At 38.9% G+C, this 144,179-nt stretch overlaps 2 protein-coding genes across 2 annotated transcripts; one reads left to right on the forward strand and one right to left on the reverse strand.

Annotated features, from left to right (window-relative positions):
- The first annotated feature begins 12,120 nt into the window (after positions 1–12,120).
- On the forward strand, positions 12,121–17,067 carry LOC149280697 (carbonyl reductase family member 4-like). Its single transcript, XM_089500165.1, has 5 exons — positions 12,121–12,262; positions 12,513–12,630; positions 14,066–14,202; positions 16,355–16,489; positions 16,889–17,067. The coding sequence occupies exons 1-5, from the start codon at positions 12,121–12,123 to the stop codon at positions 17,065–17,067; spliced, it is 711 nt and encodes a 236-aa protein (XP_089356291.1).
- A 4,664-nt stretch (positions 17,068–21,731) lies between these two features.
- LOC149280698 (palladin-like) lies at positions 21,732–108,708 on the reverse strand. The gene is made up of 18 exons (XM_089500170.1): positions 108,701–108,708; positions 107,957–108,062; positions 104,474–104,551; positions 101,423–101,564; positions 99,901–99,924; positions 97,181–97,300; positions 95,045–95,387; positions 42,314–42,997; positions 39,300–39,435; positions 38,708–38,809; positions 33,646–33,867; positions 31,200–31,349; positions 26,837–26,931; positions 26,463–26,595; positions 25,047–25,254; positions 22,534–22,699; positions 22,259–22,392; positions 21,732–21,892 (listed from the first exon to the last, which is right to left on the reverse strand). Exons 1-18 carry the CDS (start codon positions 108,706–108,708, stop codon positions 21,732–21,734), a joined length of 3,012 nt encoding a protein of 1,003 aa, XP_089356296.1.
- Positions 108,709–144,179: the final 35,471 nt, after the last annotated feature.

Raw genomic sequence — 144,179 nt, forward strand, 5'->3', positions numbered from 1 at the left:
CTCAGAGGTGTCTACGGCACAATTATCAACACCTGCAGCAGAAATTCAAAGCCAATTGCCTTTGGCTCCACACAAGTCCCATCTGTGTCAGTCTAGGACATCGTCCACAATATAAACAAAGAATGGACATGTCACTCACACTGGATGAAGTCCACTTTTGTCCAGAATGCTTTATAAGAAGCCATTCGTATGAAGCAACATGTTCACGTTTACTATACAAAGAGAAAAAAAAATAGAGGTGACATATTATACCAAAATGTAAATACCGGTAATTTGTAGATTTTTTGCTTGGATGAGGGAAATGTATCTCATGAATTAAAGTCAAACAAAATGCTAATAAGAGCAATAGAAATATATTTTGTTTACTAGACAATACGGATAATACAGATTATAAATAATACAATGCACAAGTTTGCCTGAGTTTGAGCATAAGCAGACAATAAATGACTGTTCACCACAAAAGTGCAATCAAATAACTTTTTTTTTCTGCACCAGAGCAACAAATACTAATCTGAACGTGATGAAGGACTGCAAATATAATGCCTATGTAGGGCCTTTATGTAGATTCAATAAGGAAATCCATATTTACCTACTCCATTACCATTACCAGAACAGGCTTTGTTAACTATGTATATATAAATGCATAGTTAACTCTCACTGACAGCTTCTGTAGCCAGTTAGTGGCAAGGAATTTTGGCTCATTGAGGAATCAGGCAGATTTTGCAGCATGGCTGTAACTTCTGCGTCAGGTAAGTGTTTTATTTTTTATTTTCATTTTAGAAGAACGCATATTAACCTGTTTGTGCACCTTAGGACGTGATTCATCAGACCAGGCCACCTTCCTCCATTGTTCTGTGGTCCAGTTCTTATGCTTACGTGCCCATTGTAGGCCCTTTCGGCAGGGGTCATGCTGCTGGTTACAGATACGAATGTTCTGGGGACGGCGTCTTCACTAGGGAAGCCTCAACCAGAGCCCCATTATCATTAAAGACAGGACTACCTGTTAGCCTGGTGGTCTACAGATCAGTTCCTGTCTTTAAATTACTGATGCCCCAGAAACAAAATAAAAGGCTTTGTATGTAAGGCGTATAAGGGAATGAAGAAGAGCATGGCCAAGCTACTCAGAGTAACATGAAAATGGGTGGGTGTTCTAAGAATGTGTTTCTTTAGCAAAGTACCTGACTGATCATCTAATAGCTCTTTACAAGAGTTCTGGGAGAATCATTTGGAAGATATATACAATATAATCCCTGTTATGGCATCTGGTACTTTCTAAGATCAGTTATTTAGCTATATCCCAGAAGAAATCTTGCTTGTGTGCTGGGATTACATAAAATTTAAACAACCTAACAAAAACAATAAAATAGTAAAATCTGATGTGTTTTCCTAGACCGAAGAAAAAATTGTGTTTCACTTGCAGATAGGAAATAAAGCAGATTTATGTTACAATTTACAAAAGGAAATTGACTTCCAAAAACTGATGACCTAGAACACCAAGAAAGTCGACTTGTAGCGATTTGTCAATTTAAAGCATGATAGTAGGTCAGATCAGAATAGGCGATCTAACATTTTAAGCAGCCTGACTGTGATTTAATGAAAAAGAAATGAAACTAGTGACATGACAGAGTTAGGATATAATGCCCAAGTGGGCTAGAATGCTTCAAATTCAAACAGATCTCCTAAAATGTTTCCGTGTTGCGTAAATATGGACTATAGAAGATAGCTATAGTATTAGTGCTTTTAAAATAAAATAAGGAATATATGGGAAATAATAATTGGAGGTTCAAATAATATTGTTTTCCAATCCAGGTGTTTTTGTTTTAAAGGTTTAGGGCTATTTAATTCCAGAGATGCCAAGTTCAGTCTTTTTGTCCTACTTGACTTGCCTGAATCCTCTGAAATTGTTATACGATTAACTACTTGTTAAGTCTTGTTTACCCATTGTAATTTAACTAATAATGCATGTGTACCCAAGGCCCGGGGTGTTTGAAAAAAAATAAAAAATATATATATATACACATACCGGTCTATATTGGTAACAGATATACCATCTGTTGGTGGTGTATTACATACAAAACATGTTAGGTTTATGGGTTTATTTAAAACATCGCAGTTATACACGTTAGGATCAAAGGGCTGGTAATGCATTGTCTAAGGGTAATTTGACAAAAAACGACTGAATACATTTCATGTATAATATAATATTCTCTGTGGTTAAACACATATGGCCTGTGGGTCTACTGCATAGAAAATGGAAAAATACAATCTGATAATGAAAGAAAAAGGTCGGATATATAATTACTTTTACCCAACCATGACAAAGTATGAATCTAATAACGCTAAAGCCAAATGGACAATAAACTCTCATTATTGCCACATCCCGTTGACTTGGACACAATCCAATGACATCGTATGAAGGGGAACACACAAGGCATCCAGTCAGAGATCCATACACACTTTGCAATATGACCTACTACGTTTGGGTTGGAGGTGATTTGTGAGATCTTTCTGACTTTAAATGTATCCTATAGATCCCACATAATTTCATGGGAAGGGGGGTCGTTGCATAAAAAAGTATACAAAAAAGTGTGTTTTGGGTTTGCCAGCATTTGCTATTCAGTGGGCAATCATGGCTGAAGAATATAGTCTCATAGGTGATTTGCAGTCAGACTTCACAAAGTGAATAAAAGCGCGTTTAGACTTTTAGACGTCATGGTTTAAAAAACATTTGAAAGGAATTTGGTTTAGACACAGCGGGGTCACAGTAAATTGTGTTCCTTCTGTGGGACTGGAGCTGCAGTCTCCACTTAATGGAAAGGCTGGAGTATTATAAAGATAAGAGGGGATTTGCACGTCTGGGATCTTCAAAACGTAGTGAAAAAAAATCTAAGTATTTAATAATTATGGCTTCCATATAATTTGGTCTTTTAACCACATTTGAGAAATGGTCTTTCTACTCTTCTGAGCTATTACACCATAAGCAAGCCATATACGTCGTATCAGCTATATATTCATATAAATCATCTAAACGACTGTTGGACTGCCAGACGTTTCAGGTATTCGAAGGGCTTTGAGCCTGCCAGGGAAGGTTTTTTGCTCTCATGCCTTTAATGATGTGCAGAAGGGACTTCCCTAATCATATCGCATGCTTAGGCAGAACTCCCTTCTGTACCAACACCATTGCATGATGTGGTTTTTTTTATTTAAATTATGTTAATCAAATAAACCATAGCAGGTGGCTTCTGTTTGAAAACTGGCCTAGGCCAACGAGATCAGGAGGGGGGCAGTAGCCCCTATGGCACCAAACCAGGGGCCAGATTGCAATCAGGCTCCCCAGTAAGCCACTGCTCAATGGGCAGTTTACAAGAGAAATCTCCAATCACCTTAATAACCCATTTACACTATTCAGGACTGTCCCCACGTGCCACGTGTCCTTCTCAGGCTAGATGTCAGGATCTGATGGTGCTCAGTGGTAAGGACAGTACTGTAGCGGTAAGCTCTAGTTCAGCACTCAAGACAAGTACATCACTGGTTCTAAGGACGTGTACGTAGCAATGTACTGACCTTAGGCGCTGGCACCTCAACCCTCCCCTCCGCAGTCGCTATCCTAAATACATTAAAAGACGCTACTCACCTCTGAGCATAAGTAGGCCAGTTAGGGACATCACAGGTCTCCCCTGTAACAGGCCATTGTGCAGCACCTCTGGGGGGCTTGATTGCCCAAGAGCTGCCCCTCCGCCAGTACCTGCTACCCTAGGCGTAGTCGGTATAGGCCTGGATATGTCACCGCACGTACAATCTATTTTTTTTGTGTATAATAGCAGTCTAAACAATATAGCTACATTTTTGCTGGTTCTCTAGGGGTGATACGTCTTTGAAACTGCTATATCAGGGGTGTCCAAGTTTTTTCTGCAGTGGGCCACTTCATCAGAATTGTATACGTGCGAGGGCCGCACTCATTTTTCACTGAGAGAAAATATGGCCTTTAATAAAATATGCAGATTAAAATAAAGTAAATGACACAAAACCTTTACTTCCTCTCACTGATTTCTGGGATTTCTGGGCCTACAAATTCAGGATTCTGGATAAGTAAAAATAAAATAGTTCTATTTATTTTAGGGATGCACTAAAATGAAAATTCTGGACCAAAACCGAAAATTCAGGGTTCACTTAGCCGAAACTGAAAGTGACCCCCCCACACACTTTTAATAAAAGTAAGTTACACACCAAAATTGTACAAAAAAATTATATATTATGATTGTTAACAGCAATCTCAGGCATACCCAGATTCCAGCATGTACTGGTTGGCTGGGCATTGTATTTTTTGTCCAATTTTAGTGTGTAACCACACTTTTATTAAAAGTAACACACCAAAATTGGACAAAAAAAATCAACAATATGACTTGGCATGATAGGAGTGTGATTGCTAACAGCAAACACACTCTTTTTATACCCAGGCAACCAGTGAATGCTGGAACCTAGGCATGATGGGATGTGATTGCTGTTAGCAGATTGCTGTTAGCTGTTAGCAATCACACTCCTATCATCCCAAGTCAGCCAGTATATGCTGGTACAGGGTGGCTGTAAGTGCAGACCCCTTACTGCTGGCAGCATCAGTACACAAGGGGGGCAACTAGCCAGGTTTTAGCATGTACTGGCTGACTTGGCATGATAGGAGTGTGATTGTTTACAGCAAACACACTCTTTTTATACCCAGGCAACCAGTGAGTGCTGGAACCTAGGCATGATGGGACTGTGATTGCTGTTAGCAGATTGCTGTTAGCTGTTAGCAATCACACTCCTATCATCCCAAGTCAGCCAGTATATGCTGGTACAGGGTGGCTGTAAGTGCAGACCCCTTACTGCTGGCAGCATCAATACACAAGGGGGCAACTAGCCAGGTTTCAGCATGTACTGGCTGACTTGGCATGATAGGAGTGTGATTGCTAACAGCAAACACACTCTTTTTATACCCAGGCAACCAGTGAATGCTGGAACCTAGGCATGATGGGACTGTGATTGCTGTTAGCTGTTAGCAATCACACTCCTATCATCCCAAGTCAGCAAATACATGCTGGTACATGGTGGCTGTAAGTGCAGACCCCATACTGCTGGCAGCATCAATACACAAGGGGGGCAGCTAGCCAGGTTTCAGCATGTACTGGCGGGACTGTAACAGCAATCACAGTCCCATCATGCCTAGGTTCCAGCACTTACACATCCATGCTATCACACACACACAAATTCATTCATTCACAGAATCATTCCCTCAATCAGACATACTCATTCACACAACCTCCCCCACCCCCTTACCTGCTCTACAGCTCTCGATGCCGCTCACAGACTTCAGCAGGGGGCACGGCCTCCCTCGTTCTCCCCACAGAGGAGGCAGGACTGGAGCAGAGAATAGACCCTCCCACAAGTAAGCAGCAGGGCTCTTGTGATCCTGGCTGCCGATCTCACGCGGGCCGCACCTCGAGGTTCCGCGGGCCGCACCTCGAGGTTCCGCGGGCCGCATTTGGCCCGCGGCCCGCATGTTGGACGCCCCTGTACTATGGAGTTCAAATGTTTGACAGAATTGTACTCCAGAGTTAGTTCAGAAATAATCCTCTTGAGGTTTAAATATGGTAGTCAGAGTTTGCTAATAATTATGTGTTTCTTTTCCAAGCATAGGGTGGTCTTAATTGAAATATATAATATGTTAAGGTTTAGCAGTGGCGACTCTAGAAACAATATATAGGGGGGGCACACAAGATACCACAGTCAAACTGGGGGGGGCATTAATAATTTCCAAAAGTAATGTGCTATGGAATTATACTTTTGTTATTGGGCTAAAATAATACTTGATCATTCAACATGGGAAGCCTGAAGCCACAACTGAGTGCGACTAATCCTTGAAATAAATATTATAACACAATAAATAACTTTTCCACTAAATGATTTCAGGGCCTTGAACGTTTTGTCCCCTGAAGTCACTACAACTTCAGGAGGGCATTTTATCTCTGGATAAATATAAATTAAATAATTCCTACTGTAAGTTAAGTGCCAGGAAACAGATGACCAAACACACACACCAACACAGGCTCTGTCACACCGACACCCAGACACACACACCAGGACAGGCTCTGCCACACTGACAACTGAACACACACACCAGGACAGGCTCTGCCACCCAGACACACACACCAGGACAGGCTCTGCCACACTGACAACTGAACACACACACCAGGACAGGCTCTGTCACACCGACACCCAGACACACACACCAGGACAGGCTCTGTGACACAGACACACACACCAGGACAGGCTCTGCCACACCGACAACCAAACACACACACACACCAGGACAGGCTCTACCACACAGACACACACACACAACAGGACAGGCTCTGTCACACAAACCAGGACAGGCTCTGCCACATTGACAACTGAACACACACACCAGGACAGGCTCTGTCACACCGACACCCAGACACACACACCAGGACAGGACTGGGTGTCGGTGTGACAGAGCCTGTCCTCTCCCTCCCTTATCACTTTCTAACCCCCTCTCCCTCCCTTATCACTTTCTAACCCCTCTCCCTACTCACTATCTACCCTCCCCCTTTGTAGTTCTCTCACCTTTAGGTCCAGCGACGGGAGCACAAGGCTTCTGTCTTCGTCCTCTGCTGCGGTGGCCGCTGCTTCACTGCTGAGCGCCGAAATATGACGTCATATTTCGGCGCTCAGGATGAAATGCCGGCACCGCGACGGAGGTAGAGGCCTCGTGGAGGAGAATGGGGGGCGCCGAGCGGTTGCTAGGCGCCCCTCTCTCTCCTCCGCATTAAAAAAAAAAAGAAAAAAAAGACGGGATTTAAAGTCGCATTGCGACTTTTTTCCGAATTCGGAAGGGGGGCAACAGGGGGCAACCCTGTAGTGACGCCACTGAGGTTTAGGGCTGTGGGCTGAGAAGACCTCTGGTGGGATCTGGATTGAGAAACTGTAGAACAATCTGTAAGCGGTGAAAACATCTTCAACAGCACCCCCTGAGTAGAATACCCCACATGGATATTTTTTTTATTTTATGCTCCATTACGTAGTACACTATTATTTGTGGATGGAGGGGGCTGGATTATAATGCAACATCTGGATTGTCCAGTCTATGCAGAACATACCAGACCCCAATGGACACATTCAAGATGTTTGCCGTTTCAAGTTGTTTTATTTTGTACATTCAATTTCTTGGCACAAGCAAGCAAAATCCTACAATTTGTGTCATTGCTCAGAGGGAAATTTAGACCAAACAACATTGAGAAATATGTAGTCATGCTGATTTATACATTTGCTCAGATTACATGTTTGCAGAATTGGTGCTTTTTGGAACATTTTACCCTGTAAAAGGCATAATTTCAGAGGCATTGCTTGTAAAGTGATAAATAAAAATAATTGTGAATCAAGCTATCCTAAAACAGGATTCTCTCAAGTGGCCTCACCTATTGGACATAGCTGCTCTCAGCAAACATTAATGAATTTATTAAATGATTTTAAATATATATTTTATATGTGTAAAATGGTAGATAATGACATTATAATAAAGGTTGAAAATGCCAAGGATGGTGTTAGGTTAACTTAAAATTCTGTGTACAACTTAAATTAAAATAAATATATAAAGTGTCGCGCAAAAAGAAAAAAAACAAAAAACAAAAAAAAAAAACACCACAATTTAAAGATATAAAATTCACCAAAGTTGTGACACACACAGTGTATAATCCACCAGAAATATAATTGAAAACAATCATTTCTGAGTGATCCTCAATTAAGTGGAATTGGCATCCAACCGTTTTCAAATGGAGGCTTGTTGACATATGAAAATCAAAAACAAATAATAATCATAGTGCTTTCTATATTATATCAGTGAAAGACTTCCCCCCCCAGGATAATATTGCACTCACGTAAGGTTGAGCAAAACAGCTTGCTCAAACTAGACAAGCGTTGTGGGATTTCTCTCCCAAGTTGTATCTCCTCTGTTGTTTACGTTTGAACCGTTTTCTGATCCATACAAATAGCGAAATGCAGATGGGGAGACAGGATATGTATTGCAAAAAGATTTATTTGCAGCAATAAAGTGCAATGTGCTCTTGAATTAAAGTCTCAAAGTATCGGAGTCCTCTTTGTAGCTCCAACCGGCGAGAAACAGCTCCCGGGTATAACGTCAAACACCTAAACGCGTTTCGCCCTATCAGCAGGCTTCTTCAGTAGTGTGATGTTGCTCCAACTCCACCTCCCTTAAATAACTGATTCCATTTAAATTGTGTCCATTCCTGCAGCTCGTTAAGATGTATATTATTTAAAATATTTATAATACTCTAAATTAATCTGAAATACTCTATCTGCTATACAATTGTTATCTGTATGATAGTATTTAATATGCACTTTAGATTTAACTCTATGCTCTTTGAACACATTTTATTTAAACTCTTTTAAAACCAGTCTTCTAAAATCATTATATATGAATTAATATGACTATGTCTTTAATATTTATATTTATATTATATATGATGTACTTGATATCGGATTCCCGTGTCTTTTTTGGAACAAACTACTTTCTAATTGTTGTTTCACTTAAGAGTCTGTGATATGGACTTGGCTACACCTGTGATACATCTTAACGAGCTTTTTTTTTTTTTTTTTTTTTGCGCGACACTTTATATATTTATTTATTTTTTGGGTATAGGGGGTATACCTCTAGTGCTCGCAGCATCCACTTATTCTTTTGAGTAGTATTTACATTTTTTTGGAGCTATATATTCTTGTATACTTTAGCGCTTGATCACTATATAAATTATCTGTAACTTAAATTAAAATAATATAATTAAAAACCCTCCACTAGGCGGCACTATTGCCACATGTAATGTGCCATTGCCAGTTATCAGAGGTCATTCTTTGAAAGCTGCAGGCACATGAGGTTATCAGTGTTATACTTCTGCAGGCACACAGATTTTGCTGATTATTATTTATTTTTTTATAAAGCCCCATTATATTCTGCAGCGCTGTACAGTAGGTAAACGGGACAACAAGTAGTGCGTCAAATAACAATTCAGACTATTCAGAAACAAGAGCTAAGGAGGACCTTGCTCAAACGAGTTTACAATCTTTGAAACGACTTTGAAGCCTTGCATTAGGGGTAAAATCCATAGGTGACTAAGAAGTAACCATTGCCGTATAGGGATAGCTTATACTTGAGCTCCATTGTCTTATCATAGGGCATAGTATTTATTTAATTAACATTAATTAACAATAATTAAAATGAGAGTTAGCCGTAGAATTACGATATAATTAACAACTAATTCTTTGAAATTGTGAGCAGGGCCCTCCTTGCATTTTGTTTCTGCAAGTCCAAATTGTTATATGACGCACTACTTGTTATGTCCTGTTTACCAATTGTACAGTGCTGTGGAATATGATGGTGCTATATAACTCAATAAATAATAATAACCACCAAAATCTGTCTATCACTGCACATGTATTGCACTGACAAGCTCATAACCTCATAACTTTGTCAATGATAGATCATACATAAAATATGGCAATAGTGACCCCTAGTGGAAAGTTTGCTTATTACGGATTTTTATTGCAGCCCAGACATTAAAATATGCATATGTTTAAATAAAATTGTTATTTTTAAGTACTGAGTACTGAGGGGCACTGACAGGTAAGAGTTCTGAAGCGGCCATGGACCTTTTTTCACTTGTACTACGATCAGTGATGGATAAAGCACAGAATGACATTACACAGAGTAATATTATTAACCCCATTGTGACCAGACTATTTTTCAAATATTGTACCCTTCGTTATAATGGCAGTTTTAACATTTATTTGTCTTTAGCTGTAATCTTCTTCTTTGACATATATCATATCATCTAATTTACTCTGGAAAAAAAAATATAGTAAAAAAACAAGTAGTATGCAACATAACAAATTGACTTACAGAGACAACAGGTGAGGAGGACCCTGCTCAAACGAGCTAACTTTTATTTGAGGATGCATTTCTGTAACACGCCGGCCATGTCAATTGTCATGAATGGCTTAATGTAATGCACTGCATTACAAACACCGGAACTTAAGTTTGCCATGTGCTCTGTGTGTGTGACAGCATGGATGTGTACGTGTGTGTGATAGCATGGATGTGTACGTGTGTGTGATAGCATGGATGTGTATGTGTGTGATAGCATGGATGTGTATGTGTGTGAGCATGGATGTGTATATGTGTGTGTGTGTGTGTGTGTGTGTGAAAATGGATGTGTATATGTGTGTGTGTGTGAGCATGGATGTGTATATGTGTGTGTGTGTGAGCATGGATATGTACGTGTGTGTGTGTGAGCATGGATGTGTATATATGTGTGTGTGTGTGTGAGTATGGATGTGTATGTGTGTGTGAGCATGGATGTGTATATCTGTGTGTGTGTGAGCATGGAAATGTACGTGTGTGTGTGTGTGTGTGTGTGAGCATGGATGTGTACGTATGTGTGTGAGCATGGATGTGTACGTGTGTATGTGTGTCTTCTTTCCATAGACTACAGGGTATTAGCCATTAAGTATGAGAAAACCCCCAAACAGAAAAAGAGCTTTAGCTGTGTAACAGAGTGGACATTATCAAATTAAGAGCAGGGTAGACGTAAATAAAAGAGATAATGTTAGAAAGACACCCATTGACAGTAACTGTCTCCGTGTGGTCTATTCCCTACCTTGTTCTGTCAGACCCCTGTTTACTTACTCTTACTGCAAACACTCACTAAATACCCACCAGAGACGCATACAGCCCACCACTCCAATACCCTCCCTTCGTCCTGAAATCATCTGCCCTCCACCACTTTGGGATCTCCACACCACCCTCTCTACAATCAAATCATCCTCACGCAAGCAGTCCGTCTCATTCCCCGAAGAGAGTGTAAGCTCACAGGAGCAGGGCTCTCTTCCCGTTCTGTGCCCGTATATCGTAACGTCTATTAATCGTATCGGGATGTCATTGTGTTCTGCTGCCTTGATTGATTTATTGAAGGTAAATAAAGAGTTAACATCCCAGGGACAAGCTTCTTACATCAGAGGGTATTTTCCTATAAACTGGATTAAGCAGCCCCATAAAAAAGTAACTGATTAATTACCAGAAAACTGAAGAAAATGAACAGCACTTTTTGCAGCATGAAATTAACCTACTCCACGCTGCCTAAAACTAGCACATCTTTTTTACTAGGCGTCAAAATGTTCATTACGATAAAACAACCCGAAGCTGACAGTATAATAAGAAAAAGATAACGCTGCAGCACCTGCTCGTACAGATTACCTTTTGTGGATTCTCAAGTAGCGAAATGTTCCTTACAGGCAGCCGTAGTAGCGAATGCTTAGGTGCGGTTGCGAAATGTCCTTTGTGAGGACCCGTAGTTGTAGTTCATGGCAATGAATGTGTATTTCCTCGTCAGTCTCCGTGCTTGTTCGGTGTGCAGCAGTTTAGTGTCTAGTAAAGCTGTCATGTGACTTGTAATGGTATGTTTTTTGTGATTTTTATTTTCAAATATATCATGGATAACATTTAGTGTAACCATGAACAGATAAGTAAAGCCAGCTTTGAAGTTATAGTATGCACAAAAGGTCACAGGTGAATGACAACTCTTTAGAAAACGCTTCAGAGCTTCAGGCAGGTGCTATAATTTATAGTTTCCCCCCCATAAATTAATAAAAAAAGTTATTTTTGTGTAACACAGTAAACCTGAAGATAGAGTCAGTTTGCTTTCTTGTTTCCAGACAGGGATGTAAGAATTCAGTTAGAACAAAGTAAAAGTAATCATATGTGATGCAGTAAGTAAGCGTTTCATTGTATGTCCGGCTGCCATTCAGATAATAAATGGGTTCATCCTGTATCTCTGACCGATGAGTCTGCACGCATCTGTATACACGTTATCAGTTTGTTACATATAATTATGACTGTACATATAGAGCCCCAGATGGCCCCAAAACTTACCCTCAGATAGGGAGGCAAGCCAAGAATTGATTTAAGAAGCGCAAACACTGCTATTTTTCTACTAACCAAATGCGTAAAGAACACTTTTATTACTCTAGTTAAATGACTCATCGTTTCTGCTTTAGATGAGTAAAGTGTGTGCTGTGTTCGGAGGATCCAGGGGGATAGGGAAAGCGGTCGCAAGGTTGCTGGTACAAAAGGACTATAAAGTGGCGATTATCTCCAGAAATTTGGAAGTGGCAAAAGCCGCAGCAGAAGAGGTTGGCGGTAAGTGGAAATACAGTAACTTCTCTTTATGTGCGTTTGCAATTAGCTTTGTTCCCCAACAGCCCGGTGGTACTAGTGCATTGTTTGGGGCATCAATGAGTTGTACCCTTTTATCTTCAGTCTATAAGCTGCTTCTTGGATTTAGGAATTTTATTTAACGTATGGTGTATGAAGTTGATTATCACTTCTAAGAAATCATACAACTGTTAACCCCCACCCAGTACCTTCTTGTCTGTGTGTTTATTTGCAGCCCCCCTGGCTCTTAGCTGTGACATCGCCAAAGAAGAAGAGGTTCAGAGCACATTTAAGGAGATTGTGAAACACGTGGGTCCTGTTAAGTATCTTGTTAATGCTGCAGGTATTAATAGGTGAGTTCTCTGTAGCCTAAAGTGTGGTCACCGCATCCATTAATGCTAACCTGACTCACTGTAGGAACATATAGTGCAACATATTGTATGTCCTTGTGTTACACGAGTTTAAGATTGTATTTAGACAAAAACATTTTAGAAGATGTTTCACTTCCTAACACAACAACCTATCAGTGCTTACTTTTGCGCCTTGCGACAATTAACGTTCCCGGCAAAATTTATGAATGAAATAAAATTTTCCTTGATTCAAGAATTATTTCTGGGAGGTGTTTTGACATTCAGCAGTTCTAGGAATGTTTTAGTTACAATCATTCAGCATAGAAGGTTGGAAGGTGTAAAATAAGGACGTTTAATATTTCTACCAATGGTTTTGCCCTGACACTCCGAAGCTCTTTTAATGACTTTGGGTCTATTGCATTGGGTTCCATGGACTTGTTAAGCAGAGGATATAAAAACACTACAAAGTTTATGCCTATATACATGTTACATTCTAATGGAAACCAGGTAGTAATAAGCCATGGTACAACATCTCTAAGTAAATGAATGGAAAGAAGCCATCCTCTAACCAATTCAATTAGATTATGAGTTTTTATTAGGGGACAAGGGAAAAGGACACCAAATTCAGCTTCTGTCAAACTATGGGTTTAGTGAAAAGCACTTTTTTTTTTTTATATGACACTACATTTTATCTATAGTGTGCTAGCTGATTATCAATACCGTTAAAATTATTATTATTATCTTTTATTTATATAGCGCCAATTTACGCAGAACTTAATACAATACATATATTTGAGGGATATGACAAGACAATAATTGACAGACTAAGACAAACTGATACATTAGGTGGAGAGAGCCCTGCTCACAATCTTGAGGAACAATATACAACATTTATAATAGCGGTACTCCTCCTCTTGAATTACTTGACTTGGATCCATTCTTGATTAACTTACTGTGTGTGTTGAAGCCAACGCCAAGGAAAGAGTTACAAAATTGGCATTGGCATTGGGATTGATTGGAAATTATTTGGAGGTGAATAGTTAAATTATCTTAAGGTTGTATTCGCTAAAGTCTTGATTGCTGGAGTCCGCAGATGTAGTTGTTTATCTAAACTATATACAAACAATTTTATGAATTTAGTTAACATACAATCATAGCACAACAGATAAATATATGGTTCGTTATGAGAAATAACTTAATTGTGCAAAGGATCTGAAAACAGTGTAATTCTTCTAAAAGTAGACTTTATAATACTTGCTGTGACACATAACCCCACAAAGTGGTGATTTGTATACACATAAAGCATACAACTCTGACTTTGTATACAAACTGTTTATGGTTGAAAGTGCTGGCTTGGTAACGTTGAAGGCATCTGGCTTCCATTGTTCCGATCCGGATGTAACACACAGTTTTATTGAGTGTGTTTTCTCTGCGATAGAGATGGGCTGTTGCTGAGGAGCACATGCGAGGACGTCCTGTCTCAGATCACCGTTAATCTCATAGGGCCAATCCAGACATGTAAAGTGGCCATCAGAGGAATGGTCCAGCAACAGGGAGGAGCCATTGTCAACATAGGTAAGATGCATGATGGCGGCCAGTAACAAGGATGCGAAACACGCAAACATTTCAGTTTTATCTTTATAGAAGTTTTTACTGTGGAAATGTTATTGTCTTGCCTTAATCCTGTCTGAAATCACTCGATTAGACGTCATCTATCAACCAAAGTAGAGTTTATACGCGTGGAGGAGGCCTGAGTAGACTGGGAAAACTTTCTGTATTTATAATAGAGATGAGATTGTATACAAAATAGAGTTTTAAATTGAACAAGTTATGGCCATCTTTAAAGGCACAGTATAATGTCCCTATAGAAGAATGTATATTAAAGCACTCTCTGGGTTAACACACATTGTTCCAAAAACAATAAAGGAATTACCTGACTCAAGAGAGGTTGCCTTGTTGTGAGGAATGTGTTCCCTGTTGAAATCAATGGCCGCACTTTCCACACATGCATATGGGGGCCCCCAGCTTTCACCAAACCAATGGGGGGTCAAATAAGTTTGGGGGATTCTGCAGAGTGCCTCCCATGCATTTGCAAAATGGACAACTTATGTGTGTTAAAGTGCATGCGATGGTTGGAGTGTCGCTATTAATGCCTTGGCCCTAGGCTTATCTTAGGGGCCTATTTTACTTGTCCCTTGGACCCATCAACAGCTGGCAGGGACATGCCAAGGCTGCGGTGGAGGTCTGTGTGGACAGAAGCGGTGCTCGTTTGATAATGTGCAAGTATTATCATTGCACCAAGTCATGGAGAGTTGCGGCGAAGAAGACATGAATAGTGCCCTGTCTTATTGCAGCATCTGTTGTGACCCCAAGTAAGAAACATTAATAGTAATAAATACTAAGTAAATATATCAATTAGAATCCCTACAAAAATATCATATATAAAACATAACTTTTAGTAATTCCCCTAAAATAATTAATGAACAAAGGTATGCCGGCAGTGAAAGTGTTAAAAACCCACTGGTATAAAAAAGTTGTGTAACTAACTATTTCAGGGCAAAACCACCTGCAGCTAGTGATTATATACATAGGGGGATGGGGATTTCTACACTCTCTTTTTATAGAAAGATCAGGTTTTGGCCCATTTTCATTGCTAAATAACTAGATGAGCCGTCAGTAATTCATTAAAAAGGTTTGACAGACACTCATTCCCCGAGGGAAACGGGGGGAGGATTCGCTTTCAGCGTGGCCACAAATAACACGTTCCTTAATTATTTTAGGAGAAATAATTAATAAAAAAAAATACTAAAAAAAACCGTAAGGGTCTGGCATGGCTATATTTTTTATTTTTGGGCTGCTTCTATTCTATTCACTAATTATCTATGGTTTATTTCAGTGTAAATATAGAATGTATAGCCTTTGCCGGTAAATCTCCTGCATCCACTAGATGGCACAAACTAATAGCGAAGTGAATCAGTTCACCCCAGATCATGGATAGCTCATTGCACAAGGCAAAAGAAATCATTGCCATAAATCTCCAGAACAATCGACACTGCTGACTCTTTACAAGCTCTAACCAACCCGTCGGGGTAACCCACACCAGGCTAGCGTTGGCCCGGTGCTGTGTAAAGATTGTCCTTGACCGTGCACACGTTTATACAGTCGGGAAATCTATTAAGTTTCCACCCCCCTATAATTCTTGGTGAATATATGAATGCACACATGTATGTCGCATTTGTCACAGCGATTTACACCCTGCATACCAGCTGGCCATGAAGAAGAAGTTCTGTGTGCTACATAAAAAACCCGTGTATCGCTGAAATTAAAATAACAACTATATAATTATTAGAAAAAAACAAGTTTTATTAAAGGTTATCTTCCTTTTCTCAGGACTACACGGTTATTCCTCCCCATTATGTTATCGCTCATTGTTGGTTGGTCTGTACTTTCATCAGCATAGATCTACGCTGTCCTGCTCGAGCAGCTGCAGTCGGCAGAATGTTATCTTATAATCCAATGCTCAGACTCTTAGAAGATGGCAAGCAGTGCAATGCAGAAGGGGCATGCATGTCTATACCTGTGACGGTATGGACCTTGGATCCTTCGGTGTGTGGGCCAGTCGGAGGGAGATCTCCCCAACTGTGCCTGACCCCAACTCATGGTTGAACTGACGTAACTTGATTGCTTCTACTTTCCTATGGTGTTTCTTGACTTCATATTACTGCAGGCAGTGTTGTTGGACACAAAGGGAATTCTGGCCAGAGCATTTACAGTGCCAGCAAGGAAGGATTGGTAGGTTTCTCCAAGTCTCTTGCTAAAGAAGTTGCCAGGAAGAACATTCGAGTCAATGTGGTTGCACCAGGTGAGCTTTTGTAATCAACACTTAAACCTGTTCTGAACCAGAGGTGTGTGAATGTTAATCAGAATTGGATATTACTCTGGTTTGGTGTCGTAATGTGACTACAATCTACGTGATCCAGTAGTAGTATGTGTGATACGTATGTATCAGACGATGGGATGTATTATTCTGTGTACATAGCTTTTATGCTTGGTGGACTAACCATTTTAGGTGACAGGTTCACTTTACGTTTGAAGACATATTAACGTGTCTGTACTACATATTAAGGATTCAAAAAGTGACATACCCCTACCTGTGTATGTCTCAGACACCTCATTTGGGATAGATGTATTTTGCTAATTTTACTGCATAATTGAAGATGAGAACCCTAGCCGCTCTAACTGATCTCTATTACATTTGAAGGATTCATTCGCACGGATATGACATCACACCTGCAGGAAGATGGGCTGGCCAAAGGCATCCCACTGGGCAGATTTGGAGAGACGGAAGACGTTGCGCAAACAGTAGCATTCTTGTTTGAGGCCTCATACATCACCGGCCATGTGTTAGTGGTCGACGGTGGATTACAGCTACAGTTTTAAGAAGCACCGTCATTAATCCGTATATATATGACAAAAAATGGAAAAAATCCTCATAGTGACTATGGATTCTTTCCCCACGTGGTTAATGTGGTCCTTAATTTCACATACAAAGTGACATCATGTGCTGTCTCTGCCGCATGTGTGAACTGCCTAATGTTCTTCAATGATTGGTATAGGAAAGGAATAATGTATTACTATATTTCAAATTATAATATATGTGTGGCTATTCGATGGAATATATGAGTGGTATAAATAAAACTATTAGAAAACACTATTGTGTTACAGCAGGGAGCCTAGGTGTCTACACAACATTAACTCATCAGCTCTGGTGGCCCAACACTGGATTTATCATACTATGCTCAAAGAAGGTTAATCATTTTTAAGTTTTCTATTGTCATATAGATGACTGAGTACATGAATGAAACAAAGCATTTAATGCATCAAATTCCATTCTTTTAAAAACATCTCATTCATGTGCAATGTATACCCTGGGGGTAAGGGCATATTGCTTTAGGTGCTATAGGCTATTAGCCCTCTGTCTGATGTCTGTGTTGCTTACATTGGTTTTGGTAAGATCATTTTGTAGTCGTATTTTGAGGAAGTCAGAACAAATAGCACCAAAGTTTGGTGAATGTTTGGATTTATTTTAGATTAGGTATGAACACAGGTAGAAATTTTGGGACAGGAGTCATTCGGGGATCTGCAGGCCAGTCTCTTTTTAGCTATGAGAAAGACACCAGGCAGAGCAGCATGGTGGGACCCACTGAGAAGAACATGAACGCTCCTCTAGAGTTTGCCAAGAGAGATCTAGAAACGCATTCATAATTATTATTAGCATTAATTCTTTTTATTGTTCCTAATGATTCATTAAATTGTATGTGTGCATTTCGACACATTTATAATGCTAATCACATATAGATGCTAAACGGCATATTTGAGGTATACGATGCTAATGTCCAGAGGCTTAAAATATATATGTTAAAGTTGTGTTTCAGTCTCAGTGGGATGTGGACATGTGTTAAGAGCTAGTTAAGCTTAATTGAACCTAACAATTCAACTACTTTGATCCCAGTGGGTTGGCGGGGTGTTTGCTTTGATCTGCTTAGACAACCAGTCATTTTTAATTGAAAATGACATTAGTTGTGAGGAGATACAAAGTAACATGTGATAAACATGTACATGAGGTTGAGCAGTTAGCGCGTTACTTGCTTGTCTGCTCTGGACGTTGAATCTGCAGGCGTGCAGAAGCCACCTGGGCCGTTAGTTACTGGATCTTGAACCAAAACCTTTCAGTGCCCAAGATGCAGAAAATCAGGCGGGGAGCAAACGCATTTTTACACCACTGTTCATACTCACCCTACTCGACAGTAGGACCTTTTTATTGTACTCAGGGCAATCAATAAGGGTGACAGGGTGTGTGATCTGCAGAACAGACTCCCGGTAGAAGTGGTAGAAGCTTTTACACAGAGGGGATTTAAACATCAATCAGCTGTCATGAAGACAAGACCAGTCAGATTTCTGTGTGCCCTTTAAGGCAAAACTTAAATATACTGCGTTGAGCATGCATTTAATTGTACGTAGTCTGTCGCGATGGGTTTTGCGAATGGTTTCCATGCTTGTAAATATTAAGGGCTCTGTCGCTTAGCAAGGATCCACTCAGATAATCACATCGGCAATACTCTGTTTCAGAAAACTTGGCTCGTAGTTTCACAAGACGGAGAAAATATTAATGGCTTTTGTTAAACGGAATTTCTAAGGGTTATTATCGTGTACACATACAATCTTCGCTTTGCCCATAAATGTCAAATTCCATGGAAAAAAAAAAACCTTGTGCGAAGAATAAATTGTTTGAAGAAACAATCTTTTATTTAAACTCCTTGCATAGCAATTGTCATAAAAACCTTCCCCACAAAAGTACATTTGTCCTCGTTATTTAACGTATGTTGATGTTAAACTCCAAATGGTTTGAGCTCATTACATAAGCCAACAGATGGAGGCCCTTTATATAAATACAGATAATTAATGGAATAACAACGTGGGTGAAAATGAACCATTACCTAAATAACAAGTCACATCGATAGAGGTGTTTGGCAGATGATACAAGACAAGCGGTTCTTTAGAATTATGATAGGAAAGCAATGTAGCCCATGTTTAACTAAGCAGTGAAATTCTAGTCGAGATGCAAGCGACATCCTTCCATGTTAACAAACACCGTCCGGCCCTTCCATACGAAATCTGGGCAACTTGCTCTTTCTTCACGGCTAAATACGATCGCTTGCCATATATAGGCGCTTATGGTTACGGCGTATGGTATATAAGTCTTAAATGCATCGAGGATAACTGCGCTTAATCAATCAGCACCAAAAACTGTATTACGCTATTGCACTACAATAAAAGGGTAAAGAATTAACTTGTATAAAAAAAAGCCACTAATGTATATCCCTACATCAATACATACAGTGAATTATATATGTGTAAAAAAAAAAAAAGATACATATGTTGTATAGCTGAGATAAAACAGGTCAATACTTAATATAAATAATGATGTGTGCTTCATACAAGGAATACAGTGTCTTCCTTTCTAGGCAAATTACTGCCGTACCATCGGTATTGTTATATATTTTTTTTTTATGTGTATTGTTTATAAAGCAGTGGTTTCCACAAACTGCTCCAGGGATGCAATTATGCTAATTCTGTGATAACCCAAGAAACCCAATTGTGTCCTCACAAACCTGAATCCTGCTTTACACCAGGTGGCAGCAAATCCAGTCCTAGCTTAGAATGGCATCCAGCCTTCTTTTCCAGGTGGTATGAACACACTAGTAACAGCTTTAGTGCAGATAAATCCAACTCCGCTTGCTTTTAGTAAAAGTGGTGCCAGCTTCATTATAATAGCGAACAAGCCACGCTCTTAATATATAGCTGAGCTGCAAATCTGGGCCAGTTTTTGTGAACTTTTTGGCACGTTTTTTTTCCGATGTAGAAATTGGCAGTGATGTTTGGTAAGAGGTAGTTTACAGATGGGTATTTGCTGACACGCATCTATTACTTTACTATTGAGTGGATCGTTCCCTTTCTTGAACAGTTGAAATGTCTTTAGGCAGGATCTGGTAGGGGCATTTTGGGCTCCATGAGGCAATCTGCACCCTAGCTTGATTTTCTACAGCCCACTCATCTTTTTCGGAGACCAATTTAAGTGACCTCAGGGAGATTTGGATCATTGTTCTATTCCTTAAACGGGATCCCAGAACAGCGCAGCTGCAAGGAGTGAAGGACAGCTGGCTGCTTCGAGGTTCTAAAGGACCACTAAGCCCTTCCGTTTCTCACCAGTCATCTCAATAACTGCATTCTTGCTAAGCATTTGTGCTATTTCAAGACTTGTTACCATTTGTCATGGCAATCATTCAGCTACCTACCCTGTGTTAACCTTATCAGTGATGCTAGGTGGGCTTGTGATGATTCCACAGAAAGGTTCTGCCATTTAGTAACCACCAAGAAGTCTAGGTTTGTGTAGTGTAAAGCACGTGACCTGTTTATTGAAACACTGCTTTCCAACCCTCTACTATGAATGTGCAACTTTTCAAACATTTAGTATGTAAACAGAATCTGCTAATATCTTAAGTCCACCATCTGCACTTTCGTTAAGCACCTACTGAATTACATCCGGCCCCCGTCTACGGTATTATTTCCTGGTCACACCAAGGATTTTGTGTCTGGCCATATGTTAATACGTACTTCTAGAAGAAGAAAAAAGCCTGTGGTTTATTGGGCTTCCGGAACACACAGGTATTTTACTGACCTCATCTGTCATTAGTATGCGTTAGAAGAACGCAGGCCACCCTTGGAAGTCAACGCATTCATGGACATCTGTGAACATCCTGATTTCCTGCCTTTCTTGTGTTTTACAGACCACTCTCTGTGGCTCAGGTGTTAATTTGACTTTGGTTTTGTGATTTAGAAGGTTTCGCCGGTGAATAAACAAATGCATAACAAAAACCTTAAACTATATATAGGCACATTTCAGCCTCTTAAATGCCACAAAGTGCGCTATTAATATTTCCAAGCAAACAATTAAGGGAGAAGAGAAAAGCACAAGAAGGTGATTAAAAGCTGTTAACATCTACAGCCCCGTGAACTGTTGTGTGTCCCGACAGCTGGACAGCATCCTAGACGCACGTTTCCTTTACAGTTACAATAATGAAAAAGCAATTCATACCCCAAACAAGGCATACTGATACTTACTGAGCACATAGCAATTCACCACCAATCATGACATTAAAAAAACCCCATACTTTTGGTGCCTAAACACTCCAACATAAAACATTTCAAACTTTTACCCTCAATGGCTAAAAAGGCACTGGCGAGTCCAGGAAATCTTGCATCCTTAAGGAGTTTTGGTACAAATTTGCATAACAGGTAAGAAAGCTTTGTTTTTAGAGCAGTGAGTGATATGTTAGTGCCATGGATACATCAGATTTTTTTTTCCTCCTTTGTTATTTTCTAGTCTGTTACACACATAGTTAATACGCTGTTTAACATGTTCTTATCAGTTTAGCCCAAGGCGTGTCTGATCTGTTACACGGTGTGAGAACACTGCCAGCCGTCAGCTGAGGCTTCCCATGTTTTCCCCTTGTGGCAGCTACAGAAAAGTCCTAGTATCCAATCTACAGGTCGTCGCTCTCAATCAGTGCAGGGTGCAGGTGCACGGGGTTCGCTTCTGGCAGAAAAGCTGCTTTGATGTCCAGCCCTTGGTCAGAAAGTGCCGCGTATCGACTGGTTGATGGCCGGACTTTCCTTGTCTTGGGAGCTTGCTGTTGCCACTGAGCTGTGGATGAGTAGGAAAAAAAACCACAAAACTTCAGAAAGGAGAAGCACTACAGCATACGTCGTCTTCTGATATCTTTGGTTATATTTTAAACACTTGGCTTTCATTCATTTTATTTAGTCAAGAACTAGGAGAAAGTCTTGATTTAATAACGTGTGAAATGGAGAGATTCCTCTCACCAGAGAGACTTCTCTCACTTGTGAAGCCTTTTTTATATGGTTTGCATAAAACCCAAGAGAGATGCAGGTTAGGGATGCTGGCATCAAGCTTCTGCTTTGTTCTTAATGTGTCTTTTTGTTTAGGGAAACAATACAGTCCTTATGTCTATTAAAAAAATCCACAGTATATAAATGGTTATATACTTACTATGTACATCAAGTCTTGCAGTACAAGACACAATGCCAGCCTCGTTCTTTGCCGAAACGGTGTACCAGCCTGCATCTTCTTTTGTGGTACCCTGGATCAGTAGGCAGAGGTATCCATAGTTATCTTGATGCATGCTGTGAGAAGAAAGACCCCGGTTATTGTAAGAGCCATTGCGTCACAATGTTTGTGTACTTGTATTAGTATTCTAAGAAGCCATTGGTAAATACAAATAAGAATTCACGAAGGAAGAAAAGAAAAATGATAATGTTAACAACCTGACTCTCTCGGTGTTGTAAGTCAGTGAATCGTTCTCCTTCTTCCAGAAGATCTGTGGTGGGGGGCTTCCCGACACACGGCACTCCAGTCTGACGGGATATCCTTCCGTTACCCCTGTGTTTTGGAGCTTCTCCACGAACACAGGGGGTTTGTGGGCATCTTTAGCTGCATGATTAAAAAGCACAGTAGAGTTATAACCATTGTCAACTGAGGAAACATACATATCTTTACATTAAACTCTACTTTGTCATTAAATATAATGCTAAGCGCTGTTATGTTGGCGCATAAACAGAAGCCGTAGGAACTCATCAGCTGTGCAGCGATACATGGGCTAAGCATTGAACTTTATGCCTTCCAGCAGGCCGACGCTATCTCGTTTAGCCTGGTTATAGCTGCTTGCTGACAACACCCTCGCGAGAATTGTACCTGCCGATTCTGAACTTTGGGTTTTGTGAATATTTCCCAAAATGTGCATACATTTTCTATTTGTGGCCCAGTGTCCTTATAGAGATGGCACCCACCATGTATCGTGAAGCCAAGTGAGTCCAATGACAATGAAGACTTCTTTTGACTCTTATTGAATCCGTTCACCAAGTGCACACCTGCTCCTCTATTTCTGTTACCAGAATGTATAAATAATAGTCCAACGCAAACAAATGGTGAGTCACGGGAAAATGTACCTTTTATACTGGGATTACTTAGAACTCTCTTCTAAGTACCGTACTTTTTTATTTAACCTACACTAATTTAGCTTAATGTAGTTTATGATGTCCTTTCTATTGTTAGCTTTACTACAACATACTGTGTCTAGTAAAAAATAACTTGACTAACTTGTATTATTATTATTATTATCAAATTTTGAACCTTCCAGGTTTACAGCCCAACCTGAGAATAAAACATGTATTCTCCCCTGGAGGCTGGAACATGTAAGGATCTGTTTGGCGCATCATTCACATTTTGAGTCTTTCCAATATTATTTATCGGTAGATATGGTGGTCTTGTAGGTACACAGGTGGACTGTACTAATGCCTAGTTTCGAAATCCCAGGCTTTTCCCCCATAATTTCAATGTATAAAGGGTGTTTGATCACGGGACTGAAGTAATACAAAAAGTACAGTTTGCCAACATTGAACGTACTGACTAAATCAAACTTTCCAATTCATTCTCATGTACAACAAGGAAATATGAGTTGTCATCGCTCTTGTGGTAGGGATATAATTAATACAGGGTCACGGATCTGGCTAACAACAGCGAAGCATTAATATTGAAAGAGCAGCCAAGTCTGGAAATCACTTTCCATACGTGGACACCTACGTTCAATTTGGGGTTATATTATGGTTGGGAAACTTGTGACCAGTAACATGTACTTAAAGAACAACCATCACACTGTATTAATCAGGTTAAAGTTTTGTTTCGATACAAAATGCTAAATGAGACATCCGCTGAGGATCAACCTAAGACAATACTTTACGCACTGGTACAAAATCAGCAAAGCCAAACATGTACATAAGCACGTTCATGCCGGCATAAGATTTTACTTTGTAATCTGCCCGTCTATTCTGCACGCTGAAAACATGGACAATGCTAAACCTCACCAAGAAGTTTTCTAAACACACGGAAAACCCTTCCAAGAAGCTTCTCCAAACAGACGACAAGCAGAGCTATTGCAAGGCTTCCCAGCCGGTGCGAACGTTGGACTTTGCCAAAAAAGGTCTTGAGGTGCATATGTGCTGCTCTACAGATCCGGCTACATTTTTCATGTGACCAGAAGTCATAAACCAAATGCACTAAAATAGCTGTGAGTTTTCAAGTTTATGCCAGAGAGTAATGGGGAGTCCCCAAACTCCTTCCATTAACCCGATCGAAATAGAACAGCCCTATCTGCCGTCCCCATCCCTATGGTTTCAAAAGTGAACACAAGGCTAGATTGTTCTCCGAGTAAAAAGAATTTTCTTTCCAAGAAAAACAGTTATGTGTGCTTCATTCATCAGTTATATTTCGGAAAAAGCTATGGTAATTGAGTCTGTTCCTAAGTCTGCCAATTAAAGATTATATTTAGGAATATTTACAAAGGGATAAACTGTTTGCGAGAGAAAACTTCAATATTACTCCACAGAGCCTCATTATAGGGGTTTTTGTGTTAGACACATTTTTTTTTATCGTGCTGACATTAACAAGACTTAAAATGTAGATCAAAAGCGCAACAAAGCGAACATAGGGACGGCAGAGGTGCATGTTTATGAGGTCACAGGTGCGGTACCTTTGGCAGCTTTAGCTTAATATAAAATGAGTAGCATTAAAATGATGTATATGAGAGTATCGGAAACAGTGAGATGCCCGTAAAACAATGCATATGACACAGGATAAAGTTATGGCCTCATTTGCAAGTTGGGGAAAAGACTGCCTATAATGGAGAGTACAGATTCGATCTCAATGCCTTCTCGTTTTGTCATGCAACGTGTTCCACCCTTTCCTTTCAGAGACTGGTAGATGTTTCATTAAAGGTACCTACCGGCAACAATGAGTTCCAGGCTGAATGAATTCTCCCCTGCACGGTTTGTGGCGACGCAGGTATATATTCCAGCATCTCTTGTAGTTACAGGTTCGATCACCAATGAATGAATGCCATTCTCTCGCACCAGCATTTTGTGAGAGGTATCTGGACGAATTGGTCTTCCGTTCAGCTGCCAGCTCAGGTCAGGTGTGGGCAGTCCACTGACCTACGGGTAAAACGTCTAACATCAGTACTCAGTATTACAGTATTAACACTGGGTACTCAAGATACACTCAGGGTCCCCAGCTGTTTATCAGAAAAAAAACACCTGTCAATCAACGTTTAAACAAGAATGTATGGGCAGTCGGAGTGCGGCCGATGGGTGGACCTGCACAAAACAATACATATCAAACTGTGTAAGCAATTTCTATGAACAACAAATACTTTATTTCTATTCTGCTATATCTCGGGCATCTCAGGCTTGCACCATTCACTCTTGAAGATTATTAGTTGAGAATATGACATTAAGCCACTTTAAGTGACAAAAGGCAAGCAAAACTAATTTCTCTTTCAACACAGTCCAGATCCATTACCTGGACTCCGCAATCTAAGCTTTGCTCAAATTTCCTTTCCCATGGGAAGTTCTCAAGAGAAGGAAAGAAACGTGGAACTATTCTCTCTTTGAAGCATTACCTCAATACCCATGTGCCAATAATCCTTAAATTGCATACCAGTGATGTTTGAATTGCTTAATCCCTCCTACGTAGTATCAAAATGCTTTGAGCTATCATGTGATATGATTTATGCCACCAGCCGTGTTTAAGCTTGAAGACAAATAAAGACGGACGGTTACCTATTGTGTAAATTACTCTTCTGCAAACACAAACTGGGATTTGTTGGAGAAAAAAAAGCTTCTGAGATCTACGGTGCTTGCCAAAAAAATGATGTTGGCAAAAATCAGATCCCAAGCGTTCTACAGGGAGCTTAAGAATGCGGGAAAACAGTAGTAATTCTAGAAAACATTTTGCACGGCAAGTAACATTAAAGGGAAGAGGCATCTAAAACCAAAACATAGTTTGCATCATCCATAATATAATTACATGTGAAACAGGTGAGTCTGTGAATCAAGCCATATCTACATATTACATTTTGGCCAATACAGGAAAACTCCATTATCTACAATAGACCACCTGCGAAATATCTCAGCTTCTAATGTTTTAGTCCTTTTCACACTAGGCAAGACACGTTGATCACGTCTTTCCTTTGTAGGTTAATAGTGGAATAGTCCTGTAAATAGTCTCCTGTGGACAGTATAATATAATTTGCATAGGAACGTTGGCTTGATTGAAATTGCTTGATTGACTGGTACAAACATTTCACTCTTAATCTATCTTTGGATGCTTTAATAGCATTGATCTTTACTGTGATCCCTACCTTGCAGTCCATTCTGCAGAGCTTCCCTTCTTGAACAATGAGATCACCGGGAGCCTGCAGGAAGTGCGGACGGAAGAATCTCTCCTGGATGGGTTCATTTTCATCTCCGCTATCTCTTGACCGTGATCTAGGTCTAGAAAAATATTCATGCTGTTTATTTAAACGTGTCCAAATACGATCATCCGAGTCCACAATACGTAATAATACTGCATTCACAGCCAGATGAAACATTTTCATCCACCACCGGAGACCCTAGAGCAAGTGTTCTAATAAACAATATTCAAATATATAACCATTACATATTAACACTATCCAAGTCCATACATTACACAAAGCTATACGTATGGTTTTGGAGGGGTGTAGTTTGTACTTACCTTCTCATGTGAGGCTGGGATGTTGATGTACGTGCGCTCCGTCCTCTTTGGTTCACAGCCTGCACCATTAGCCTTCCTGTGCAACTTACTCTGCCCTGTAATAAATAAAACAGTAAGAGGCTACCAATGGTAAATCTACCTTCATGCGCGCCTTTTTTTTTCTTCAAGCCTAGAATCTGTTCTGGAATATGGTTGCCCAACCTTTAGAATGACAATAGTACAATACTTAGAGACCTATGGCTGTCCAACACTGCGCAGTAGCATGCACTACCAAATTATTGTTATTCTGCTCAGTTCATAGGCACTTAAGTGAATAAAGCGGATGTTGGGCAATAAGGCACTTACTGAATAGACACTGTATCTAACCAGAAGACAGTACACAAGCATTTACCTTTTAGAAAATAACATGGTCCCATAGGCCGATAATCTCATCAAAGTTTTTTTTTTTTAACAACCATATTTGAAAGTCTTAAAATTACAATGTTTTCAGTAAAAACGTGGAAAGAATTATCTTGAAAAGCCAGTGGGTCTCTAGGGACTGGAGTTTAATACCCCTGTTTACACATGGAAGTTTTAGAGTATTGTACTGCAAGTAATCTGCGTCCCATTGAAGATGACACATCCAACATAAAGAGAATAAATACCAAGCAGAATGGGGCGATTCTCTAAATAACCCATCACGCAGTTATGTATACACTTTGTGCTGGATGTTGTGTTTCCATCGGCACAGTTTAGTCTTGCTGTTAATTTATGAAAGAAGACGATGCAGGAATTGGCTGATATGTAAGCATATCCTTCTTGTTATTACCACTGTTGGTACGTCACTGTCACATTAAAAGACGAACAATAAACAAAATAATTGCCGCATACATAAAGCGTTTTATTGAGAAACAAACACAACATCAGAATTCCAGAACAGTCAAAATAAACGCAATCCACACACAGACAAACCAGCATGTAAGAAATTAGAAGAAAAGTAGCATGACGTTCACCATAGGAACTACAAAACAGACCTTTGTGCCGTTTGCAACCTAATTACAGAACCTCTTTCTTCTTTTTCAGGCATGAGCACATCCCTTGGTCTCATACAATGGGGGAAGCAGGGAAGGACTGAAAGATTTCCCCCTATTTCGGTGGTTTCTCTTTAAGCTTGTAAGGTTGCGAGCAGGGTTCTCTCCACCTAATGTATCGATTTGTCTTAGTCTGTCAATTCTTGTCTTGTCAGACCCCTTGAATATATGTATTCTATTAAGCGCTGCGTAGATTGTTGGCACTATATAAATAAAATGAGCAGTGAGATGGGGCAGAGGGGGGGGCAGTGAGAAGGGGCAGAGGTGGTAGATAGTGAGAAGGGGCAGAGGTGGGAAAGGCAGTGAGAAGGGGCAGAGGTGGTAGATAGTGAAAAGGGGCAAAGGTGGGAAAGGCAGTGAGAAGGGGCAGAGGTGGTAGATAGTGAGAAGGGGCAGAGTGGGGGAAGGCAGTGAGAAGGGGCAGAGGTGGTAGATAGTGATAAAGGGGGAGAGGGGATAGATAGTGAGAAAGGGGAGTTTTGTGACAAGATTTTTTTTCCTTTCTTTTTTTTGGGATTGGGGGGGGCGCCAGAGGAGTAGTCCGCACAGGGCGTCAGAACACCTAAGGCCGGCTCTGATTATAAGGGAGCTACATGCGTGGATTTACGGTGATCCTGTAGACAGGGGAGGGCTGGCAGCCTAAGGCCTGGGGGGCAAGTCAAGTGAAGTGGCTCCGCCCCCTCGCACTCACCTTTCACCCCTCACGCTGCTCCCATCACTATGCGGCCATCAGGCTGCTGGAAAACTGATCTAAACGGCCGCTGGGTGCTGATGCCACCGGCCGGAGCTACTTTAATCCTTTTTTTAATTTATTTAATATGCCGGATCTGCTTGCCATATTAAAAATAAAGTATTAAAGTAGCGCCGACTGGCAGCATCAGCACCCAGCGGCCGTTTAGATTCGATTTCCAACAATCTGATGGCCGCATAGTGATGGGAGCAGCGTGAGGGGTGAAAGGTGAGTGCGAGGGGGCGGAGCTTTCACCCCTCACGCTGCTCCCATCACTTGGCGGCCATCGCACACGGCCGCTGGGTGCTGATGCCGCCGGCCGGCGCTGCTTTAATACTATTTTTTTTTCATTTAATAGCCGATCTGGCTTGCCATATTCAATGAAAAAAAAAAAGTATTAAAGTAGCGCCGGCTGGCGGCATCGGCACCCAGCGGCCGTTTAGATTAGATTTCGGGCGGCCTGGGAGGCAATTGCCCCCCTGCCCCTGCCTGTAGAGAAGACTAACAAGTACGTCTTCAGACCCCTGTGGTTACGGCAGCCATCTTTAAACTTCCCCCAATTCATGTTTCACCAGCATCTTGGGAACTGTGTGGGTGGGAAGATGTCTGCAAAGATGGGTCAGCTCAAGCTGACCCCTTTTCCCACTTTGAAAAAATATATGGGAAAGAGGGCAATTAACCTTTATAACCCTGAGTCGCATAGCAGCGCCAGCAACATAACACAGCTCTGACGTTTACGGTCTTTTCTGTTGCAACGACTGGAGTTTGTTTGCCTCCAAAATAATCCCTTTGGTGTTGCAAACTTGGCGCTCAAGGTTTTGCTGCCTGAGACGACACAGATTTAATTTCAGCTGGAAGAAATATATTAAAACATTCCCTTAATCTTTTATGTCGAAGAAATTGAGTTCTATAGTGGTTAATACCCAAAACGGCTTAAGCGGAGGAGACCTAAAGGCTAAGAATGAAAATTAAAGTGTAATCAAGTATAGCACAAAAGCCAACGAAGCAGAGAGAGATCTAAAGCTATGTAAATATCGAGACATTGTTAAAAATGTTTTTCTATTAATGAAACTTAACTAAGTGCTGTAAATGTACCGCTGGTTATATCAGGGCACAAAGGGGATTGTGTTTAGGAAGGGGCATGGAAAACCTAAATACGTTATGTTTGTGTTCCAACAAATAGGAACATTTAAATGATTTTACATTTTTTCTATAACTAGGATCACCAACAGGTAGCTGAACTACAACAACCGATTCCCCGCTAGAACAGCATTATAATTGGGTTTATCAACTAAACGAATTTGCAGACAAGTTGCGATGAATATTTCTAGCATTGATTGAATACACAATAGGGCCGAGCTGACTCTCCATTATTCATAGTTAAATTATTGAAATGACTCCAAGATCAAGAAATCTCCCTGTATACTTATCATCCAGGGGTATCGTGGCCACTCATACAGGAGACGTTTTTCGGGTTAACCCTTCATAATGCATAGTGAACACAAGGAGTTAAAAGCTGTCTAACACAACTGCAGGCTCCTGGTCTAGCGAGCAAACCACGCGGTGATTTAAGAAAGCTGCAGAGGTGCATGTTGGTTGTCATTAGTGTTTTCACCAAAAGTGAAATATTTCCATCTTTTGAATGCTAATTAATATCATCTGAATAAACAATTGAATACAGGAGGCTATAAATGGGTAATAACGACACAACCACGCCATACTCAATGGCTTTTATATACGTTTAACATTTTCCGCCACTCGGCACCATCTGCGTCGGCTGATGTATAGTTTGTTCTCCTCCAGAACTTAAACATAACAAGTTTGACACCAGACAAAGCAGGCATTGTCTTGTGGAAGCTTTATAATTCACACAATTAAAATTCAGTTAATTACCTACTGTACTGTAGCCAGTGGGAGAAACCACAGAGCAGTAAGGAGCGGCGTTCTGGTTAATACTCTCACTTACTCCATAACACAGTATCTGTTTCTTCTACAACACGGAAGGGCCCTCAGCGACCATTACTCCTAACCATAAGGGCACAGAGGTGCTTTAGATAACATTAAGCTCTCCATGTGTTACTTAAAATATCCAGGAGTTTTCAGGACTGGAAAGCTGGGGGAGTTTTTACACTCAGTTTAATGACCCAAAACAACAAACTTATAGTGAAATACTTAATGAAATACTCCCGAGGTGTAAGAAATATTTGTGAAATCTCCCAAAATATCATAAATATTTCTGCAAGTTCTGATCACGCAGTCCACTAGTCAAATGCATTTTATTTATTGTTTACTGTTGTATTATTACTGAGTTTATTATTCTCCAGTTTTTACTCTTTTATAAACATAGATAGATGGATAGATATATAGATGGATAGATAGATAGATAGACGACAATAGATGCTTATCTAATAAATATTTTTACACTTTTGTAAGAAAACATCATTAACGCACCGCACCCTGATAATGCATTACAAATACTGTATAATCAAGTGATGGCGGATTCCACAGGTTAACCGTTTGTTACGTGGCTTAGTCATTGGCATGGGATTTTTGGCCTCATTACCTGTGGGTTTGCAGCCATGATAGTGTAATTCCCATCATCGTCAAGGGCCGCGGCTGAAGTATGGAGGGAGCAGGTCCCGTCCGGTTCCCTTTGAATCCTATAGTGCTCGCTTCTCACAGAGATTTGCTTCCCATCTTTGAACCAATATATCTGTGGTTGGAAAAAAAAAATGAAATTAAGCTTAGTTCATCTTGAAACGTCACAGCCGCACACTAATAAGATGTAAAGTGCATGCCAGCGTATTCCCACAGCCCCGTAACAGCTGAATATTGAAGCAGATGGACACGTAGTCCTCTCCAGATTAAAATATCAAACAAATGAACACGTCGGTCCGTAACCAAATGCTATTTTTAAACAAAAAAAGGTTTTAAGCACTGCCAAGAATGCTAATCTGTGAAAGGTTGCAAGGCATCCTGTATCTGTGGGCAGCTCATGCATTCCACACCGATGGTGTAAAACAGCATGAAATCAGACCCAGGAATCCAGACCCCTTCAAAGACAAGAACACTTAATATATGATCTGGTCTGTAGACAAGTCCATACATGAAAACAATCGATATTTCTATCACCTATGGTAAGGTCATACGTCTGCGATGATGTCAGATACAGATAGTATGCTCTTTATGAATGCCTTGAGTTTTCCTGTCTAAATATTTGCTTGTATTAAAGGCATCCTTCAAACATATGAATATATTGACCTCAACATGGGGTTTACCTGCCACCAGGAGCAGGGTGCCACGTGACAGGCGCTGTTTGTCTATGCTTTCACCATTATCAGCTGGAACTGTCCCATTTTACTTATTTATTTTTTTAATACAGACATCAGACCTCAATGCAGTAAAGTGTATCCTCAATCTCAGCAGGCTAGTGACATCATAAACTGACATTGTTGTGATTAATGTCCCTTTATTACATTGTGTCTCCCGTTGGCCACGTGGTCATTGCCCTGTCCTCCTCCCTAGTTCAAGACTTTAACACGGCAAGTATAGCAGTTTCAGTCTCTATTGCTGCTGCTTAGCGGGTAGAAAGTTGATTTGGAGACAGCTATTTGCCTATATGCTCAATGGAGACAGATCAAAACCTGCAATCACATAGCCGACAAACCTTCTTTCCTCCCCTACACTTGGTTTAAGCTCCATCCACTCGGTGGCCTGCAATCTATGCAGTTGTTAGGAGAATGCGCCATAGGTGCTGCATGCTATTTGCATTGTTGCAATAAAAACACAGTTAGCAAATATGTTAATGATTTTGTTTCTGTGTTTGCCACCACTTTGTATAACACCTTACATATGCGTATTACATCCTAGCTCAGTAACTCTTCTTTGGAATTTCTTGCAGTATTATGCTGTAATGTACCAAAATAATATCATAAAAGCAAATCACAGTCACCAGTTTCACACTTATCAATGTTTTTCCCCGTTACAAAAGCACATAATTACACAACGAACAGCGATTTCTTTACCCAAGGTACATTTAATACAGTTAAGCTCTTGTACTTAACTGTATGTTGTAGGCATGCGGATGCAGGAATACAGAACTATTTGTCTAAACAAAGGCAGAGCACATAAGCTGGCACAGGAACCCGCGGGCCGTCAGGACTTGGCAGGGACCAGTTCTAGTTTAAGTCAAGATTTCATCTTAACTATTTGCCATTTAAGAGCAAATTATGGGCATTGTTTTCCATGATTAAAGGTGCCTTCGACCAGCAAATAGTACATCTTGATGGTGATCACTCATTCGACTCATTTTCCTAACTGATCTAGAAATGTATTAATCAAAATAAGTGTATACATTTTTAACCCAACGTTTGAAACAATATTTAGATGTGGCATTGTGTTGAGAGGGTTTAGCAAAGTACTGATACCTATGGATCCGTCTACCATAAAATAGCCCTATATACTATATAGAATACTAGGCTAGACCCCCTTCATCAGGACTGGGTATGGCAGAGTAAGCAGGGGAGTTGAAATGTTTCATGCATATCTGCACGTATAGTGTATAATTGAGAGTGACATCATTATATTATTTCCTGATATAATGTGATAAATAAAGCAGTGTCACTCAGAATGATGGCAGTTGCTATTTATATATATACATTATAAGCTCTTCGATGCCCGAGGGTATCTGAGGCATTGCTTGGCACGGTCTGCCAGGAAAAAAAGGCAACTGGGACACGTAATACTGCGATCATTCAGCGAGCACAAAACGAGACGATCCTTCCTGCATGACCTCACCTGTTCTCTCATAGTCTCTTGTTATTTTGCCTTGGCAGATGTTTTTTAACTCTTTTAATTATTTATTGTATCTAAAAAAGTCTGAGCCTGCCGGGCATTAGATAAAAATGGTGGTGATCTGTTTGTAAAAATACAATATATATATATATAATATATATATTTAACATAAACCAAAACCATTATACATCCACACACAATATCTTGTGTCTTACCTTTGGCTTTGGGTTGCCAGTAACTTTACATGTGAATGTGGCTGGCACTCCTTCAAAAATCTTATAATGCCTCAATTTTGTCTCAAATTGAGGTGGTGTAGCGTTTTCTATTTCTTCATCGCCATGTTCCACTTCGTCGTCTGATTCTTCAACAGGGGAACGTTCCAGACGATATTCAATCTCACTGATGAGCCTCTGCTCAAAGCTGGAGACTTTATATTCCTACCAGATTTAAAAAAAAATGTAAATAAATATGTGTATGTCGGTTATTTATCACAGTCAGTACACATATACTTCAACTGGATACAGCGATGGCCGCCTTTGGCTTGGGCTGTTGAATAAAAAAACTTTTGATCATCAGCAAGTAGTAAAGTAGCACAAAATGTGTCCAACAAACACTCATATTTTTTTTAAATTGGAAGGAACAGCTAATTATTGATGCTGACATTATAAACTGTGACTAAATATCTGACATATGGAAACACTAAGTTTTCTTCAAAACATATAAATACATTTTAGAACAACATGATGTGAGCCGTGTAGGATAACAGGTGTGTGCTGTGATCTGTGATACTGGGCATGTGTTAGCAGGGTGATAACATGCGTGTTTGAGTCCTCATTCACCTACATTACCAATTGCAATAATGACATAAATCCTTGCGGTCTCTCACTGACACATGCATCTGAGCTTTGTGTTCCATAACACGTGGCCTGGCGTTGGTCGGACCAGCAGAGCCCCTACGTTTGTGAACAGGGCTCTATAAAATTCATGAGTTTGTCTCTGGCCATCGCCAATGAGCTTCCCTACAAGAAGGCTGGGGCTACTTCCACAGCTGGATTAGCTGGACTTCTTGCCATAGACACAAGCTCCCTTTTATTAACACCGCGTCCGAGCTGGAAGCAGCACAGCAGCTACAGGGCTATCTCTCCTCCATCCCCGATATGTATTCAAACTCTTGGTCTATCTCATTCAGCGATATAGGCCTCTGAACTTGTTTCCGTGCGACACTCCCCATTCACTACTAATCTTTCTTCAATATAACAGCAAGCAGATGTATGCCAACAGTCACGCTAAGTCAACATCCACTATAAAGGCAAGCTGCTATAGTTTCAAATGCGACTTAATGAATATTTGCAGTACGTAAGCGCTACATACAAAAGAGGGAATTAACTTTGTTGGATCGAGGGAAAATAATCAGCAAACCGGTCTCTACAGAACTGACACAACGTTGAAGGTTGACTTAAACAGCTTCTATAGATTGTGTATATTCATCGGCTTACTCTTAAAGGTAACACGCAGAATGCAGAGAATTTGTGAATTGTGTGATTTTAACATCGCTACACTTTATTTCATTTCCGACAGGGACATTTACTACAGGGGTGACCTTGGCTTTAAAATTGATCTATACCGCATGAGGTCACAGTTCAAATTCTGTAAGCCCTGATGACTCTGTGGACATTAATTACAGAAGCTTGCAAGGTCATGTCAGAAGAACATAACCGCGACAGCATTTCTTCTCTGTTTTTGTGGCGCTGTAGGGGATTAACAATTAAAAAACAATTAAAAGAAACTAAACTAAAAAAGTAGGCCTTGCTGCACCATGGTCTATTAATAATTCTACGTCTAGTATATTATTGTCCACCTTTCCAAAGGCCACATTCCATTTAGAGGCTGCGGATGGGTGGCCAAAAGCTACGGTAAAATATGCCATAAATAAAAACAACAACATATGTTTCCCCTTTTGTTTCCTTTCACTTTCTGTAACTGCAAGGTGTTAAAATCCCAACAATTTTCTACTATTCTCTAAAGAATCTATTTCTCGAGAAGTCCTATCGAGGATTTCCACCCTGGTTCTGGCAAATACTGCAGAATGGAACGCGGTATAAGGAACGTAAAATTGCCAGGATATTTTGAACAGGATCTTTCTAGAACTAAAAAGAAAACAGTAGAATATTTTGAAAGCTCATTTTTAACCTGAACAAAAATCTAGTAACAAAAAACGGTTCCCCTTTGAAGCTACGTCAGTGTCCCAGATGAGATGTCAGCGTCAGATATTTAAGTAACCACATGGTGAAAGTTAGCACCCAGTGAGGCGCGACGCGTGTTAAGCTTGTACAGTTTTCCTTTGATTATTTTCCCAAGCTGATTGAATACGGATCAACTTTTTTTTTTTACATAAATACCGACTGGAATAGAAGTTAAATTGGAGCAGCCGGTTATTATCCGTTGAATTAGTGCAGCAAAGCAAACATTATAATTTGGATCACCTTGCTGGGCTGTCTTTTTAGAGACATGGTGAAAGTTCCCTTATCCTTTTCAAATTAGACAATGCCCGTCACTTTTATGATTGCATCGCCTGCTTATTTTTAATATATATATATTTACACAATATATTATGAATACAGGGATTTCTGTATCCAGTGTGGCGCAGGTTATCTAAAACACGAGCATTGTGTTTATTGTGTGCTTTTCAGAAGTGAGTCAGTACTCGTATTTAGAACGGTGAGCGCTCAGAGGCATTTATTGAAAGCAAACAAAACACTCACGTCATGCGGTTAATACAATTTATCGCATGCGTGACAGACACATACTGATGTTTTGGGATTTCTCTTCCTTACCGTAACCATTAGAACGAGCCTTTCCTACGTTCAGTGACTTAAAATAGCTACGTCATCGTCGTGTTTTTCTACAAATGCTTTTGTCTTGGTTCTACACGGTTAAATATGAGTCACGATACTCAAACATTCACACAGGATGGAGTAGAATGGTGAGAGAAGAAGGTGAGGAGAGGTGAGGAAGAAAAGTAGAGAGAGAGAGATAGGAAAAAAAAATAACCTTTTGCATATCAAGTGGTCTTTCTACAGAGTCATCGAGAGAGGCAACTTCCTGGAAAGGTAGAAAACAAGATGAAAGGGGATGAGGAGGGTGACTTTTACTTCACCTCACAGGATCTATCTGCCTGCAGGGTGTACGGAACGTTGACTACGTTATCAGTAATATCGATATGCGTTACATATCCAAAGTGCTCTACTGAAAAATGTTTGCCATTACACTGAGACAAGGCTCATCCAGAAATGTCTGCCGTATATCTCAGGGTACACTACTAATTCCACTTATATTAAATTTATGTCTAATCTACACCATCATTTTTTTTTAGCTATTCCCGTTTGGGATCAGATTAGAGGACAGCTCTATGGTTATAGAGGACAGCTCTATGGTTATAGAGGACAGCTCTATGGTTTTTACTAGCATGCTTGTCCATTGAAATATTTGGAATACGTATTATAGAACTAAGCAATGCAAGCATTTCTCTAGATTCATGGCACCTTAGTTGGCATCTATGGCAGGACTACAGGCCGTAAGTGCTAGTCATGCACCAGAGCATCCCACAGGAAAACAGTTAGTTGCTCCATAACATGCTAATTCTAAAATGCCTAAAACTCTTTTAGGCCCCCGAGCTTAACATTTATTCTGTTGAGCCTATTCATTAGATGATGATTTTTATAAATGTATCTATCCTGCTGTTATAAACTGTTAACGGGACAGCTAATAGCGTAAACTAACCCCCGCGGAAGTGTCTGCATAAAGGAATTATCAGACTTCAACAAGTTACGAATCTAATTTTGCAGCCACACTGGGGGGGCTTAATACGTAAGTCCATGTGATGTCAACGCTCTGCCCTCTACTCTGGTAATGCCAATTTATTGGCCCCAGTAACAAAAACAAATGTAAATAGATATGTGCTTAATGTGAATTTGCCAGTTTCGACAGTTCTTGCTAGCATAGTTCAAGAGATTATGTGGTTTTGCTTGTGGTAACATGGGTAGTCATCAGGGGAGGGATGGCAGCCTAAGGCCTGGGGGGCAAGTCAAGTGAAGTTGCTCCGCCCCCTCGCACTCACCTTTCACCCCTCACGCTGCTCCCATCACTATGCGGCCATCAGACTGCTGGAAAACTTATCTAAACGGCCGCTGGGTGCTGATGCCACCGGCCGGAGCTACTTTAATCCTTTTTTTTAATTTATTTATAATGCCGGATCGGCTTGCCATATTAAAAATAAATAAATAAAGTAGCGGCGGCCGGCAGCATCAGCATGCATCGGCCGTTTAGATTCGATTTCCAACAATCTGATGGCCGCATAGTTATGGGAGCAGCGTGAGGGGTGAAAGGTGAGTGCGAGGGGGCGGAGCTTTCACCCCTCACGCTGTTCCCATCACTTGGCGGCCATCGCATACGGCCGCTGGGTGCTGATGCCGCCGGCCGGCGCTGCTTTGATACTATTTTTTTTTTTCATTTAATAGCCGATCCGGCTTGCCATATTAAATTTTAAAACAAGTATTAAAGTAGCGCCGGCCGGCGGCATCAGCACCCAGCGGCCGTTTAGAATAGATTCCCCCCCGGCCCAGCCCGCCCCTGGTAGTCATTCTCTGAAAAGCTAAACAGAGATCTTCTGCTTTTATCTGGGACCATCCAACACTTCCTGTTTTAGCTGCCACTAAATAAATAAATACCCAGGAACAATGTACTGTTTATTAACTAAACGTTTAACTAAAGGCTGTGGGTGAAGCATTAAGATGAAGCTGGAATATGTCCTAGTATAAGAGACCAGAGAAAGAAAAACAAGTTGCCAGGGGAAAAAAAGAGATAACATCAAGAATAATAAAAAGAAAAAACCCTACACTTTGCTATGGGGATACTGCGTACATAATTCATTTTTTGATGCATAATTCATCTGTGAATAATTTATTTCTTGTTTTTTTACTGCCTTACGAACACATTCCAATGGCAATAGAGGGACTGGCTGGCTGGCAAGCAAAATATTTGTCTTTTCCAAATAAGAAGCAATTATATGTGGGTATTTCCCACATCTTAGCTAGGGGGGAATGCACTATACAAAATTCCTTATGTATGACTACATACGAAAAGGACCCATTTGTGTTGTGAGAATCGACAAAAAAAGTATGTAACAAGTTTCCATTATTTTGTATGGGTGCTGCACGTAATGATGGATTACACATTTTACCCAAATTTCCTGTACATTATTTTTTCTTTGAGCTGTACCTGCGCGTTTGAATCATCTTCTGGCTCCTGGATATTGAAGACTGTGGCAACACTGTCAGCTCCAAGCAACCTGCGAGCCATCTTCTCTTCATAGGTTAATTTCTAAAACAAACAGACCGCCATGACAATTGTAATCTGACACTTATATAAAAATATATTAGTACCGCTAGAAATAAAATACCATGAATGCTGATTGAAATACTGCTTCCCAGGATAGGCTCGACTGGGCTGGAGAAACTGTCCAGATGATACCTCAGCCATAGTTATCCCAGCAAACCCCACACAATTCTGGTACAAAGAGGTGAATTTTAAGCAGTCACCATAGAAACCAGCAGAGTATTTCTGATGACTGCCCTTAATCTACACTTTGGTAAATATTTGTAAATATGACCCAAACCTTATCTCACAGACCACACTCTAAGATACAGTATATATATATTTATTATATATAATAAAAATATATATATAGACATAGAGGATGATAACACAGGATGTATTAAGGCTACCATCTGGTTCTTCTTTGCCAGGGTGTGAACTATGCTCCTATATTATTATTACAATATATATATATTATGTGTTCTTAGTGCATTACCGGCTGGCCGTTGTTCAGAAATTCCTCCTTGAAACGCAGCTTTCTCTCCAGATCTTGTATGACTGCATCTTTTGTCCCCTGTATCTCTTCGTCTGATGCTATGCGGGTGGTGCGGCCGGATCTCTTTGGGAAGCCTCTATTGGAGGAAACACATGACAAATATTTACAATTATTTACTATGACCAAAACCTTTCATGACACAAAACGCACAACTTTGGTACGTGAGACCCTAAATACAAACTCCCTGCTATTGTATTCTAATCTGGCAGCTGCCTTCCTATATATTTTAATAATAAAGGCATGCTGGAAACACGATAACTCTAAATGTCAACTATACTCTGTGTTTAAAGGATGTATGGAATTTAAGGCCCATTATCACTATTACGGGTCAAAGCAATTTAATTTGGCATTTTGTATCATTACACTGAGCTGGAGATCACTTTCAATGAAGTGCAGCAGGACAACGGTGATTTCACAAAAAATACATGCAAATTCAGCCTGAGTTATTCAACTCGCTTGAACAGTCTTTCCCCCAACAGGAGAAAACCTTCCTTCTGCTTACGGGTCCCACGAATATCAACAGCAATTACATTGTAACCATGCTTGCGGAAGCCATTACCGCCATACATGTGCTTCAAAGTGCACGACAGATTATATATATATATATATATATATATACCGGTATATACAATATTAATTGTATTAACCACTTTAGCTGATCTGACAATTTATTTTTTTCCTCAAGAGAAATATTCTAATAAAGAAGCCTCTTCTATAGCTGCGCCATCAGTTCACAATTACACATTCGGGAGTATTGGGGAGGACATATAAAAGTATTATTGTAGTATAATGCTTCATAAACTGCACACCCTTCTTTCGGAGTACTCATTTAAATATCATTAGATATTATATAGCGCAGCCAAACTTCCCTTTGAATGTTAGCGATTAACGCACATAAAACCTTCAATTTGTGCCAATAAAGGGTAATGTAATTTAGCAGTAATTTCATCTATGCCGGAATACAAGAATTGTAATCTAAACCCTAAACTGATTACTGGAGTATACTTCAAGGTCAATCTTATTTCGTACCATTAAGGAATTATTTTTTTTTGGAAAATAATGAACCATAATCCCTCTTCTAATTATCTGTAATCACGCATTTTATAAAGAGATGGACAACTCTGTCGTATTCAGTTGTTTCTTTTTTTTTCAACATAAACTCATGGATTTTGAAGACATGAAAAGACACGACTAGATGGTTTTGCTAGTGGTAATATTTTCAGTAGCCAAAAGAAAGTTGCAAATTGATGTAAGCTACTTTGTATAGAGGATACTTATGAAAAAATAATGGGTTTAAGACTGAACAATCTTTGTCACAACAGGAAAAAGTAGCTAGGGGGCTCTCGGAAACAAGATCCCTAGAGCCTCAGACACACAATTTTTCCTTATTAGAAGACCCTATTGAGGGTGAATTTCCAGAGAAGATCCCACCCAGTCACTTGCCAGTTCAGAATAGGTAGAAATCAGCATTGAATAGATCTCAAAGTGTTAATAAATATCACTGGAAGTTATTTTGTCTTATCATTTAACCCCTTAATGACAAAGCCCATACATGTACGGGCTCAAAATACATTGTTTTCAATGGATTTAGGGACCGCCCATTGTCCTTAAGGGGCACTAGTTATTTTATATCCAACATCAAATAATTAACATATCTTATTAGTTGTAATTCGTAAACAGATGAGGTCGATTGTTGTAAATGCATCCTTATTATTTTTAGCCTCGTTTGAAAGCATCACGGAGCAATCCGATAGTGGAAGCCAGAAAATTAATGGGGGATGAGAAAGAGGTTCTATTGACACCCCTAAGGGATCTTGCTAAAATATGATATCATTGCAGGACTGAGTCACTCCAATATAAGATACTGATAACAAGTTTATGTAAGCTGTAGAGAGTTATGAAGTTGGCAAGGGACCAATATAAGAAAGTACCGCTATTAAATATCTTCATATGATATTAGATTTACGTTTTACTGAAGCTCCCTAAACAGAACTAAATTATTTGTTACTGCTATGGGGGATTTATATTACTATAACCAAATCCAGATAGCATGTAATATATATTATGTAACATTCTGGGCAAGTTCCGATAAAAAAAAAATCTTTTTTAGATTTTCAATGTTTTGTTAATATGTGTTTCCAGAAACTCACAATTACAGCGCATTTGTGAGCATTTACCATTAAACTAGAAAAGCCTAAAATGTATTTACAATGAAAAAAATCTAAATGTGTATCAAATATACCGGTATATAGTTACAGCAGTATGTGTCTCTGAATAGTATTAAGTAAAAGAGCCAGTTTGATCCTGAAAAGCAGCGCTCGGCGAGGCTCAAAGGTGGCAACCACCTCAGTATATGACATCAAGAAATCTATCAAATGCATCATTAGAAGATTATGGCCCAGGTAACTTTTTCATGCACAGATGGGGTTTTACAACGTACTTTGGAACAAACTGAGCATGTCTGAGTATGGAACACATTCTATATCCTCATAAAAAAGGACCCGGTGGCAAATTTTAACCACAACCTAAAAGCTATCCTCACTAAACACCTGTGCTCAAGTAGGCGTACTGATAAATCCTAGTATATCAGCTGAAGTAGGAACATGTAACAATATCCCACTGGCTGCTGTGCTACCCGATGCTTTTTCATTTTTTAACTGTGTGTTTCCTTAAACACCGCACATACTCTGCAGGGAGTCTAGATCATCAAAGACTTTTAGGAGAAATTCTACCGTGACTGGATGGTTCAGATGCATCGTTCATGGACTTTCATTGCAGTCCCTTTTTTGAAAAATGTGTGCAACGTAGAACTGAAGAGTGCACATTGAGTGTATTTTCTGACAAATGGGCTTGTAAGTATTATATGACCAGGTTTGGCGTGCTAAAAGTTACAAGCCCTCCCCAACTCTGATATATTTTGAGAGTCTCTCAAAATAAAAGAAAATAATACTTACGGAGGCATAACGCCTTTTGGAAGACCAAGCTCATTGAATGAAACAGGTGATGGCTGGGATGGCAACATAGAGCTGAGGAAGGCAGCAGGACTATGGCAGGAACTAGGACCTCTTCCAGTTGGTGAAGGGGATGGACTGTATGTAGGTGAAGGGGCAGAAACAGGAAGTGGTGGAGGTGGTGGTGGAAGCGGAAATGCATCTTGAACACAATAATTTGCTGTTGGACTCAAGACAGGAGGTGGGGGAGGTGGTGGAGATGATGATGTTGGAGACCAAAACTGTTCTCCTTCATTGGGGAAGGGCTGTGAGAAAGGTGGCACTGGAACCCTACCAAATTGTTTTTGAGGAGTCGATGGTGACATTGGGGATGGTAAGCTAGATGTTGAAGATCCAGAAGACGGTGTCACATAGCCAGAGGCACTCTGGGCTGCAATAAACTGCTTAGGTCGAGCATAGTTGAAAGAGCTTGCTGGCTGCATTGCAGGAGAACTGTGGGAGTTAAGGACACTCATTTGCACAGGAGAAGTGACACATTGACTGGCTTCCAGCTCCTGGAAAGAAGGTGGTGGAGGGAACGATGGGGATGGTGGGGTATTCTGCTGAATGCTCGCCTGTTGCTTCCACCCAACAGATTCTTTCTCTTGACGTATCTGATTCTGCAGTTGCTGTATTATCTGCGTATCCCTATAAAAACAAGAAATAATAAAATTATTTGAACAGTTTCATAACTTCTAAGGAACAAACCATGGTACCTTGTGCTTAATAACAAATATAATACCAACCATAACTATGTAGGCGAAAATCAAGCGTAACTTAAAATTACATTCCCATTTAAGGCAATATATTTTTTTATTGAAACATTTATAGCAGATTTTCACATTAAAGTACTCATAAATGTACACTGTTGTACAAACATCTTAAAAATGTTAAATACTGTAAATATTAGAAGTGACCCCATTTATAATAAACTAACTGCAAGAGAGTTGACTCCATCCCTTTAAACATACGTATAATTTGCTTTTTTGAATAAACTATTTGCCCTACTGGATATTCCAAAGCCATCTACATTTGCAATACATTTTTGGGATTTTTCTGTCCAACCTTCTCTATAAACAACTGTTGGCTTTAAAGCATCTTCTGCATTTCAGTTATTTGTTATCTCACATTCCATCTGTGGTTAGATGAAATAAAACCGTTTCATCAAAGAAACTTTCACTTTTGTTCAGTTGTGAAATTCCTGAGCTTTTAGATAAATATTGATATGATGTTTTGCCACAGAATGTATTCTTGATTTTGGAAATAGCATATTCAGTTTATGGATAATAACACCTGGGCTTTCCATTGACATGGCTGATAATTAAATAGCTTGTGTGCCTTACAACCCTATTCAGAAGTAGTATTACCTGCACCTATTACATGTTTTTTTGTTTGCATTTTTAACAGTGAACATTTTAACAGTGTCTGACATTTTCCAGAAAAAAAATTGGAGGAAAAAAATTGTACTGTGGTCTCTTGGCATGATAAAGAAAAACAAGTTTCTATTAAAATGTGAAGCAGATCCAAGCAAAGTGCCAGCATCAACTCATGTGGCATCCCATCTAGCAATCAAGGTCAGTTTGAATCCCATAAAAAGTCCTTATGAGTGTGATATAGGTTTAATGATAAACATGGCACGATAAGCTCTGAAAGAACGATTTTGAAGACATTTCACTGAATTTAGCTACACAGGGCCAGTCATGCTCTTCCTGCAGCAGAAGCGTATTAGGCTTGGACCTTCATAATGCATAGTCATGGAACTGAAAGCACAAACCTCCTGCAAACTCCTCTGTCAACTCTTCATCTAGTAAATAGACTCAATTTTAAGCAGGACTATCAAGCAGGAGGTGACCACAAATGGTCACTCATAGCAATTTGTGTGGCCCCCTACTATGTACTAACATTTAACTAATGGATTGATTTTACTTTCTTAGCTTTTTTTTTGGCGTTTTACTGTATTTATATAAAATATAGAGTATAAATATGTTCTCCATTGTCATGTTTTGTGCCCTTGAGAATTTTGTTATTTCTATTATATCGTTTATTTACACTGGGGTTCAGTGACCTTAGAATGTCTTATGTATATATCTCCAAAGGACAGGAAAACACCACAAAATAACTTTGCTGTTCACTGTAATTTACATTTTCCACTTTGAAAAAAATACCATAATTCAAAACATATTCAGTGGGGCTCAAGCAAACATATGGAGCTGAAGTTCTATGAAACAGCCAACAAATCATCACAGATATGTACATAATGATCAGTGTGGGCCACTATCTGCCCCAAGGGGTAACACATCCATCAGTCGTTATTATACTTTGTGATACTGACGCTCTTGATTTTCAGTTCTTACCATCACATCAAAAATCTTTGACAAAAACCAAGACACACAGGTTTAAATACTTTTCTCCTGCTTTATGAAGTCGGAGGGGCTAATAAAATTCATTGCAGCAGAGAAACACCTTAAAAAGGCAGTGTACTTTGTAGTTGTTTGTGAAAGCTCATACTTTGTAACACTGGGAGGGCAAGCCACTGACCTGAAGCCAGCTCTCATCTTTCTGTTTTGTATTATTCATACAAAGGTAAGTAAGGTTATGTTTAAAAGGAACCATAGATGTTTCTGTATATAGAACAGAGGTTTCCGCCAGGGGTGTAACATAGGCGCCTGCAGGATCATAGAGACATCCCAAGTCTTGGTGCAGAGGTGAACCCTTTAAAAGTTGGTTCTAATCCACTGTTAATGGCGACCATAATATTTTATTACTAAGCACACACAAAATGTTTGCTACCTTACCATTGCCTCATGTGTTGAGCCAAATTTGGTCTACTTGCTTCATAACATAAAGACATTGGAGCGAGAACAAGAATCAAAGGTTCAAAAACATGAACCGAGACACAGCTATTTAGATACAGGATACACACATGGAGAGGAGCCCCCAACACAGCTAGCAGGGGGTGGGGGCAGGAGTTTGCGTTACGTCACTGGTTTCAGCCGACATTTCAACAAAGTATATGTATATTCTATATCCTGTGTCTTTACATGCTGCCTTAAAAAATTATTACGTTGGAAAAATAGTATTGTTCACCAATAATTAGCTCAATTTGATACATTTTATTGGGGCAACATAATGAAAGTTCCATTCCAACTAAAGAAGAAACATCTGAAGATCCAAAAGCTTACATTTTTCTATGTTGGCCCAATAAAACATGTCACCTTCAACAAAAGGCTCTATTTACCAACAATCAGTGAAATGTTAGCAACAGGCAGTCGCCTTGGGTAGAGAAATACCCACCGTATGGGATAAAATGTGTTGGGAAGGACTATGGAAGCCATATTAACACCATTAATAAATGTGACATCAGCCCCAGACATGAGCTCTGACTTTTCCCCAGGCATTGAGATCTTATGATAGTTATGTTAGTTATCTTGAGATAGTCATGGCTCTGATAAGCACAATGGAAACCCTCGTACATGTCTTGGCACACTGTGTATAACAGGTGTCTATCATTATCTGACCATATATACTAAAATACACTGACAGAAAATAAGTTTCTAGTCTATTTTTCACTTATTATCTACCGTTTTCCTGGTGGTACGTGCCAGGACAATCAACTTTGATGCACACCACCCCTGTGAGAATTGTTTTGCACTTCTATGTGACCCATCCCTTTTACATAGAGGATTGTTCTCACACTCAATACAGAGCTCAACCTTCTCACTTGGATGTGTTTAACTCTAGAACACAGTATGGATAGTCACATTCTGGTGGAACATCGTAGAATTGTGGCTATGGCCATAACAACCAATGTTTTTACCAATATGCACCAGAATTCCTGTGTGCATATAACCTTAAATATATTATGTTGTGTGCTTTATAATACTGATTATTATCGGTAGACTGACTCTAGAGATTAAAGTATAAATGTGATAGTGTGGACAGAATAGGCTTCTAATGTTTTCCTTCAAGGATGTTTTTTCATAACTTTCTAACACTACACAAGACATATCTGTGGCAATAAAATTCTCTCAGTATTACGACGACTGATCTCATGGACAAACCACAGACTGAAGATCCGCAGGGATCAGGAGACATCTTAAAACATCATTTCTGGGAATTTTTCCTATTTATATCACCATCTTGCAGCGCTTTAAGTTTCCAGATGTGAAAAGCCTCTGAGCCGATTTAGAACTTTAAAATCCACTGTAATTACTTTGTATGTTCAATTTCAGATACCTATGTGTGTGTTGCTCTATTTATCTATTCTTCAAAAACCTTGAAAGTCAAGCTGCAGCATTCAACAGACAAATAACAGGAATGTATGTCCAGCAAACATTTTGGCCATAAGTTCCTCTCTAAGAAATCAATCTTATGCCTCTTTTTCCACTATCCAAAATCATTCTATGATATTGTTAGCCTGTAAAATCAAATAACAATAGAAATCCTATGTATCACTCAATGCCAACCCCCAAAAAAGTATTAACAGCTGCACATGAGCGAAAAAGGAAGAGCAGCTTCAGGGGGAAAGAAGCAGAACTTGACATTGACATTAACATTTCCTAACAACGCATAAAACACAAGACATCATGCCCAAATAATTGGAAATATACATCCCACTCGGTCAGACAGCCATAGAACTACACGTGAAGAACATCTGGGTCACCAAGTCATATAAAGACTGTGGAACCATGTAACAAATCTAGCCCAGCCAAGGCTATCGTAACTCCAATTATTATCCCAGCCTCCCAGAAAAGTAGCTAGGCATCATTGTTTCATAGTCAACAGAAAAACACTGGCAGCATCCCTAAGACAGAATTAGCTGCCCGTACCAGTTGCAGGTAACATTGCAGAATGACCCATAGATGAAAGACCCGCTTTACATTCTTCAGCACAATACCTGAATGTCAGTGTTCCTTACTGCAGGCTCAAGAGAGAAGCACCATTCTCCATGGTGTAATTAACAAGTCAAGAGATTGACGAAAAATGAGAGACTGCAAAGCTCGGAGGAGGAGAGAGCTATTATATTCCTTTCAACAAACTAGAGCAGAGGTAATCATCAAAGAATGCCAGTGAAGTTATAATTATATCACAGGTTAATACATGATCAAAACATGCATTGCTGCAAATTAACTCCTGCTGAGTGTATAATGCTGAGAAACTTTGTATTTAATAAGTTATCATTCCGAGCCTGGCTGATCCTCTATAGTGCGGCTCGGGAATCAACCGTAACCTTGTCTACGTTAGTGGGGAGGATCACCCATTATTGTCGAAGAAGAATTCTTTTAGTAAAAATAATACTGTGATATTAAACAAAACCATAAAACAGGGAATGAAAAAAATTATAGCTTATAAGGAAAATGAATGAATATGTGAAGGGAAATTAGCATGAGAAAGGTTCAGTAAAAGTAATATTTTACTTACATTGGTGCAAGTGGCAGAGATTCTGTGTTAACAGGCCTGTTGTAAAGCATTCTTTGCGAAGTGAAGTCCCCAAGCACTCCCCTTCTACCCCTCCTACTCTGTGTGTTTGACATCATTCAGGCGCACAATCCTGTACAGGAAGCATCAGTACGCAAAAGCACTGTGCTCTTCATTATATTATCAGTGAGATAAACACCTATAAGCATTTCTACGAATACATGGGGTTTTATGTGACACGCACCAGCACATGGCTGAATTTCACGTGGTCTTCACATCCACAAAGTGGTGCTTTTTCTTCTGTGTGATTTATTTCACGTGGGTAGGAGCTGATATTTCAACTTTCTAGCTAAAGACGAATACCTCTATGGCTACTAAAAAAAATAGTGTAATAGTGCAAGTCACCCGATTGCTTTTATACAACACTATAACAGAGCACCAGCAGCGTTATTACAATAGGGACTGCTTGTAAGAAGCCAATAGGTATGGTGACAAAACAGGTAAACCTGAAATAATGACACAAGGGAGTGGTAAGGCAAAATAAGTTTGAGGTGGGTAATAACTAATCACTTGCTCTAGAAATGGGCAAGCTTTATCTGCATGTATAAATAAATAATGCTACATGATATGATTATGCTACTTAATAAAAACATTAAGATATAATGTACCCACTAGAATATAATGCTCATTTCCATTCCATATAAATCTGAGTTAAACGTTTTCTTTCCACTAAACTATCCCTGCTATATATATCCAGCGCTAAGATGCTGTGTGGCATGTTTCCATTGGTATGCAGTTTAGGTAAACAGTAGGAGTATGGAAGAGCTGGCCAGCATCCAGGGCTGTTACATCACTCCGCCTTATTAGGAAAACTTTCTTAAATCTGACAACTTGCTCTAAACATTCTGGGATATTCACTGCATTCTCAATAAAGGATAAATCCTTGGTTTGCTTACTTTAACCTTTCAATTACTTTGTACTGGCAAAAAAAAAGGCCAGATGATCCCTCATGATAAAGTTCTTTCCTTCGTTGCCACTAATAAGTGCTGTCATTCAGGAAACAATAAATGGGGTACCGGCTGGAGCACACCCATGCTGCACACGTGAGGTTTTTAATTAAGGTAGCTGCAAGATACCAAAAACTGATAGAATCACCCAGTTTGGTATAGCTGGGTAAGCCAATGATCCATAGCTCTCCACATTTCAAGTGGCCAAAGAGGGACACTTTTGTTTTAGAGGATGTGGTTGAAGGCATGGCTAGAAGGCAAGACATTTTTTCTGTTCCTGTATACATTATTGTGATGTTTAGGTTTAGTAACACTGATACAATCATACCACCTAAAAAGGAACATCAGGGGAGGCAAGAGGGACAAAGGGATTTGGGTCCAGAAGGGACACCAGCCCTCCTAAATAGGCACACTTGGCATGAATGATCTACAACAGAAGACAGATCATTTTGGGATCTGATGCACATGGAACTCAGGAATCTTTGTACTATACCAGGGAAGATACTAGCCTCAGGTATAGAAACAGAATAGTAAAATGAGTCATCCTGTAGCTCAAGTTTTCTGAGTAATTGTATTGGATCTTAGCATCAATGAAGTGAAGCATCAAATCAAATAACTCCAAGATTTAACAGGTTGACAAACAAACATGTATTTTCAATAAACACATTAACTTATGTTTAAGCATGTGAACGTAATATCCGTTCAGGTTCACATTTGTCTTCTCACCTACTTCTGGATGTAAGGAATACATATTTTAGCATGCCTGTTGTTTAATAAGCAGACATGGGATTGGACCAGTATTAGACTTTGGCACTTTAAGCACAGAAGCCCATAAAGCACAGCCTCTGTAGGGCATGTGCTGACGTGCATGTGGCTGCATGCTGAATACTGGCAGCTGCATGCTACATTCTTACTACCTTTACTGGAAATAGAAAGTGCGGCTGCATGTATCCAGCAGGCGGTTGCATTCTCCACTATCACAAGGGCTGCCTCAGTGGCCTCAAACGTATGGATGCTGTGCCGCTTACTAGTCACTGGCGTGATGGACATTAGCTCAGTATGCCCAAAAGCCAAGAACTTGTTACAGGAACTGTACACTACGTGACTATACAAGAGCCAGTAAATTTTTCATGCCTTTGTTCTTTACGCGATATGAGCCTCTAACCTACAAATGTTGGAGGAATGTCATCCAGACATTATTTTTAGTCCACTAATGGTGACATGTTACTAACTTATAGCAATTAATATATTCCTAACCATCTTGTATTACCTTTGGTCTTTTATAACAGTTCTATAGAGCTACACAGACAAAGCACAATATAGAAGCACTGACAAAAACAGACTACTACCAGGCCTGGTATAGGCATTGCCGATAGCTTATGGTACATGTGAGAACAAGAACTTAACTATAAGTGGGAAGTGAGTGGGCCGCTAGATTCGTGTGTACTTACTGACCAAACCCAGTCAGTTGTTTATCAGTAATGAGCCAGGTTAGAAGGCTGATTATATGGTTTTGGTTAACATGATATGACTGGTTAAAAAAACAGTAGTTCAGAAACAGGACTGTAACAATCCTGTTTGGATTATCACTGGATTCTGCTCCAAAACTACCATATTTTCTAATTCAAACCTAGATGTGCATTTCCAATACCCCCAAAGAACTTTTTGAACTTGCTTCCAAGGGGGCAGATATTTGTGTAAAATGTGGCGATGTATCCCATTTTGCTGTAAAGCTAGGTAAAGTACTTAACAAAGTATCAAACAATGAATATTTCCTAAAATATAATGATATGCAGGATAAGTAATGACTTCACCTGAGCCTCTTGGTAAGTTCCTTGCCCCATCATAATCAGTAAATTGAAATTGGAATTACGTGATCATGTCTTAACCCCGGTGTTAGCACTTGTTATATCATGTTACAATGGTTGATAAAACTACAAATGTGTCTAAAAAAAACCCAACAAACTGAATCAAAGTAAATATCAGAATCTGAAAGATTATCATGTGATTTATAAAAAATGGTTAATACTAAACTAATTTAAACTACTAGTCCCCAGTTTGACGAGTCTCTTCTTCTGATACTGGTCTTAAAGGAACAGTAATGTTCTTTGTTGCATTTATTTGAGTATTACCGGTAAATTAAATCTTGACCTTCCCACTCCCATAGATCTTCCGTGCCTCTTACCAGAGCACTGGTTTCTGTTATATATCATAAAATTTTTTTACTGGAAAGAACATGTTTCTTATCTATAAAAACCCTTAGAAACTAATTAGTGGGGATGGCCATGGCTTGATGAGAATTTAGATATTAAACCATCTCTATCACTGCACATTGTGTGGGCTTCTACCAGTTTATTATTATTTTCTGTAGCAACAGGTTATATAAGTGTCTAATTAACCAAGGCGAATATCTACCAAAGTCACCATGGCCAACCGATGGCCGAGGTTATAACAACATCTCCTTACATGTGTTACTGATTAATCCTGAGGCTCTCAATAAATAAACATGGATTTGCTACATTTTCCAAGTATCAAATTTGTTGAGCTCTGTACACCGAATAAACCCATGTGATGTTGTTTGCAGATATAAAAAGTAATAGTAATCCAACGTAGGTGTGTATTAGCTGTCCACATCAGCCATGTTTTCCAGGACACATACAGTTTTCACAAATGTGATACAGTGGCCAATTAAGACAAGCAGGTTGCAATGCTCAGTGAATAAATGGTATACATGTCAAGAATATTTCTATGTTTTAGATCATTCCATGTGCACTTGCATGCTGTGTATCCCTAGTTTAGGAAAAGTATGAATTTTCCCTGCTTCACTAGAGGATGCGTTATCACTAAGAAAGTCAAAAATGTCTCACATTCCATAAATAGGGAGATTTTGCTAAACACCTCCCGCTGTCATGCTCAAACTAATTTAGATGGTGCATGCCATGCACAAAGTGTCTTTGTAAACAGACTAATTAACTGCAGTCATCGTCTGATGCTAAAGAGGCCAAGATGAACATTCCTTTCTGTCACAGCGACCTTGACGGATGGGCTGCCCATGTGGAAGTATTTTCAGTTTGGGCTTTTGACCTAGATAAGTCTATATGTCAAACACTTTTCCATGATTTGTGCATGTGATTACGGCTTGCATACCTTTGAATTAAGATGCCCGGAAGTTACTTTAGTAATGTCTTTATTTTTTCTTTTCTTCAAAAATACTGGACCCTCCAGTACACCAAACTACTTTTGTGTTGTAGGAAAACAAGAGTCATATTCTAACCAGTACCCTAATGACTGGTGTTCCTAGGTGTTTAGTTAAGTATCGACTGTAAATTATTTTGCACCATCTGACTCTATTTCTTGGGCCAACGAAGGATATTGTGCTACTTGGGTCCAAGAATTAAATGCTGCCCACCCCAAAAAAACCACACCCACCAAAATCTACTTCCATTATATGACACCCACACTAGCACACACAGACACTCATACTAACACACTCATCCAGAGACTCACACTAACACTTACACAACCATCACACACAGTCACACATACTAATACACCCACACACAGATAAGCAGACACACACTAACATACACAGAAACACACACACTGCGATGTGACCCTGCTGAACCCCACCTCCTCCTTAATGATAATAATGTTGCAGAACTCACACGGGTGCCAGAAAGAACATGGCTTGGGGCGGCAAATTGCCATCTCTGTCAAAGTGCTGACTGGGTCCCGTGGACCCAAGGGGACGCATGTAAGGGTCGGCTCTGTATATTTCAATAGCTCCCAAATTTTCTATACTACTCAAAATGTACAGAGTTGTGTGATCACTTGGAACCATTAGACTTTTAGCATGTGGACAGAGACACATTTTTAGTAGTTTCAACATCTTCTTCCTTTTATGTGTCACGTTGCACCTATATCTTCTGCCACGTAAGTGTAGGAGAAAGTAGCAGTATATAAAGGTTCGGCATTTCTGGGGAATGACAGCAGCTGGTTAGGCGTGATGTTAAAAGTTTGGGAATTCAAAGGTTTAGATAATGTCAGCAGCTTTACTAAGTGATCAGAATGAATTGCAGGTTATTGAACTTTAAGCCTTCACATATTTCTACTGAACGCCCGGCTTAGGGTGAAAATGATACCCTTTTCTTGCTCAAAAGACAAGACGGAATAAGCCCTTTCTAACATCATGTGTAAATTGAAGACAGAGAAAACGAAGAGCAGGAAGTATTCAATGCAGTTTTAATGACAGATAATGATGGGTCATTACTTAAACATCTTCTTAGCTTTAACTCCTATTTATTTTTAGAATTCTTTTTTCCTTTTAAGGGATAAACAGTACATGTGTTGCAACAATGGCCAAAAAACACATGCCAGAAACATGATTCTTGCTTATTAAAAGTCCTCTGTCCAACAGGATGGGATGTTTTAATGTTAAACATTAGTTAATCGAATTATAGTGCGGGGCAACTGAAGATTCAATATTTATTGTATATACAGTATAGCATAGTTTATGGGTTTCAATTATTCGATGAAGTCTTACTTTCTAGGGAAAACTTGAAACCGAAATCAAGACTCATTAGAACAGAAAGCTAGACTTCTAAAATGGAGAGAAATCTAGAGAAACACCAGCATTACACCATTTGATCCTTTTACGAGTTCGTGTTCCAACATAAGTAAGTTTGGTAGACACACCTGGACACTGAAAGAGTGAACCAATAATCTCTGTCCAGAGCGAAGCTGGTGTAACGTAGAAACATAAACTGGTTTGCGTTCTTGCACCCTGATTGTGAACACAAGACACACCTTGATTGTACATATAGGAGGAGATGCAGAACAACAACATTGTGATAAGTGTCCTCTGATTACAGCGGTTAACTTGCTGACCAATACTAATACCAATCTCCTAAAAGAGACACAGATCAATCTGGTGTCGTACCAACTAGTTGGTCTTGTCTGGTTTGAATGGCAGGAGCTGTTATTACTCCAATCTGGATAGTCTTCAATGCAAGACTTGTATGACTGTGGCAACTAACATTACTTTGAACGAAATGTCTAATCACTATTAGTCATTGTTGATTATGACCATACGACAAATATGTCAGCAGAAATCACAAAACAAATGTCACCTAGTAAAGAGTTAATTAAAGTTCAGTGGATAACGTGATGAAAGAGGCTTATGGGAACATACAAGCGTAGAAAATAGACTACAGACACTGTTTTCTTCTGATTTTTAAAAACAGTCAGCTAAATGACAGGGTCGCCATTTAGCTTGACCCAGCCAGAAATGTAACAGCATGAGTGATGTGACGTGCAGAACACATTGCATGCAGCATCTAATAACATGTTTTTATGTCTAAACGGGTTTGTCTCCCGAGCTGACTTTGGTTGGTAGAAGAAAAACTTAAGAAGTTGAACTTTTTGATTATAAACAATGAATGCTTATCAGTGTAAATATTTTAATGTCAATGGCCACTGGAATGTTGAGGGCTACAATTATCATATGGCAACAACACGCATTAGCAACCTTCAATCCACTAAATGAACTTGTTTGTGCTCTGTAGCAACCCTGGGATGGCAATTGTTTAATTGTGACATTAAGCGGGTTATCTCTGCAAACAATTAAATGATTTTACATTAACTCCTGCACAAACTTAGACATCAGGAAAAGGAATTCTACATTTCTATATGTAAATAAAACCAAAATGAATATTCTGAAATGGTGTCTAAATTTGGCAGCATACTCTGGAGCTCTAAGTAGTCATATGGTAGCCTCATGGTACTATTGCGGTACCAAGTATGATCTTAGTTTCACCAGAGGTACTTTTACTAACAGTGGTGAGTATTCTGTAGTGTAATACACCCAGTGATCCAATGGATCCAGGATCACAGATTGAAGATCTACAATGGCCAAGTTACTTTGTAGATAAGAAAGGAATCAGTCAAGTCCTTTGACTATTGTAGAACTGCACCACTGATAAAGTCTTTGTTTGGAGTTGGCAACGGATGTTGGAAAATGACTGCCCATAATGGCTAGCATATGTATAGCTCAATGTTTTCTCTAGTGCTGATGAGTGGACATGCCTGTTCTCACACATATCTGCATTGTATCACTCCATAAGACCTCACCTCTTATATGTATGCATAGATTTAAGGAGCCCTTTAAAAACAATTATAAAACAATCTCAAATTTCATCCACACGGGAAATTTTTATTTTTTTAATCCATAAAAGGAGGTAAACACAATTATCTACTCAAAGTGTCCTGCAAAAAGGCATAGTTCATTTATTTCAGACAGGTGAGAACATATCATTGTTTTTCCCATTAAATAATGACACCTTCCATAAAAAAACCCAATTGTATTTTAGTCTGAGAAATGAGCAAATATATAGGGTGGGGTAATTATGAAAACATCACACCCGGAGGGGTTAGATGACATAATTTATGTTTGATAATAATTATTCGAAGACTTTGTATTTCACCATTACCTCACCCTTGTCTTTATTTTTTTCTATTGCTTGATGGAGAATAACACATCCCTAAATGATATACCAAATGTGTTTTGTTCACGACTCTCATTATATTTTATATACAGTCACTTGAGGAGCTACTTAATCCAAGGAAGGCTTGGGGGATTATTTTAAAGATAAATATAATTTCTCTTTTTTAATATGTATCTATTAAATCTCACTGTAAATTGAAATTTTTTTCTATTTATCTGTTGATATGGGAATGGTGAAAATATGTTTACGCATGTAAACATGAAGATAGGTGTTAAGGGAACACACTAAACCTCCACATAACGATATTTTTTAATTAGTGTAGTTGTTTCACACAGTTTGTTAAAATATGAGTTCTTATTACTGCACATATCAGAAACATATTCTATTTATCTTCTCCACTACTTGAAGAGACCTACCTTTTCAGAGAAGTGTATTGTCTATGTTACTAATACTCAAACCTGTATCCTGAAGAAACCATCTGTCCTCCTAACATTCAAGGTCACACCACTGACATCTCCACATCATCCTCGCTGCAATCAAATCATCCTTACCCAAGTAGTCCCTCTCATTCTCCTTCAACCACCTAACAGATTGAAACCCCACAAGAGCAGGGCCCTTTTTCTCATTCTGTACTAGAATGTCTTAACGGGTGTTAATGTTCATTTTCACTCTCTTCCTATTGTCATAGCACTATGGAATCTGTTGGCTCTTTATAAATACATGTAATGTAATGAAACACCTTGCACCAAATGGCTTTATGCAGTACACGCCATATATTTCCATGACGATTTATATAAACATTGGCCAGACTTGTCCAACAACGCTAGGAATGTGGGAACTGTAGAAAGAGAACAATAACTATCACCTGGTACGTGTCCTCCAAGGTGGAGGACTGTTGGTAAGAAATGTAGGCTCATCATATCAAAGTATGCGTCAGGCCTATCCCGTCCCAGCTGAAGAATTATGGGCTTTCTTTTTGGTGCCTCATTTAATAGTGAAATAATAGCTGTGCCATCTTCTCCTTATTTAGTGTAATGCCAGCCTCAAAGCTGTGGTTGTGGAAAACTATACGAGTCCTTTTCTCGTTGAATCAATGCAACATTTTTTGAACATTACAATCAAAGCCATTTGAGGTAAGAGCTAAAATGTGTTCATACGTTATTGTGGGAAGATTAAAGATTCATTCCTTTTCAACAACTGAAGCTCCCTTCAGTTATAACATTGCCAGTACTGCTGTGGTAAGAACCACAGCCGTGCCCAAAAAAAGAGTAACAGAACATCTTGTTTAAATTCTATTGCTTGTCTGTATTATAATTAAACACTAACATTCCTCTGTGTTTTACAATTTAACTATGAGGTTTTAACAGAAAAAAAAACACATGCAAATACAAGAGGATTTGAGGACTCTGCACGTGAGCTTACAATCTATCCTTATAGAACTTTTTATAAAAATGGTGGGTTTATAAAACCCCTACTTGTGAGTCTGCATTCTAAAGTAAACACATACGCACCCATATTGTTTTTTTTGATTATTTTTATGGCAAAGCATGATTTAATTGTTATTATTAAAAGATTATTAAAAAAATATTTTATTTATTTTATTAAAAATGCAAAAGATGCCTGGCAAGGAAAGAAATGTCTGTATTTTATGTAAGATGGTACTGTGGTTTCTTAAATTGCAGGTTACGGTCTTCAGACTAGTTCACTGTAACATCTCGTCATATGGGATATCGTACCCAACGTCAGACGGAACTTTCTAAACACTCCAAATCTTTTGTCCTGTTTCTTAGGGGACAGTTGTGCACAGTAATTAACGATGCCATACAGTATAAACCTAGTCCGCGTTGTTACAAGGACAGATTATGGATATCACAGGCTATTTGCTTTCCTTCAAAATTACCATTCATTTTGAGTTCATATTGGGTTTTTTTTGGTGTATTTAGAATCTTGCTATGTTTTGGGTCATTATCAACTTAATGAAGTAATAGCGCAATACTCACCTTTTTGAGCCTATAATTCTAATAAAACTCTATTTTGAGACTGCAACTTGAACAGGAAGTCAATGAAAACTGTACTCCACTGATAAATGCGGCCATCAATGTGTCAAACTGTGACATTTTCAAGCAAGAATAAAAATAGGATGCATCTTCTTTCAAGTACATTTGCTTTAAAAGGACACGTTAGGGAACAAACAAGTTTTATGTTGGACCCATAAAAGGTAGCCTCAGGGGCTAGAATAAATCATCGGTATCCACATACAAAATAAGCATTACCATATGCCAGAGCTGGACCAATGTCTTCTTATAAGGTTGTCTAGTCATTTGTCTCTTTGTGGAAGGAGTAAAAACAGGGTTTGCCACCAACTGTGAAAAGCTTCCCCAAACAATCTTCCAGTTTCCAGCTATAAATATTGTAAAATATTTATTGTATATTCTATATAAATCTATTGAGACTGGTTTCGTTAATTCATTTACTAAGTAGTGTAACCACTAAAATTATCCTATAACTGCATAGGATATATTCTATTAAAGGGAAAACTGACTTCAAAGTACGAACATTCCCTTAAAATCATTTCGTTCTTTTCTTCCTTTACGATTTCACCTGATTTTTGTCTCTTCAGAGAACTTCTGCGTGGAAATGTACCCATATGTTTTATATGCGTATTTAGTAATTTATGTTATCTTTATGCATGCTGAAAAAATTATGGGTTATTATAGCATAAAAATAAGGATGGATTGGATAGATCCATAGATAGATGGCCACAGGATCTGGAGTGCCAGACAGGAGAGGGCTGACAACACCCACAAAAAAGAACCCTAAAGACATTTGAGAGATAGTACATACATTATGCACTTTGCAGGGCTGTCCAACACGCATTCCCAGGAGGACCTTCACATAAACTCCACAAACAAGCCAGGTGAGATCTGGTCAGAGTGTACATTCTGCCTAAAGCTCTTGTTAAACTAGAAACCCAAGTTGGCTTTATGAGGAATTACAAGTAAAACACACAAAGAATCTTCAAGCAGTGGCCCCAAATCTGGAAATCAAAGCTGCCCGGGTGCTCCGTCCCTCCTGCCCACTTGCCAGTCCTCTCCTGGTGCCAGAAGTTGTCTGTGTTTCCTTCCTAACACCTCCAGATCTGATTCTCTCCCGCTGGCGCTTTGCCCTGCCTCTCAATGTGTTTTCTTGTGTTCATTCATGATGTCATTGGACCCTTTTCTGTTTTTATAGGTTTTTTTTCCCTGTTTATTCTGGATTTTCTTCTGCATATTCCAGCCACAAAAACTGGAAGGCATAATACAAGTACAGTAGCGCAAACCTCTGCTTAATGTATTAAGTCACAAGAAATCGATGATTAAAAGCGGCTGTGGCCATCTAGTTAAAATAAAGGTTTATTCAGAGCTGCCATTCTTTTTAACATCAAGATATTAAACTATTAATCAGAAAGTGCTTTCACAGCACTGGAAAACCATTTCCTTTAAATTTTTGGGTCTTGTCATACCCTTTGAATATATGTATTGTATTAAGCGCTGCGTAAATTGATGGTGCTATATAAATAAAAGATAATAATAATAATAATAGTAACCATTTTTTATATGATTAAACATCTGCTAAATTAAAACTCATTTAACACATTAAAGTTGTCCGCTTTCCCCATTGCCACTTGTATTCATTTTTTGGAAGACAACAGATTAGGATTACACATCTACTCCTTACTGGGACTCAGCAGTTTGCTGACACAGATGAGAACCAGAAAAGATACCTAAAAAACGAAATAAATGGAGCATAAAAACACATTGTTGGCCTTGCTGTTTTAAGACTCTTTGTATGGTGTGCGAGAGTGATTCATCCCTTAAGGGTGGGACCTCCGAGCACAGAGGCACTTGTCATCGGTATTCTGTCTCAGAATACAAGATGTTTGTCTAAGATAAGTGGCTTCAGGATATGTGATTCAGGCTGGTTGTCTACTAATCACTTAATTGCAATCAACAGAGTTAAACATGAAGGGCTTACTCCACAATAAAGACGATAAGAAATGTGCGTCCACTTAACGGTCAACAGCAGTGAAAGCAAGAACAGAAAAAGTAAATAAAGAGAAAGAGAAATAAATAAGAACTTTGCAAACAAAGTATTAAAGCTACAAAAACACATTGTTAATATGTTCGGGAACGGCAGTTATTTCTGTACATAGTCATTATGTTTGTCGGCACCTTTTTTTTTGCAAAGTATAAATACTAAGACATGTATCGGGATGATTTGGGCCGATATAAAATGGAGAACCTCTTAGCCCTACTCTATCAGTATCGATGGATACTTAAGATGTAACACTTCATATAGATAATGATGTTTTTATCTCAAAACTTCAGTAACAATTTACAGAAGGTAATGTAAGTTCTACAGATCCATGCACTTGCAAGAGAGACTCAACGATATTTTAAAGGGATCCCTCAATTTTTTCAATAATCTTCTGGGTTATGTCAGTAGTCACATACAAGCTTTCCACCCATACGAAAAAAAATGATCAGGTATTCACTAAGTAAGAAGCATAGGATTTGACGGCAGATAAGAACAATTCGCCTCATCTAGACTTCCAGGTTATTAACTGGGAGTCATACAGACACAGCCATCCAAGGAAACATGTACAAGTACTGATAACCACTGATATTGATGGCCACTGCTGGCTACACGTACAGAGAGTGATGGCCACAACTACCAATGTTGACAGCCACACCTGCCAAGAGAAAGGCAGATAAACCGGCAGAGCCAAATACAGAATCATGTAATGGCACATACAACAGACAAAACACTGACAAACCCACAACACCGACAACCCCACATACTGAGTGTCTGGGAAGCACTGGCAGATGCCAACAGACACACCGTTACAGGCTGAGAAGATGCTATTACCCCCATACACAAAAGACATGCGCTGACAGTCACTGATGACACTACAGGTATAGACGTGCCCTGTGTCAGTAAATTTGGCCTTTATTGGCTGACCTATAATGAATGGCAAGCTTTTGAGACTATGTAGGTCTTTTCTTCAGGCATATTATTGATAATAGATAGTCTCAAAAGTTTGCAATCCATTATGCATCAGTTAGCCAATAAATCTTTACCAAACATTACTAAAAGACACCCGAAAATCCCTATCAGGCAGACATTCGCAGACAGTGACAGACACCTGCACATACCTAGCCAGTTTCTCATAGCTGCCAATATAGTCACAGTCACACCTGCAGACTCGCTATGACAGCATCGTACTATCTATTCCCTGTTTGATGGAGGACATTGAATGGAACAAACTGATTGTATTTAGCTTATATGTGCCTTTAAAACCCCTTCACTGACATGCATTTCCCCTTTAAAGTAAAAACAGTATGTACTAATTCCATAGTATGGTCTATGGGATATGGGCCCCTTATCCTGATACATGCAGGAATGCGTAATCTCAGTACCAGACGGATAGGCAATACACTACAACATATTAATGCCAATCAGAAATGTGAAATGTTTTGCCTCTTTGTATATTTTTATCTCTAAATACAGTGCCCTCATGAAGCATGGTATAGCTTCTACCCTTCAGTAGATGCTGGTCTCCTTCCAAAGGCCAAGCCTTCAACTCTACTTTCCAAGTTTCTCTAAACACATCATTAGAAAGCCTTTCTCTTTTTTTTTTTTTTTTTCTTTTTCATTTTCCTTCCCAGCATTCCTTTAAAAAACACATTCCTCCTGCCAGGAAACTTTGCTGTATTTTTGTCTGCAAGTCCCGATTTTAAACAAATGTTCAGAGCCACAAAGTGAACCTGGGCTGCCCTGGGCTGTTTTCCTTTACCTAACCGAGGCAGACAGAGCGCCGCTTAATGCTACATAATAACCAGAAATGAGGAGGACCTCAAATCTACAGCCTGTCTGCAATTATTATTTTTTTTCCTGGTCACAGGGAAGGAATAAAGGTTTTGCGGCCACAAAAAAAAAAAGTATGAAATGGATGCCAGATTCTGCATTATTATACTCTGGCCTGAAGTGGAATTTATCATACGTTTTATGAGCGATACAGCTGGACTTCTCTGTGCATGGACTGCTTGTAGGACTATACTTAACCTCATTATTTAAACAAAGGAGTAACGTGGCTCCCTACTATCCCCATGCTGCTGAATCACAGTCAGTACATATTAATATAGAATGATTGGAATCTAAATTTAAAAATTAACAGCAAATCAATCTCTGTTAACCCTTAGTGCACAAGAAGACTACTTCTATGAAAACGTTGGAATGTGGTTCCAAGATAAGTATTCACAGCCAACTGGTACTTCTGAACCATTCATTACTGAGGAGGTAGAGGGATAGGTATAGCAATACATTTAAGGATATCAGGGATGGTATATGGGGATATAATTTCCAATCCCAGGAACTCCAGATATACTAATTAATATTAATACAACTTTGAAAAGGTCAGAATTGTGTGATTCGTTCATTGCTACCTCCACTTACTATCCTAAAATATTCTTATCATATATATAAACAAAGAGGCTTTTTGAACATCTAAAATATTTTCGCAAGGCGATAAGGACAACTACATGTCCACAAATATCCATGATGTACCAATCTTGATGTAGATCCCTGCATTGATCAAGATAAAACACTGCAAATCCACAACGCTATATATTAAATAAAATAAACAATTATAAGAATACAGTAACACATTATGGTATATACTTTATATATGTAATATATATATATATATATATACATACAAGTGATCACCACCCAGAAACAATAGATAAAAGGGAAAAATTAAAAAAGAGCAAACACAGTAGTTCTCCCAACGAGCTTACAATCTAATTCTAATGACAAAGAGGCACATTGAATGCTGCTAGTGTTTAATAATTACTAATGATCTCAAGCAGTTTTTCGCTACTTCTCATGTAACACTGTTACAGGATGGATGGAATGACAAAGGCACCCTTTCACCGCCTTACCTTTGGCAGAGTTCTGCTGGCTGGTAGCAATCTGTTCACCAAAGTTCAGAATTCAGCCATGGAATGGCATGTGCAGCTCTGGGGCCGGTGAAGCAAAGTCTGCCAGGTATATGAGTGCAGTGTATGTACAGATTAGTCAGAGAAACTGGGATCTCCAACTTCATGACTCAGTGGATTCTGCAGAAAAACCCTTCTCCTGTCCAGCTGCACTTTCACAATAAGAGTCCCTCCCTCTGTACAGAATCCCTGCTAGAGAGAGGCGTATGAGCAGTCTACACACTGATGGCAGTCACATTACATGCCCTCTCTCTATCCAGGCCATTCGCGAGTTAGGAAGCTTTCAGCCACCAGTCATATATTATTGTTGGACTTTTATGACAATGAAAGCCCTCTGGCTGCCTCCGCTTACAGGGCTACCTAATGCATAAATCCCCATCTGTGTCTGTCTGCAAGCTCTTTTCATCATATCCTGGAACAAAGTATATGACAGATTTAGAGCCAAGCAAACAAATGAAAGCCTATAAATGTATGTTGTTTTTTCCATATGGAAAGTTTGGTCTAAACCAGCCTGTTGATGGTTGGGATTAACCCTAAGAAGGTATGATATCTGCCAGAATAATATATATTTTTTTCATATCTTCCTTCCTTTTCACGCTACTTCCTCTCTTATTGGTGTTAATCACCTTCAGTCCTCCTTTCATTCCAGTCATTTGTTTGCCTCTTCCTAATGGTTATCACTAAAGCAATGCAGGGGGTATTTATACTTGGGTATTGCCCATGTCTAGTGATTCACATGCCCATGTGGGGTCCTTGAGCTTTGTGATCATACAAAGTAAGGAGCAAACATGCCACCTCCGCCCACCCTTATGTAGCCCTAAAAACCGTATATTATAGCCCAGTGTAATTACTTATTTTAATACAATGTACTAATAACAAATAGCATTCCACGGGGTAATATGTTTATGTGGGGCAACAAACACTAATCTTGGTTTCGATAAACAAAATTACATTTCCCTAGGACTGTCCCTAGGCGAGTAAATCCTTGTTTCATTGACATGTTTGTGTAATGTACAACACTGTTAAATATCGTAAAAACTTTACACCTGTATTTTCCAAACACCTTTCTCTCTGGCTTTCCGGCTTGCATTTAGCCATTCTTGTTCACGTAAGATAGGTAATGCCTCATTAACCCCAGCCTATGTATTTAAGATGGTTTTACTGACATAAGGATTATGAAAGACATTTATTGTGAATAGAATATAGGCTGTAGTGTTTAACATAGAAACACAGAATTTGACAGCAAATTGGACCCATTTGGTCAATCTAGTCTGCCCGCTTTTCCTGATGTAAAGACCCAGACCTTAATCGCTCCTTGGTCTTCAGGGTAGCTTTATGCCTATCCCATGTATGTTTAAATTCCTTCACTGCATTAACGTCTACCACTTCTGCTGGGAGGCTGTTCCATTTATCTACCACCCGCTGGGTAAAGTTGCATTACATCTAATATAATCTGTTTGAGACAGGTCTTGGTTAAGAAGCCTAACAGTGGTATTCTCAGCATGGAAAAGGTTAATACCTGTACAGTCCTATTACCTTAAACTCCTCCAATACTATCTCCATCTCCACTGTGTACGTTACAATAGACCCCTTTGTTAACAATGCACAGGCTGAAACATGATCTGACCCTGATTATGTTCCCGGTCTTGTGAAAAGAATAGTAAATGAAGTGCTCGTATGTTATTGAAGCGATGTCTTGTGACTTTAGAGTGCTGACATTGTCCTTTGCTCCCACGACACCAAGACTTACAAAGGTCCATGTGAAACTATAATAAAGATGATTACTTGTTCTCCATTATCAACGCAGAATCTTTCCTCATTTCCATGTAATGCTGTCCTCCTCCTCCTCCTCAAAGATTTGGGATTAAAAATAAAAACGACTAAATCGGAAGAATCCCAAGTTTGCTTGGTGAAAGGCTTAAGGCTTTGCTCTGAAACAGGAGGGGGTGGATGAGATGTTTAACAAACATGTAACTATACTCGTGTCTATTTTTAATTCAAATGACAGTATTAGCTGGATTAGATGGGAACCTTTATAAATTTGTGGATGTGTAGACCCCAAAGGAAAGAACAGTTGGACAGGGGCACTGTCAGTCTGAACGCACTGTGACTTAGTCAGTTTCTTAAAAGATATAGCACAAGGGTAAAAAGAAACCATTACATGTACATAAAATATTAGCCTCCATCCTTAACCCACCATGTAGCTCTTCAGCTGTAGTGGAAGCATTTCCATGATGGTCAATTGTCCAGAGCTCCTTGTAGACCACCGCCGCCGCAATAGCAGTAACATGGAATGGCAAAAGCTACACAGAATTTGACGGCAGGATAAGACCCATTCGGCCCGTCTAGTCTGCCCATTTCTCCTGCCGTAAAGACTCAAACATTAATCAGCCCTTGGTCTTGTCTTAGATTCTGGGTCGTTATATTTCTAATGATACTCGGTATGCTTGAAACCCAGTCAGTTAGAGAACTTTTTAGAGAGCTTTTCAAGGAAACTTAATGGGGGTATTAAAAGACCATCTAGTACAGCTTGAAAAGTGGTCTTATCACCGTAGCAACTAGCTAAATGGTCCTCCTCAAAGGATCCTTCCATGGGTTGCAATGGTAATAGGGATACTTTTAAATTAAAACACAGTCACTTTTTATATCTAGTCCACAGTGAGGACAAAATGACACCTACCTGGGCTCAGGCCTCAGGTCATAAGAGTTATAGCAAAATATATATATATATATATATATATATATATATATATATATATATATATATATATTACATTTAAACACATATCCATTGACTTCATAATACACGAGAACTGTGATAATGACAGAAAAGGACTAAGTCCCCTGCAGATGATTTGGACTACAACATTCAGAACACTCAGCCAGCATATCATCTTGCACTTATACCAATTAACTGCCAATAAGTTATTAATTCTTATATTGCTAACATATCGAAAGGCCAGAGGGAAGCTTTTGTTTTAGACGGTGTGGTTAGATAAGCGGCTAGGTCTTTACCGAGGCACTTTGTCACCTTTTTAATAGCCGTTTATTTAACTAATGCATTTCAAAGCACTTTAAATACATTTTCTGTTTGAATAGTCTGAATAGGTATTACATTCTATGTTAATGCATTCTTAAAAAGGGGTTTGCCTCCACTCCGCTCCAATAATGTCATTAATTGCATTTTAGGTGAACAATAACCTAGTAAAGGCAATTGACTACAATATTAGCTTATCTGTCTTCAAAACATAGCGTACCATGAAAAATATAGCGCCGTCTGCTATTACACAATGTCATGTAAGACAGAAGTGTTTGCCTGTAATAAAGCTTAGATTGTAAGCTCTCGAGCAGGGCCTCAAAAGGCCACCATTCCTGCCAGGAACTTTGTACAAAAGTAACATAAGGCTAGATGGCTTCTCATGGACAGAGTTCTCAACCCCTGATGCGTCTGTATGTATTAATATATACTTGTTACTTATGATAACTGCCCCAATTAAATTGTACAGCGCTGCGTAATTTGTTGGCGCTTAGTAAATAAAGGTTAGTAATATTAATAATAATCTAGAGAGTTTTTAATCTTCGGTGGAGGATCAAGCTCTGGCCTCTCTAGCTGGCTCAGTAAATAGACCGTACCCTGTTCTTCATTATTCTCCGCTGTTGCCTCCGTCCAAGTTCTGTGTCTAGTCTAACTTCTCATAAGATAGCCAGTATAAAGTGTGTTCACTGACATCCTTATCTCTTATTTCTGTAGATCAAATGGTTATGTTATATAGTGCTTGTTGAGTTCTGTTTACCCATTGTGATCGCCTTAGAAAACCTTTTGACATGGAATTTATATTGATATTTGAAAAGTATCTGGTATAAAGTAATTGATCAATTTCCTATCCTATAGCCCCCTTGAGGTCAGCATCCAAGCTTGGCTTAAAGGTATATATGCTGTTAGTGATTAAGGCACTTCTTGATTTCTCTTCCGGAACTCAGATGCTGGGTTAATGCATTGGGAGTGTTGGTCAGTAGCTGCCAGTCATCATGAGTGCACGTCAGCTTCAATTCCATTAATTCTGTGTCATCATCAGCTATTCTTGCTAACTCTTGTGCTAGCAGAACACCAGGGTAGTATGAGTACATTGCTAGTCTGGGACCAAAGACTGCCCTGGGCATATTAAATATGTCCACTAGGTAAGTGATGACATACGCTCTACATATGCCCCAGGGCCAGTCCCAGCCTACTTGAATATGTTTGGTTACTCAGAGTGAGTCAAGGATGTTTTTGCTGGGTCGCCTATGCCAGATTGGCCAAAAGATAAGTCATATATCTGTATATTTGGGAAACTAAAATGTCCTGTACTGATGGTACAAACCCAACTTCATTGAGTGTGGCCTTATAGTAAAACACAGTAAGAGGATTGGGGCTCATCGTCCCATTAATCATACAGACTGTGTTGGCCAGACCTGGTTGCTTAATTCATTATTGTAAACTCAAGCGAAAACCATTTAATCCTATAGCACTCAGAGAAGAGAGAACATTGTGTTCTTCATATCCATACATCTAAATAGTAATGGAATACTTAATAGAGTTTACCGTGCGTGAAATGCATAAGAATCCCGATCAATAAAATATGTTGCTGGACCCCGATTTAACTCATGTGGACATTTTTTTGACAAAAGCGTTAAGAATTGTAATAGTTCCCATCTGAAAAGCAAATTTGCTGCGGTGAAATATTGATTTACGCTGTTCCAAAAAAAAAAAATGGCAACAAAGTCAGATCCATAATGATGCAAGTTTGAAGAGGGAATACATTCCAGTCTGCAGGCACATAGTAAACTGACCCGCTGCCAAGGGGTAGGATGCGTAGCTTTTGGGTCTCCGCAGAGCCCCTGTTACAGCTGAACCAGAAAATCCTGCTATAGAACAACATTAATCCTAGCATTGGTATACAATAAGGGTCCGACTACCCTATCCCAGGCACTTATTTGTGTCTCATCGACGCGTAAGGATAAAGCGCAACTCCATAATGCTAGATGTGGAGCAATCACCATGGCAACCAGTGGAATGTACCTGCTGATTGCTCCACATTTTCTTCTTTGCATCAGGATTATGTTTTTAGCTCTGCATGATGACAGGAGATATTTTTTAGTCACCAAGATCAGGAATCTGCACACACTCCCCACAGGAACTCAGGTGCTTAGCTGTGCCAGGAAGGGCCAGCTCCCCAGTAAATCAAAATAGAAAAAGGCTCCAGGCACTCAAGGGTTCCATCAGGCAGATTTATTGAAGGAGAAGGACAACAACGTTTCGACCTCACGATGAGGTCTTTATCAAGGAGATATTTTTTAGTCACCTTTAAAATACAACCTCTCCCTCCAGTTATGGGCATATAAAAAAGGAAAAAAACAAAAGAGATAAAATGGACATATTATCCATCTATGAACACAACGTCCCCTAAGCCGTATTTCATGGTACTGTTAGTTGCACATACCTCTGGCTCTGAATTGGTTAATTATTGCTATTCTGTGTAGTAATAACGCTGCTTTGCAATCTCCGGCACTGACAGGGTGAATGCAATGTTCTCACCTATAAGTATCGCGCATGGAAATGATATTCTTGTTTTCCTTGGCACTGTCTTAGTTTAACCTTATTTGGCAATCCACGCTTTTTCGCTTTGCCTCCTTGTATCAAGACACGAACACGGCTTCTCAACGCCATTGTATGAACTGTAAGCACAGTGGATACCTCGTGTTTGTCCCTAACCTACAGTAACAACAGTTAGCGGTTTATGCCCTAACAGATTTTGCAAATACTTGTGTAAATATTTTTAAGATATGATGCAGGTAAAGGTGAAGTTCCACTTAGACTAAACATCAAATGAGCTCCTACCCTTAGCAGATCTGCCTTTTTATTCTTTCCTCTTAATTTCATATAAAAACCCGGGAATTTTTTAACACTAAGGCAACAGTCTATCAGTGCCTTATTTTGTGTCACATGGGAATTAAGTGTTCTTGACAAAAATTCGGGAAGATTTTACAGGATTAAATAATTATTTCCCGGGAAGAATGGGTTGTTCAGCAGTACTGGGCATGATGTTTCCAATGTTGTATTTATTAGCACTAAATAATACGTAAATTCTTCAGAGTCGTTGAAATAGCTCATGTTAGTAAATATTTGCTATGACCTTGCTTTTAGAAGATATAATCTTATATAGGAGATTTTATAAATGATAATGACTGCTTCACAGAAACATATTAAAAAGGAAAAGCTCTGGGGGAATTCAGGCAGTAACCTTGCGCATGTTTCCAGTAAGTTCTCCACATTGGCATTTTTCCCCCAGAGATGTATAAAAATAGTGTATTTTTTTATGTTCTCCGTCCACAGTTGCAACAGCGTGACTGTGAGAATTGCCATATTCTAAACATTCAGCCCATCTAGTCTTAAACCTTAATCTTGTCTTTAGATTCAGGATAGCCATGCATGTTTATATTTTCTCTTATTATATCAATCTCTACCACTTCTGCTGGGAGGCTGTTCCTCTTATCTATCACTCTTTCGTACGTAGCTATAGACACTATTTATGTCCCAGTTGCAGCACTTTTACAACCAGACTCTTTATGCTTAACCCCTGTTTTGCATTCGGTTGCATTCCAGATCCATTGGAAATCCGGAGACATCTGTTGAGTAACTAATTATTTGTGAATGGTAAAAAGGAAAACATTGCGTTTGTTGACGGCAACAATTGGAGTAGGTTCATCTCTATGCATGCTTTTATTTATTAAGCTCTAACAAATGTACTTACCACTTTATAATTTACTGTTACAGGGATGTTTAATACGCACAGCACCATATGAATGAGAACAATACATTAGGAAGGGTGTCCCTGTCCCAAAGAGCTAACATTTTAATTACCAGTGTGAGGGAGTGGGCAGACATACAGATACGGACCGGGGGGGAGGGGGTATTTAGTGCAATTTAGCACTTCCAGTAATGGGGGATTTTACAGGAATGGAACCAGAGGATTAGTATGTCCTAAATTCCACACTTTCCTCATTGAAGACTAGGAGTCATCATTTCCTCTAACATGACGTTCCTATAAAAGGGTTTTTTTTTCACTTTTGTTTTGGTTGCTCAGCACAAAACTGTTCCTACAAAGTGTAGTCTTCAGCTTTAAACCCAACAAAAGTCACCAATTAAATCTACCTATAATTAACGTGCAACTACTATAAATATTTTGTAAAAGAGACCATTTTACCTAAAAAGGCTGAATTATCGATACATTGTCTATCCACATTATCCCCCCCCCCTCCTCTGTCTTACAAAGGTTGCTTGAACCAGCTGCCACCAAAAAGAGGGACCAAAGATGGCCGTATAGCATGGTATAAACAAATGGTGGCTTTGTGATGTTTATAGATTGCTTCCATTGATAAATACCATATGAAAACATGTTAGTTCACTTAACTGCATAATATACAGAGAAACCGAGAGATAATCTTGAACCCTTGGAGTGCCAACCATGTGAAGGATACACGGTTAACAAAATAGACCAAGCTGACCAACCGCATATTCCATGTGAGGACCGACCTCCCTCTGGTTTCAAACGCAACAAAAAAAACCTTTCTACATGGCAGATGGGGACGACAAATTGGTTGGCACCCCTTGGTTTACCTCCATCAGAGGTCTCAGTCTTGTTCCAATGTAAACAGGAAACTCCATATATATGAAACTACATTTTTGTTATTTTTATATATTTTTTTGTACACAAACTGTGGAAATTTGCCAGATCTCCCAGGAGAAAAAACTCTCCTGTGGAACTCAATAGGTTAATCAAGAAATAAGGAATTATATTATATTATTTAGGAAAAAAAAATATTTAAGAAATAATATGTTTCATTTCTATGTGAAAATGGTGACATGCAAAATAAGTTTTTTTTAGTGATTTTTTTCTCCACATTTTTCTTCTTTAAGACCACAATATGTAAACATCGAGCAGAAGATTTATGAGCTGCAACAAATTCGAGGCCTGAGTTAGTTGCATAGCAACAGGCAATAAAAATGTATATATTTTCATGTCTAAGATGCTTGAGACACCCCCTACAGAGTGAGACGTCGCGGTTAGGAGTATACACGTAGATTGCACAATGTACTAGAATTCCACAAAATGACACATTTTCTAAATTTTGGTTTTGCACGTTGACATTTTAAACTTATGAATGTGTGGTACTAGGCTGTCTGTCCATTCCAGAGGATTATACATTAGGATATTACATTTACATACATATAGTATATAACTATGCAGTGCTTATATAACTACTGTATATTGAGATTAGGAAAAGAACAAGCACATACGATAGGGAGAGATTATCATTGCCTGTATACACCATGTATTATGAAGGGCCAACCAAACTGAGCTTCTCCTATAAGAACGGCTAAGCTGGCCTTATGTTACGCAGTTATTTCCCTAAAGCGGTCATCGTGGCTAGACCAAAAGATCTCTAGGAAAGCATACTTCACCTTTGCCACTTTACCAATAATGTCTTCCTATTCAATATACACTTACACACCGCCATTCAAAAATTGTGCACTGTACACTACATTAAAACATGCCATTTGTGTTACTATGCTGGAATGTTTACATGAAATTGCCGTGTACTGATTATACGTAACATGACCACGCTGCGTTGCTCCCCGTGCTAGCCCAAGATTGTTCACAACGGGCAAGTCTGACCTAGACAAGACCGGTCCAGGTTGGACCAGTATACTTTGTGAATCATTTCGGACCAGCACCGGGGAACCACGTTACATGACCCCTCGGTAAAAGCGAGGATGCTCGAACAGCGTGTGAGTGCCAGAGAGGTGAGCTGCGGGCCCTTGGCGAACAGGGAGAGGGCAGGCAAGTGGTTGCAGGGGCCACCCCCTTGAGAGACGGGCCCTGTCGGTAGTTCCGCCACTCTCTTAGAGTACTGCACTCCTAGTATGCTCTACAGTCTTCTGACACCCAAAGGGTTAATAAAGATATCATTTTATGCAGCTCTGTCTGCACAAGAGACTCAAGCAGGATTATTGGCATTGAAAGTTACATTTTTTTACACGTGCATTTTTACATTTAACGAATACTTTTGGCACAAGGGAGAATAATGTAACCTGACAAGCCTGTGTACTCTCCTTTGATCTTTCTCAGCACACGTCACAACAGTATATGGAATTTCACCTGGGATACCTGTGGTTTGCACTGGTGCGGGTCCACCCTTACATTTTAGATATACCTTATGAGAAACGCTGCTTCCGTACGGACCGCATGCCAGAATTCCTCCTTCTTTCAATAGTGTCCGCTCCCATTGTTATTTGTACAGGGAGATTTATGGATGCATAGCCTGTGTATTCTGGCAAAATAACTGTTATATATCAAATGTTCTAACGTTAATCATTTCCAAATATAGCCCTCCGATACTCACCCGTCAGGATTAAATATGTTTTTTATATGGACATATGAGAACAAATCCATCCTAATTCACTGTGACATACACCTGCACTCTTAATAGATGCACCTGTCCTCATATGCGAAGAACGCTAACATTTGCCACGTTAGGGTTACCTGAGGTCAGGTTATAGAAATGGTTTGCCTTATGGTAACATTTGAAGTTCATTCTACAGACTTTAGAAAGAAATTTACCATGTAAAATATGCCTAAATTTAATTGAAAACCCTATTTAATAATCCAACATATAATTATTTTTGTTTTAGAGCCTTCAAATGTACACAATCTGGCCTTTCACCATAGCAACCAAACAAAATGGTCCTGATGAGTACATCCATCCATCATTTGCTTGGTAAAAAACATGCACTTAAAATACTTCTTATGGAAAACAGATGTGCGTATGTAACCCTTAACTGTCCCTCTTTTGGTGAAAATCGGTTATATATATATATATATATATATATATATATTGTCCCATGCAAAATATAAAGATAAAATATATACCTGTGATGTACAGAATATCCCAAAAATTGGCTATTATAATAATAATAAAAAAAAAATGTAGTTTTAGTTTTAGAAAGTGAACAGGGGTCAGTCTTTAACAATTATTCCCCATTACTGAACACATATTCTGGGTAAATAGCTAGTACATGGCGCTGATCCAGTAAACAGTGAGTTACAGGAAGTGAGATCAGTTGATAAAACACAAAATCTTCAAGGAAGAAAGCTTTCCTTACCACGTAAACTTCCCCATGACCGATTGATCAAAATACAGAGCAGATGTTAATGTTTGATTAGAATAATGGGAAATGTATTATATGTCCCTGTGACACACACAGGGTTAATCTATTCAAGTATTCACTGTGTGTAAATGTGTTCGTCTCAGTGTATTTGGGTTGCATGCACACCATACGCTCCAGATTACAGTAAAAAACAACAAACAAAAGCAAAAATTTATTTTCATCACACATTTTCTAAGTGTGGCTTTAGAAAAGCCTAATATCTAATGACAATTTAAAACTTACATTTAACAACAAAAACATAAAAACTATGTCCATTTGGGGTTGAATTTTCCTTTTTTTAGTGGAAATTTCATTATTTTTATCATTCCCCCGCTAGTATACTTTAAGCTCATAATTTTACAAGGTATACTCAACTGCTGATGCCCCCATCCAGGATGGCAACTAAAACACAGATGAAGTAGGCATTTACCATGTAGGGGGCACTATGCCAGGGACAATGATAACAATTGTACTGTGAATGTGGGATCAAAGTGTTATTTCTGTGCTTCAGCAAAATGATTGAGGGGAATTGGATGTGGTTACAAGGGAGGGTATTTGGGGGAAGCCGTGGATGGAACGGTCACCCAGATCAGTGAGGTTATTTAACTAAAAGGGAGTGGAGGCTGCAGGTCAGATTTAAGGAGTAGGCGCTTCGAAGTCACTGATATTATTATGCATTATGAAGGTAATCTTGTCCTTTCCAAGAAGAGCCTGGCAGACTTTGTATAATGGATAATTATAGCAGTGAGATTTCTTGAATGTCATCTCACTACGCATTATGTATGGCCAACTCAGCCATTCATCAGCAGAATTGTCCCTTCATAATTCATAGTGGAGTTCAAACTGAAACTCTCCTGTAAACTCTGCTTTAGTGAATGAACCCTATTGCGGGGCATCACACATCCTTGAATCAACCTGCCCCAAAACCGCATCTGCTAAGAAGATTACATTGTTGGTGAGTCATTATAACAATGCCTTGGTAATTATATGCGGGTTTACTTCTGATACCTGAACTATGCAGATACACTATGCTGACCTGGCAGCTTTGTAGGTGCCTGCAGGGGGCACTGTGCTCTTCTGAGGAGGAACCTGCAGAAGACACTATGATGACACTATGATGCACAGATAACTGCAGAAGACCCTGTGCTGTGCAGGTACCTGCAGGGCCAACTGTTCTGACTTGTACAGATGTCAGGGGACAGTGTTGTTAAGTTATGAAGGCAGCAGTAGGACACTTTGTATTTCTTAAGGATTTCTCTCCTATCCGTGAGCATAAAAGCCATTGAAGTAAATACTGCGCCACGTGACATTTATGGCTTTAGATCTGGAACATGCTCAGCTTTGGAAGACAAAACGTTTGACTTAAAGGCTTAAAGATAAAGTAACAAACATGTTGTCTGCAGACAGAGGGGATAAAACAAGGGATCTGAAGAACTGTGTTTTTCTTTTGCTGTTTACTCTCAAGCCTGGAAAGAAATCCCAGTGTTACACAAGCATTACTTCTACAGCTTTCTTAAAACTGCCCAAAATAACTCAGATTCTGAAAGCCCCGTGCAGACTTCCTTATTTGGTTGCTGGAGCTGTTCTTTGTCTCCTTGGAACATTCTGAGTAGACTGCACACTCCCCCTCCCCTTTCTGCTGCTATCCATATCTCTCCATAGACACATACTCACACATGCAGGTCACCGTGACTCTGCCTCATTTGGATTTTCTTAGCCAATCACACGAGTAGTTATGCCCATTTAAGGAGTACCTTTCCTTTCAGAAATCATATGGCCTACGGGGAGTTTGGCTCCTTGGAAAAGATCCACTGAATTATACTAAAGGTTAACAGCGAAAGCAAGTAGCATGGCAACCAGAGACGTACATCTTCAGCGCTGTAGTTCTTAAAAGTTAAAAATGCTGAAGAGTGGAAACAAACTACAGTGTCATTAAATGCGGTATTTAAAAACATATAGTATATAATAATAGATCTGGCTATTTTCCCATAGCAGTCCTCTTGTAAAATCTCTAATACTACTCTTTCCTTAGGAGATAGAACCATTGGGGCTCCCTTCCATCTTTACATATCATAAGACAACAAACATTTTGCAATAAACCATAGATATTCGATGGACCTGAACTTTAACCTATGCTAACTAGAAATTAACTCATGGCAACAGCTAGAAGGATCATGGGGCAATTGGAGGAGTCCATTGACCCTTCCGACTCAGTCTAGGCTCAGGCAGCCAATGTGATAATGAAGGGTGCTGCCCTCTGCTAGATTCACGTGACTACGAGCTATGTTATGTCTAGGTTGACGTGAAAAGTGTTCCAAGTGGTTGTGTATATGCATCAGGGAGCTCTACTCCAGCTATCTATGGGCTGTTGGCTTTAAAGGGCCCATTTTACACCACACTCCGGTCCTGCATGGCACACTCACAATGCTGTTATATCTATATGCATTATGCAAACCATGATGTAGGTGGAAGAAAGGCTGAACTGGCCCTGCTTTGATCCCTGTCAGACTGGGCTTACCTAAAAAAACAGGCATGGCTGCCTTTTGAATGGCTCCGGGGCAAAAAAATGGACCTGAAGCCCATCGGCCAAATAATGTTACTATTATATGCCTTGTATGCCCAACAGACAGTACAGCTCTAAGTTCAAAGTTTCTTTTTGCTACATTAAAACTGCTGAATTGTGGCAATCTGTTCTTACTGATGACTTATACTGCAACGTTATCCCAGTAACACTGCTATATTGGGGTTAACCTTTTAGTACCGATTTTTATTCACTCCTCCCGTAAACTTAATTCGCCCTACACTCCCAGCTCTGCTCCAGTTGTAAAAGGTTGAACAGGTGTACTCCTTGCAGCTGTCTGTCGGCATCGGAAGAAGCAAAGGGATGTAAGATCTCTACTAGATTTTATGGATCTTCATAGAAGGGCTACTAAAATAGTGAATGCTTTGCTGGATACAAATGATCAGAAAAGACTAAGACATTTCAATATGTGTAGCTTGGAGGAGCAAATAGAGAGAGAGGAGATATGATAGAAGCATTTCAATACATGGAGGGGTTTAACTACGTATACGAGGGAAGTTTATTACAAAGGAGGAGAAATGTTACAGCAAGAGGTCATATTCTAAAACTAGAAGGTCAGGAGCTCAGATGTACAGTAAGGAAGTTTTAGTTTATTGAGAGGGTGGTAGATAAATAGAACAGCCTCCCAGAACAGAACATATGGCTACGAGTATAAGAAAAAACCAAGGCCATTTAAACTTAAGGTTTATGTCTTTACAGCAGATTGATATTTAATTCTACATTTCTATCTAGGTCCTACTCAATTGACAATCACTCATTTGGGTCTGTCCCATATAAATCCTTTGCAACCCATAATTATGAAAACATAACTTTTTGAGGCAGCTGTTGTACTCCAAGCCTGGGGGGCAGTGAAACCAGATGTCACTGTCAGGAGGTCCTACGCATGTCTCTATGTTTTTTTTGGAGATGCAAGAATCGACAGAAATTTATTTTTTTTTACAAAAGAATGAAATTCCAGATCAGTAATACGTATAGCACCAAAAAATACACTACATGCAAAACAAAAATACATCGTTGAGCATTATGATATGCATGAGGTTTACCTCTGGTGCCTTTCTCCTGCCAGGTTCCTCTCCTTGGTGTTGGAGGGACTATTACCAACATCTCTTTGCCTCAAAAGAAAGATATCCCCTCTTCCATATGTACATTTTTTTTATTTGACTATTGCAGTAAAGTTGGCTGATATCACAGACAGATGAAGCAAATGGCCCATGTGCTTACAGATTCTCATAAGAGTTATAAAAAGTTTTGGGGCTTATGGCTACTGAAAAATCCTTCCCACTATGTGGTTTACTGCCCCTCTCATAAATCTTATATGGCCATTAGTGAAACATTACATATGGTTAGCGTCTCTTCATTTACTTTGTAGACTTTATGTATAAGTTGCTGATGTTTATTTGTCTTTAGTTAGTTTCTGTTTTTTGTTCTTTTGTTTATCTCCCTGCATTCAAGTTGTTCCCATGTCTTTCTTTTTCAAGATATATTAGGATATTTTAGCAATAGCCCATGTGGTATATAACAAAGATTCATGTAATTAATGTTACCCTTAGTGATAACGTCTATTATTGTGTTTTACATTACATTTTTAACAATGACGTATAATCTTTAAGTTGTTAACCGACTTTAACATTGTATCATGTCAGGCATTCCTTTGTACAGCATAACATCTAATAAATTACTTAAAAAGATGATATTGAAAACAAATAAAAGCCACAGAAAGTTTCCAACTGTATGACAGCCTTACATGTGCATTCACAGTAACTGGCCCTGGATGTGAAATGGAGCTGATTCCTGGCATTGGGCCTGGCATTTTAACAGTTAAACCGTGTGGCTTTGTATGTTCCACATAAACTCTAAAGTATGCCTACCGGACCTACTTCTTTCTTTCTACCAGTATCGTTGCTGGTTAAAATGTCATTAAGGAACAGGGCAGCCAAAATAAATTCTGTAATTTGTGACTTTGCGGAAAACAACTTCCTTGGCACAATTGAATACGTTTTCATTAGGTTATTAAATGGCCGTGTCCACCCTTCCTTTCATTTATCTTTCCTTTTGGTCTGTTAAATCAGAAAGGGGTGTTAGCCAAAGCTCGCATGTGCGAAAATGTGCTGCATAGTATGAATAATTTAGGTATTATAACTAAATTCTGGAATTCAAAATCGCTATAAAAGATGAATGATATTTTGGCATTTAAGAATTTTGTGGGTCTTACATTTATTTGTATCATACTGGCAAGAACAAAGTCTGCTATTGTCATAGTGAAATTAATGAGTTGTAACAGGTCTTCTGCATACTCACCAACAAGCTTCTGATTTGGCGTATAAACCCCTAGAGTCTCCAAAAAAATGCCCGATCATATGACTCTGGAGCTTGTCTGGAAGTCTGTGCATACGCTGTCTACAGCCACAGATTTCATGTCTATGTCAGACATTTATTTAAACCAGAAGATATTATGTCTATCATAGACATAGATATGCATTCTCGACCCTTTCAGTATTATAGTACATTACCGAATTGCTTCCTTCTAGTTTCCAGCCTTTGACAGCAAAGTAGTGGAAGATTCAGAGAATTCTTATTTGTATTTTAGGTAAATCAATTTTTATTGTTTTAACATGTCAAACGAAGAGGGGTACAGGAAGTAAAGGGTTAAGAGGGAGAGCAACATCAGAGTTGATGATCCAGCATGATACAGTACGGCATGATACATACAGCCATTGTGTGACCGATGGTGGACACGAACATAGGTCATTGTTGTGATCATTACAGGAGGATATAACGTTCTGCAGTGCACCATGGTCTGCCTGGCGTTACAACATTACAATTCGATACACTACAGTCAACCACGAAGTTACATAACCAATAGGAACAGGTAGTGTCGTAACATGAAAATGTCGCGGACCGCGAATCTGCATGGAGCGCCAGCGTCCAAGTGAATTCAGAGTGGTGCAGTACATACAGGTACAATGTGATACAAAACGAGCCCAACCATCAGTCACAGGCGCAATGATAAAGTGAGGGTATAACATGCCGTGGAGCACCGCGATTCATGAGGTGAAAGGACTAGATCCAGCGGATTACGGAAAAAAAAAAAAAAAAAAAGGAGGGGGGGAGGGAGGGGAGGGCAAGGGTAAACACATCAGGTGAGGTTATGGGGGATAGACAATGAAGTCAAGAAGGTAGGCGGGAACGATCCAAGCGCAATCGGATGCATTCAGGGTTGTGTGAGAAGAGCCCGCAGCGAGGCTGACGACAGATAAGACAGCCAGCTCGCCCATACACCCGTGTACTTGTCCATTTTATCGTTAGACATATGAATGAGTTCCTCCATGACTCGTATCTCCTCTACGCGGGATACCCAAAGGCGCAGGGAAGGGGCCTCTGTGCATTTCCAGAATAATGGAATTAAGCTACGGGCCGCATTGAGAAGATGACGCAGCACTGTAGTTTTAACCAGGGTCCGTGAGGGCCCACCGTGCAGAAGAAGAGCAAGGCACGGGGAGAGCGGAATCAACTGACCCACCACTTCCCCTGAGCCTCGAAATACGCCTTGCCAGAATGGTTGGAGACTGCTGCAGCCCCACCAAAGATGTAGGTATGTACCGGGTTCCGCGCCGCATCTCCAGCAGGAGGGATCTCTGCCGGGAAAGAACCTAGCAAGAGTCACAGGGGTCCTATACCACATCGCCAACAATTTGTAGGCTGTCTCCTGCATGCTGGTTGCCATTGAGCATTTATGTGCCAATGCGCAAACCCCATCCCACTGTGGTTCAGTCAGAGTCTCACCCAGGGCGGCCTCCCAGGAGGCAGCAAACCTCGGCGGTGAGGAGAGGTCTGCTGCCATCAACAGACGGTAGAGCGAAGAGACCCCACCCCTAAGCAACGAGTCGCGGCCAGCAAGCGTTTCAAAGGGTGTCAACGCTCTAGAGATGTGGTGCCTGCCCGGGATAGATGATGCATATCGGGTAAGTTGGGCATATCGGAAGCGTTTTAGCAGAGTGAGCTCCGTGCCAGGGATTGCGCGGTCGATAGGGAGGATGGCACTCCTTATTTGTATTTTATGAGGAGGAAATCAGTAACGAGAAAGATAATTTTCTTCACTTAATAAGCTGCCACAATTAAGTAATGGCGGCCTGTGGCCAGTAGAGTACCTAGCGGGGGGTGGGGCGGTCCGCACCGGGTGCCGCTCATCATGGGGGTGCCAACTTGCCGGCACCCCTCCATAGACGGACAGTAATGTCCGCCGCTGGAGGAGCAGGCTCACAAGGGAGCGATCCGCGCGGCAACTGCTGCTGTGTGCCGGGGTTTGTTGTCAGATCCCGGCGCACAACACTGAAGCCGCGCCCACCGCCGTCCATGCCCTCTGAACCGGAAGAAGACAGAAGAAGAGGAGCGAAGAGCAGGAAAAGGAGCTGAATGCTGTAAGGAGAAAAGAGGAAAGGTAGGAAAGCATTCAGTGAGAGTGGATTGTTATATGTGTGGATTAGTATATGTGTGGATTAGTATATGTGTGGATTGGTAAATGTGGATTGGTAAGTGTGGCTTGGTAAGTGTGGCTTGGTAAGTGGCTTGGTAAGTGTGGCTTGGTATGTGTGGATTGGTAAATGTGTGAGAGTGAAGGGTGTTATGCTGTACCATTGCCAATGTCTTTTTCATTATATAATTATGCTCTAAAAGTACATCATAACTCCCATCACTCTATACTGTTCCATACAGTGGCAGAGCTGGGGGACAGAGGCCTTGCACCCCCACCGCAGGACTCCTGAAAGGTAAGTGAACTTCAAAGGGGGGAGAGGGTAGATAGTTAGTAGGGGGTAGATAGGTAGAAGGGAGTGAGAAGGGGTACATAGGGCAGAAGGGGGTAGATAGGGCAGAAAGGAGTGAGAATGGGTAGATCAAGAGAAGGGAGGAAGGAGGGTAGCAAGAATATTGAAATAAAGAGTCAGAATGAGAGAGAGAAAATGAATGGATTAATGTGTGGATGAATTGTGTGAATGAGTGAGAGAATTAATGAACTTGTGAGAATGCATCAATTAATATGTGTAAATAATTTGTGTGAAAGTATAAATGATTGTGTGAATGAATTGTGTGAATGAAGTTGATCTATACCTGCAATGCTATGTTTCCGTACATTATTATTGTATACCTGCAAATACGGGATTTGTATGTCTGATTCTATGCCTCCAGTGCTGAATTCACATGTGAACAATAATAATAATAACAAAATATATATATATATATATATAATTGCTAACAGCAGTCACACTCCTATCATGCCCAGGCAACCAGTACATGCTAGAACCTGGGTATGCCTGGGCGTGATAGCTGTTAACAATTATATATATATAAATATATATATATTAATATTGCTATTTTATTTTTTTGTCCAATTTTGATGTGTTACTTACTTTTAATAAAAGTGTGAGATTTTGTTATGGTGTGGGGAGGTCATTTTCGGTTTTGGCCAAGTAAATGCTGAATTTTTGGTTTCGGTACAGAATTTTCATGTTGGTGCATTTCTGCTAAGCCAGACACTGAAGTGGTAGGCCTATACCACATCAATGTTTGGTTTAGCATATAGTGATAGGGGTTATGCTACACTATTGTCAATGTCAGACTCAGTGTATAGTGATAGGGATTACGCTGTACCAATGTCAATGTCTGCCTCAGTATATAGTGATAGGTGTTATGCTGTACCACTGTCATTGTCTGCCTCAGTATACAGTGATAGGTGTTATGCTCTACCCCATGAATGTCTGCCTCTGTATATAGTGATAGGTGTAATGCTGTACCCGTCAATGTCTGCCTCAGTATATAGTGATGGGGGTTATGCTGTACCCTCGTCAATGTCTGCCTCAGTATATATAGATAGGTGTTATGCTGTACCACCTTCACTGTCTGTGCCATTATATAACGACAGAAGCTATGCAGTTTTAATAGCTTCTATCGTTACTCTAGGTACGCCCCTGTGCTGTACCCGTCAATGTCTGCCTCAGTATATAGTGATGGGGGTTATGCTGTACCCTCGTCAATGTCTGCCTCAGTATATATAGATAGGTGTTATGCTGTACCACCTACATTGTCTGTGCCACTATATAACGATAGAAGCTATGCAGTTTTAAAGTGTGTGTGCCACATACAGGATCCGCCCCAGGTGCCAAATACTCTAGGTACCCCCCTGCCTGTGCCTCTTATAACCTGGTAACAATACCGCTTGAGTAAAAAAAAAAGAGAAAATGAATGTCAGACAAGGTAGACTCAACATCTAGTAGTTGAACGCCCCAACAATGGTGCTTAGTCATAGGATTTTGAATATTATGCTGCTGCAAGTATCACTAGTTAATACATAGTAGAAAACACTACGCTGCAATGATATACGAAGCAGTTTAACACACAATCCCTTCATTTAGAGTAAACTCTCAGGCCCCGTGGGTTTCTAAACGGGTTAATGTTGCTATTCGAGCTGGGTAGTGCACATTGCCAGCTCTACTCTATGTGGTCCATGTGTGCTGTCTTAAGTGAGCTGCTGGTGATCTCGATGACCTTGTTTGGAGGAGTGAAATAAGGTCACTCACCTCCTTAACACATCCATCATCTCTCATTACGCTGATACAGCACTGCTTTATCCAGGAGATACTAATTAATGAAGACATCGTACAGTCTGCTTTCTAGTGTTCCATTACTGTACCCCAAGAATGTTTCTTGGGAAGAAGCAGTCACCTTGTCATTATGCTATTACTACAAACAGCAACTCGAAGTATCCTCTACACGACAAGAAGATTTTAAGACTCTTAGTACCCTTAAACAAGACATGCTTATTACATGAAAATCACTGACCCCTGCGATGCATTCATTTAAATGAACGGGACAGGACAAATAACAAACAAGAGACTACTCAGGACAGTCGTATTTATCTGTGAGTGCCGATCTCACAAAGCATCACACCAAACCAAACGCAACAGGGTCTCCTGCCCATGGGGAGCACTGAACTAATCCCACTGTGGTGTCATCCTCATCCTATCCACCCCTCTGTTAACAACTACAGTTTACTCTGGCTCAGGCAGCCGAGATTCCTAGCTAAATATACAGATGAGCTGTATATCGGAACATTAAACAGTGAATGTCCTAGATGAGACACTATCTGAAACATAGATCGTCTATTAGTTTTTGCAAATGATTGATATAAAGATTCCTGTACTGGGTAGTACGTCCCTAACCTGTGGATTTACATGATTGATATAAGGGGAGTTAAATGTTTCCAGTAGAACACTTAGGGAGTCATCACCATCAGTTGGAAAATGTTACTACAAACTACCTTGAGGTACATTTCTTTTCCTTCAAACATTATTGCCAATAAAGACAGTGGATTTGGACGAACTGTTTCCTAAAATCCAACTGGGTTGTGGCACCAACGTGTTACTTTAATCTCTGGGCCTGACAACGGGAGGTCCTCTTGGTGGATCTATGACACATTCCCAGGTTCCCCTTATACAAAGTATATAGAGGGATATATTCCAAACTGAGTGAGGTTGACTACGAGTTGACAATCAAGTAGGCACATACAAAAGAATAACAATTATTTGAATCATATCAGGGGTAACCAATCTGGGGCTTTCATGTTGTGAAACTATAACTCATAATCCTTCATCAGTCTGAGCTGAGCTAATAGTATATTTGTCTTCACATATGATGGCTTATGGCTTTTTTACCGTAAAGGTTGACAGATTTGGATACAAGATATTTTTTGCAATGGATAAAGAAAGTTTATCGTTTGAGAAAAAAGACTGTTTTTTTGGCTCAACATAAGAGCAAAGGTGGGTCTAATTATACCAAAGTACATTAATGTTTTATTCACAATGTCGGAAACAAAGCCCAAAACCCGCATCAAACGCATTACAATTATTCAAATGTTTTTAACTTTAACTTAAAAACCTAAAATCCAACAAATGTGTTTTAGATTGTGAAATATGTTCCAATCAATCAGAAACGGTATTAGAATGGAATTTACCCATAGCTACTAGCATTCCTGAGTCAGCGTGGGATGCCAAACTCAGAGAGAGGCTGTCAAGCTTGGCAGAGCATAGTCCCAGGTGCCCCATGACCATATGTATATAATATATCCCTGTTTACAGCTCGGCATGAGTTCTCAAGTCAGGCATGTTCCATCTAATGCTTCATGCAGAGTATCAGTCAAATATATCTTATTTATTTTACAGTAGCCACTTGTGGTTATATGCCTCCAAGAATGTTGTTCGTATGTTTGGGCATTGTAGCAACAGCATTTTCTTTAAATCTGCCTCATTATTTGAAATCATTTCAAACAGTGCTAAACAGGCAACTTTCAGGATTATGAATTGGGGTTTGAGGTGAAGCCCAACGAGTGTATAATGTTCTTTTTTGATATATTCAAAAACATATGAGCAACTCAACATCTGGCTGGGAAACACTATTCCCTTCTATATTAGTTCTTTCAGCACTTTATGAGTGTGATGGTGATACATACATCAAAGGGGCAGAGTGAAAGTTCCCCACACCACACTGTGAAAAAGGTAAAATTAGCTCAAATATAACTGGAAATTATCTCAACAAGTTTTTTAAGTATCTGACACATAGCCCAGAGCTGGCTCCATATTGTGCGTAGATTTGATCTTAATAAGTGGACTTTTTGAGATGGTTCATAGTAAAAAAAATTTCCTTGGCCAAATGCAGTGATGAAGGACATATTTAGGCCCTAATATGTTATAGCCATTGCACAGTATGTACGGTATGTAAAAGAATCCAAGCATTCTGTTTTTTTTCTATTAGATAAGACACTGGCCATTATAGTGTTAGAATTTTGATCTAGCTGTCCTTTAATCCACAAAATGTTCACAGAGAGTTCCATAATCAGCAGGGGGTACTGGCTAAGGCATAAAAGACCATACTTGATAGCCTTAAGGGAGGCCAAGTATCAAGCATCGCTTCCTCAATCTGCTATAAACAACATACTGAAGCCCCAGCATCTTTGGTTTCTTGTTGGCTTAGGCCCTCCAGCAAAAGGTAAGGCACAAATCACAAGTTATAAATACATTTCTTAAAAATATACAAAAGTGATATTTTATACTTTGAAACCAATACCAATAGTGGTAACTATCCAGGAAAGCACTCTAGATTATTTTCTGCAGAAGACTACAACATAATGCAGAATTTTAGGAAAAGAGAACTCATGCTAGAGTTTGACCATCACCATCCAAGGAGCTGCAATGTCATAGGGCAGTCTGAGAGTTCATCTGCTTGGACAGAGAGCAGCACGATGAGCTATCGGTAATATATAGTGATATGGGTAACATGGTGAATCAGTGGGCCACATCTGGTAATGTAGGCTGTACCTCATTGTCATGTTAAGAGAGTACAAAATGAAACTCCACTACTCTAGGACAAGAGGCAAATTGGTTTTCAGGACAACCCTCATGACCCTAATTTACAGAATTACTACTAATCGTATTACCTGTCAGTGAAATACTAAGAATATAGCTGGATTCCTGTCTCAAAACTTTGTTTAAATAACTCGTTCCTATGTCAATTCAATTCAGTTGGGCCTTTGTACAACAGTGTCTACGGTTTCTTATTTTCCTAGAAATATATTAAGCCATTCAACCATTTTTTGGGTTGTTTGCAAAAGTTATTTTTAGAGCCCTACCAGTAATATGCTATGAGCAACATACAGAACTAGCCAAGTGGAGTCTCGCTGTAAGCATGGCACAAATATATTGAAAAAAACACTACTATTTGAATTAAAATGGCGACTGGCTTGTATTCTTTGTGTTATGAATACAACAATTATTAACCAAGATTTTGGATTAATGTAGGAAAGGTCCAAATGTACAAAATAAGAATGTAAACAAAGAAACAAAATAACGTCTACCATTTGAGCAAAAATTTTTTTCAAGACTCCAGGTTATTAAAGTTCTGTGATAAGATTTGTTTACTTGCGAATAATGAAAATGGAGACGGCATATTTTTTCAGAGGTAGATGGTAGACTAACTGGAGTGAAATCTTGGGTGGCCCAACCGCAGATCTTTTTGGTGGAATGTATTTCATCCTTAAATAGCCCTGTAAATCTAGTAAACAATGCTTTCAGTTCAAGCAATAACAATCTACACGGACAATAATTCAAAAACAAGGCTAAACACAAAGCCACAGACTGTGAGATATATTGTGTGTATTAGTGTGGGAGCTGAGAAGAAAACGAGAAACGAAGGACACATTGTGTGTGGTATAGTTATGATCTTAACTTCAGAAAGAGAGATGATTTCACAGAATGCGGGTTTTGGTTTGTTTGGGTAAAATTCCAGTAATTTTTTTCTGATGTACCAGATTTGTACTCCGCTATAACACATCTGTATTCTGACATGCTACACAGGGCTTTCAGAACAAAGAGAGATCTGAGGTGACACCTGGTTATGACTTTTTGGAATTTGTTAATTGTATCCAGTTACCATGGGCAGACGCTGTTAACAAATGCCTTCAATTTTTCTTATGCTGTCATCTATAAGTAGTGTGAACGAGCTTGTGTATATACTCTAAATATCAATATAAAAATAGCAGTTCTCTGGAAAGCAAAGGGAACCAGCCATGTGGCACCATTATGGCTCAACACAAAACTAAAATATTCAGGTTAGAAACAAATTAATGCAAGCTAAGTCAGTATGCATAATTTATTGAATATTTTGCTAGTCGGGCCAATAGGTACTACATCAGCTTGCCTTTGGTTTAATCCCAATATGCTGCTTATTCAGGAACACCAACAGAGGTTTGATTGAAAATGGACCAATGATTTCCATCAGGAATGACAATGTTGCTGTAGGCCAAACCGCCACAAAAAAAAGAATATCGAGAAATATAGAACTTCCTCCTCCCACATAATATCCTTAAAAACATCTTTTTTTGCCACCAGTTATACATAATATAACACATGTAAAACATGTGCAACTCATGCAAAAAAACAAAACAGTATTTCCTGCCATCACGAGCAATTACCAAGTCTGTCATAACAACCAATGTAAATTTGTTTACTGACATTACACAGGATTTTTTAGTGTGAAAGGGAACTTTATATGGAGTGTGAAATTCCCACAGAGAAGAACTGGGGGAGTTCCAGGTCTCTTTAATTATATGAGAGACTTCTATACACATTAAATTTGATCGTAAACAAGCAACTTGTACATATAAACACATAGATTGCAAAAATGTACAGTTTTTGTATTTTCCAAAGCATCCTTTCTACAGTGTAGTGTAGGGCAGAATTATATGAGGAGATGAAAGATGTCCTTCAGGGCAAAGAACAACAGTTTTATAATAAAACAAAATAGAACTGTAAACGTATGGGAATGTTTAGCTATGCAATGTTACTGAATGCTGCATCTATATTTTCCCTTTCAAATATAAGACATTGTGCTTGCAATAAGTGCTACACAACGCATAATGAGGGGATACCAAGCTTCTCAACATTTCAAGAATCCATTCTATGCTATCCATTGTACGCACATATTGAATTAAGATTGTATCTCTATCTACACTTAAACCTTTCAGTGAAAAGAATGTTTCCATATGTTGATTTGTATTACAATGGGAATTGGCTGTAACTATTCTTCTCCATCTGGAAAACAAGTCGAGCCAGTTAGAGTTCTGCTTCCATATGTGACTTTACGGTGGATTTGAGATGCTGTCAGAGCCCAATAAATATCAAGTATTCTTCTATTAGGGACTTACTTATATACGACAAACCTTGCCTTAACAGGGAATAGGTGGCTTTTTTCTAGCAAAAGTGACTGTTAAAGGAAATCTTATCAGGACACGGTAATAATGGTTGTCGCTTAGAAACGTTTGAAAGATTTATCAAGTAATAGCAGAATTTCTAAAATTTAAATCTGTGTCCCAGAACAATATATACATATAATTGAAGGAGTCTTCTAGTGGACCCCACAGTAGTATCTAAGATATATATATATATATATACTACGGTTAAATACTAATTGTATCTTGATGGAAAACACTTCATCTTAGTATGATGTGAATACAATCCAAATGAAGAATATCTACAACAGTGTTATAATAAGAATTACGGGAACTATTTTAATTATAATCTTTATTTGTGCATGTATATTAAGTATATTTGCCTCTGATGACCCCGGACTGCCCTGATGTTCCTCGCCTTTGATTATAACAGCCCGTCTGCATTCTATATTAACGTGTTTGTAACCACGCATAGTAAAAATACCGTGAGGGACTTCTTCAGAGCTCGTGCATTACTCAATATCAGCACATGATAGCAGTACAGATTAAGAATACTGGCAGCGCATGTTTTAACAGTAGGAAAATGAAACAGCTTAGTGTCTGTTCAACCTTATAAAAATGACAAATTTGCAAATATAGTATTTGGCAAAAGGAATGGGTTATTCTGCTATTATTCTGCTCTTATCTAGGTCACTTTGGGTGAACATACTCAATATGTTTGAAGCTAAGCCTATTAACTGCACAGATAAAAAACATGCTTGGTCTATCTATGTAATATGTAAACGTGGAGAGGAAATCATAATGGAAAGTTACATGTCGCTCTGTTGATCCCCATTGATATTTTCCATTGAAACATTTTTTTTTCCTTTGGCTCACCTTAAGAGGAAAACAATAATCTGCTGGATCCCTGCCATGAAAAGGGAATATATTCCCCAAGGGCACCATAAACATTCACTTCATAAATGCTCAAAATTAACAATAGATGGGAAAAAAGGCCAGTTGTTTCAGGGGGTACATTTGAGTTCGAGAGAGAGAGAAAAAAAGCAGGTCTCTGGATTCCGTTCTGTCAGACCACTTATTGTACAGACACCAAATGTTAAAGTAATCTTCTCTCCCTTCCCTTTCATAGAGTTTTCAATTTACTTTACCAAGATAGGGTGATCTATATATTATAATGTCCTTTGACATGAGGGCCATAATTCTTAGAGATGAATCTTGTAATACTTACTTACAGTTACCCGATCCCTGCTGTCCTTCATTGGTTGTCAATTTTTTCCCCAGCTTTTAATATGTGGTGTAGTGAAAAAGACTCAATCTGTCACTAAAGTGTTTAAGTACATTAAACAAACCTGTGTAATGATGGTTCAGATGATTATTCCTTCCTGTTAAGTTATTTATCTTTGCTTGTTGTGTTACTCAATTTGATAGCATTAGGTCGATTCTGACAGCTTTTGTATAAAGTGGGGAGAGGTCAAGGAAGATAACTTCAGGACACAAAATATATTCTGATATTACTTTGCTTCCTTTAGCCTCGGATCGCAGATATTGCTGTCATGCTTTCATGTCCCTTTGAGTGTTCGTAATGCAGCCTCAGCCGGTCTTCCCTGTGAAACAGCCTAGGGTGAGACATCATACTTCGCCCCATTGCAAGAGGTAAGCTGGGCCAGTTACAATGAAGATCATTGATCTCCTAAAATGGCCCATTAAAAGCTATAATAAACTAGGAAGGCCAATGGTCTAAAAGGGTCATTGCCTCCTAGTAAAGTCAGCTGGGGGCTACTGAGCCCTACTACCTGGTGCCCTAGGCAAAGATCTGGTCAGCCAAGGCCAGAATATGCCACTGCCAACACTTCAAACTGCCCTAATGACAAGCAACAATGAGATGTAATGCATTATCAAAGCCATAGCCATTATAGTTTTCTTTTCTTTCTTTTTTTTTATTACAGTCATCCAACAGTAAGATCTTGAAAAACCCTATCACAATAAAATGAGACTTTTGTCCATGGATTTTGTCTGTCCCTGGAAAATTTCATTGAAAGAAAAGAAAATTAATTTTAAAAAACAAATAGTTCTTTTGCTTTAAATGCCATTAATCAACGCATTATAGAAATCAACACAATCTATTACGTTTTATGATACCTTTAAAACATTGATAACATTGATATTGAATGTGATAAAACTATCTGTTTATGTTTATATATTAGACAAAAAAAGTGTATTTCCGAAATTTGCGTTCTCATTTTGCTTGCTGGAATGATTTGGGTAAACCATTAAAATGTAAAATATATTTATTCAACATATCCCACTCAGAAATGAGCATAGCCCTTCAACAACTGGAGTGTCCCCTCATTTAGCTACAGGCTGAGCCCAGCCACGATAAGTAATATTAGAGGAAGGGTGGGTTCTTTATTTGGAAAGAATGGAATGCCATAAAAACCAAGGATTTCATTAAGCAAATAGCTTGAATATCTTAATATCCGAAAGCCGTTGAGAGTTTTTTTTCAGCCAGGAAACCTGTGAGAAATAACACTCCACGCCTGTACTCTCTGCGTATTCAACAAAACATGTTCTATGGTGATTAAGGAAATAAGCAATAATTTGCTTAGGCTACAAAATGCTTGCCAACTAATTTGTATAATATTCACGGAGAAGCCTTGGAACTGATTAGCGAGATACACTGGATACTAGCTTATTATAGGTATCACGAAACACTATTATGTGAAAATTATAAGTAGCAGGTGTCAGAAAATTAGCATTTTGTATTTTCTCTATAGGGATTGTGATTAAATAGATGTATCGCATAAACAGTGCTTCTGGTGCCACGATTACAAAGAGGTCTGGTTTAGCAGCAAAACATCCTGCTAAACCACATCCGATATATAAGTCAATGAAGAAATATCTGGATAGAGGAGAGGTCAACTTTAAAATACTCTATTACCGTATTAGGAATATAATATGTTTAAGTGGAACTTGACCTAGACATATTTTATCATCATGAAATAATTTATTATAGACACATACAATATATTCTTGTTGTATGGAATTGCGTGTAATGGCTTAGTTGACTGAAGAGAAAATAAAGATAGCCATTACTTTTCTGAAAATGAGCTGCTCTCTGGATACGCATCCTTTAGTCTTCCAGGCAGAGTAGATGTTGTGTGACATTTAACTGCTTGGTAACCTTCAAGATCACGATGGACAGTTTCTAAAACACACAGTATGAAAGAGTCTGCGCACTTTTTGGACCTTCCTCCTACAAAAGTGTAAAAATTTTGTTTTTTGTACCCATAATCTTAGAAAATGAAAGGTGGCTTCGCTACCCCTAAAATGGCTATTGAAGGGGCAGCATAGCGCCCCACCAATGAAAAAGCTGCATTGACGTATTTAATAAGTAAGTAGTCTGCAGTAAAATAAGTAAAAATACATATCTTTCTAAAATGCTGAAGAATACCCAAAGCAGCCAATCACTGGAAGGAAATCAATGGGTGTAATTGCTGCGCATGCATGCTAGAGCCTCCGTAGACCCTCTGGAAATCGAATGCAAGCGAATGCTGGAGCTGAGTGGTGGTGAGAATACCGGCTATGTGCGCCTGTATGCTGAACATGTGTTCTGCGTTCTGCAGAACTCACTTCCTATAAGTCAATTTGCCGGGGAGCAGGGGAAACAGAGCAATCCCTCCATGCATTTACAAGGGGGGTGGGGGTACCATTATATGAGCTTACTAACTACTCCGCACTTCAAAATGGGGGATTTTGGAAACTAACATATCCTCTGATAGAAAATGCGGCTGCAGCAGATGTATGGTGAACTCTTGGCATATACGGTATGTTTATTTGCATTTCACCCAGAAATCCATTAGCATGTTTAAAATGGAATGCCTCATAGTTACCAATTAACCTTACATTCACTGAGAGGCAAAGAGGTTAATTCTGTTGTATTCACCTTCAGATCAAAAGCATGTGATATGATCCCTACCTCGAGTATGCAATATTATGCAATGTGCTGGCTGACACCTTTTAGATTGAAATGGCAGAATGCCATAAAAAGCACAGATTTAATCAAGCAAATAATTCTAATGGATGAAAGCGCACCACCCAAAAGCCATTGAATTTTCCTTTCTTTTTCAATCAGGAAACTTGAGAGACCTGACACTTCACTGCGGTATCTCAATGAATATGTTAGGTCTCAGCATATTCTATAGTGATTAAGGAAATAAGCACAGAATTGTTGAGACAATTAAACATAGCGAATGCCAAATAATTAGCAAAGGATTGGAACGAGTGGAACTGATTACGCCCTGTATCCAAAATAATTATCCAAACATGCTATAGTGTGTGTGGGAATCTGAGGTCTTTTTATACAGATTTACCTACGCATCATACAGGGCACATGCCATCCTTCTCTTGGGAGCTGGTTGGTATTTCATAATGCATAATAAAGCGGGGGCTCAATCTCATACCAGCTCGTCCACAAACGTAGGGAGAACTGATTTCACAAAGTCCCCCCCATTCTTCTACATAAAGATACATATCAAGTTCCACTTGTTTCTTTCACAGGTCTCACTACGCTTGACCTGCGCTCCATTCTCATCAACTGTTACCAATGAACAAACGAACTCTATAGGCAAAAGTAGTCTCGTAATTGATCGACATGATCTTGACATTGGTGCCATGTCATTCTGAGCCAATCCACCCCAGGGTCATTATATTTTTAAACCTAGTTGACTGACTGATTTCTATAAAGGGGCCATATACAGGTTGCTATATGACTGCTTATTGGAGTAAGATATATGGAATTTTGTTATAGTTAAAGCACAATACCAACTGGTTCTATTCAAGGCCAGCCCAAAGCACTTGCTTGCTAACATAACAGTGAGCCAGGTGGTGGTGACCTCTACCATCCTGACATCATAGTCTGCTTATTAGGTCATTTGTCTAGTACAACAAGCTTATTCTATTAATCTACACCTCCAATAACGGTACATTAACAGGTGCATGTCAGTGAAGAACGATTCAAGAAGCACTTAAATCTTACTCAGAAATGCATTCTTAGACCCGGCCATATGGTATCAAAGTGTGTGATTAAAATGACTGTCAATTATACTGTATATTCCACCTCTAATTAATATAACGGACGTCAGTTAATATCTTAACACTGTTTACTCAGACTCTTAGTAAATAAACTTTCTCTACGATCCGCCATGACAAATGTCCTTCAAACAAGATGTTTGAAGTGGTAAGGAACCATTAGGCCAGATGCACTGCACATTACTTACTATCTATAAACAAAGAAATTCTCTGCTGGTTTTTCAATACACGTTTGTACAAATTGAGATTTGTTCCGTTTTTGTTATTCTGGAAGCAGCTATGCTTCTAGATGAAAGCAGCGATGTCTTGAAACATCTGGGGGTGAATTTGTCTCTGCTAAAATACATTGTCCATTGGAGCGAAATCCCAAACTGACATCAAATCAGAATAATGTTAATCAAATCCATACTGCAAGTATTGGCGTTTATAGAACAAAGGCTATTTGCTTAAAGATATTATTTTCTGAAAAACAAATCTGATTGAATCTGAAAGATTGATGTTAATTAAACAACAAGAAAAGATGGAAAACAGATGCTGAAGAAATATTAAACATATTGGCATGGTATGCCTTTTCCTCTTCCAGTGTGTACGGACTTGGTGATAGACTGTATTGCATTATACGACAATGGAAGTAATTTATGTCAGCATTAAAGACCTGCTATATGCTATAAGAAAGAACACATTTTATGGATGCACATATTTCCTTCTTTAACTCTTTGAGTTCCAGGGGTACGGACACATTACCCCCTGGGAATCTGGAAGTCTTCTATAGTTAGATTTAGGAGACAACCCTATAAACAGCTTACACTTTACCTATGGACAACTATGTATCATATGAAATATATTGCAAATCACAGTTGATATTCTTCTTAAACGCCCCCACACTCACCTAGTAAGTGCATCCAATATATGTAGTTGTACACACATGTAGATTGCACACGCAACCCATGTAGGGGACAATACACAACATACCGCAGGATGGTAACCCATAAGATGTAAAATTACATAATTATGCTAAAGAAGCAAAATACAGATAGACAATATACATATCTACACAAATTACATTCTTTTTGCAGCTTTGGTACACCTTTTTTAAGAGCCACGACTGCCATCACCCTCTTCATCATACTGGCCAAGGGTGATGCAAAGTGTAGTCCTAAATGCTAGTCATATTTTTTAATAGAAAATAAAAAGGAAATGCATTTATATAAGTGTACATGTATGAATGTGGTTATTTAGTTGTTTTTTTTAATACAGGGAGGCACCTGTGACACCACACAGTGAGCAGAGATCAGACATTTTCCCTGTAAGACTTTTTTTTGTTTATGGTCATGGTATCAAGCATCCATATTAGGCTGCCTGTTCCATGAACCGATCCCTGCCTACACATAGGATCTATTCACTCCGGAATTTTTTACTTTGTTTAAAACCCCAATTCCACTGGGGGAAGGATGGTGATCATTGCCCCCTTTGCATAACAAGAGGTTGAGGGAATCCCACCGTTTTATTTTTTAATGTATTAAATACGCACACATATTTAAAACTTTAATTTACATATGAAGGTAGGTGATTTGCACTTCATTTCACCCAGAGGTGAAGTTGGATCTCACAAGATGCCAGTAGTGAACATGTAAAGGGGACTTTAGTTCAACTTCTACATGTTGGAACCATGCTTTGGTTCCCTGCGTGTGCAGTATAGGTATTACATCCACTACACCTACCATAGTTATTTTAATGTGTACACAGCATTACACATCTATTAAGTAAAATGGACTATAAAATGTAAAAAATGTGGAAGTGACATGTCTGGTTTCATTCCACACCGCACTCATACTTGGTTGTCTGCTGATCTTCAATGGCAGCTATTTTGGCTTAGTGTTTAGTTATGTGGTTAGTACTAGATTTTAGACAATGCTTCCAACAGTCTCCTAATGCGCGGGATGATTTATCAGCAAGCCTGAGTAATGTCTGTGTTCTAAAACAGAATTCTTTTTTTTTGCCGAATGATCCAAAGGATGCTGTGTTCTAAGAGAGAAACCGTTCCATATTTTGTATCTGTTTCAAAGGACTGTGCTTCTAAAGTTTCAGATTATTATTGTCCGGTACCAAAATTGCTACTGTAAATCTAGTATTCTGGCAAGAAAATATAGCTTAATAAGCAGATCTTTTCCATGATGACTAAAGCAACATATCATTAAAGCAACAGTAACGCCCATTAAGTCTTTGGGATTAGCGAAGCAAACAATTGATGTAGAAATGATGCTTGTTCAACCTCCTGATGGCTACCACCTGACATAAGTCAGACAGCAGCAACATAACACTATGTACCATAAAGTTGGGTAACAACCTGGTGTATAAACATCACTTTGTTTCAATTCCAGGCCCCCAAGATATTTTTATGCTTCGGGCCCCCAAAAAGTATAGCAAAGCCGGCCTGTAGTTACTATTGTGTTTTTCTTCTTAAGCTTTTTTTTTTTTCCATTTTCCTTGACTTCTGACGTCGTGTATAACATTGGTTTAGTTGTGACCACAAACCCTTCTGCTAATAAAATAAAAGCTATGTTTGTGCTATTATGGTAACCATCATTCCCCAATTCTCCAAGAACAAACCAAATAAAAAAATGCCAAGCTGTCTAGTCAAGGTGCAGTAGCAGTGATTGAAAACCTATTCAAGAAATGGACAATGGCGTTATAATGAGATTTGACATTTTTAGTCAGGCTTTTTTATCTTATTTCCCATGTCGAAAATAAAAATTTGGCTAGGATTATTGGAGGACTCTCTTTTGCTAATTATTCTAGAATGGAGTTTAGCAGAATTCATGTTCACAAAAAAACAACAAAAGCTTCCAAGTTACGACAGGAAAGTCCTGCTGAAATGTTGATCCGAACTTCAAAAGGTTATTATGAGGTCATTTGCGTATTAAGTGAATACCACTTCATCTTTTTAGGCCCCATGTTCTTATACAACACATAAGTACCATAAACATCAGACACAGATGTAAATCAAGTATTAAAAAATCTGGCAAAAATACTCACAGTTTTGGTTTGGTTGGCACCGGTGGTGGCTCTTTGCTTGGTGAGGATACTGTAGTTGGAGAAGTTGGGGACATATAAGTCCTGTCTTGATTGCCGTTGATACCATTGACACCATTACTAGGATGTATGCCATTGACTTTGCTCTCCAGTGAGAAAAGCTGCATATGATTCTTTTCCAGGTTTGGTTTCGAGTTGTTATCCTGTGACTGAAAGCCCCCTGAAGGTTTTTTTGGTGGGGTTTCAATGCAACTGTTGCTTGTTATTGAAGGAGGTGAATACTTCTGGAAATCATAACCACTAATCTCTCCACTTGACACATCATTTCTGGTAGCCTCATTATTTCCTAAAAAAAGGAAAGAAAAGGTAAAAATGATAATTCACTCTAGGATAACATGGATGCATTTCAATGATCTCCTTCCATTCATACTAAGGGGAGGTAATATAACCTCAGTGCTTTGGAGTTAGTTGTCTTGCAAGTATACATTTTAAATCAGCATCCCTGTGTGCGCACATGCTAACACCATTACCTTTACAAGAAGGTTGAGTGCTTTTTTGGCCCCCTTCACACCGACAATCATTTTGTACCCACAGAGTGATGTCAACATTACCACCACATTATCACAGGGCAAACATTCCTCCTGAGTACTGGGATACCCATACAATTTTCTATTCAAACAAAAATAGACATTTTTTTTAATTAGGTCATAGGTCAATGTTCTAAAACAAAGTTTTCTTAAGTAAGAATTCAATCTTTTGAGTAATATATTTTGCTAAGTTTTACCAGGATTGGAAATATTCAATCATCTGGGGATCTTATATATAACACACATTCTATACATACATACTGTATATCTAAAGTTTATTCCTTAATCTAATGAGAAGAGATTTATTACTAATTTATTATCAGAAATTATCTCATAGAAACATATTGTTCCTATTACTACTATTAAACTACAAAGAGAATTAAGGATGCCTGTCAAGATGATAGATCACATGTGAACATGACAGCAAATGATACATGGAATCAAACAGTTTCATATCACTCAATTAGCTGTTATATGCAACACCGCACTTTATTAATCACGAGCATGTCATAGACAGCAAGTTAAACAAACTCAGTATGGAAGCTGTCTCCCCAGGATTCAGCACAGCTGCGACTGTTACCACCTCCTTAGAGTCAGATTGTTTCCATTTAAGTTTCTTTCTACACTATTTAACCTTTGTCTAACAGGTACATTCAAATCACGCACAGAAGCGTTTGCTGTTAATCCAGATTTAGTACATTATCTCTATAACAAGTAAACATATATTTTAAAAAAAACATATTTGTGGGATCCTTGTAAAGCGAGAAAGAAATAATAAAACAAATTCATTTCATATTAGGTAAAGCAAAAAAACTCTATGAATTAGGAGAATTCTTGACTGTTTGACAGCTTTGTTCATTTTTTTTTACCAAATGAATACATTAATACCAAACAATACATTATTATCATTATGTCGTTACCATCTAAAGCAATATAGAAATATTTGCAGTTATACATATAAATAGAAATAATAATGTTGTAATGTACCTTGGCTTATAGTCCATGCAACTGCCAATGGACATGTTTTCAGCTACTTTGGAAACACTGCTATGATTCATTGATTAATACCTTCATGCTATTGACGTAGGAATTACAAATATTGGCAAACATCATTTTTTTCCACGGTTAACGGTATGGTTACAAAAAGACAGCGTGGGAATCTTTTATTATTGGGAGGAGAGCTATGTTTTTTGGTACATTTTACCATCTGACACCTGATAGCAGCTGGTTTGAAGTTCCGTTTCTTAACCCTGAGCTGGCGCAAGTGACTACAGCCAAGTGGTAATAAAACCACAGCCTGAATCAACCTCAGTAAAATGTGCTGTCCCGAATTTCCATGCAATGTTCATTCCGAGAGATGCATTTCAACCAGTGTTTGGTTTTGCCTCATTAACTTTGTGCATTTGAGAAACCTGGTGAGGTCTTAGAGAAAGGATACTGATGGATGACGCTCAAATGCATGAGGCATTAACATAAATAAGAAAGACTAGAATACCACGGGTGATGGCAAGAATCCAATAAGGAAGGATAACAGCAATCCTAAGTGACGTACCAGAACCAACAGTGAGCTGGGCTGCGCAGGTCACTGATCCACTGTCATTCCAAGCTTTGCATGTGAAGGTCCCGGCATCTTCTGGGAACGTCTCTGCTATCACAAGTGTACAGATCTCCTCTGAGATAAAACAGAACGAAAGGTCCATTATAAATGCTGCAAATGCTGTATCTCTGGAACGCCAAACATTTTTGCCGTTTACTTTTTTAGAGTTTTTTTTTTTACACAATAGTCCATAATTTATTATAAACTCTAAATATATGTTTCCACTTGTTACCAATAACAAAGTACTCTTATACATTAGAGTTGTCTTATGTTTACGAGTCAGAGTAGTAGCCGTCGTACTGCATATGGATATAATTATTTTGGTCCTATATTTAACAAGGGCAACACATACTCAAAAAGCATATCTATTATGATGCTTCCTGTAGTTAAATATCCACCACTCATGATGTTCTATTCTTCAAAGGTGTTGCTGAGATCCCAGTGTGTAATCTAAATTTGGAATTTGCAGTTTCATTCATTGCATCATAGCACGGCGATGTCACACAATCTTTACCCTTTGTGAAAATAGTAATCCGCAAAAGGGATAAAAGACAAGAAAAAAAAATGATTTTATGATCCTGGATGTTATTGTGATTTAAATAAATAGGCCTGTCTGGACAAGTTTCCTTTGACTACACGCATGTAACCTACGCTGATGTCCAGGCTGCTAGATGGTTACCTCATCTATAGTATCATTTCTGAAAGTAATATTAAAGAAGGCTCTGATCGCTCTCTTACCTGTTGATATTTTACAAGAAAAAGAACCAAAAGACACATTTGCTTGCGGTAACACATCTCAAATAACCCAATCTCTGAGTGCATTTACATACAAGAAAATAAGAGTATATGTTTCCACTCTGGTCAGCTGCATATTCCATTAGTCCCTGTTTTTATTTTTAGATTGCGCTGATACACATTTTTCATTTGGCTCCAAATTCTCTTCATTGGCAGAAAAATAAGACTCTGGCTACTTTTTGTGACTTATTTTCCTTAATTTATCAACGTATTACTTTCGCATTATGTAGTACGCTGAAGCAGCCCTTTTCATTTCCTTTTCTAGGGCTAGACTTGAATTCCCAAGCTACAGATTACATGGGTTTTCCTTGAATTTCCATTTTACCCCTAACACAGGACAACTTTTTCTTTGACATGCCAGATTTAGTACCCTGGTTGTTACATGTTCATTACATTAAAGCAGTAACAAATTAATGGTGGGATCGAATTTATTGAGTGGTGTTGTTGGCCAATCAGGCACCCAGAGCTTTAAGCTTTAAACGAAATTCAATAATGAAAACAACCTATAACTTGTGCTTCTTGTTTGTCAATCAGTGTAAATATTTTGGAGGTATTTTGTTTAAGATTTAACTTTACGGCTGAGATTTATGGCATAAAGTAGCTAAGCCAATTTCCTGTCCTTACATTCCCTCTCTCGTAATAAGAAACGTGGACCTATGCATACAGGGATTTCCGATCAACAAAATAAAAAGCCAGCACTCATATTTTCTTCATTTCTAGAATGATTGACATGAACATACATGTAAAAAGTTTAAAAAAACAGGGGGAAATGTTTGTCTCCCTTTAAAATTGACGCCAATGGAGTGTGGACACAATGGGCTGGATTCAATTACCTGGAATAAATCTATTACAGGGGACTTAACAATAATACTACCATACACTACAAAGTACCGGTATTTGCTGAGATACGTTAAGTAAGATAAAATGCATGTCGTCACTTATTTCTTCCATTGCAGCTTATGGCATTAGGAATTATTTCTTAAAATAAAGCTGCATTGTTGCAGTATAGAATCTGTATAATGCTTTGAAAGGACCTCACCAAGGAGGACAATGTGATGGTTAAAACATTATAGTATAGTCATTCCCTTTTATCTAATAAAGCCTTTCCTTTCATATGTCACAGTGCAGACAATACACTGCTGTAATACGATAGGCTCCGTGACTGTATCGAGACAGCTGTGCAATGACAAACAGTGCAACAGCTGGACAATGATTCACTTCTTTCCAAGCTGACTCATCTCCGAAGGATTCAATCAGCATTGTGTCAAAACGAGTGTAAAGGAGAACAGAACAGGTAATTTGACAAACTGGGATAGGAGCCTTAAAACAACTGGACTGTTTATTAACTTTGAAAACAGTCTGATATGGGGGGTGAGTTCTGTCTAGACAGAAAGAGTGTAGAACATATCAACTAGACGTGAAGTGATGAGATGAGGCTGCTCCGTGATCAGCAGAAGGCACATAGGGACAGAACGCTACCACCTCCGCAACATAACCACGAGTTATGGAATGTACAACCCTATGGAATATGATGGCGCTATGCAAAACAATAAATAATAATAATGCCCGGTTGTTTTTTAGATTATCAGCCTAATGCCAAATGCCATGTTTTTACTTGTGCCTCTCTTTCTCCAAAAAATGTTCACTTGGACTAAAAGTTCTTTTACAAAACAAGCCACAAAGACTATTTTAGTATGAAAACGGTGTGATTAGGTTAAAATTCCAGGAAAAAAGGTATGATGGAGATATTAGTTTAAAAAAATAATTTGATGAATGTATCAGAATATTATTTGTCAATAATCTATTTAAATTTTTCCAATTACACTCGTATGTGTTACCAGTTCTGTGAAACTGAGTTGGTGTATTTACTGATTCCTTACCAGGTTCGGATGCACATCGAGGCTCTGTCAACGAAAGAGAAAAAAAAGACAGAAATAATTAATATCTATTATGTATACTATGCATCAATATATTTATTCAAATTCATTCAGTGTTGATTATAGGCTTAAATCTGACATATTGTGCATGTTATTTACTGAGCTACATAGATCTTAATTAAGGGAGCTCAATTAGGTTTTTTCCAAGAAAAGGGGGAAAAATGTTTGGTTAAAGGTTTTAGTGTAGATTCTTGGCATAGGGGTCTTTATTAAAGAACATAGCCTATGATGGTATGGGGCCTTCTGACCCTCGGCTGAGATTCTTGTAGATGACTTTTAGCAAGGGAGGGTGGCCGAGGTCAGTAGTATATAGGGCTCTCAAATAAATAAGATCCAATTGAAAAGTAGGGAAAAATAAGCGTTGCTTATGTCTTTGAGGTTGGAGTTGAAAGAATTAGGAGGTGCTGGGGTTATTTTCCCACGGTCTCATATTAGACTAACACAGACCCCTCATCTTACCGTATGTGTAGCAAAACAACAAATGGTTGGTTTTACCCAACTGTAAGTGTTTTTTACTTATATCAAATGTAATGGATACTCAGCAGTTGGTTTACGATGGTTCAATATTATTCTGCCCGTTATTTATGTATTTCATTTTGGAAAAGCAATAAAAGCATTATTAAAAAGTAACATAATGCTCGCATCAGGCAAGCTAATGAGAGCAATTCATATCTTTAGTCTATACAATATAACATGATAATACATTTAAATAGGTCTTTCCCCTCAATGCTTTGATAATGAGCCACATATATCCCCAGACTGAGTAATAATACCCTAATACAGTCCTACAATTCTTGAACAAAAACCAATTTAAAATAAACTAATAGACACAATAGCCATATGTTTAAGGCAGTACAGTAGTTTCAGTGCTTAGATCCAAGTAACACTCTATACCCCCACTTTCCTAAACGTATAAGTTATCATAACTACCTTCCTGTCTGCCTGTCTGCCAGGCCTGCTGCAATACAATGTATAACCTCTCAACCTCTCCAGATTAGCAGAGAGAACAATGGCCACTTGACACTCTCTCCTCTCGCAGTGTATATATATATATATATATATATATATATATATATATATGCGGTTAAATAATACGTGAATGAAGACTCTGGGGAAATCTACAAACTATAGATCGCATACCCTCCAGTAGACAGGGACCTTGATCAGAAAAACAGATATATTATAGAGAATAATCACAACTGTCCTGTAATTACTAGGTTTAATTATATGTAATAAAGGTATAGCTGGAACACAAAGATTGTAGTTTTTTATAATTTTTTTTAAAAGCTTCCTAATCATAGTTTAAGCTTTATTACTTTTTTTTACACTTGTTTTTACATGGACACAAAACAGGTGAACCTTCCAGCCTAATTTTCTATACTATGAGTATAGTGTTGATGTATATTTTGTACTTTCTGTGGCTGTGTTACCTACGGCAGAATTAAAAAGTAAAGCAGATCCTTACTTTTTTGAAGAATCCTGAAGTCTGGAGAGTCCTGAATTTCTGTCCCTTCTCTAAACCATTTGACCTTCAACGGAGGTGTGCCTTTTACTCGGCACTCTAACACCACAACCTGCCCTTCAGATGCTGTTAGACTCTGCAGCTCCTGGATTTGAGAGAATAAAAAGGATTTATCATGAATTATGTATATACACGGGAAAAAAAATGTTGACTTTTTGGAAGCAAACCTGAAAATTAAAAATGCACTGGGTTGCTTTAATTACCTCTCATGTTTTTACCCATTGTACAGCGCTGCTGAATATTAAGGCGTTATCTAAAACAATAACCAATACGTTTTTGGTCTAATTTGAGATTCAGGATAGCCATATACCTATTCAGAGCATGGTTAAATTCCCTCAATGTATTGGCGTCTACCACTATTGCTGGGAGGCCGTTCCACATACCCATATAAAAAAGAGCTGTCCCAGAGGTGTTGCAGAAAGCTGGTAATCCTAGACTCTCAGGTGGTGATTTGAAGAATTCTAAGTAATGTTTTGCTATAAAGCCTACTTGCTCAACGACAAGACCTTATTTTTGTTAGTACATCAGTCAGCCCCAAAAGTACATCTCCCTATTGGAGTCAATCTCCAGATTGTAATCTTTTGAGCAGGGTCCCCTTCATGTTTTGGTTCATTAAGTCTAAATTGTTGTGTGACGCACTACTTGTTATGTCCCGTTTGCCCACTGTGCAGTGCTGCGGAATACGATGGTGCTATATAATCCAAAACAATAATAACTGCAACAGATAGAAAGTATTAAACAAATACCAAATACTATTAGACAAACTAAATATCATAATGAGCAACAATGGGTGAAAATTTGCTGAACATAAAAAGAATATTCCATTGGTTGATCTTTCAACCCTAAAGTCTAAGTCAGCTGGTATTGCTGGCATCTCTTTGTCATCCAGAAAACTTTCCGATCCCCGCAGGAATGTTTGCTGTACGCAGACAGTGAGTCAATATCTGATGACATGGCAAAGGAGATATTTGTATGAAAACTGACTTAAGTTCCCACAGCGGAGAATGTTCAACTTTTTCATAAGTTTTCTAATTAAAACCACCAAGCTAAGTGGACAATTACATAACGTACTTAGCTTAGAGCAAAAATAATAATGATAATAACAGGAATAAAAAAACTGATTTAGAATAAATCTCACACTCAATGAGAGCAAGAAATAACTTTGTACTGTGAACATATAAAATCATATATGTTCAATATTATAACATATTCTTAGTGTGTGTACAGACACGGATTCCCCATATGTGTTCCGTTAAAGGTCTCCTTCTAGGACACATAAAAAAAGGTGTCCTAGAGTAGATCACACCTATATGTAATTGGTACAAACGTATGTCAATTTATATTATGGAACAAGACGTGTGAACATAAGACAAATTATAACAAATACCTAGTCAGTGTCTGCAAACCAAATAATCCCAAACACAATAGATCTAAATTAATGGCCGGCTCAAAAGGCCCATATCTTGCCATGGGAGAAAGCCCTGGAGCCCATATAGTAGAACCCCGGTACTGGCTGAAACCGTGGCACCATTTCTTCATGTACTATGATGAATATGTCAAAGTGCAGCGAGAATTCACAGGGAGAACTGCTGGCATGTCCCGGTGAATGCAGATTTCAGTAATGTAAGCTTGGAGATTGGCTTTCCATATACTACAAGGGTAAGAAAACCATCTGGGACATCTAATAATCTTGGAAAAATGGAGAATCTGTAGAAAGAATTTGAGGTTTGTGTGAACCCACGGGTGCTGCAATGCAGGTTATGTCACATTATGGTGGTGTTTTATTTAATGTGTACAAGAAGAAGTGAGGTACCATATAGCACACAATATTGCCGATATGAGAAGGCCATGAATGTGCAGAATTCCAAAGTCTTTTGTTTATGTCCCTACTGAGTCATGTTCCGACAGATCAAAATCACGGGTTCCTGGTATTGTGATTCACACATTTCAGGGTTGTGCTAATTAATCTGTCAAGTGGCTAAGAACCAAACACTGGGGATATGAATTAAAGAAAACAACCACTCCTATTAGAAAATAATTACACAAATCTATGTCTTATACAGGATAATCTTTTGGATGGGTTCACACAACAAAAACACAGCAATTAATTTTGTATTTTCTTTCTTCTTATTACAGATTACAAATGTCAAATGAACAGTCTAACCCCGGAAAATGTATTTTCATTTTTTTTTTCCCATTTTGCATGGATACCAACGCATTTTGCTTCATGCAAATTGGAACATGCATTTTTTTGGCAGAGTCTACTGAAACCACGAGCTGTTAGTATGTAAATTTCACAGCGGTGCGTGCTACTGATATGTTTGAAGCATGTGAAGTCACAGCCAATCACATGTATACTAACACAATTTCACTTATTAGAAAGGAAACATGTGATTGGCTGTTGCTAGTTAAACTGGCTAGAATTGGAGTCCCAGTAAGATGCATGTGGAACACCAACTAGCATTTAACATGGATAACTATAATATTTTTAGCTATTTACTTGGAAAATTTATGATTGTATTGCATTACATTATTTCCCCCTTTTGTATAAGTCTGCTAACTAATAATGTCCCATTTGCTATTCCTTCTCTCTGTTACCAACTACAACATGTTTTTTTCCCCCCAGTTTTCAGACAGAGGTCAATTCGTCCAAAGAAGACTTGTATATCCACAATTATAATTTGTTTCCCTAATTATTACCGATTAGGCACATATTTCCTCTTGCTTACAGGAATGTATTCAGATAATAATGTATAATAAATTACTAATTTAATTGCACTGTGAAAGACATAAAGAGAGATAAATAACAGAAATTCATGAAGGAAACATGGAAGAAGTTACAATGTAATTACATTTTACATGAACAGAGACAGAGCTGAAAACTATTTTAATAAAAAAAGGCTTTGCTTAAAGTTCAACATTTAAATATATATATATATATATATACAAAAAATACTCAATTATATCATAATTAAAAGACTCAAAACAGCAGACCTTAGTAAAAACCGGGGCAGCGACGGTAGATGTGCCGGGTCCATCTTGTCGGTAAAGAAATGACGTAGGGCTTTGGACCTGTCAATATACATTATTGTTTTAATAAACATCTGCAAGCAAGACTAAACATATCACAAACAGGAAACACGCATTTTCCATAAGCTCGAGATAGATACTTAAAGAGCTACATCATAGGATTTATTGGTATGGTCTGCTAATAAAACATTATCTATAAAAGACCCATAATGAATGTTTTTCCCAGAAAAAAATGTATACACGGTGCTAGCCAAACTGTTACCAGATGTTTAGATCTTTACATGGAAAAAAAAATATTTGTTTATCTCTGACGTCTGCCCGATGTTACCCTGGTGCCAGAGGGCCATGACCCGCAGTCGCCATTCCTGTGCCAATCACATATCATATTGAGAGAGTAAAGTAAAAAATAATATAACCTTTGCGTTAAAGGGGGAGTAATCCCCAGATTTTTTGCATATATATATCATTGAGGAACCTAAACGAGCTCTAACACAGAAATACATTTAGATTGCTGACAGCAACTGTTTGCTTTTTAGCTGGCAGCACCATTGGGCGTACTGCACATGGGTATAGTAGACATGGAAATGGAGACGGGATTAAACGTCCTAGAGAGCTATAATGCATATATATATATATATATATGGAATAATGCATATAATCAGGCTATTAATCAGTTAATAAGCATCAGGGAAAACAAAATTATAGAGAAGTTGCAGCTGCAGAGCTGCATCTCTTCATCTCCGCCATGATCTGAGTGATTGGCTGCTTTAATGGCAGCACTTTGCTGGCTGGAGCGTCCCTTTAAGATTTACAGTACTGTTTAACAAACTAATCTGCCATCAAGACAAAGGAATGGAGTCAAGTAACCCTGCCGAGCTGGGGGTTAATAGGCGTCAGTTAAAGGGACAGTCCTGACAGTCGCAACTCCAAATATTTAACCATATTTATACCTTATAGATGCTGCTCTTAACACAAATATAAAAAAGCATTTTTTTCATAAATCCCTTTAATATGTTGGAAATGTAAACTGCACATTGTATAAAAAAATCTGGATCCCCCTTATTAATAATTATAAAGATACTTTTAACAAGAGTGGCTCCAGTGATGGTAATTATATCGGAATACCATCATATCATATACCATCATATTGGAAACATATGTTTAAAGAACTTCACTGATATTGATTCTAGGTCTAAGTTGGAGCAGAAATAGGTTACATTTACTGGATCCAGCTCCCAAGATACTTTACATATTTGAAAGATGGAAATAAAGTTTAGTGTATAAGAAGATTTAGACGGTAATAATGTATATAATGTACAGAGAACACAGAGCCCAGAGGATATGGAGGTAATCCGATACCCACTGTTGATAAATGTCCATCTGGACTTAACTTCATGCATCCTAAGCTTTGATGTGACATTTCTATCAAATTCCCAGCAGTGTGCAAATTCAACTGGGATGTTTTTGGTAGAGTTTTGGTCCAGATCTACCATGACCCATGTCCATGTTCCATTACTCTGCTGAATTTAACACTTTATTGTGTTAAAACGATAACTTAAGGCAGCATTACAAATATGAGTTATTTACAGCTAAATGCACAAACCCCTCCTAGAAATAATTCTGTAATTAAGTGAAATTGTTTCTCTTTATAAAATAAGAACATTTAATTGCCGTGTCACACTTATGGGTTATTGTCATAGAAACCACTAATGTTTTGAGCGTATGCAATTAATATTCTATAATAACCATTTCATCATACGCTGTACAGATAATGTCTCTAACACTTTCCAGGACTTTCCGGTACTAAGGTGTAAGTGGAAAGTTTTAGGTTAAGCTCATGTGAATACCTGCAGACAATAATTGTAAAAGTTGTGACCTTGTGGCTCACAAAACCCGTATTAAACAGCTCTTCTAATGTTTACTTGCGGTCAGTTTATTACTGGTGTTCATCTCCAAACTATGTACGCGCATCTGTCCATGAGTGTTAGGACATCCAGAGGTCCTTAGGGTCACTGTGTATTTGGCAGCTTGTAGTGATGTATTGCACAAATAATACAATAGAAAATAGACGATTGCCCTTGGAATTAATCTGTGTGTTTTGCCAACACTGAAGCTGGCCGGTCTGTTTTTTTTTTGCATATACTTTTGATACATAGCCACAGTTGTAATACTAAAACAGATGCAGTTGATCTAAGATTATTTATGGCTGCTGGAATTGATTCCTGGCTAAAAAATTTTAAGGCAGACTCAAAACCTTTATGGTCTAATATACCTCAGCAGCAGGGTTTGTGTTATATTTTGGGAATAGTAATCACACGATTCTTTCTAATGAGTTTTCAGGTAGGGTAGGGGTTATTGTACAGGACACTTAGTCTAAAATTCATTCTGTAATTAGTTTTGTCAAAACATTTAAAGTAACAACATCTGGCAAATTATCGTTAAGGATAACAAAAAGGTGAAACTTATATGAAATGAACAATTGATATATTCAAATTGTTTCTATACTGTGATCTAAAATTGACTTTGGGTAGAATAATCTATCCAGTGGCTTAAATACAGGGGTTGTTCCTGTCTCCTCATACCGGTTATAAATTGTTCAGAAGAGGCCATTCAGATCAATTCACAGGACCGGTCCAGATCGGAAGGGCACTTTTCGAAACTATGTTGAACTGTCACGGGGAGACAGGATCGTATCGGGGGCACGTTACGTGACCCCGCTGTGAAACCAAGGTTGTCTGCACAGTGTGCGAGCAGCCATACAAAAAGCTGCAGGAGAGGTGAGAGGTAAGCGGAGGCAGGGTCATATGCATGTACGTTTGTATATATATATGCATGTATGTGAGCATGAATGTGCATGCGTAAGTGTGTGCGAGCATGGATGTCTATGTATAAGTGTGTATGGGCATGGATGTGTAAATGTGTGTGTGAGCATGGATGTATAATTTGTGTGAAGTGGAGTGTGTGAGAATAAATGTCATAGTGAGTATGAGTGTATGTTGGAGGGGGCAAAAAAGGCACAGACAAGTTGTCTATCTATCTATCTATCTATCTAATCATAAACAATTAATATTATAACAATCTATACTGCAGAACTAGGTAGTATCATGAACTCTGTAGGTTACATTATGCTGGATAGTTCACAAATCCAGATGATTTTTTTTTTATATTTTTACAGCTCATATGATTCAGCATTGTTCCATTTCATACAAGATTGTCCAAAATAACTACAAGAAGTTAAGGCTTCAAGTCTAAGAATTATTAATAGACCTTTAGTCATAGTTTTTGTGTCACCATCCAGAACTATTCAGTATTGCTTCTAATTGAATGTATTGTGTCGCAGATGAAATTAGACAAAGGTGCAAACAGTGTGAATCAATGATACAAGCTAGTCTGGATATTTTCAAAATGATGCTTCAAATCCCTTTTAAAGAGGTATAGTCAACTTACCTGCTGAACAGGCACAGACATTGGCTGCATTACAGCAGTGGTTATTCCACATTTTGGGGATGAAGGCCCTATCGTCAAGGAAACAGAAGATGTTTTCTTTTGAGCCCTATGGAAAAAAACAACAAGATTTTTCTTTTACCTTCAGGGTCCAAAATACATTCTACCGAAGATACAGAGTGTATCCAATATCCTTGAATTTACAGAAAAGTTAAAAAAATTTCATTTTTTGTAACTACAAAACACAACTTGCTTTAAACTATCAACAAAAACACATCTGACAGTAGACCAAAAACTATTCAGACTTTGTTTCGTTTTTGGCCATCCGTCTCCTGAAAAACAATTTCCATTTCCTGCCATTGGGTTGGGATGAAATATGGAAAACGAAATTTGATGTCACTCACCCTCATTTACTCTCTCATACTCTCAATCATGCTCTGTCACGCTCTCAGTCACATTCCCTAATACCCTCATCCGATTAGATGATTAGAGGAGAAAGAGAAGCATTTCTGAACCTCTCTTTCTCCGCTTATCTGTCTGCATTATCCTGGCCTCTTGGAGTACTTCCGCAAAAAGGAATAGCCACAGGGACAGCCTCTCCCTGTTGCTCCAGTCGGGAGAGGGAGCACCCGAAGGCTCAGCCCTTTTGCGGAGGCCTGGTTCATGGACAAGTAGAGGAAGAAAGAAGACAGAAAAAAGTACAACAAAAAGAGACAAAAGAAGAAGCAGAGCTGCGGAAAAGGACACTGGGGCATGGAAGCAGTCGGAGGAGAAGAAGGTAGGGAGACATTGAGAGAGAGTGTGAGGAAGTGTGAATGAAAGAGTAAGTATGAGTGCGAGTGAGAACAAGCAATGAAATGCAAATGAAAATTCATAGCTCTCAGCTTCTTTTTTTTTGTTTGGGTTGCTCTTCGCTCCGTACATTCGTACGAATTGACGAAATTGGTAAATTTCGTTAAAATTTTAATTTGCAAAATTTGAATGCACAAGTCTAACTGATTGCTGCTTCTATTGCTACACAGGCCACCTGCAATATACCATGTTCTTCTTCTGCACATTCCCTACCCTAGAAATATGCAGGACCAGATAAAAGATTACTGGGAAGCATAATTACTGTATTCGGTAGGATTTCTTATTTCACTGTAGCTATTCTTCAGTCGTGATGTGTGGATGTTACTGATGGCAGATGGGTCGCCCTATGCTTCCTCTGCTATCCCCATACTCCGCACACCACCCTCAATGTCTGCTGGTTGCGCACAGACAGGAAACACGCATAACTGGCAGCCTTAATCTCCTGAAGACTACTGACACGCGCGTTCCGATTCAGATTTTCCTGAATGTATCACAATGAAAGCAGATGGCTGAATTACAGCTACTGGTTAGTTTGAGGCTGACTTGGCTCTCGCATATCAGCAGGAAGACCGGCACAAGCCAGGCACACCTCTCCTAATCTTTAGATGTGCTGAACATGTCACATTTTAGAATTTTAAATCGAATGAAAGACTACAATAAATCACACAATTCATTACTACTGCATGCTCATATGTTGCTGTTAATCCAAGATGTCAATAACAAGATGCCCTAAGACTCTGGCGTACATTTGGAACCACACAAGCACCTGTTCAATGGTATTATTCAAAAATGTATCTACTTCTAGATTTAAAACGTGTAAAGTGTTTCCTACTTGCGTTTGCCTATATCACGAATTATGCTCCCCATTTCTAGTCCATGGGCTTTATAGGGCCATAGAGTAAATTTGGGCCATTTAGGTTGCCTGTAATGTGGATAATATAAACCTTAAATCTGTGATATTCAGATATAAAGTATCCCATTGTCTAAATATAACATTATATTTTTTTTGCAATGAACAATGAGCAAGCACTACTTTAACAATACTGCAGCTCCACATAAGGCCAGCTTGCATTTGGCCAACTGTGTTTTTTGATAATCCTACAGATCATCACATTTTTACTATGTTAATATCTCACATAAATGTTGTAGCCTAGCACAACAAGGGCCAACTGATCCAAACATGTCTACTCACTGTGGCATCGTTCCTGGTTTTGCGTGGACTGCAAAGCTTTCACTTTCTGAATCTGAAGAACTGGCACCTTGGATCAAAACAGAAAGTATTACACACTTATATTACAATTATATTACAAATATTACATTTCTATACATGAAAAGTTAATGGTAGCCATGTAGCTAAAGTGACATTAGCAATCTTCGGCACGGAACAATAACTGGAAGTTGATTATTTGTGGCCGGGCTACCTACCTTTTTAACCTTTTCTATTTAAGGCTCATTTGGCTCTAAAAGGGGTTAAAACCATGATAGCCACTAACAATGACATCTTTCTAAACAAACGTTCACTCCAGAAATCTGTACTTTTGTTATTCCAGGTGTGTATATTTTTTATTGTTAACAAAGTTATTACTCATTAATTTATTTATTTTTCTCAATTCTTTATTTATAAATATCGTTTTGTTTTTGGACACGGATATTAGGAATTTGGTTGAAATATTAACAAAATTATTTCTATAGACATTATAGAAGAAAAAAAAATCTTTTTTTAGCTCGCGGCTAAAATTTTATTTTACCTTCAACAAATACTTCTGCTGAAGATGTATCGGAACCGTGGGGATTAGATGCCACGCAAGTATATCGCCCTGTGTCCTCTTCGAAGGCCTCTTCTATGACGAGCTTGTGAAAACCGTCTCCGTCAGAGGAGATCTGAATGTCTGGAGTGTTTTTCAGCTCCTTGCCTTCACAGAACCACCTGTAGACATAGAAGCATTTGAGATATTTATGCTGCACAGGAGGGGGGAGGAGAACCTGGGACGGGTAGCGAAATACAAAAGTGAGAGGAAACTAAGGCTAAGCAGACTATGACAGATTGGAGATGAGTCATTAAAAAGATTGATTAAAATGTATAGGCAGAAAAAAAAATGAACAAACCCCTAAAAATGCTTTGTACTGAAGTGATAAATAAACTTTATAGACAGGACACTTTGTTTTAACATGTGTCGGAATAAGAAAATACAGATTAATGGTATCTGCTGGGAAGACTTAAATGCCTGTCTAGACTAGACTAACAACATTGAACACTTCCTCCCCAGCTATGTCTCACAAATATATTACCATCATTGTATGTAATAAATAAATCATTTCTGCACTGAATTATTTTCTAAAAATGGCTCCCCTTTGGAAATACATTGTCCTCCTTGTTAAATTATTAGGATAATTAACAATGATTTATAAACATCTGTTGCAATGCACTAATCTAATAAAATAATACTAATAATAATACAAGTATTAGACTGAGGCATGGTGCCTTGTACCCTTAAAAACAACTCTTTCAACAGGCTTACTACACAGGACATCACAAATATCCGATGTATCTACTTAACCATGATGGTTACTTTGCTTTTCTTTTAACCTAAATGGTTCACTCTATTTTGACTCTATCTTGCATTGTGATGTCAGGCATAGCTTATATCTTTTATGTTATTTTGTACTTTAGACGCTCAATCTACTGGACTGAGCCATGGGGAAATACACCACTAGGGCATATGGCGGCCTGTAGCAGTGCCGAAGACTAAAAAGATACCCGTTTCCCTATATTTCTATGGTTCCACAGAACATTATATATATATATATATATATATATATTGTATATAGTTGAATACCAAACCATGACTCAGTTTAAACAAAATAAAAACCTTCCTGGGTCAATAAGGTAGCCACCACCCAGTACCCCTTCTTCAGATGTGAGATACCATCAAAGTAGTCTCTTTACACGGAGTGTTAATTCAGTGTCTAATTCGTGAAAGGGATTCTCCAATATGGAGAATCTAATCAAGTATTCTCCTTTTAAAGCTGAAGGCTAAAGTCCTGAACAGCGCGGTGGTATGTCTATGGACAGGCCTTTTCCTCCGTTCCACCAGAGGTAACAGAGGTTAAGTATTGTTGGGTACCTATGCAAAGATTATCATCCTTCCAAAGAATTGCTAAATTGTCATATTGTGTCCTGCCGTTCAAGTATCTTTATCACAACACACTGTATCTTTTCTTATTCTAATCATTCTTACTAATGCAAAAAAAGGGGATTGCTATGTTGCGAAGCATTGTGAGCGCTCTAGCTTACAAAACATGGAACAATTTATACAGCATGTCGTTTGCTCAGACACTTAAGAGGAGGCTGGTTTTCTTCAAGAACTTGTGGAGGGGGATACTACATAAAAAGACTAGTTGTTAAACAGATGAGAAGAATGGCGCCAAGAAGGCCAAAGAGGTGATTTTAGATGACATGTAGCTCACTTGTGGCGTTTTTTATCGGAATTCATTTTTCAGCCAAACTGTCCCGGTTTTAAATTATGAGGTTGCAATGTGCTGAGAGGCAGTACTTAAATCACTTTACACTGACAGGCTCACATGTTGTTTGCGCTTAACTATTCCGTTAGGTAAAAACTAAAAGATCCACATTTTTCTGATAAGGATACAAATAACATAAACATTAAGTGCATTGAGGAATTTTGAGTGTTCTATACATTACATTTATGGAGCAAGATGTTCTACCAATAGAGGTACTAGCAACGTGATGTAATCAAGGTTTAGTGTTTAACAAGTTACGTCTTATCTATTTCTTCCTTAGGAGCTAGTAAGTAAACTTAAACTCAAATTTATCTTTAGAGTTACACACAAACATAGAATTTGATGGTAGATAAGAATTGCCACCTACTACTGTTTAAATTCCTGGATTATATTAACCTCTACAACTTCTTCTGGTGAGCTGTTCCACTTACCTGCCGCCATGTCAGTCCTTACATTGCATCTACACTTGTTCTACATACCTATAGGCTTAGAAAATGGAAGTATTAACATAGAAACAATCTAACTATGCAGTTCTTGCAATTGAGGAATCCCCTGCAGTCTTATTTTCTATCTAGATTACATCACAAATAGAAGATATAATTTGTAATCAACATTAACGTTGCTTAATTCACTACAAAGAGCTTCATTGCTCTTAAGTCATGTCTTCTAATTGCCCGTCTCTAAAAGGGACAGTACTTCTGTGAGGCTCAGATCCCTGTGTTCCTCCACAATATCCTCATTTTCTAGGAGCTCAGAACATGCTTGTATATTTAAATGTATATTAGTATTCTACAGACCTAAAGGTTCCAATTACATTTATATAAATATAATATTTTTTCCCCTAAATCTCTTAATTAACCAATTAGCTATCATTAGTTTGCAAAGTGACAACACGGGTGCAAGTAAATCACTCCTGTGGCTTCACCATTTAACATGTTGGGAGGTATGCTTAGGTAGCAAACTACTATTAAGCAAGGCATAGTAAGAGGTTTAATTAAATAAGATGTTGCGTTTCTAATTAAATAGTACAGCAGTGTACATACAATTTAATTAACTTAGGCAACCTTTGTATGCGGTGGTCATGAATATGTTACATGGAAATATACATTTGTCAGGACAGACAATATGGGGCAAATTGTTGGATAAATGTCCCTTTTTCCAATCTGCCATGAGACAAATGGATCAGCAGCGTTGGCCATATTGGTCCATGTAGTACTTTAAACCTGGAAATAAGCTAAAGTCTATGGGAAGTTCAAGTGTTGAATATTAAAATCATATTAGTGGTTTCATATCGGTGAGGTTTCCATGTCTTGTTGTGAGTAACTCTGTCAGCGTCAAAACTTCACAATCAACTCTACACGTGAGGACGTTCATTCCAGGCATCCTGACAATACCATTGAGACCAAAATGAGGTGTGACCCACATAGCTCCTACAACACCTGTTTATTCCAGGCTTTCCTAAAACTGGGGAGGATTTTTATTGCCAGCAGGAATCATTATCACAGTTTAGAATTACCCTTCTGCATACCAACACTAGGCAGGTATTGGCCTGCTGTGTACAACGTAATACTTCATTATAAATAAAACAGCTAGTGTAGGAACTCCAGTCTTCTGACTTCTTCACAAAGACCTTCTCTTGATATGATATTTAAAAATAAATCCCAATTCGAGAATCATCTTTTTTGTTATTTATTAAATGTATTTACTAACAGCTACATGAAATTAATAAAAATAGTGGTGCTGGAGGTCAACAACTAATCTAGAATCTTTTGAGCAAAAACCACTCTTGTCTTGCTTTTCTAGTGCGTCTGGCAAGTATGATCCCAAATTATTTATGTCTGATCACTACACATAAAAATATATTTATTTATTACCAGAAATTATATGGGCAAAGTAAAAAGCAGCATTCCTAATATTCTCCAAAATAATGGCATGGTTGAGGTGTAAACATGATATACATACTTCCATTCTGCTAAATGCATGATTTTCTCCTCAATATCATGGATCTCAAGAGAGATTCCATATATCAAGTGCACTATGGAAAAAATGCATGTCTTACATGTAAACATATTATTATTATATTATATTTTTAAATGATATTGTTTATATATTTTAAGAAAGAGATTTCAAAACATAGCTGTCTATGGCATGTTGTACGCTTAGCGCGGGTATTTCGATTGACTCTTTTATATACAGAACATATTTCAGTAATTAATCAAATCAGAGACAGATGACGGACAATTGTTTAGTTAGATTCTGGAGTCAGGCCTCTGGGGCTGACATTCTGTTTTAAATATTCACACATAAATGGTCGGCCATAAACATTCGGTGTTAAGGATCGGTGCGGTGAACCAAGCTTCATCACTGACCTGTATTTCCCTTGGAGGTCAGGCTGCTTGCGTTTTATTATTATTATATTTGGAACGATATTTCATATTTACTAAGAGTACAGATTGCTTTTACGACGGCAGCATTTGAGACGCGCGTAGCAGGCTGTGCTTAGGCCCAGCAATAATCCTTACAGCCCAACATCCCATAGCACAGCAGTCCCACAAGGATGATACCCAAGTGGACTATCTGCTCTTGAAACAAGCACTGAATATCCATATTTTATAACAGATTCCAGGTGTATCCGTTGAGCTGGTTAGCTTAACTTACAGCAATTCCCACCATCCTCAATGAAACGGCTTGAGGCTGCCCAACCTTACTACAACCAATCTCTGGGATCACACGTAACATAGGCACGTAATAATAAATGGTGTTATATATAACTAACACACGTCTCCTTTCACTTTTATCTAATGTTCTATTTCTTTTCTCTTTTTCCTTTCTCCTTTTTGCGCTTCCTATTCTTCTTTTTCACTTCTTTGCGACATATTTGCCATTAGTGAGCTTAATAAATGGGAGCCCTTTGCCAAACATAAAAGAGAATCGCACTATGAGCTTGGTTTGACCTGATTTGATTGCTTCAGACGTTGTCAATCATAGATATGCTTTTGAAGCACAGAAGATCAAAGAAGCCTATGTTATTAAAGATGTGATTCATTGGGATGGGGAAGAAACTGACGTGGTGTAACAGGCATAACGCTAAAAAATAAATAAATAATCATTATCTTTGCCAAGTAATAAAACACAGGTTTTAGACTTTCCTTGAAACATGACCGTCTAACTAAATGAAAAGAATGCAGCAGCCATATCCACGGCAATTAAAAGAATTAGACAATTCTGCTCTCAGCAAATTATACTGTGAATACAAAGCGGGACACAGTGAAGACCTTTGAAAGTTTGGGAGGAATTTGTTGCTAACAATGCAAGCGAGGCCTTATTTAAAGAAGCCGTAACACCCTATTTTTTGACACCAGGGATCAGTGAAGCAAATGTTTACTTCAAAGCATCAAAGGTTTAATATGTGTAGCCTGCCTCTGATATCGCCATAGTGGGTATCTGCGTGTCCTTCTCAAGAGCAGGATAGAGAACGCGTAGGTTCAAAATTTTAATTGAAAAAAAAAAAAGAAAAAACTAATTACACATAAGTTGCTCTTAGCATTCCATCTACATTTTAGCATTTCAGACAAGGACCCACTTTTTTCTTCATGTGTGTATTATTTTATAACCTGGCACGCTAAACAAATAAATGTGTGGACCAGCTATGAACAGGAGAAGAGAGATTGGAGACACGGGCCCCTTTGACCACTGGTTTACCAGGCAAACGAGTAGCAGAAGGTCTATGTCCTTTGAGACTTGGGGGTCCTATTACAGCAATAGTTGTGCGGATCAGAGCAGGGCCCTCTACACCTTTTGTTTCTGTAAGTCCAAATTGTTAAGTGACGCACTACTTGTTATGTCCTGCTTACCCATTGCACAAAGCTTCCGAAAATATGAAGGTGCCATATAAATCAATAAGTCAAATAATCCACAGTATACATTTGCCTTATGTAAAACTTCTGACATTCCTGATTCTGTATATACATGTATATTTAGAGAATATGTTTTTATTGTATAATTATCTTTGAATGCCAGCGCATACTTTTTTTGCGCAGAGATCCCAGCCTGAGTGATGGCAGCTTCTGTTAAAGCCTGAGAAAACGTTCAATAAGTTAAGACTCGGTGCTCACTTTAGTTGTCAAGTTTGGGATTAAGACAGATTTCAAAACATGTTTCAGCGCTGTTGCCTGACTTTTATAGCTACTTTGTAAAGATATATATTGCAAACGCCACAACGTAACCGTGAATGGCTCATAAATTGGTTGCCCTCCAAAAATGGAGCTATTCTCACTCTTAAAGTGCTTTCACTGCAAACTTATGATTAGAAGTAATGCATTGCTTTTGTCATTTGTATTTATTGCTTATGGCCCCTAAAACCCAGAGTCTCCCTGATTTATACTCCTTTTATCTTCAAATCAGAATGGGTCCATTATATCAGCAAGCGGGAGAAGTCAGGTACGTACATGTCTGAAGAACTCCGATAGCAAGTGATATGCATTGGGGTTTTATGGTGCCCGAACCCTGTTTATCAAATACATTCCCTGTATAACGATTTATACAAAACACGGAAGAATGGAAAACCAACAAGAAAACCACACATCCTGCTTGCTAATACTGCCCTCAGATGTTAGCGTTCATTCTAACAATGTTTTAACTCTAGGAAGCCTGGCTCGGTTAATCGGAGTTTTGTTGGAATTGTAAGATATTTTCTAGTTTTGCCAAAGTCATTTGTATATTTTGGCCATATGCCATTGGCTATAGGGCTGTTCGTCTTGTGCTGAAAAGCCATACATAATAAAGGTAAATGTATCGGGACATCAAAGCAGGTAGGGCAGCATGGCAGAAATAACTTATATGTCACATAGCTGTCAAAGCTGGCGGAAAGGAACCCTTTTAATAATCCTTTATTGTAAATGTAGGTATGAGAAGAGCTTGCGATAAATGGGTGGTAAATAATGCTGATACTTTAGTTTTTAGATTTATATCAGGAGACAGTAAAAGAACTCAATTTATCAGAATCAGGCTCTCATGTTATTTAATATGACTCCAGGATGGAGGGTAAGCACAAGACACCGGCGTATTAGCCTGTTGAGGAATGTCATTTACACCAACATTTTCACGCTCAATATAACTTCAAACCAGTGACATGAAGGCCTAATTTATAAACACAAATCCCGTAAATTTACATTACAAATGGTCATATAAACAATGTGTTGTTCAGATGTGAAACAGCTTCTTGCTGTGCTGTGGTTTTTTTGTCTGTATCAGCACAGTATTTGAATCACATTTGGCCAAACACATCTCACGTACAAAAAATAGCTGGGGGTGGGGGAGCGGCAAACGCACAAGAGGAGCTTCAGCAGAATCCTCTCATGAATTTGCAAGGACACCTCAAAAAAGTACATATGATAGTTGAAGTGGCTCTTTTGGAGTTCATGCAGCCTCACCAGTGAAGAATACATATTGACTTTGATATGCATTATTCTATCTATTAATTGATGTGCCTTTGGGAGAAGCTGAAGCTCCATACCTGCAGTACAATTCCCCTCCATGATCTTATATTAAATCAGTGGCAAGAAAGCCCTCTGGATCTGACTGGTGGTGAGTAGCCCACATGGGCACAGGCTGCAGGAGATGTGTTCAGTCCAACGTATCTCCTGCAAGCCTAGGGGCTGACAGGCGAGGAAAGAAGCAAATGCATTTGAGGCGGTTCCCCAGAATGCCCCCATGTGTTTGCAAGGGGGTCCTCACAAAAATGTAAAGGGACCACTTAGCTGTCATATGCTCTGGAGTAAATAATTCTTATTTCCCAACCCCCACCGTCCAGCAAGTTGCACATCTGTTAAAAATATCAGCTAGAATGGACAATGTCCATTGTACTCTAATAATGCATATATACCAGATCAATCATTTATTCAATGCTACCGAGCAATATAAATCACAGGCAGCAAACTTCTAACAGCAAATAAAGAAATAAGTAGACACAGTTCACAGTTGAGTTATATAGAGAATATAACTGTTAATTCCCAAAACTGTGATGTGTTCATACAGCTCTCTTACTCTTATGCCCTAGAAATGGATTGTAAAGGTGCTTCACGTTCACCGTGGCAGTAAAAGCAGGCTTTCAGACAAGCATTTAGCACATGGCTGTTGAATCTAAACCACTGGTGTCAACTATTATTCATCACATCACTTTTTATGCATAGCAATGTAGGTAAACATGTAGCTTTATTTTCACAGATAGAATCATATTTATGGCTGTGTCCTCTCTGAGAAGGGATGGCCAGACGTTTAGATCTCAAGCCGTCCTTGACAAATGCAAGGGAGGTTGTGTAGAAAATACATTTCTGGTACGAAGATTAAAAGTGGTCTTCTCATCATCGCAACGATGATGTGATCCAATGAGCAGAAATATATCCCACTGGTTACTAAAGTAAAAACCAATGTGCGTAGCTATTCACTTTCTGAGGAAGTCCCCATGGTACTGTGAAAAGGATGGAATGTGTTGGCTGGGCTTGCATTTATATTACTTACTAGACTTTTTATTCAGGGTAGATTAACACAGGGCTTGTGAAACCCATGACACCAGGTTCTCACAGTGCCTATGGGCTCACTTGCTGGACACATGACCTGGCCCTACACAGAGCCAGATTTTCTTATCACGAGACACACAGTATTAGCAGGGCTCCTGAATTTAATGTACTGGCTCCTGCTTGTGCATTAACAATAATGCAAAAAGGGCCCACATCAGGGCTTCATGCGTAATGGGCCCATATGGTGCTTGATTGTGATATGAAGCAAGCAAGGCTACTACTAGGGAATGTGCATACTCACAAAGGACAAGGAGGAGACACGCCGTTACTTAATTTTTTATTTACTTGAATGAACAGAATATAGAACATGAGATCAATGCACGTACTTTGCAAAGCATTTACCCCTTTTGTGCCCCCAACCCTTTCAGCAGTTACTTGTTTTCACCAGAAAACTTCAACAAAAATCATTATGTTCCTGCTCCCCTGGTTTTCTAGAACTGTTGCTGTCAGCAAAGACTTACCCAGATTACAAAAACACACTTTTGTATAGTGTTGATTTTGAAGTGGTGCCAAATGTCTATTCTGTCTGACAATACATCCTTATTATATCAGGGAGTGTCTCGCTAATTGTTTGCACCGGCTTCCCGTGCACAGGTTGCAGAGACGTGTAAGATTAGTATGATCCATGTTATCGTGCAGGGTGGGAAGCAGATCTAGTTATGCTCAATTAAGCAGAGTCACGATAGGACACATTAATCCGAACTCCCGAATCCATATCTAATGGATGACTTACATGGTTTGTCATTTTTTTTTATTGCAAAATATCCATTATTTTAAATAGATTTTTAGATATAATAGCAAACAGAGACTATACAAAGACAATTAAAAAATAAATAAAAACGGTACAACACCGAAAACACAAACAGATGTAAAAGACAGCCTTTCTATCTTTCATTCTTGCTGTCTATGTTTTATGTATTTAAGTTATATTATGCAAATACCGTATTGGCTCGAATATAGGCTGCACTCCCCCCCCCCTTTAAGTCTTTAAAGTGGGGGTGCGGCCTATATTCAAGGGTCTAGCGCCCGACGCCCGGGACATGCAGTTCTGGGGGCCGGGCAGGCAGCAGGGTTAGGATGCAGATCCCCCGCAGCGGTGCAGGGGACCTGTATCCTACTCTCCGATACGCTCAGACAGCCTCCCCTGCCAGCACTTCCCATGGGGGGGTGCCGGCAAGGGAGATTGTTAAAGCACATTGTGCAGACGTGCCGGCAGCAGAGGTTGTTTATGCGCATCGCCGCAGCCGGTGAACGTCCGCAATACGCGTATACAACTTCCGGTGCCGGCACATCCGCTGAGTGCCGGCACCGGAAGTTGTATACGCGTATTGCGTAGATGTCCCCCGCCGGCCCCGCAAGACACCCGGGAGTCTGCTCTGGTAAGTCGGGGGGGGCAGAGTGGGGGGGGGGGGGACAGTGGCAGCATATCTCAGGGGGGAGGAGGAGGAGGACAGTGGCAGCATATCTCGGGGGGGGAGGACAGTGGCAGCATATCTCGGGGGGACAGAGTGGCCGCATATCTCGGGGGGGGGACAAAGTGACCGCATATCTCGGGGGGGACAGAGTGGCTGCATATCTCGGGGGGGGGACAGAGTGGCTGCATATCTCGGGGGGGGACAGAGTGGCAGCATATCTCGGGGGGGACAGAGTGGCAGCATGTCTATTAAAAAAAACTTTTTCTTTTAAAAAGCACCAAACTTTTAGGGTGCTGCCTATACACGGGGGCGGCCTATATCTGAGCCAATACGGTATATAAAAATGTATTTAATTATTTTAGTTAAAATATGGGTTTCCTGTTCTAAGGATCAAAACACATTGGCACTGTATTTTTATACTTAATGTCTCCCACAACCTTTTCAGTGTTTTCTTCTACACATTTCATAACACCCCACTAATTCCCTCTTCTACTGAGATGATGGATCAAAGAGTATTTTTATGATCATTAATAGACCAGGGATGTCCTCAGCCATTATTTTATTATATTGTTTTAGTACAATAGGGTTTCTTTAGCCAGTTAACCCCACACAGACCACGGTCCAGCTCAAAAGTTCTGCAGGTTTAAATCACATTGGCTGTACACTCCAACATAAAAATAATTATAGATTAATGTCGAAAAAAAACAAACAGCCATATTTGATTATTCTTGGTTTGGACTTTTTTTGTCTGTAAATTGATGGTTATACATTTCATTGGGCCAACAAAGAACAAGATGTAGTCACATAACAAGCTTACATGGCCTCAAAGGCGCTCATGTCAAGAAGAAACCGCTGAGGTCCTGAAAGTGTATGTAACTCTATAAAGGTATCACCTTCGAGTAGTCTCCAACTTTTCTTGGGCCAATAATTCTTGTTTTCCGTTTCCCTATTTAGTCTGTAAAAATCTGAATGAATATTTTTAATCTATATTGTTTAATTCAAAATTGATTCTTAAGTATATGTACCTCTACATGAACAAATTAGAAGGTTGTTAAGTGTGAAACTTACATTTTGTGGTGTGGGAGGGGGAGATCAGCGCCAAATCCCTCATAAAAAGATTAAACAATTAAATACAGGGCATAGAACGAAATGTTTACTAAGTGCCAATCATGACGTTTATTGTAATGATACATTTGCTTGACTACCGGCAATAAAAAATCATGCATTATTAACTAAAATAACATTAAAGTCCTAGCTTGTCCACACCTGTTCTCATACATAATATAATTGTGTTATCTTGGTTACATCTGGCATAAGAATAAAATATTATGACATCATTCTAGGGTCCCTTTGAAAACAGCTTCTGTTCTAAAATAGAAAGTATTTCCAAGGGGCAGTAATTGTGTGCTGTCATTTTATCAGGGTACACACTTGAGCATCAACATTCCTTCTTTGTTCCCAGGAAGTCCATGTCTGCAATGACTTCAGCGCATGTTTGCTGACGAGCCAAAGATTTTTCTGTTGAGGACCACTAGGTTCACTGAAGCCAAATAGATCAAAAGGGTAGCTTCTTCATACTGCTAAAGTTTATTAAGCTCCCTTACTAACATCGGCATCTCATTAAGGCTTGCACAAATACATAAGCTAAACATATATATATATATATATATATATATATGAAATATTACATATGAAGAATAACACAGGCGTCAGGCCATTTCTTATTGCTGCAGCAAAAAACTCCTGTTTATTCCATGTTGGTTCCATGGTCCCATTTTCCAGCAAGTTTCATATATTTACATTTAAATCTGTAAGAGAAAACTAAAAAAACTCCCACTATCTGTGACTTGTATAGTCACTCTTAAGGTTGAATAACACACCATCACTGATTTAGTATTGTCTTCAATAGCACATTTTTTTTCTCCAAGTCAACTTTGTAACGGCAATGAATGCTCAGGCATCCAATAATGCAGTCATGGTGACATATGGCGAGGCTTTCACGGACTACGCTGGGTCAGCTGGTGAATGGAAGGATGCCTTTGAATTCCTTTTTGAATTTTCAGACCTCCTGAGTTATTTGACTCCAGTTATCTCCAATTATAATCACACGCTGCTCTCCATGTTTCTCTTTTCACTCCGCATTGAAGGCCCTGGAAACTTTCTGTTTACTCAAAACCTGACCTGACTTTTAATGACCTGTTTCCGACTCTCGACATTTAGTCTGCAAGAAAAATAAAATATAAAGACTTCCATATAATGTTTTATTAGAGCAGTGTAACCTTGAGCTGTGTGGTCTCTATAAGACAGCAAACGTGTTTTCATAGTTTAGTCTGCATGTGGTCTTTCTTTTAGTGCCATTTTAACTACAAGGACTTGGGTCACAAAGTACTAAGTGATTGCATCTCGCAGACAGACTGTCTCCTTTAATTTGCTACTAGAGATTCTAAGCAAGATACATATTTATTTTGCTCTTCAACAAATATATTTTAATACGTTAGATTGTAAGCTCGTTTGAGCAGGGCCCTCCCCACCTGTTCTTTCTGTAAGTCAAATTGTTATGCTATATATTGTTATGTCCTGTCTACCCATTGTACAGCGTCACGGAATACGATGGCGGTACATAAAACAATAAATAATAATCTGTGTACATATGCCTTTATGCACTGATCCAAAATAAGCTTCTTGATCACTTGTACTAACCAATACGAAAATATACATTCACAGATGATGGAGAGAAGCATGATAGAAATGTTTGTGGAATTTTCTCCGGAAGCTCTGACATTTAATACTGCACTGTATAAGGTACTGTAGCCTCCTTGTTATGTAGTCCACATTAACCACAGAAAAAAATTAGTTTTATGGAACTATAGGCATTTCGCTTCATTGCTAGATATACACGTATATTTGGGTTAACAGCTGTCCCAGCTTCCATAAAATGCATCTGGTTGTAACCTGACCCCCCCCCTATACTTTTTTACTAAAAAAATTTTTTTTAAAGACAATGTACTGGCTTTGTCATGAAGGGGTTAAATGTCTAGAATGTACTTACACTGTATGTGACCAATCTTACATTTATATTCCTTATAATATCATATGTTATTTACATTATGGGTTCCATATATTTGGCTCTGGAGCACACTGAATGCTTTACCTTTGGAAATCAGAGTGGATTTTCTTTTCAGAATAGCTCATCTTTAGTCTTTTTAGCTCTTAATTAGATAAACAGCCATTTTAAAGGATCGTGGAGATAAGTTGTATTTCTGAACTATTGTCCAGTAATCCCTTTATAGCCAGAAAGTCCAATAAACACTATTTGTAAATATCTGGGGCTCAAAGGAGAAACCTACTAAGAAAGACCACATAAGGTCATGAAGTACTAAACTATTAATATTCTTATTGTTAGAATTATATCATATTTGATAGTTCCATACAATGGACAAACTGGATATAAGTAGATATCACATGAGAATTTGGACTTTTAGAAACAAAGGGTAAGGAAAGCCCAGCTCAAAGAGGTTTAAATGCACTTTAGACTTTAGAGTACAAAGCCTTAGTTCCCTTAGTTATTCTGTAAGAACAACTGTGAGTCCTGCACAATAAATCAGAGTTCTGTACCACAAACCCCACTCTATATATTGGTTCCAAAATTGTTTTATTACTGAAGCATTAAGAAATACCACAAGCAGTTGGCAGGGGAGCTTTTAATTGAATTTACAGAAGGCTCCTCATATCTGTCTGGCCATCTATACTTCCATAAATCCATCCAAAACCTCAAAGAAGCCAAGCCATGTTATATGACTACCCATGATGTGCTATGGGATTTAACATAAAGTAACCTCGTTTTGGAGGTACAGAGGCATTCCTATGTGTTTAAAGTAATTACAACCATAGCTGGCAAGTATAATACAACAAAACAGGTTAGACCAGGTCCTTCATTGGAGAATATGAAGGTAAGGGGACACTGCAGCCATCATAAGCACCTTAATTCCTATGATAGCTGAAAGGTCCGTTGAAATGTTTGTGCTTACCTAATGTCACCTGTGGTGACAGGGAAGTAAGGCTTAACAAGACCATCCATGTGCATGCGCTGAAAGCACTCATTTTGATTTCAAAAAGAGAGCTTTCCTGCCATTGGTGAGACTTGGACCTCAGAAGAGGAAGGGATCTCCTCTCTAGGGTAACTACGTTTTGTTGTTTACAATGCATATTAAAGCACTTTACTATGCATTCGACTTTGATGAGGCTGTCAGGGACATTATACCTCCCCTTTAAATAGTCTGAATAATGTATACACCAAAGAGAACTGACAGGTGGGACCACGTTACAATATATCCTCTGAAGAACAATGCGAGTAATCAGGAGGTGGAACCAGCTGCTTAATGCTTATTTTACACTTCAGCGCCTGGGCTGTGTTTGTTTTCTAAAAGTAAAAATTGTACAAGATCACTGCAGTCTGAGCTGTAATTTGAGCGTAAAAGCTGTAAAAAAATATTATTTTTAGCTTTTATTCATATAGCGCTAACAACTTACGCAGCGTGTCTTAAAATACATATATTCAAGGGGTATGACAAAACTGGAATGTATTTAAAGTTAAGAATAGAACATATTTAAGTAACTATTGTAATTTGCCCTGTGGTGTAAACTTTTGCATACAAGAAAATAACAAACAATTTCCACAGTATAAGGAAGCAATGGATTCTAAAAAAACTATAACTCTAAGGGCAAATCAGTGTTTCCTGATGTAAAATTATCCGTCCTAAAGTAAAACCTTTATTTATGTATTTTTTTCCCAGTGAAATGGATATTTCATACTGTTTGAGGCTGTAGCGTTTGGCAGAGATGTTTTTGCTAGCGCTGCAGTTAATACGTGGATAGAGACTTGTATATTCAGTGAAAATTCGCATAGTTGCCACATCAGAATAGAAGCAGATCTCTAGAAAGCTCCACATGAATTTCTCATTGACAATCCAATCATGACCAGTCACACTTTAACATCAATGTGACTGCCGGAGCAGAATGAAATACCATACAGAAAACAAGAACTACCCTTCGATTGTGCGTGTTAATCCCTGAGCTATTCTTTCTTATAATGGCATCAACAACAACAAAAAAGCTTTGTTTGGATCGAAATAGACATAAAAGTTGAGCAGAAAGTGTATTCTTTGGCATACAAAAGGGGGAAGGGTCACTCATTCATCCCTGCATTCCACAACTGATGTGTCTTCACAGAGCACAAGAATGAGTCCGCACCACATCATTCTCTACAGAGACGCGTGACACGCACTAGAATATATAATATATATATATATATATAATAGTGAACAACACAGGATGAAAAAAGTATTTTTATAACAAAGATATCTAGTAACAGATGGGAGACCCTGGATGATGCATATTATAATTATTATCTTTTATTTGCATAATAAATTAACGCAGTACTCCTTACATTACATATATTCAAGGGTTATGACAAGACTAGAATTGACTAAGACAAACCAATACATTAAGTAGAGAGGGCTCTGCTGCTGGCAAGCTTCATGTATTATACACCTGTCATTAGAGCCTAGATGAATAACTCACTATATAAGTACAGCTCGCAGACCTGCTCTTTTTAAATCATGTTTGGGCTTGTATTCTAGTAAATATATGGGCAATGATGTTTAAATGGTCCTGCGTGAGAGTGATCATTGTGCACTCTGCACTGCAACACATGCCTGGGACTTTCAGAAATGTAATTTGCTTCCATTTTCTGGCTTTGTTTATTGTGGTACCTGCTCGAATTCTGCTCTGTGGTCACCGTGTATTTCTTGGAGGAGCTCCTGGTTTTTGGAAGAACAGTTCCTTTTCTGTCAATGCACACCTGGAACTAGATAAAACTGCCCCTGCCCTGCTTTACCTGCCCTCTGCAGCAGTGGCTTTCCCTGATTAACCCCTTAAGGACAAACCCATTGAAAACAATGCATTTTGAGCCCGTACATGTACGGGCTTTGTCATTAAGGGGTTAAAGTTCCCTAGACGTGCACAAAGCTGCATAGAGTGCCTTCAAGGTGCTCATTAATGATTGACAGCCACGTCCTACCCTGGTGTGAGCTGCTGCTCCTGTGTGACAGGCACACACTGAGAAAACAAACTAGTTCTCGACTTACAGCCACAAATAGACTGCTCCTTCAGGGATCACCCCAATCACCACGTCCGCTGACACTGAGCAGACAACAACACAACAAGAACCAGAACACAATCCAGATTACACGACACCTTGCAACCCACGTGTGTGCAGGAGAGAGGGGAGACCCGTTCTATAGAAGGGTTCACTCACCGGAGACAGGAGACCTGTTCTATAGAGAGGTTCACTCAGTGGAGACAGGAGGGGAGACCTGTTCTATAGAGGGGTTCACTCAGTGGAGAAAGGAGGGGAGACCTCTTCTATAGAAAGGTTCACTTGCCGGAGATAGGAAACCTGCTCTATAAAAAAGGTTCACTCACCGGAGATAAGAAACCCGCTCTATAGAAAGGTTCACTCGCCGGAGATAAGAGCGGTGCAGACGTTCCGGTGTTGCTTTGAGGGCTGGCAGTTAGAACGCTCCGGAGCCTTCATACGTGGTCAGGGACTCCAACATTCCATAGAGTCACATGGACAGAGCGGCCAGAGGTCCTTCTCCCGATCCCTCGGAACAAAGACTCCTGTCTAGGAGGAGGAAGTTTGCTGCCTGCGAACGCGTCCGTGTGAGGCAGACAGACTGAGGGAGTGTGTGCTGTGTGTGGGCATAACCGGGCTGGCAAAGCAGGGTGTGTATTTTGGGGAGGAATGCTAACATCCAAAAATAACACTAACAAAAGTAGCCGCTGTGATCCTCCTTCCCTCCCCTCCTCCCTCTTATCATTTGTCTTTATGGGAGCCTAGGATGGGATACCCGGCAGAGAAGGTAAGGCAGTACATGTCATGTACACAGTGCACATCCTCAAGCCCAGGACATCTTTTTTCTTTTTATGTACCTTTTTTTCCTAGCCAGGAATATTTGGTGAGTAGAATATGTCCCAAAAGCAAGAGTTGTATTAAAGATTATATTATTCTTTCAGGGGTCGCATTAAGTGTGTGCAAGGTCACTATGCGCGTGGATTTTGGGGGGTCCCTTCAACGTTTCATTGTCGCAAAGGGAGCACATTGAATACTTTTGGCCCCCGTCATTTATTTTGCATTGGGGGATGACGTGACGACGTCTTTAGATGGGCCGTAACGCCCGTTAGCCCACCTGTTGGCATCCAACAAGGACAGCACGGATGACCCATCAGCTTCTCCCTGCCGGTGATCCATCAGCTTCTCCCTGCCGGTGATCCATCAGCTTCTCCCTGCCGGTGATCCATCAGCTTCTCCCTGCCTGTGATCCATCAGCTTCTCCCTGCCTGTGATCCATCAGCTTCTCCCTGCCGGTGACCCATCAGCTTCTCCCTGCTGCTGCCTGCTACATGCCTTTCGCTTTCTGCTAGCTCCCCCCCCCCCAGCTACTCGGCATTTGCCTCCACGTACCTGCTACGTTTTCCTGCCGCTGCTCTCCTGCTGCATATCTTCGTGTATTCCCTGCTCCTCTGCTTGCCGGCTATCAGCTTAACCTTAACCCTCCCCCCCCGTACACCCCCTCCCGTACACCCCCTCCAACTATCACTCTCTGCCAGTGGCGTCTCCAGCTTTCATATTTAGGGGGGGCACATGGGGGGCCAGGAACCAAAGTATGGGGGCCAATTATAAAACGGTACATATACACTATATATATATATATATATATATATATATATATATATATATATATATACACACACATATATACACACACACACGTTAGGCAGTTATTTCTCATTCTTTAATATTAGCCCCTGCTGATGACTATATATAGAAATATTACACCCTGCTTCTGATATATATTAATATTAACCCCTGCTGCGGATATATATTGATATTAGCCCCTGCTGCGGATATATACTTATATTATACCCTGCTGCCGATATACATAAAAATTATACCCTGCTGCCGATATATATTAATATTTGACCCTGCTACCAGTATATATTAATATTAGCCCCTACTGCCAATATATATTATTAGTCCCTGCAGCCAATATATATATAAACTTAGCCCCTGCAGCCAATATATATTAATATTAGCCCCTGCTGCCGATATATATATAAATACTAGACCCTGCTGCCAATATGAATATAAATACTAGACCCTGCTGCCAATTAATATTAATATTAGCCCCTGCTGCCAATATATGTTAATATCTCCCTCTCCCTCCCAAACTATCCTAACTACCCCCTCTCCCTCCCAATCTATCCTAACTACCCCCTCTCCCTCCCAATCTATCCTAACTACCCCCTCTCCCTCCCAATCTATCCTAACTACCCCCTCTCTCCCTCCCAATGTATCCCTATCTACCTCTTCTCACTTCCTATCTACCTCTTTTCACTCTCTAACCCCCTCCTAACTTTCTACCCTCCTCCCCCCCCTTTGAAGTTCACTTACCTTGGGCTTGTAGAAGTCCAGCGGCGGGATCGCGAGGTCTCTGTCTTCCTGGTTCTGCCGCAGTGTGCGCGGCTTCATTGCTGAGCGCCGGATATGACATCATATACCGGCGCTCGGCTTGAAATGCCGGCACTGCGACCAAGGCAGAGGCCTCGCGGTCGCGGAAAAGAGTGAGAGGCGCCGAACGGTCGCTGAGAACTTATTCCTCAGCGACCGCTCGGCGCCTCTCTCTCTCTACTCCGGATCTATTAAAAAAAAAAAAAAAAAGACGGCGTTTCAATTGGGGGGGCACACCGGGGGGCACAGCATGATTTAGGGGGGGCCATGGCCCCCTCTGGCCCCCCCCTGCCAACGCCACTGCTCTCTGCAGATTCAATAGAACTCATGGAGCCGTGACTGAAGGTCCCGGCAAGATATCTCTTTACAGCGTGGAGCCGCATCTGGACGAAGTAGCAATGAAGTGGCAAGAACAACGTGATTATACCTGAGGGGATCTAAAAGGAGAGTGGAGGAGCACAGAATTAAATGAAGAGAGGAGGAAGAAAAAAAAATAATATTTTGTTGTTGTTTGTGTTCCCCACATGTATAGATAAACTTATAAAGGGTATGATCGTTATAATGTAGTAAATGGGCGGATATAATTAATAATAAATAATTAATTCATAAATAGGATACCTATAATTAGGTGAATAGATACAATGATATAATAAATAATAGTAACACATTTTTTGCACATTTAAAGGAATTAGATGATACGATATTTTGTATAGAAAAAATATCACTTAAGACACGGAAAATCACACTAATCACTAACTGGGGACATTAAATCTGATAATGTAATAAATGGTTTGCACTAAGTAAAGAATTCGATGATAAGTCCTATTTGTTTATAAAAAAAAACAAAAACTCGACACGGGATATTATTATAAATTATGTGGTAATATAATTAATGAGGGATGGTATATTTCCAATTGTTTTAGGGTGTTATTGACACGATTTTTTGAAGAGAATAAGGATATGCTTAGGATATTCAATATAAAGATGCAGAGAACTCCTTCTAGTCAAGAGTTATATATTTTGCCTGTTTTAATTGTCTGTGTGTCAAATGGGTGAATCTTTTTAGTTGGACATGGATAATCACATTAATTTGGGATATCAATATTGATAATCAATGTAATATATGCTTCTCCAAAACATTTCTCTCATATTCCAGAATCGATCTATTTCTGGGAAAGGAAGAAATAGTGGGAAAGGTCAGAAAGGTTTTAATACAAGAGGTTACTTGGTCAGACCATAATGTCATTATACTCGATATTCTCCCAGGAAATTCGCAAAATAGGGCCAATTGGCGACTAAATGAGAATATACTATTTAAGAAGGAGTACAGAAATATTTTAAGGAGAATAATAGTAATGAGATTCCTATCCCCACAGTATGGAGTGCATATAAATATGTAATTAGAGGTCACTTTGTAGAATTAGATCCAATGGAGAATTATGTCTTACTCCAAAGAAAATTGGAGCTGCATTTAATGATTATTATAAATTGTTATATAATTTAAAGGAGAAAGAACAAGAACAACCTCAAATATATATAAGAGTTCCTAGACTATCTGAAAATCAATTGACAGTTATTAATGAACCGATTGGTATACAGGAAGTTAAAAGTGTTATCAACCAAATGCAGACCAATAAAGCACCAGGCCCTGACGGCTTTGGAAATAAATTCTATAAAACATTTAGAGACTTGCTAGCTGAAAAACTTACTATGACTTTCAATGAAGTTATCAGAATCCGGTCCCTAGCCCCTGATATGTTAAGAGCCAACAGAGTTCCCATATTAAAGCCCAATAAAGATCCAGAGAATTTAGCTAACTATTGACCAATCTCACTCCTAAATGGAGATGTTAAAATGTATGCAGCTATTTTAGCTAAAAGATTAAAGGGCGGAATTACGGACTTAATTTTTCCAAACACGACGAGTTGAGTTGATGCCAAATAGCTTGATTTTTGTCTCATTTACCACAACACTTTCACCCAGTTCTCCTCTGAATCAGATGTTTATTGGCAAACTTCAGATGGGCCGGTAAATGTGCTTTCTTCAGCAGGGGGACCTTGCAGGCGCTGCAGGATTTCAGTCCTTCACGGCGTAGTGTGTTAATTGTTTTCTTGGTGACTATAGTACCAGCTGCCTTGAGATCATTGACAAGATCCTCCCGTGTAGTTCGGGGCTGATTCCTCATCGTTCTCAGGATCATTGAAACTCCACGAGGTGAGATCTTGCATGGAACCCCAGAGCGAGGGAGATTGCCGGTTATTTTGTGTTTCTTCCATTTGCAAAAAATCGCACTGTTCTCACCTTCTCACCAAGCTGCTTGGTCTACAGTCTTGTCCCTGACATCCTTGGACAGCTCTTTGGTCTTGGCCATGGTGAGATTTGTAGGTATATCTGTTTCACATTGATGTAAAATTCTTACGAGTTCATGTACAGTTTATCGAGTCCTTAAGTTTATATATAGTATATCTGGTCATTAATTGCAGTATAAGGTAAAAAGGCCTCTTATACTGTATATTTCTATCCAGCTAGTGGCCCTACATCTTATCGTGTATACTCTGTATAAAATAAGTAAATAAACACAATGGGTAGTAATTTGCTATAACAAATTCATTTAATGATGACCAGCCCCTAGCCTTGTCATCTCATGGTATGCAGGTCTCATAAAACATCAGTAATACCGGTCTAAATTATTATCACTAGCTCTTTAATCTCTCCTCCTCACACTCTTTCATCATGTTGTCACTTCATTTTTTTCCTACAATCCAGTTTATGTTCACCGCTCTAACCTTTGGCACATGCCATTATCTCCCTCAGCTTTCCCCAGTTCATTAGATATCTAAACGTCTCTTCTGTCCCACCTCTTTCTTTTCATTCATTAGCCATGTCAACGTCCTGAGTAATTTCTTTCTCGTTTTTTTTTTACATTACTTTCCCCATATTGTATTATATTTCCTACTTATTGCTTGAATGTGGCCATATTGAATCCCTGCTGTTTTAACTTTTCTTCTTATTTTACCATCCCCTGGTATGTTCAATCCCAAACCCACAGGCATCTCTAAAGTGAAGAAGTTTATTTTATGTGGCCATTTGTTTGTCTCCCTCTCATGCTGGCATTTTTATTTGACATCAAGGGACATTTCACACTGAAGTTACTGTTCAGTGTTTACATGGACTGTAACCCTAAAATGCTTCCAGTGGTTAAAGCAGAACTGTCGCTTTTACGTATTCAAAACGCAGTATTAAGTTACATAAGTATTAGTTCGCATTGCAAATGTACAGAGTTTTGGTAAATGTCTCGATTCGTATGACTCCATGAATACAAGGCCAGACCCCCACAAATTGGACGAAAGCAAAAAGCTCTGAATTTCCATCCGAAATACATGGACAAATACAAATTTCACATTAAAAATGCCCCTGAATGAGTAGTTTTTTGGCCCAAGACAAAATAATAAAATATAAATCAGAGGTTATCATAAGGCCCTGCACACAATCCTAGCTACTCTTCAAACACAAAAGTCTCTCACTCAATGTTTAAATGTCAGGAATTATGTAATACCAATTAGAAATATTTCACTTTTAAAATGTAAAATCCCGTTGAACTAATGTAATTTTTTTAAATTCTCCAAACACTGTCTGCAGTATCCCACAAATGAATTCTTGTACTTGTTCCTTCTCTATTGCCTCTATTGAAAGGATACTAAATTTCACAGATCACTTTTCTCTTTCCGTGAATTTGTACGTTATAATAATTCCTCTGAGCCTGCCACGCTATCTCCAGGCCATGACATATTATTCTGGCATTCTATCTCCCTGATGCATTTTTCAGTGTTCTTTCTCTCTATTGTTTAATCCCTTAATGTATTTAACTGTTTTTCTCGCATTCCTTCCCTTTTAAAAGCTGTACATAGACCTTTCAGTCCTATTTTCGTGATGAATAGTATACTGTAGACTATACATCACTTTAGTAAACTATCTTTGTATGCCTTGTGTGTGCCTTTTGTGATTTCATCTTCACTCTCACTGCTGTATGAGTTATATACTAGTAGTTCCTTTTAGCTTTTGTATTTCACATTAAAAGGCAACTTTATTTCTTGTTTTGGATGTCTGTTTATGCAGTTTATAAATAGTGGTTCTCCTGTGCATACAGTAAGTTACTCGGGGTTAATTTCTCAAAATCATGAAATAACATTTCACTAATCCTTGGAATGGCTTGGAGCGTTCAAACAGATATTTATAGGCAATAATGTGGTGTGGACTCCTGGCTTCCACGAAATTATTTGGTTTTCAGTGTTATTTTTTTTTGAAGTGGGAATAAATGCAAGATTTCAAGTCTCAACTGCAGCGATCTTCCATAGTTGAAGCATTCACAGAGCTGCTAAATATTTTTCAGTAGGACACGTCAGGGTCTGACATAACCTTGACAAGTTTCCTGCTAAATATTAGTATTTTAATTGATACAGTGTCTTGACTGGTTAACTCTCATTTCAACCTGAACCATAGAGAATAAACTCCAAAGTCAGTGGAGTAACAGAACAAAAAGTTCTGCCATAAACACTCTAACAACATAAGTTATGATGGAGAGCTATCCAAAATGATGGAAAGCCCCCCACTTTAAAAGGGTAGCAGAGAGAATATTAAACACTAATCCGCAGCCACCAGTGGAGTCCAGAGACTCGCTGTTGCGCGTGCAAATTATGTTAACATTGATCAACATGGATTCCTTGGAGCAAATGTCCCTGTACTAGACGGTCTTTAAACACAGCTCAGGAGAGAGGGGCAGAAGCCAGCACTCATGGACAGCTGTTTCCTCCTTAATGGGACTCATCAGCATGAGGCTGGATACTGGCTTATGGCATGAGGATTAGAGCAATATGTGATGTACACACAACATAAGTTGTGATGGGAAAACCCCTCCACTTAAAATTAAGGGGGAAGCAGAGGCATTATGAAACTCTAATCGGCAGCCACCACTACAAGACTTGCTGTTCCTACAAAAATCTTGTATTGCTGCCACCAGACTCTACCAGAGAGGCAGGACAAAACAGACAGGCTTGGTTCAGTCGCACTCGTAGACACAGCACGTCTTTAACACAGACGGAATGACAGGAAGCAGCTGTACTGTAGATGTTGGGAAAATTATAAGTTGTGCATAAGGTGTTGTGTACTAGGTAGGGGTCTAATGAAGCCAGAAGGGGCTCTGGATGATGTTACATAGTCCCAGTTTAAAGTTATTTTACTTTACATACAACACATTAATACTGTTAGACTGGGGTTATATAGGTCTTAGTGCTAACATTAAAAATATGTACTATTGCATGCAGTCACTTAATTAATGTGTAAGGTTTTCAGGCTACATAACCAATGATATTCCACCAAGCATTCTCCACCACATGTACACTATCCACCAAAAACACTTCCCCCTGAGTATAAAATTCCATATGTAATACAGGTAACCAAGTGTGCCTGGGTCATTTTTTACCCTTTACTCCCCCTGTATGTCTAATTGAGCTTTCTTTGTTATAAAGGATATATTAAAAAATCTGAAACATATTGGTTCAGTGAGTGAGGCTTTCCATGAAAACCTTAATGTTTTCTCAAGCAAAGAATTGCAAATGACCACATTATCCTCAGAGCGAAAATTTTGATCAAATTATTGTCTAATTAAAAAAAAACATACAGGTCTCATAGAGCAGAGTTGGAATTCAGTACACTGAAATACGATACAATTTTCTGCTTTGTGGATTTCTTTCCCTGTGTTCCATATTCTAATTTCCTGTAACAAGGACGTTTGGTAAGAACTGCTCCAAAGTAAAACGTGTTTTTTAAATGAATGTCTAGCTTAAATTTTATGATGCTAGCTTGTAACCTTTTACAAAAAAAGTGTACTACATTTACTACAAAACTATGAGCATTCATAAAATTGATGACAGCTGTATTGATGACAATTTTATGTAAAACCTCTCCTACCAGGTCCATATATATATATATATATATATATATATATATATATATATATATATATATATATACTACATGACCAAAATGATGTGGATACCTTCACACCTATATTAACGCGTTGAATATCCATTCCAATATCATGGGCATTAGTATGGAGGTGCCTCCTTCCCGTTTGTGGTTATAATAGCCTCCAATCTTCTGGGAGGGCTTTCCACCTGAGTTTGCGAGGTCAGACACTGATGTTGGCAATTGATGTCCCAATTCATCCTAAAGATGTTCAATGAGGTCAGGGCTCTGTGCGGGGCAGTCAAGTTCCTCCACACCAAATCATATCTTTATAAATCTTGCTCTGCACAGTTCCAGTGAAAGGTAATGTTAATGCTACAGCATACAAAAACATTTTAGTTAACTGTATGCTTCCAACTTTGTGGCACCAGTTTGGGGAAGGCTGTTTCCTGTTCCAGCATCACTGTGCCTTTGTGTTTTATGTGTGGAGTGCCCTCTCTCTGTCTTTATTATAGATTAGACCCTGGGCACTCCGTGGCATGCACCCCAACACCAAAATAAACAAACAAAAAACCCCCACAAAAACAAAAGCACTTGCCGCATTGACCCTGCAGATTAGGCGAAGACTGTCAGAGTCAGTGTGGTCTTTCCTCGTTCTGGCTCTAGTGTGACTTTGCTTGAGATGTCCTCAGAAAATGGAGATGCAAGTCATGATCAGGGCCTCTCTTCCCCCCCTCATGTAGTTCAGGTATAGATTAAATAACCAACACATGGAAACACAGCATTGCAGGTATAGATCAACTAAATAAGACATATAAACCCTGTATTTGCAAGTATATATAAATAATATATGGAAACAGCATTGCAGGTACAGCGCAACTGAATAACACACAAACCCAGTATTGCAGGTATAGATCAATTGGAAATAACATGTAAACTCAGCACTGAAGGTATAGATCAAATAAATAATGCATGAAAACCCTAAATTGCAGACATAGATCACAGGTCACACACCCCAAATGTCACCTCTGGAACCAAGATTGCACACATAGGACTTGCCTCAGCACCTAGATTGGACCAGTTAGACTTGCCATCTTTTTCCCCAAACAGCATGTCTCTGGCATCTTTGTCCCGAAACAGGTGGTCTGTGCAATCTTTGTCCCAAAACAGCTTGTATGTGCCAACTTTCCCCCAAACAGCTTGTGAGAGCCCCTAAACAGCAACCCTGTGCCAACTTTGCGCTTACCATATAGGGGGAGTTTAATTTCCAAGTATATATTCCTGCTATTCCTAGAACAATGTTTTAGCCTGATTAAACTTTTATTACACAGAAAAACATAATCCCAGTTGATATAAGTAATTTCTTGGCCAGATGTTTAACTATGTGTGTTTCATAGTCTGGGTGAACAAAATTTATGGTCATTTACAGTAATAGTAATGATTAGTGATGCTTGAAAAGCTGAATTTGTGGTTTCAATTTAAATGTGGGCTTAGTTCAACATGTTTTATGATTATATTTATTATTAAATTTTAATACTATTCATTTATAATTGTTGAGGAATTAATAATGGCAGGAAAGAGAGTCTTGTGGGTAATGAAAAGTGACTTACGTGGAAATAAGATGTAATATGGAGTAATAATAAATAGATACATTGAATCTGTCACTTTCTACATCTAAGTTACATGCACTAAATATATCCATGTGTCAGTGTTTAGACGTCCATAATTATTTGTTTCTAATATGCTATATCTTGCCTTTCATTAAGTTGCTGATCATTATTGATTGGTTCAAGGACCCTGTGTTAGGGAAGGAAAAGAGAATATAAAGAATTTCCAGACAGGAAATTGATCACATAATGCTGCCTCTGTTGGACCTCAGCTTCCATGAGGTGAACATTTAAAGTAAATATCTCCAATGCAATTACACTGATCAAAAAGCACAAGCTATAGGTTGTTTTCATTAATTTAGTATTGGTTTATAAAAATGTATGTGGATTAATATGTACAGGATGCACAGGATAATGCATTGCTACTTTAAGCTGTGCTAAAGGGTGAGCCAGCTGGTGGCGTGGCCAGGACTAAACCAGGGAAGAGTTGAACTTCAAGTTTTAAATAGTTAAGTTGTGTGTATAGAGCCAGAATCACCATGTTAGAAGAATGTCCATGCCAAGTATGGACAAATAAGAGAACCAAAAGACTGCAATAGCTTGTACTCTTCCATGTTTCATGAGCATACGTGGGAACTCTCTAGATGTGACCACGAGTCTCTGGATGGAGTGCTGCTTTTATGGAACTCCTGCTCCTGTGATCATCCCTTTCATAGGGCTGGACTGGAAATAATAATCAGCCCTGGAAATAATTCAATACGAGCCCCATATTTCAAGGCGGCATTATTGGGTACATGGCTCACATTAGTCATAAGTCATGACATCATGTAATGGATTGAAACCAACTGGGAGAGCACCTATATAGTCTGTGAGTATGAAATAACCATTTTATTTATATAAATTACTGAATCACTGTAAAACACAGAATTGACTTTCACAGTAGACAAAATGCAGTGCAAATAAAACTGCACAGAAATAAATTTGAGCTAAAAAGAGGGAGGTTGTGGGGAGGGTATGTGAGCTGCACGGATGATCGAAGAGAGTGAGTGTATGTATGTGTATGTAAGTTTATGGTGTTAGAGTGGTTGTGTGTATGTATATATATATATATATACACGTGTAATGTATTAGAGTGAGTGGGTGTGTATGTATCTATGTATGTGTATACCTGCCACCAACCACACCATTTTTCATTTTCATCACAATCATTATCCCCAACCATCATATTCATATCCCCACCATCATAATCATCTTCATCATCATTTCCATCCCCTACCATTATCACCCCATGTTGCATCACATAGGGAACTCACATACACACTCATACTAACGCACACAATTATGCTAACACACTTACACGTACCCACTCATGCTAACACACTTATACATACACGCTCATGCTAGCACACACCTATACCTACACATTCACTCTAAGATATATATATATATATATGTAGTAGAAGCATTATTAAACACTCATCTACAGACACCAGACGGCTTGTTTTTCCCTCAGAAATCTCATGGTGCTGCCACAACCACAATGGATTCTTGGTAGGCGCATGCAAATAAGGTCCACTATCCACTATATACATGGATCCCTTGAGAGTAATTGCCCGCTGTACAGGACAGCCTTTAGACAAAACCATGAGATTTCTAAGGGATAAACAAGCCTTCTGGCTTGTCTGGTGTCTGCAGGCATTTCTTGGTATCCTGATGGGCTAGTCACTCCCTGCTCCTTCATGAGTTGAGTCACTCACCTAGCCCACCTAGCTAGATGTTAAAGTATTTGCACGTATATATTTGTGTCAGCTAAAATCTTCTTTTATACATTTTTAAATTGGTAGATTAGTAGTCCAGTATTTCACTGCAATATGAATTCGATTTTATACCATATAAGCCAGAGGGTAATAAGAACATTTGTAAGTACTGTTATACTTTAACATTAATCATTTCACACGTAGAGGTCTAGTTTTAACATCGACTTATTAATGTAAAGTGCTACTTTAAGCAAGATAAAAGCTATGCTAAATCTAAAAAATAATACTCCTGTGTCCATCACCTGTCAGATAAGTATGTCACGGATCATTACACCCAGCCCCAGACGTCCAGACCATGGCTGTAAGTACATAAATGATGTTAAAATCCTACTCAATATTCCTTACCTAAAATGGAAAATGGATTTGTACAGGATGATAAGGGGTGTGTGATGCAAACTTTGAAAAGTGAATTTACTACCATAGCTGCAAGTCATGTTGATTGGACTATGCCATTGCTTTCAAACATTCAATGCATCGCTTATTTGAACTTGGCACTTTGGTATCCATAAATTATACTAAATCAGGAATGAAACCAAAATTATGTTCGCAGATCACGTGTTATGTTGTTTGTTCCATAGATAACAGCTTTTCTTTTACTATTTGGTGAATTTAACAACTGCTTAGCCTATTCAACTCATAATTTAAATAAGTATAGTCTTTACATTTTGTATTAAGGGGTGGAGATAACTATTTTGATTGGTCAACATACAGTATGTGTGTGCTGTTTGCTGCACATACCTACAGGAGTCCTATCTGCGTTGTCATCTATATTCCTGGGATCCTGGAAAAACGTTTACTACATAGCACTAAGGTATACATATGTAGTGGAAAAAGCAAAAACTGATTGGAAGCTCTGTTTCCTCAAGTCTGATCAAAGGTCAGAGTTGAATAACCCTGTGGATATTTATCAGGCAAGTAAAAAATGTTTATTTCTGAAGGGGCAAGGTGGCCAGAGAAAAGACCCATACTCAACCCTTCATAGGGTAAAATCTTACTGGGACCCATGTAAGTTTTACTGAAATTAGCTTCTAACCCACACTCTCTTGTCAAGTTGTTGTCTGTATGCAGATGATACTCAAATCTGCCTGTCTATTCCTGATCTCTCATGTCCCGTATTACCAACTGCTTGTCTGAACTCATTATCTTCCCTCCTTCCATCTCCACTCCACTACCTGAATTCTCTGTCACTATTAACAACACAACTATCTCTCCTACTAACCAGGCAGATGCCTTGGGGTAATCCTTGACTCAAACCTCTCCTACATCCCATCCCTCACTTTCAGTCCCTCGCCAGATCCTAAAAACATCTGTTGCATCCGCCCATTCCTCACCCAAAAATTCACAAAAGATCTGGTTCATTCCGTTAGCATTTCCCGTTTTGACTATTGCAACATTCCAACTCAACTCTCCCCTCTGCAGTCTGTCCTAAATGCTGCTGCTAGGCTTATCTTCCTTGCACGCCGTTCTTCTTCTGCTTTCCAACTCTAGGAAATCCACCGCTGGCTCCCTTTTACCTTAAGAATTACATTTAAAATCAAAACATATAAGGCCCTTCAAAACACTGCTCCTCCATACATTTCTGTCCTACTCGATCTTTACATTCTTCTCATGGGCTAACGCTCTGCTCCTCACTTATCACATCTACCTTTTCCCGTCTACAAGACTTCACTTGTGCTGCCCCACATATCTCTGGAATCTACTTACACCGAACCTTGAGCTTTCACCCTCCCTCCCAACATTCAAGAAAAATCTCAAAACCTTCCCTGTCGTTGATACAACCTCCACACTACCTCTCACCTTTCTCTGTGAGTTATTTTATGTATGATCCATTATATTAGCTACTATATTAATGAAAGTGGATTTTTAAAATTGTAATTGTTGAATAAAAGAAAGCATTAAAGATGGGCTTTCTCCAAACAGATGAAAACTATAAGAGTGAGGCTTTGCATAAAAACTTTCATCCATCTTTTCTGAAACCTTTAGTATTTTCTTCCTGATACAAATCCAATTATTTTGAGTTAAACAGGCGTACCTAATCTCAGGATGTGACTTTGATGAAAAGGTTTCTTTATAAAAAGATTGACGGTCATTTCAATTATTGCTCACTGCTTGTGAGATATGATTTTGTAACACTTTGGGCTGTGATTGGTTGTCTACATTAAACTTTCAGCAGAAGAATAACCCATTTCTTTTTTAAATAATACCCTTTTTTATCATTACACCTGTCCGTCTTTTAACACACAAATAGCTGTTTATTGTTTGTGAATTGTAAGCATATTACTGATGGCAACATACAGTAGACCAAGGATAGAACACTAGAAGTGCAGCAGTCTGTCTTCATTGTGCTGACTAGTGAGGGGATCTGTTCTCCTAGGGTAGAAATCTCTATGGTTTGCTTACTTTCTGTGCTGCACAAAGCGCCGTAATATCACATTGTATTGTACTGATTCATGCAGTACAATAACACCAGGGAACAAGCTATAGTGGCTTGGACCAATCATTAAAGGGTATTTACAATGCAAGGGGTTTAGGGAGTACGCTACATAAATGCATGACTCCATACTAAAGTGGACAATAAGCATTGTCCTAGTCCTACATTTTCAACCCCTTACTGGTTTAAGGATGACTATAAAGGATTCCAGTCGGTAGAAGATGTCATGCCTATTTATTAAAACAACAAAGTTTTACTTTGTAGCTGAAGTCTTTTAGCCTTCCTCCAAATCCATTCATTTCTTAATAAGATAGGCAACCATTCCACAGCAGATAAACGCAGTGTGGCATGTTTTCAGTGCACACGCTAAGGTCAGACCATGGTTATTTTAATCATAATGGCCAACAGCTAGCACAGTATGTGGAATGTCAGTCATTCAACTGATGCCCAAATTGGGGACATACCATTCTGTCTTCATAAGGCATGTGGAATTAGAGCTACCATCCATGTTTACTTTAGAGAGATACAGGGGTACACTCTCAACAGACAAAGGTTATAGATAAACAATAAATCCTTTTTCTAAAATATATACATTTTCCTTACTTTCCTTACTTTCAGTTATATGCAGGGCTGCACTAGCTTATTAAGCTAATGGTAAATTTGTCCTTAGGTCAAACATGGGCGTATGAACCCCTAAAAATCTTCCTCTGTGCAGTACAGAAGACCCTCCCACAGGTAAGTAGCAGGGTTCTTGTTGTAGCAGGGCTCGAGGTGCGGACAACCGATCTTACGCGGGCCGCACCTCGAGGTCCCCCCCCCCTCGAGGCCCTGGGGGGCATTTCTTCATTATCGGTCCCCCCCGCATGAGTTACTGGGGGGGGATCTGCCTCCCCAAAATTTTCATCTGTCAAACATATATAAGGTATCCTGAGGGAGGCAGTAAATGCAGTGTTTTAGGACTATTTAACCTTGTATTTGAGGACAAAACTTCTATTACTCATAAAGTAATCATTGGTAGTATCTACAGGATCTTATTATTATTAATTGTTTTATATATTGTTTTATCACACTCCGTAGCACTGTACAATGGGTGGACAGGACAAAACAAGTAGTATGTAACAGACAACAGGTGAGGAGGGCCCTGCTCAAACCCAATCTAGAGGCTCTAACAAGTAATAGTGATAGCAGCCCTTACTGCTAGAATGATAACTACATTGAATTAAAATATGTGCAAGATGGTGGACACATGATGGTGATGGGGTATTTATCAGGAGGGCCAAACATAAAAGTGTTCACGGGGCTAGGAACCAACAAAAATGTACAACACAATAATGACAGTAGAACATTTGGGGCTGGTGTTCATTATTTTCCAGTCTGACCCCTGAGAGCTTCCCCAGCAATGTTCCTAAAACCTCTTGATCAGCCTCCACACCAGACATGCAGAGGAGCAGGAGGTGGTTAATAATTCTGAGATTCCAGAACATATGAAGAAATGTCATAATTGTATTGGCATGTATTGCATTCTCCCCTGCATCAGGGTTATGCAAATAAAATAAAAACTCTGCATTATATCAACAAATTATTATTACAACAGAACATGTCATCCATTTATAGGATAGTTTACATTTCTCTTAATTTGTTCCAAAAACATCACAAAATGTGTTAACATCTGAAAGTCTTATCGTTTATGTCTTAAGTATTAAATGTGTTCTTAAGTATTACAAATATTTTATTACATTTAGTACATAAATTAAATACCCATATTTATACCTGGAAATTTGCCCAAGGCTCTTTAATTTTCATTTAGTCATGTCTTCTTCCTGCCCATGTTCTACCCAGTCCTCACCTACGCTCCATCTACTCTTATGTACTCTCTGCCAACTCCCTGCACCTTTAAAGACTAACTGGGGCTACCTCACACAGGTTGGAAGGCAGCAGCCCCTGTGTGTGGCGCTGCTCAATAGGCCAATGGAGACGATGGAGATCTCTGATTTCCCCAACCAGCCTATTTATTCTATGTCATAGTTTCTTATACCTGGCACCACATGCCCTGAGCAGAACACCAGGACACAATGCCATATCGTGGCACTTGGTCGAAAGGATGGTGGTTGTGAGCTGTAACAAGAATGGGCCCGATCAAGCAACTAGAACTACTAGATTCCATTTGGTTAAATATATACAGGGTGGGATAAATCTGTTCACACCTCATGGCAAGGGTCAACTGAGTAATGTTTTCTTGTAATACTAGTTAGGAATATCCCTTAGAAATCAGTATTTACTTGGCTGATTTTTTTTTCTTGTCCTTAGAAAAATGCTTTTTTAATGGCTTTGAGAGTTTGAATCAAGCTAAAACACATTCTAGATTGTATTCCTAGTATTATATGTATTCTGTTGGATAACAAGATATTAATTACATCCTAATTAACTGTATTTTAATATGTATGTAAGTGGACACTGAAAAGTGATTTAAAGAATATGTGTGGCTTTACCGTAGTGTGGATTTTTAATGAGTACCTTATTTTGAGGTATATGGGTAATTTGGCCAAACAAAATGTTATCTAAAATGGCTGTAACCCTTACTAGGCTTGGTGCGAGTTACAGACATGTATAAAGAGGTATTCAAACATAAAGCGTGCAAATACAATTCACAGAGTGGTCATAAATGCCTTTCAGCAGGAATGGCAGATATGAATGCAGCGAGGGACGTGAATGGGTTGGCAAAAGACTATGCTGAATGTAAGACCAAAGACCAAGTAAGGTTTGATGTTTTTACAGCAGAATCAGCTGCCTATTCTTATCTTCTGTCAAGTTAGTACTTTATGCTTCCTTGTTATAGCAGCCAATAGGATGTTCTTGCTGCTTTTTTAACTTTGTGCCACTTTGCACCAGAATTGCTTTTTATCTATAACCCCAGAGAAAACCAAAACGCACATTATACCCACATGCATCAGAGAACATAAAAGTGAGAGTATCCACAATCACGTTATAACATGGACAATTAAACACCAGTGTGTCTTAATACAAAGGTTAGGAACACCAGAAGTGTTTTTTAAGTCTAAATGTAGCAGTGATAATTTGGAGGTGGATATGAAATGAATTGGATATGATTTTTTGAGTATATATATATTTAAAGTGTATTTTTTTAACAAGGAAACTAGTGGTCTAAAGTTCTGTATACAACACAACCTGGATTGTTAGGGTCAATAGGGCAGTTGGCCCTCGGCTGCTCTGATTTAACGGTATGTATTTTTTCCCCCTTGTATTTTCTTTACCTCCAATCATCCCATATATATATATATATATATATATATATATATATATATATATATATATATATATATATATATATATAGCACACAAGTCTAATAATTCTACACTAGCAAAGATTGTGCTTTAAGGTTCTATGATAATGCTACATATTATGATAATTTCCATTTAAAAATGTGTTGAACGCATATTGACTATTAA

This window comes from Sceloporus occidentalis, unplaced genomic scaffold (genome assembly GCF_023333645.1).
Source record: "Sceloporus occidentalis isolate IW3139 unplaced genomic scaffold, rSceOcc1.0.p SCAF_149, whole genome shotgun sequence".
NCBI classification, from domain to species: domain Eukaryota; kingdom Metazoa; phylum Chordata; class Lepidosauria; order Squamata; family Phrynosomatidae; genus Sceloporus; species Sceloporus occidentalis.

Excerpts from the sequence above, each read along its gene's own strand:
- LOC149280697 (XM_089500165.1), top strand. The coding sequence starts at position 12,121 with ATGAGTAAAGTGTGTGCTGTGTTCGGAGGATCCAGGGGGATAGGGAAA. Across the intron at positions 12,263-12,512 it reads CGCAGCAGAAGAGGTTGGCG|CCCCCCTGGCTCTTAGCTGT; the intron begins GTAAGTGGAAAT and ends GTTTATTTGCAG. Across the intron at positions 12,631-14,065 it reads AATGCTGCAGGTATTAATAG|AGATGGGCTGTTGCTGAGGA; the intron begins GTGAGTTCTCTG and ends TCTCTGCGATAG.
- LOC149280698 (XM_089500170.1), bottom strand. Across the intron at positions 99,925-101,422 it reads CTTCAGGATTCTTCAAAAAA|AGCCTCGATGTGCATCCGAA; the intron begins GTAAGGATCTGC and ends TTTCGTTGACAG. Across the intron at positions 22,393-22,533 it reads TACAACACCGAGAGAGTCAG|CATGCATCAAGATAACTATG; the intron begins GTTGTTAACATT and ends TTCTTCTCACAG.